Consider the following 142,920-nt stretch of genomic DNA (forward strand, 5'->3'; position numbering starts at 1 on the left):
CAGCTACATGATGAAAGGAATCAAGCAAGCAATAGTATTTTAAAAAACAAAAGTGCTACAGGATGTTATCCCGTTCGGACGGGATGGTACCTCTGAGATATTGACTAATAGTCTGATACCCAGTTCAGACGGGATGATACCTTTGAGGTATTGCTTGATACCGAGTAGGTATCGACTGATATCCAAGTATCATACGATACCTCTAAGGTATCATCCTGTTCGAATGGGATACGTCCTATAGCATTTTCCTAAAAAAACAAGCATGTGGTCGGCATGTGGCCATGATAGGCACGAGACGTCCATCTATCATCTAGTAAGTTAGGGCTTGGTTTACATCCATTCTGAACCAAATCATTTAATTGACAGTGCTAAAATTTTGTGGCAGTAGCTAGATAACATTCCATAATTTTGTAGTAGTGAGTACTGAGTAGAGCTAGGGTTTCACTGTATTCTTATCTAGGCCACAAGGGTTACCCCAGCTCGTTAAGGCTTGCGAGCTAGCTCGAGCTAGTTCGTTAGCTCTAACGACCTAAAATGCCAGCTCAGCTCGTTAGGAAAATGAGCTGAGCCAAGCGAGCTAACGATCCATGAGTTTTGTTTCGACCCCAAGTACTATGTTTTATGTACACATGTACTTATATATTCTTTTTTTAAAAGAAAAATAGTAGCATGAAACATAGCCCGGTTATGTTACTGTGCTCCGAGAAGAAAAATATCAGGCATTGCTGCGGCTTACATGTGCAATAGAATGACCACTATTTGCACAAATATTTGAAATTTCAAAATTAAATATATAGTTATCAAATTATTATTATTGATTACTTGCTTGAATATCTTTTGTATAATAATCAAGATCTAAATATTAATTGGTTGATTAATTGTCTTATCAACCACTACCATGTTTCATTTATGGAGTGATGTACTTATATATTCTAAATAGAAACCTAGAACAATCACGGTTGTTATTGTGGTCCGAAAAGAAAAAATATCAGACATTATTGCAGCTTGACATGCGCAATATAGTGACCACTGATTTGTACAAAGGTTTGAAATTTCAAAGTTAAACATGTCATTTTCAATTTTTTAGAGATAATCCGAGAAATGCCATTGACAAGCGTCTAAATCCAAGATATGCCATCGACAAGTGTGAGTTACAAGAAATGCCATCGTATAAATGATTTTGTTCCAAAAATGCCATCGTCGTTAGGGTTTTGTCCATCCTGTGTCGTTAAGTGCTATATGATGAATAGTGTATTTAACAGTGTGGGGTGGACAGAAGCCTAACGATGATGGCATTTTTGGAACAAAATCGTTTGTATGATGGCATGTTTTGGAACTCACGCTTGTCGATGACATTTCTTGGATTTAAACGCTTATCAATGGCATTTCTTGGATTACCTCAAATTTTTATTGTTGATCATTTGCTTAAATATCCTTTTATATGATAATCAATATCTAAATATTAATTGTATTTTTCATCCATATCATGTTTAATTCATGGAGTGATGTACTTATATCTTCTAAATAGCAACCTGGAACACATCACAAATGTTACTGTGGTCTGAGAAGAAAAATAACAGGCATTATTGCAGCTTGACATGTGCAATATAGTGACCCCTAGTTTGTACAAAGGTTTGAAATTTCAAAGTTGAACATGTCATTTTCAAATTTTTATTGTTGATCCTTTGCTTGAATACCCTTTTATATGATAATCAATATCTAAATATTAATAGTCTTTTCCATCAATATCATGTTTCATTTATGCAGTGTTGTACTTATATCTTCTAAATAGTAACCTGGAACACATCACAGATGTTATTGTGGTCTGAGAAGAAAAATAACACGCATTATTGCAGCTTGACATGCACAATATAGTGACCACTAATTTGTACAGAGGTTTGAAATTTCAGTTGAACATGTCATTTTCAAATTTTTATTGTTGATTCGTTGCTTGAATATCCTTTATATGATAATAAATATCTAAATATTAATAGTCTTTTCCATCAGTATCATATTTCATTTATGGAGTGATGTACTTATATCATCTAAATAGTAACCTGGAACACATCACATATGTTATTGTGCTATGAGAAGAAAAATAACATGCATTATTGTAGCTTGACATGTGCAATATAGTGACCACTAATTTGCACAAAGGTTTGAAATTTAAAAGTTGAACATGTCATTTTCAAATTTTTATTGTTGATCCATTGCTTGAATATCCTTTTATATGATAATCAATATCTAAATATTAATAGTCTTTTCCATCAGTATCATGTTTCATTTATGGAGTGATGTACTTATATCTTCTAAATAGTAACCTGGAACACACCACACATGTTATTGTGGTCTAAGAAGAAAAACAACAGGCATTATTGCAGCTTGACATGTGCAATATATTGACCACTAATTTGTACAAAGGTTTGAAATTTTGAACATGTCTTTTTCAAATTCCTATTGTTGATCCTTGAATATCCTTTTATATGATAATCAATATATAAATATTAATTGTCTTTTCGACTAGTACCATGTTTCATATATGGAGTGCGGTACTTATATATTCTAAATAGCACCCTGGAACATAGCGTGGTCGTTACTGTGGTACGAGAAGAAATATATCGGGCATTATTGTGGCTTGACTTTGGGGCAATATTGCGGCTATTAATTTGCACAAAAGTTTGAAATTTCAAAGTTGAACATGTAGTTTTCAAATTATTATTATTATTGATTCTTTGCTTGAATATCATTGTATATGATAATCAAGATTTAAATATTAATCGTCTTATCGACAAGTACCATGTTTCACGTATGGAGTGATGTACTTATATACCCATTCATACCTTTTTATACAGGGTTTAGACTTGACTAAGAAAGTCATGAATTCATGATACACATGAAACTAACATAAAATTGGAAGTTGAGTGTTTCTTTTATTCGCCATTGGAATACAGTGATTGCTATAGCACACGCAATCTACAATACCGAAGCCAATCTGCTATTCACATAGAAGTAGATAGGATAGTCTTGACAAACTCCCGGGGCCGGCAGACAGCCGCCAATGGCGTCGCCATCGGCATCGTCAACCCGCCGCCTTCGGTCATGTCGACGACATCGTCGTCACCGACCTCCCAATCAAAGCACTGCACGAGCGCCGCCACCGACACGCCGACGACGCGCACGGCGAGCCCCTCCCCGGGGCACCGCCGCCGGCCGAGCCCGAACGGCATCATGGGCGCGGTGACCGCGCCGCCGGCGTCGCTGTCCACGAACCGCTCCGGCCTGAACTCCTCCGGTGCGTCCCAGACATCGCCGTCGCGGTGGATCGCCCACGCGTTCACGAGGACCTTCGTGCCGCGCGCGACGCGGAAGCCGCCCACCGTGGTGTCCTCCATGGCCTCGTGCGCCGGGATCACCGGGCCGGCGGTGCGGAGCCGGAGCGTCTCCTTGATGACACATTGGATGTAAGGGAGGTTCGCCATGTCGGCCTCCTCCACCAGCCGCGCCGTGCCGACGTTGGCGTCTATCTCCGCCCTCGCCTTCTTCATCGTCTCCGGGTGAGTCACCAGCTGCGCCATTGCCCACTCGATTGTCAGCGCCGACGTGTCGGTGCCGGCGAAGAGGAGCGACTGCACACCATGATCGAATCCATTGTACATGTTGATCACAATGGAGTAGAAGTGTAGAAGTGGGACAGTAATGGAAAACTGTTTTAAACACTCAGGTGCACGTCTACCCATTTGTTACATGTTAATTAAATAATTATAAAAAAAATTAAAAAAATTGATAAGATAGATTAATATGTAATATATCACTTTAAAAAAATACAAGTTCAAATTTGACGTCTATAAGTTGTAACAAAAATAACAAATTTAACTGCGAGTATACGTTATATTTGTTATTTTTGTTACAACTTGTAAAAGTCAAATTTGAACTTGCATGTTTATAAAGTGATATATTATATATTAATCTATCTTCTAATTTTTTTGTTTGAATTTTCTCATAATCATTTAATTGACATGCAAGAAACAGGTGGACGTCTACCCGAGAGATTAGAATTCATATTCAGACATCAATGGCTACTCACCAAGATGATGCCTTTGACGACATTGTCGGTGTAGTGGTCGGGATCGGTTTCTTGCAGCGCGAGGAGGGCGTCGATGACGCCCTTCTTCTCCTTGTCTTGGTCGCCATCGCCGGCGCTGCCGCTACGCCATTGCCGGTGGTCGTCGATAAGGCCGGTGACCATTGCGTCGCGCCGAGCTTGCAGCTTCTTCAGGCTGCCCACCTTGCCGCGGAGACGATCGACCCACCGGAGCGCCGGGAAGAAGTCGCCGACGCTCGGCGTGCCGTTCACCGAGAACGTCTCCTCGATGATCTCCTGGAGCTTGCGCGCGTCGACGCTGGCGTGGCGGCGGCGCGTCGTCGCCGCGCGCAGCATCACGTTGAGCACCAGCTCGAACAGCCTGGGCCGGAGCGTCACCTTGGCGCCGCCGGCGGCGTCGCGGAGGATGGCGTCGACGAGGGACGCGGCCTCGGCGTGGCGGTCGGCGGCGAGCGCGGCGAGGCGCGGCGCGGAGAGGAGCTCGACGGCGAGGAAGCGGCGGAGCGCGCGCCAGTGGTCGCCGTGGGGCGTCCACAGGACGATGGTGTGGTCGTACCCGAGGATCTCGCCGGCGAGCGTCCGCGGCCTCCCCGCCAGCGCGGCGTCGCACGCCGTGAAGCACTCCTCCGCCGCGGCGTGCGTCGACACGACCAGCGCCCGCCGCGCGCCCAGCCGCAGCGACACCACCGGCGCGCCCACCCCGGCGGCGACCGCTGCCAGCGAGCGGTGCAGCGGCTTCTTCAGCAGGTGGAGGTGGCCGAGCACCGGCAGCGCCGGCGGGCTCGGCGCCGCGCCGCCCTCACCACCCGACCACCATCGAACAAGAACGACGACGACGACGACCACCACAAACAGTAGAACGGTGATGCCAACGAGCACGGCGGCGCCACCATTGCCGCCGCCGGCCACCATGGCTACCTCGAGACCACCAGTCATGCTCGATGCAGGCTACAATACAACAACAGCTACCCAATGCAAGAAGCGATCGATTCCTTTCCTCGAGGAAGAACTCAAGCTGGGCTATAAAAGAGCAAGGCCCGTGTTTATTTCATGCGCCAAATTGTTTTTTTAAGTATACGGACACACATACGAAGTATTAAATGTAGACTAATAACAAAATAAATTACAGATTCCGCCAGTAAACTACGAGACGAATTTATTAAGCAAATGTTTACTGTAGCATCACATTGTTAAATCATGGCGTAATTAGGCTCAAAAGATTCGTCTCGCAATTTACATGCAAAATGTGTATTGATTTTTTTCATCCACATTTAATACTCCATACATATGTCCATACATTTGATGTGATGAAAATTTTGAAAGTTTGAAGGGAGCTAAACACTGCTCAGATCTAGTAGTACAGCCCACTGCTTCAAAAATTTTCACATTGGCAAAATGATAAAAATCATTGTTTAATCAATGCATTGTTAGTTAAACTATTATTTTCCTCATTGTTCCGTACGCTCTCTCCTGACACAAGTGCACTGCATGGCAGTTAATTGGTTGAATTGCTCGTGTCTGCGTTGGAGCGCGAGTACAGCTAGCGCTTAAATAGTCACCTGGTGATATACTCTCTCACCTCCAACTCACTGCTAATTGCTAAAACTGATGTGACAGGCTTATCGCTAGTTATTGTAGCTGCTATAAGGGCATCTCTAATATGCATGTAATGGTGACCATAAGCAATAAAATACTTCCTCCGTTTCATATTATAAGACTTTCTAATATTAGCCACATTCATATAATTAATGAATCTAGACATATATATGTGTTTAGATTCATTAGTATATATGAATATGGGTAATTTTAAAAAGTCTTATAATATGAAACGGAGGGAGTAATATTCTTAGTACAACTTTATACATAGAAAGGTGTGTTTGGAAGAGAATATTACTATGGCTAATCTTAAGCTTAAAGCTAGCCATAAGAAATATAAAATTACTTTATATCTTATTAGCATGTATGTTGGTTTGAATCCTTCAAACTAAAAGAATTAATAGGGATTATTTTTTGAAGAAATTGGAACGATGTGACGGAAAAGTTGGAAATTTATGTGTAGAAAAGTTCGATGTGATGTTTTTGGGGTTCAAACTTTGAATCTAAACACGACCTGAGTTTGTGATGATTGGAGATTACTAGACGGGTTCGCGCGGCGTGACGCCGCACGGAAGTGTGAACAAACAACAGTGATTCTAATTTGGTGTATACTTCACAACAGTGATTTGATTTGTGTATATAGCATTGAATTAAAATCTGATGGTGTTTTTTAGAGTTCTGGTTTGGTCTATAGGAAAAACATGCTTAGAGGTGCGCGTGTATCAGCTTTTGGATGAATTTATACGAAAGAGAAGGCCAGGCCATCTCCAGTGTTAATAGATTTATCAACATCAACACCAAACGAAGTGAAAGCATAAGTCTCATAAAATGATTAGAACAGCTAGAACCATCAAAATGCATGGGTTCTCCCAAAGGATGAGGCCATTCCTTGAAAATAGGTAGCGAAACACGCCATCGGCGACAACACTTATTGTAAACAATAGGCTCTCCAGGATGGGGCTTGTTCTGGTGTGTCCTTTCATAGTACCAAAAGACAACACAACATATAGAACAACAGTAATCAGAACCTCCATAGTAAGAGCGGCCAGAATAAGAAGCTATACACAAGCAAAAGAAAGACCACAATAAGAAAGTGTAAAAAGAATCTAAGTAATAAATAGAAAATCCTAAAAAAAAGAGAGAAAAAGAAGTACCTTTAAGAAAATGAGCATGCTCTTTAGAAAAACAACAGATGAACAAGTAAATATACCTGTAGAGTTAACTGGAAAAATATGCCCTAAAAACAAAATAATTATAGTCACATCAATAGTTAAATAAACAACATATGGAAACTTAAAGGAAAAATAAAAGAACATACCTTATACCTTAGTTACGACGAAGCCGGCGGTTATTAGCCAAACGCCTTTTTAACCGGTTAGAAAATGCCTCCACGCGAGAAATACGTAGGAAACTACGTGCTAAAAAAACGGTAGGTGAACAAAGAAAACTATCGAACAGACAAATAAAATAAGATTAAGGAGGGAAAAACAACTAGCCACACGCAAGAGGAGGACGATAACATATAGATTCATCTTAAAGCTGTTGACGAGTAGGAATGGAACCAACGGAAGGACAAATGTGACCTAGCAACCGAAAATGAAGAAAAAGAAGTACATAAAAGGCAAAAAAAAATTTTACACGACCAAAAAACATGCAAATTTTAAAAAAATAAAGAAAAGTAAAAGGAATAGGAAACAAACCTAAATCGTGAGCAAGAAAACTGAAACGAGAACAGCGTCTTATTGCCCCACGGCGTGACCTAGCAACCGAAGATGAAGACATGACGAAAGTGAAAAAGAGTAACAGCAAGACCGAACAAGACACAACCACACAAGGAAGCTCAACCTGCAACGGACACAGCAACCATCAATTTGAGCCATGAAGAATTAGGAGAGAGCAAGCCACAAAGGAAATTTAGAAAGAAAAAAAACACCAACCAAAACTGATGGAAGAAAACACAAGCTTAGCACATGCGGAAGAACTTACAGGGAAAAAAATCTGGTTTAGGAGATGTAATTTGCAACTACGAAGAGGCAATCTGTCATGCTTAAATTAATATATAGCTGAAAAAATGACAAAACGTGGGAAAAAGTGAAATGGCTGGCATAAATTAAACGAACCATTGTGAACACCATGGTGCCCTTCCCTCCGTAATAATATGCTATTATATCGTATGTAGTGCCAAATTAGTTGTGTACTATGGTAATTATCAAGTGCAAACAGTACAATATATGGATGGATGGCATGGGGGCAGCATGTGCACACCACATGTTGGCACGAGCAAAGCAGTAGTTAGGCCTCTCACAGTGCAATCTATAGGGTCCATACCCCTAGTCTAAAAAGTTGGCCCAAAGACACCCACCCTACAGTGCAAGCACCCATATATGTGTGGCTTAATTGGATGGAGACACAGGTAAAGGAAACGAAGCCCACAGTGGGCGTGACCTAGCCCACCAAATCCACAACTTAATTCCCCAACTACCCCTCTCTCTCTCTGTTCGTGCCGTCTCTTTTACTTCTCCCCGGTGCGCACCGCATCCCCTCCCGCATCTCGCTTGCATCGCCACCGCTTCGACTCCCCTTCTCCCTCTACCGACGGCTGCGCCGGATCTCCTCCCTCCGCGCGCCGGCTCTGCTTCTCCTCTCCTCCCTCCGATGCCGGCAGCCGCGGTTGCCGGCTCGCGCGGCGACCGACGCGCGCGGGAGGCGCCGGATCTCCTCCCTCTGCCGCCGGTGCCGGCTTCTCTTCTCCTCCCTCCGGTGCCGGCAGCCACGATTGCCGGCTCGCGCGGCGATCGACGTGCGCGGGAAGCGTCCTCGGGAGGCTCCGGCGCCAGCGGAAGACGATGCGCCGATGGGGATGTGGTGGCCACGGCGGCGGATGTGGTAGTCAACGCCAGATCTCCTCTCTCCGCCGCTGCCGCCGTGAGGAGGAGGTAGTGTTCGTCGAGGAGGACGAGCAGAAGCAGGAGGAGCAGAAGCAGAAGCACCGGTGAGCTGGTCCTCCTCCTCGCCTCCCGTGCCTGTTCTTGGCGGGCGGCAGCGAGTCCTCCGCCGATGGCAGGAGCGATGAGTCCTCCGCCGTCAACGTCGCTCCCCACCTCGTCGTCCTCGTCCTCGTCGGCGGAATCGGAGCAGGCGGGGGTGGTGAAGCAGGAGGAGTCCGATCTGTTGAATCTCGTTGTGATGATTTTGCTTTCGTTTTCTTTTTCATCTTGTTGAATCCGATCTGTTCTTCTCTTCCAATCCCTAAGATTTTCTTACCTTTTCTCTTCCAATCCAATATGTGGCGGGAGAAATTATGCTGTGGCAGGAGGGGATTTTGGGAGGGCGAATCGGGGATTTTGGGTGCTAGGGGCACGCGAGCACGAGGCTACGCCGTCCACAGCGCGCGCGTCCCACATCTTCTCCTCGCTGCGTGCCTTGGTCCTGGTGAGGTTCTGTTAGCTGCCGAGAAACCTAGCTAAGGCGCGGTCGCTCGCTCCACGTCGACGAAAATCCGAGCTGGCGCAACTAGGATCCGCGCCAGCTCGGTGCACTGTGAGAGGTCTTAGTGCATGGACTACAGATTGTGGCTGCATGCATGGCAGTATGCACAGTACACATGCAAGCACAAAGCGTGCACAAACAGCTACTCCAGAAATCGTTTTTTTCTGGGACAAAGACTTTCCTCCAGAAATCGACTCTCTTTGTGGGACGGAGGGAGTAAAAGTCTCAGGATGAGAACTGACTAGCAAAATCAAAAGGAAAGTGAAAAAGTACTATGACGCACGTACACGTACTAATCCACGCTGAAAACATAGTATACACCGGATACAAGACATCAGCCGGGAACCAGCCCGGTCACACTAGAAAAAATAAATTACAACAAGAAAAAAGCAAGCCACGAGGCAAATAGCGGAAGTGCCAGGAAAAAAAAACTCGTGTGTTTAGTTCCCGTTAAAATTGGAAGTTTAATTGAAATTGGAACGATGTGATGGAAAAGTTGAAAATTTATGTGTGTAGAAAAGTTTTGATGTGATGAAAAAATTGAAAATTTGAAGAAAACGTTGAGGACTAAACTAGGCCTCAAAATACCAGGAAAATCGAAACCTGACCGGTGACTACTAGGTTAGTATTTTCTTCGGTTTTCATTCGTACTGCACTGCTGTTTGCTTCGTTACTACTTCTCCCTATCCAATCCAACAGTCTTATTTTCATCCCGATCAACATCGAACGGGTAATATGTGTTAGATGGATTTGGATCCGGTGCAGTACACTAGTGTGACTGCAACATAAGCAGTTACACCAGGACCTTTTGATGTAAATTCAAGGGTCTAAAATCTATGAAGTACTGTTTACATTTGAAAAAACCATAGAACTACTGTAGCAGCAACACTGTAGCATCAGATTTAGACCGTTCATTGGAAAAAATAGATGGCTGAGATGATCTCAATTCGTCTTTGATGACGTGGCCTATTCTTACGGTATTTTGGATTCACTTTTCACTTGGAAAGATTTGAAGAAAAAAAAGATAAAAGACAAACTTTTGTAGATTATAGTAGCCCAGCCCTGCTAAATCTGTCCCCGCCACTGGGTTTGAGCATTTGATTCCATTTCTAATATAACAAAATATGATAACGTTAATGGTTTGAGCTTTTTTTTCTCCCGATTATTTCATGTGAAGAGACCATCATCGAATCACCCATGCCGGCTGCTGTTCACCACGGATCAAGTCCGTTGCCATTGTAGTTGCGGTTAAATTAATTTCGCGCATTCCATGCATGTGGCAACCCCATGCCGGCTGCTGTTCACGATTATTTTTTTTATTTTAAACCTTTCAAGTTTTTAATTTTAAAAAATAAAATCACCCGTAACTTATTTTCAGTCAGACTGACATGGCGAAACAATGTTGGCCACACCGATCTCTGGCTGACGTGATAATATTGTTTTACCACGCCATCCTGGTTAGCGTGGCCAAGCAATATCGTCAGGCCCAACTCTAAGAAATGGGAATGAAATTCATTCATTTTGTATAATTAAGTTTATATGATAGGCTTTTTGACACATCAACACATCCTATGAAATGCTCTCACCTATCAGACTTTTTGACAACCCATTGCTATTATATTTGTTGGCGGATGGCATGAGGCCCTTCGACCAAATCTGCCGAAACCCATGGCGAAGACTACGGAGCAAGAATGGCAAGAGGCGAAGGGTCGTACGAGGAGTGAGTAAGCTAGAGGCGTCCCAGACGAAGGGTGCAAGATGAAGAGTATCTGCCAAAGGAAGACGACTTCGTCGTGGCGAGTTCGTCCCCGCGAGGGCCAAGAAAGCCTTCCCGACCCATCAAGCCTAGGGGCTATAGGGCCGGCGATCGCCCAACGGCCCATCAGGGGCCCATGAGCCTCCGTAACGTTGTGTACCCTTGTGAATGTCCCTTTCGTAAGGGCAATCGTGTAAATTCCCCTGTGTAACCTAAACCCTAGCAGTAAGAACTTGTAATGGGGCTATATATAGTCCCCTAGGGCCATGTAATAGGGAGACGGAGGAGGAAGAAATTCCAAAAACTAACACACTTCGTTTCTTTCCAACCACTGTTGAGCAACCACGTCTTTCGACGTATGCGGTTGTCGTTTCGACAACAGCTGGTGCCGACCGTGGGGACCTCCGAGCGAAACCACTGAGAGCAAATGCCACCGAAGAAGGTCGTGAAGGAGAAGGTTACAAGGCGAAAGGAAAGCGACGCCGTAGCGGACATGGCCGCCGAAGAGGGAGCAGAGCCTTCGGCGTTGGTGACCGAAGTTGGAGGGGCGCCATCTGCTTCTGCGCCTGTGCCATCATTGCCACCTTCGGCCCCTGCCACCTCTGAGCAGGTGCCGAACGTGGCCGACGTGGCGAAGGCGGCTGCAGCCGCAAGGGCACTTCAGACCAGGGCGGAGATCCTTTCGACAAGCCAGCTGCTGGTGCCCCAGGCCGCTCCGTCGTAGCCGGCAGCGGCCCAAACTGCGCTCTCCGCCATGCAAGTCCAAGTCAACTCTGACCCTGAGACACAAACCGAAGCCGACATGGAAGCCATGCGACAAAACATGACACGACTCCAAGACATGCTTCGTCAAATGCAAGAGCAGCAGCAAGCGTACGAGGCGGCAAGGCGGTCCAAGGTCGCTTCGGCACCAATCCTCCAGTATTCGGCAGGATATGTCCCACCTCGAGTCTATCCGCAAGTGCCACCCCAGCCCCTTCCGCCACAAGTCGCGCAGGCGTCAATGTACTTCGTCGGGCAGCCGACAGCTGCAGCAGTGCATCTGGCCCCCCACTTGCAACTGCAAGCTCAACTGGCTGCGGCCCAAGTACATCCTCAACCACTTGGCCAAGTGTCGCAAGCAATGGCAGAAGGGGCTTCGGCTCTGCAGGCACAATTCCAAGCTTTCCTTCAACAAATCAATCAACCCCACAACATTTCGAGTACAACCTCCTCGACTCGTCCAGAGGGGAATGCAAGTCAAGGTGCTCTCAGTTGGTTGCCGTCGAACCAGCCAAGTCTGGGGGCTTCGCCGTGGAGTCAAGGACCGCAGTTCAACTTCATCAATGCTGCTTAGGCGCCAACCGTTCGGCCGCAAGCACCAATACCAAGCTTTGGAACAAAGCACCAACCCAGGTCGCCATGATGTGGTCGCAGCCAGTTTTCGACCCATCCATGGCGGCTCAGCAAGCATTACCAATCGGAGCCGGGCAGCCGAACACCATGGCCCAAACTCATGCGCAAGCCGTAATTTCGCCCTTCGCCACGCCGTACCCGCAGCAAGGTGCCGTGAACAGGGCGGGAGGCAAAAAGGGGCTACCGCTGAGTGGGGGAATCAAGACCCGTCCAATCCCACCGTAGTTCAAGTTCCCACCCGTCCTAGGCTACTCAGGTGAAACTGACCCGAAGGAATTCCTATCCATCTACGAGTCTGCGATCGAAGCGACTCATGGCGACGAAAATATCAAGGCAAAGGTAATACATCTTGCCCTAGATGGCATCGCCCATTCTTGGTACTTCAATTTACCAGCCAACAGCATTTACTCATGGGAGCAATTGCGCGATGTTTTTGTCCATAACTTTCGAGGCACCTATGAGGAGCCGAAGACACAGCAACATCACTCGGCATTCGCCAGAGGCCGGGAGAGTCAATAAGGGAATATATGCGTCGCTTCTCGCAAGCCCAATGCCAAGTTCAAGACATAACCGAGGCGTCGGTCATAAACGCCGCTTCGGCTGGTTTGCTCGAGGGCGAACTCACAAGGAAAATCGCCAACAAGGAACCACAGACACTTGAGCACCTACTTCGCATCATTGACGGTTTCGCAAGGGGCGAGGAGGATTCCAAGCGACGGCAAGCTATACAAGCTGAGTACGATAAAGCCTCTGTCGCCGCTGCTCAAGCTCAAGCACAAGTTCAAGTCGCCGAACCACCTCCCCTGGCTATTCGCCAGCCTCAGCCGGTGATCCAGGGACAGCCGCCAAGGCAAGGCCAAGCCCCCATGACCTGGAGAAAGTTTAGAACCGACCGTGCGGGCAAGGCTGTGATGGTTATCGAAGAAGTGCAAGCCCTCCGCAAGGAGTTCGACGCCCAGCAAGCAAGCAACAATTAGCAACCGGTCCGCAAGAAGGTCCAAAAAGACCTCTACTGCGCCTTCCACGGACGCTCTTCGCACACCACGGAGCAATGCCGAAATATTAGCCAATGTGGCAACGCGCAAGATTCAAGGCCACAGCAGGGAGCAACTGTCGAAGCTCCTCGAGAAGCAGTTCAGGAGCAGGCACCCTTAGCCGAACAACGCCAAGATGCACAGCGAAGGGTAATCCAAGTGATTACAAGGGCTGACCTGCCAACCCAGTTGTCGAAACGGCAGAAGAAGATGCAGATCCGAACGGTCCACAGCATCACTTCGGCAGGTGAAGGGGCACCGCAGTATCTGAACCAACTAATTTCTTTTGGGCCGGAGGACGCCAAAGGAGTTATGTTGCCACATCAAGATCCCCTAGTAATCTCAACCGAGATAGCTGGCTTCGAAGTCCGGCGAATCTTGGTCGACGGAGGGAGTTCGGCCGATGTTATCTTCGCCGAAGCATATGCTAAGATGGGGTTTCCCACCCAAGCCCTTACCCCAGCGCCAGCATCGCTCTGCGGATTCGGCGGAGAGGCAGTTCAAGTTCTTGGCCAGGCACTTTCGATGATAGCTTTTGGCTCGGGAGAGAATAGACGTGAAGAGCAAGTACTGTTCGACGTTGTCGACATCCCGTACAATTACAACGGCATCTTCGGCCGTGCAACCCTGAACAAGTTCGAAGCCATTTCCCACCATAATTATCTCAAGCTCAAGATGCCCGGCCCGGCAGGAGTGATAGTGGTCAAGGGGCTTCAGCCTTCGGCTGCTTCAAAAGGCGATCTGGCCATAATCAACAGAGCAGTGCACAATGTTGAGGCCGAACCGCATGACCTGCCGAAGCACGTGCCAAAGCCCACCCCTCATGGCAAGATAATAAAGGTACAGATGGATGATGCCGACCCCACAAAGCTCGTGTCACTAGGGGGCAACATGGGCGAGGAAGAAGCTGAAAGCATCCTGGAGGTGCTCAAGAAGAATATTGGTATCTTCGCTTGGAGCCCTGTCGAAGTGGGAGGTGTTTCGACAGATCTCATTATGCATCACCTGGCAGTCAAGCCGGAGGCCAAGCCAAGAAAACAGAAGTTGCGCAAGATGTCCGCTGATCGCCAAGAGGCGGCGAAAGCCGAGGTCCAAAAACTACTCAGGGCTAGGGTCATTCAAGAAATCGATCACCCGGAGTGGCTGGCAAATCCAGTGCTGGTGCGAAAGTCAAACGGCAAATGGCGCATATGTGTCGATTTCACAGACCTGAACAAAGTATGTCCGAAAGACGATTTCCCCTTGCCGCGGATTGATCAGCTCGTGGATTCAACAGCTGGCTGCGAACTTATGAGTTTCCTCGATGCGTATTCCGGCTATCACCAGATCCACATGAACCCGCCCGACATCCCCAAGACAGCCTTCATTACTCCATTCGGCACATTTTGTCACCTCAGGATGGCTTTCGGCCTGAGGAATGCTGGAGCAACCTTCGCCAGGCTGGTGTACAAGGTCCTTTGTAAGCAGTTGGGGCGAAACGTGGAAGCTTATGTCGATGACATCGTCGTAAAAAGCCGCAAGGCTTTCGATCATGCGTCTGAACTACAGGAGACCTTTGACAACTTGCGCACAACGGGCATAAAACTGAATCCCGAGAAGTGCGTTTTCGGTGTTCGCGCAGGCAAGCTGTTGGACTTCCTTGTTTCTGAAAGAGGCATTGAGGCGAATCCTGAGAAAATCAACGCTATTCAGCAAATGAAGCACCCGTCGAGCGTACATGAGGTACAAAAGCTTGCGGGCCGAATTGCGGCACTTAGCCGATCCCTCTCAAAGGCAGCCGAAAGAGGTTTATCCTTCTTCAAGACCCTCCGGGGCGCGGGAAAGTTCAATTGGATGCCAGAATGCCAAGCAGCGTTCGACGAGCTAAAGCAATACCTCAAAGCCTACCAGCTCTGATAAGCCCAGCACCAGGGAGCGAACTGCTACTATACTTAGCAGCTTCGCCAGCGGCAGTCAGTGCTGCCCTCGTCCAAGAAACAGAGTTCGGCCAGAAGCCGGTCTATTTCGTCTCTGAAGCATTGCAAGGAGCGAAGACAAGATACATTGAAATTGAAAAGCTCGCTTACGCCCTGGTGATGGCTTCGCGCAAGCTCAAGCACTACTTCTAGGCCCACAAAGTAACAGTGCCATCACAGTACCCCTTGTGCGAAATACTCCGAGGCAAGGAAGTTACTGGCCGACTCAGCAAGTGGGCGGCAGAGCTATCCCCGTTCGACTTGCATTTTGTTGCACGCACCGCTGTCAAGTCTCAAGTGCTAGCTGACTTCGTAGCTGAATGGACATCAGTATTCGCCTCCGAGCTCGAGCCCGTCGAAAAATCCTGGGTGATGTGCTCCGACGGTTTGTGGTCGCATAAGGGGGCAGGCATTGCGGCAGTACTCATTTCGCCGAATGGTGTGCCAATTCGGTATGCTGCAAGGCTGCAGTTCAACACAACCAACAACGCAGCAGAATACAAAGCCATTCTTCTGGGTCTAAGAAAGGCGAAAGCACTGGGAGTCCGGCGCTTGCTAATCCGAACCGATTCTAAGTTGGTGGCAGGCCACGTTGACAAATCCTTCGAGGCAAAAGAAGAAGGAATGAAGAGGTATTTGGAGGCCGTTTGGTCCATGGAAAAGTACTTCACCGGCATAACAGTCGAACACTTACCTAGAGGCCAGAACGAGGAAGCAGACGCCTTGGCGAAATCTGTTGCTTATGGCGGACCACATTTGCCTGGCATCTTTTTCGAAGTCCTACTTGCACCAAGTGTGCCCGTGGACAGCTTGGAGGTCATGGCACCGGGCGAAGACCCACACGACTGGCGAACCCCGTTTGTAAAACATCTTGAAACTGGTTGGCTTCCGGAAGACGAAGCAGAAGCAAAGCGCTTGCAAATCAGGGCCACGAAGTATAAGATGGTCTCGGGCCAGCTCTATCGCTCCGGGGTACTTCAACCCTTACTTCATTGCATCTCTTCCGCCGAAGGCGAGGAAATGGCGAAGGAAATACACCAGGGGCTATGTGGCGCGCACCAAGCGGCAAGAACGGTGGCCTTCAAAGTGTTTAGACAAGGAGTTTACTGGCCCACTGTGTTGAAAGTCTGTGCTGAGCAAATCAAGAAGTGCGAAAGTTGCCAACGTCATGGCCGAAGCCAAACCGTGCCCCACTATGATTTGCAGCCCATTGCGCCAATCTGGCCCTTTACCAGATGGGGACTGGACATCATTGGGCCGTTCCCGGTGGCGCGAAACGGGTATAAGTTCGTAATTGTGGCTGTAGAATATTTCTCTCGGTGGATCGAGGCCGAACCCCTCGGAGCAATCACTTCGGCAACAGTACAGAAGTTTGTTAGGAAAAACATAATCTGCCGTTTCGGAGTGCCAAAAGAGTTCATCACTGACAATGGCAAGCAGTTCGACTCTGACAAGTTCAGAGAGATGTGCGAAGGACTTAACCTGCAAATCAGGTTCGCGTCGGTCGCACACCCGCAGTCAAATGGGGCGGCCGAATGTACAAATGGCAAGATCCTAGAAGCACTAAAGAAAAGGCTCGAGGGGGCAGCGAAGGGTAAATGGCTCGAGGAAATGTTATCTGTTCTCTGGGCCCTTCGGACAACCCCCACAAGACCAACCAAATTTAGCCCGTTCATGCTTCTTTATGGCGATGAGGCAATGACCCCAGCAGAGCTAGGGGCTAACTCACCAAGGGTGATGTTCTCCGAGGGCGAAGGGGGACGCGAAGTGTCGCTCGAACTCCTGGAAGGGGTAAGAGTCGAAGCACTCGAGCACATGCGCAAGTACGCCGTAGGCACTTCGGCAGGGACCCCTCGCACTTTTGCGCCCATATCAGTAAGGGCGAGGCGAAGCGTTTGGCACGCCGTTCGTGCGGACTTGGTAGTTTTCGCCATCTCCCGCGAGAACCGCCGCGACTCCTCTGCAGCGCTCGCTTCGGCCTTGCTGACCTCCTGGCGAAGAGCCTCCATTTTCGGCTCAGTGAGGTTATAATAATCCGTTAGCACGGTGGAGTGAGCCTTTTCTTTCTCCAGTTCGGCCTTGAGGTGATCGACCTCAGCCCTAGCCTCTCTCCCTTTCTCCAATTCGGATTGGAGCCGCTTGTTTTCGGCCTGCGCCTCTTTCAGGGTATTGGCGAGGGCCTCCATCTCCAAATTCTTGCGGCCTATTTCGTCATCCTTGGCCCGAAGACGGTTTTTGAATCCATCAAGACGAGCCCGCATGGTTCGCTCTGTCGAACAGTGAGCCGCAAGGATCTGGATGCAAAATACGAACGCCGAAGAGAGCAAATATTAGTTATGGGACAAGTAAAGAAGTAGGGGAAAACTAAGAATAGAGAAAAAAAACATACCCGAACCGCCAAGCTTTTGATAGCACAACACCCCTCATCGAACTCGTTCAGTTCGGTGAACAGACTCGGGGTATTGGCAGGTAAGACAAGATTGCTTACCCCCTCCACAAAAGGAAGGAGGTCCGCCCGGGTCTCGAAATCGCTAGGGGCGAAATGAGGCGCCACAAGCGAATACTCCGAAGCAGAAGTCTCGACGGCTGCCCCCTTCCCCTTCGCCTCGATTAGCGGCGATGCAACCGGCTGACGCAGAGGGCTGCCGAAGACCCTCACGGCAGTTGTCATGATCCGTTCCGCGGAGGCCGAAGCCCCAGCGGCAGCGCTACCGCCTTCTCCGTCAGCACCAAGTGGAAGAACGGGGGCGATCGAAAGGTCCAGGCTACGGCCAGCGGGCGAAGTCGGAGTCCCATCAGAAGACTCGTCGTCGCTGAAAATGCGAGCGACGTCGACGAGTCCTTTCTTCTTAGAGATCTTCTTGACCGGACCTCCCTTCGTCGCCTTGCCCGACGAGAATGCAACTAGGGCCTTCGCCCCGTCCAAATCTTTTTGTCGAAGGGGGGAGCTTTTCGACTCCACCCCGGTCTCGTTGTGGCCGGACTGGGAGTGGGAGTGTAGCCAGGAGTATCAACGCGGTCTTCGATCGCCTCGCTCGCGGCCTTTTCAGCCACGGCCTCCGCCTCCTCTTCTTCCTCCCCTTCTTCCTCGCCATCATGCTCTTCGGCATCGTCCTCATCATCGGCGTCGAAATCCAACGAAGCAGGAGCCCTTCGCTTCCTAGGGGCAAGCTTTACTTGTCCGCGTGTTCGCTTTCGCGAAGGTCCTACATCGTCGTCGGCTTTGTGGGGGTTCGCCCGGGGAGGCAATTCACCGTTGTCGTGTCAACAGCTGGCTATACTCGATGACCGACACATCGCCGATCATCCTGCGGGCTTCAGTTTCAGCCTGGTCGAGGGTTAACACTGTAAAAGTAAAGGATGTAGCTACATTAAAGGTCGAACAAGGCAAAATAGAACAGTCTTACTATTCATTCCCTCAAGGAGAACCAGCTTCGGCAAACTGTCAATCTCTTCGCTCTGATCAACCGTAACCTGCCATGACTGGGAGAGGGGAAAGATGCGAAGCATACAGAATTCCTCAACCAAGTCACGGCAGCTAAGGCGAGAGCAAACCTTTCGTAGAAGAACGAACCGCGCCTCCATAGCGCCGTCCACGGCAATCTTGGGTTTCCGGTTCGGCACAATCGCCCTGCGCCGGCACCAAAGAGCTTTCACCGAGTCAGAACCAGCCTCGAAGGGGATGGTGTGATAGAACCACCTCGCCATCCAATGGCGGTCCCACTTCGACATGGCGGCGTTCACCGGCCAGAGATCGGACCGCTCAGGGCGAACGTTAAAGTTCACGCTCCCGAACACTATCTTCTTTGTTCCAGCCGGGGTAATCACTGTCTTCAAGTTCACGGTGGCGAAAAATATAGCGCCGAAGAGTGCGGCGCTAGGTTCAAACCCGGAAGTCCGGCACGCCCAGTCGAAGATGGAGATCCGAACCAACGCCGACGGGCTCAACTGTGGGAGCTCCACCTGGAAAAGGCGAAGGATCTCCGGCAACAACACGTTGCACGGAAACCGTAGCCCCGCCTCAAAAAAGACGGCGAACACCACCGTCCGATTGTCGACAGGCTTCGGTACTACGGCTTTCCCCGGGGCGAAACCGCCTCAACCAACGCCCCAGAGCTGACCAATTTCGCCAGCTCGACGTCGTCCATGAGAGAAACCCCCAAAAAGGCGGTGCTATCATCATCAACCCGGCCGGGATCCGGCCCTTTCGCTGAAACAGGGTTTGGCTTGCGAGGGGCCATGGCGAAGGGTGTGTATGTGATGGCGAAGGAAGAGAATGGGCGAAACACCAGAGGGGTCAAGAAATGCTGCGGAAGGAAAGAACAAAGGAAAAGAGTGCACGCGGTAAAAATGGCAAGTGTAACAATGAAAAGGACAGAAGGGTGGGAATATATAGCCCACCCGGGCGACGGTTCGCCTACCCACCAGTGCCACGTGTCGCAGGGGTAGGCGAAACGGTAAATTCCCATCGACCGAGCAGCATAGTAAAAAAGCCCATAAAGGGAAAGCCCAATATTGTTCCCTTCGGCCCGGCAAAAGTAAAAGTATATATATTTGTATACCACTGGCCATGGGGGCAAACAGCGGCAAAATAATACCAGCCGCACAAGTAACAAACTCTATTTGCAGGAACAATGTAGGTTTCGGCAGGAGCATCGGTCGAAAGGGGGCGCCGCATACCATACCACATGGTGTGCATGGTCTCGGCCGAAGCTCCATTCTCACCCTTGCCCGTGAGGGGCTTGTTGGCGGATGGCATGAGGCCCTTCGACCAAATCTGCCGAAACCCATGGCGAAGACTACGGAGCAAGAATGGCAAGAGGCGAAGGGTCGTACGAGGAGTGAGTAAGCTAGAGGCGTCCCAGACGAAGGGTGCAAGGCGAAGAGTATCTGTCGAAGGAAGACGACTTCGCCGTGGCGAGTTCGGCCCCGCGAGGGCCGAAAAAGCCTTCCCGGCCCATCAAGCCTAGGGGCTATAGGGCCGGCGATCGCCCGACGGCCCATCAGGGGCCCATGAGCCTCCGTAACGTTGTGTACCCTTGTGAATGTCCCTTTCGTAAGGGCAATCGTGTAAATTCCCCTTTGTAACCTAAACCCTAGCAGTAAGAACTTGTAATGGGGCTATATATAGTCCCCTAGGGCCATGTAATAGGGGGACGGAGGAGGAAGAAATTCCAAAAACTAACACACTTCGTTTCTTTCCAACCACTGTTGAGCAACCACGTCTTTCGACGTATGCGGTTGTCGTTTCGACAACAATATTATTCAGTGTGAACCATTAATTATCTCTAATTACTTATCCAGATAGTATTGAGCGCCATAATACGAGTTATTATCATATAATGAAGTGAAAAGCCGATGTGACCGGTTTTGCTTTTAAGAAGAGCTCAGTGTTGGCGTAAACCATGAATCAAAGTTTAGGTTAGTCCATTGGTAAAGGTCTTTTCTTCTATGAAAGTTTCATGAGATATTGACGTGGTACCTTCTAGACTACACCAATGTCTTACATTTCCTCGTAATAATAACATCATTGTTGTTTTGGTCGAAGTGGAAACAGTCCGACTAGTTGTCACACAATCCTAATTGGTGTGGGCGTTAAACAATACTGCCACGCCCATTACGAATGGCGTGATAATGTTGTTTCACCATGCTATACAGGTAGCGTGGTCGAAAGGTTCTCATTTTAGAAGTAAGGCCCTGTTCAGTGCAGCTTACTGCTGCAACAACTGTAACTAGCCAACTACACTAACAACACCAGTGTGTAGAAATAATGTAGTTGCTGTAGTGGCTGCAGCTGCGCAGCTGCAAAAAATTTGCAGCGAACAGACCCTAAGTTGTCAAATGATTTTATTTTTGAAATTTAAAGGTTTAAAATAAAATAAAGTGTCACTGTTCATTGGACTACTCCTATATATAGTTGTCATATGGCCCATTCCATTTAGTGATGAAAGGTATGTACAATCAAGCATGAATGCACGAGAGACACAGCACCATTCATGCTTTGATGATGATGTTCATCGATCGAAAAGATGCATGTACTTGATGATACGGCCACAAGCAAGGGTCGTCTTCGCCGGGATTTGGATATTGTGACTGCAACCTAAGCAGTAGCGGTACGCATCGTTGGATACAAACTGAACGACCTAGATCGTGTTTTTACTGTTCACACTACCGCAGCAATAAGCACTGTAGCACGAAGTACTGTTCACCTGGTTGCTGTAGCTACGAATCTAGACCATTGATCGCAAAAATGGACAGCCGATGTTGCGTGCAGTTGCTAAGTTGCAGTTACTACTGCAACTGCACCTGATCCGAATTCTCTTCGGCGAGCAATCAACCAAGGGGACGCAGCTCCTCTTACAGACTGACACGTTAGAGGGAAGTGCGTTCTTAATTAATAGGTGGGGTCTATTTTTATGGGCCCACATGTAAGCAGCATACGTCCCTCTGATGTACGTCAAAGGTGCCTTACCCGTACGCAAGGACATATTTTCACCTGAGAACTGCTTTGTATAATTAACTAGATGAATATCCAGCTGCGTTGCTGTGGAAAATTAAGTTGTATAATATGTACAAATAAATTGTAATATGTTTTGTAAACAAAAATAAAATGACTTCATATATTTTATATAATTTACACATGGTTGTAAATTTAATTCATTTATGAAACAAGGAAAGTATAGCGAGAAATAATTATCAGTTGGAAGTTAACATGCACGCAATCTATGCGTGTAACCAGCCACACGACCTTTTACATTAGAATTTTCTAAAAAGTTTGTAATATTCATAGTAAATGTTATGTGTACCATATTGTTTGCACTAGAAAACTTTTAAGTTCAAAAATGACTATTTTTAGGGTGTTTAAAAATGATTATAATTCTAAGCCATGGATTAATTGTTTTGTGTAAAACCTTAACTCAAAATTTAAAATGATTTCAAAAGTTTGATTAGTAACTGAAAGCAAGATGTGAAATAGCATTTGATCGACTAAACTGATTGTTCTATCGTCATTTGGATTTTGAATATATTTAGCAGATTCATTCAAGGTATTAATTATGAATCCTATAAATCTATACAAGTGATTCTCAATTAGTATAGTTATTACTCCCTCCGTTTCAAAATGTTTGACACCGTTGACTTTTTAGCACGTGTTTGACCATTCGTCTTATTCAAAAAAATTTATGAAATATGTAAAACTATATGTGTACATGAAAGTATATTTAACAATGAATCAAATGATATGAAAAGAATAAATAATTACTTAAATTTTTTGAATAAGACGAATGGTCAAACACATGCTAAAAAGTCAACAGTGTCAAATATTTTGAAACGGAGGGAGTATTACCTATTTTCCTGAACTATGGTTGTGCCACATTATCCAATTGATCCACAATCATTGGATGAAATCTGAATGGTTTGCCACTTCACCTACCATACCAACACCAAAGTAATCGAACCGATCGGTACAACGATGAGCGATCCTGGTGGAATAGCAAGCCCACATGTAAGAGAACCCCTAATGTGCGATCGATCGATGGCATCTCCCCGCGCGCGATCAGATACGATAAAACATACTCCCTCCGTTTTACAATGTAAGACTTTCTATATTGTCCACATATATATATATATATATGCTAATGAATCTAAACACATACCTATGTCTAGATTTATTAACATATAAATGAAGAGAGAATCCACTTAGTGCCACTGAGTTTTGTCCGCTTCTACAATATACCCCTGACTTTGTCAAGTTGAACAACATGCCATCAGGTTTTCTTTAACTTTCACTGCGTGCCATCGCCATCCACGAGCCGTTAGTTGGCCTCCGTTGACCGTATTGAATTGTCTCTAAATAACTAAAATACCCTTTGACTAAAATATCATTGTACTTGTTGACCGAAAACCGTAACACACCATCCACCCCCAAATCGATCTGTTGATGTTTCTCCTCCAGTGAGCGGCGCCGACTCCCCATCGATGGAACGCCAGCTGCCTGACTCCTCGACGCGCCGCCGGCCGGCCGGCTCCCCGATGACGCGCGGTTGGCCGCCTTGCTCCCCGACGACGCGAGGCCGGCCGCCTGGCTCCCCCACGACGCGCGGCCCGGAGCTCGGCTCCCCCTCGACGCGCGGCGGCTCGCCGGCCTCCCCATCGACGCGTGGCTGGTCGCCGGGGTCCCATCGACGCGCCGCCAGCCGCCCGGCAAGCAGCGTCTCCATCTCAATGGACTACCACCGAATCCACCCGGTGGGCGTCGGCGCAGGAGCCGCGGGCGGCGGTGCTGTCGGTGCGTGTGCTGGACGCTGCTCGCCGTGCTCGTCCTCGCCGTCGCCGTCGCCGGCGAGACGCAGCTGGACAGCGCCGTGGTGGCGCAGCTGCTGCAGCAGCAATAGGCCGGGTTCGTGCCGCTCACGGTGTGGGCGCGCGTGCCGATCCGCATCAAGTTCGGCGCCATCAAGCTGTGGAAGATGACCGGGAAGGCGACCTGCAACCTCGTCGTCGACAACCTCGTCGCCGGCAGGCGGATCCGAATCCGCTCCAACAACTACAGCTTCAAGCTCAAGGTCTGATCGAGCTTTGTAGAGGCGTTGATCCATCTCCATCTCTGTGAATCCATCCGTTGAGTTGAGATTAGCAGGTGGTAGAGGCGTGTATTTACATTTTTACCGATACTAGTTTCTGCGAATCCATTCGTTTTTGGAAGCACTGCTACTCAGATTAGTTTTAATATATGAGCACCGATGTATATATGAAAATGCATACGCGATGAATTTCTTTGAAAATTGGAATAAAGATGGCTAACATATATAATAAGTTAGAGGCAAATAGGTCTTTTTACATCGCTAACAGATGCTAACTGTTCTGTGATGGCACGTAGTGAAGGTTAAAGAAAACATAATGGCATATTGTTCAACTTGACAAAGTCATGGGTATATTGTAGAAGTAGGCAAAACTCAATGGCACTGAGTGGATTCTCTTATAAATAAATATGAACAATGTTAGAAAGTGTTATATTGTGAAATGGAGGAAGTTTGTGGTAAGGCTTCTACGTGCGGGAGTCCACGATGAATTCAAAAATCCATCCAAAACTAGTTCCTTGAAAAGGCTCATTAACTACATGCCCTCCCTCTCCTTTCGACCTATGTGTGAATAGATAAAAAGCCCATATTTTTTTGCTTTGAGCTGGCAAAAAAATAATATAAAAAAATATAGTAGGTAGCAATTTTATACATAGAAACTTTATACCTAGAAAGTTTATATATAGAAACTTTCAACATATGACAAATTGGTATATAAGCTTTGTACATAAAATAATTGGTATAGAAACTTTATACATATAAATATTTAGCATATGAACTTTGTATGTAATGTAAAATATCCGGTATAAAAACTTTTACACAAAAAGTTTCGAATTAAAATAAAACAGAAAAACATAATCACAAACACTTGATTGGGCAAATGTGTTCAGCCCAACATGTGCAAGAAAAATGAAATAGGCCAAGTAAAAAAAATCCATGCGTTTAGCCCATAAAACGAAAAGAAAAATGACGGCCCAACACAAGTATCATCTGGGCCAAAAAAAGCAAACGGACGTACATTAACTTTTGGAAAAAGTATAATTTGACTCCCTCAACTATCGTCCGAGTATTCATATCCTCCAACCACAAAACCGGGTATATCGACTCCTCCAACTATCAAAACCGGTGTAAACAATATCCCTGGTTTTGGCTGATATGGCGCCTACGTGACGGTTTTGACCGAGTCTTTTCCTACGTAGCACTTACGTGGCATTAGAATAAAAACAAAAATTAAAAAATATGTGGGACCCATATGTCATACAAAAAATATATATATTGTAGGACCCACGTATCATCCTCCCTCTCCTTCCCTTCTTCCTCCCCCTCTCTCTCCTTTATCTCTCTCTCTCCCCCCGGCTTTTCTCTTCACCGGAGGAGCGGCGGCCTCCACCGGCGGGATGCGTATAGGTACGGCGGCTTCTACCACCGTGGGGAGGGATTCCATGGCAACGAGAAGCAGCTGGTGGCCGAGATGCCCGTCGAGCCGGCAACGGCGACTACCGTGGTGCTTCCCGTCGCGGAGCCAGATCCGGACTCGAGCCACGATGCCGCCGTCGCGGCCGCCGAGGAGCCGGTCCATGGCGAGGCCGATGAGGAAGACGAGGATGAGATGGCGAGTAGCCGGACTTCACCGGAGGGATGTTTGCGCAGACCGTTCACATGCCGTCCGATGTCCGTCTCCTGCAAAAGCACAAAGCAGGAACTTCAACTTCATCTCCTCTCCTTTTGTTGCAAGGGGAACAGAACAGCAGTGACGGTGAAAGAAGAATGGGGGTAAAAAGCTTTTGTTTTCACCTGGAGCGCCTTGTACGGGATGTCCATGTCTGCCAGGCTCTGCAGCAAGCTCAGCAGCTCGTCCTCCGGCTGTGAGGAAACAAAACGAAAAAACGTGCAGCTCGTGTCAAATTTCAATGGTTTCTTTGATCGAATTCGTCGGCGAGGTGGTGAAAGAAAATTAAAAAAAAAAACCTCAGTTGTTGTAGCCGCCGCCGGGCGTAGAGCCGCTCCACGATACCGTCGCGCCGCGCGCGCAGCTCGTCGGGGCGGTCGTGCGCGGCACAGGCCAGCGCGGCATCCACGAGCTCCCACACGCCGCCGCCTCCTCCTCCAAATTCCGCCAGCGCGCGGCGCAGCCACTCGTCGTCCCGATCCATCTCCCCCCTCGCGGCGGCGCCGGCGAGACCCGACCCGTCCGCGCCGGAGTATATGTCGGATCTTTCCAACTCAGCGCCACACCTCACAAACCCCATCAACCAACCAAGAATCCGACACCAATCAAGAACCCAACCTCCCCATCACCACTGCCGCCGCTCCCGACCGCCGCCGCCGCCGCTCTGGTGAAGAGAGAGGTCGGGGAGAGAGAGAGGTAAGGGAGAGAGTGGGGGAGGAAGAAGGGAAGGAGAGGGAGGATGACATGTGGGTCCCACAAACCATTTTTGTGTGTGAATGATATATGGGTCCCACATATTTTTTTAATTTTATTTTTATTCTAATGCCACGTAAGCGTTAAGTAGGACGAAGACTCGGTCAAAACCGCTACGTAGGCGCCACGTCAACTAAAACCATCTCCAAAACCATCTAGGAACATTGTTTGCATCGGTTTAGATAGTTGGAGGAGTCAAAGGTATATTTTTTTTTCCTTAACTTTTTCGCACAGCAAAGGCTCCTATAGTAGAATAGCCAATCTTGTCCACCTCCTGATCTTTTTTGTCCTCAAGGCACCCGTCCATTCCTCCTCTCTCGCGGAAGCGCATCGCCCCACGAGGGAGAAGGCACGCTCCCTGCGTCCATATTCAGAGAGCTTCTGCAGGCCAGGCATCTTCTCAGTCAATATCTCTTTGCCATAACCACCATCTCCGATCTCCTACTCTCTTTTCAATCGTTTGATGTTGCATCTGTTCGAGAGCTCCAGCTGCTTCGTCCTGGATTGCTGCTGTACAATTGCAAGTGCAACATGTACTAGCTCCATGAATCGGCTCCACAACTCCACAAGATTCTCTCGCCTCTCACAACATGTTTCTACTGTATTTATTGTTTCACATTCACAATCACTGATCTTTTGATACAATGATATTAGGCAGCTCGCTAGGATTAATTAACATTTCTTCTTTCCCTTTTTTTTTCCCAGCAGATGGGCCATATTGCTTAGATTTTATTTTCCCTGACCTCAATGCTCCAGCCAGCTTCTACTCGACGCCTCTCTTTGATGTAGTTTATTAGTATCTCCCCTGTTTTTTCTATCTTCAAATTTAATTTGTCTCTCCCCTATCAGAACTCAGGTGTCCTTTCCCTAATAAGAGGTGGTTTCTGGAATTATGGGGGTTGCAGTCCTTTTTTTAAATTTTCCTCACCATTGTCATCAGGTGATTCCAATGTACTAACCAAATAATTTAATTGCATGAACTGATTTGATCAAGCACAAACCAACAGTGCGCCTGATGTCCATCTGTAGTAGTGTTAAGGTATTTGATCCTCCTCTAGATATTAGATTTCCACTAGCAAAATGCTTTGCTATGGGTAAAATATACATACTTTGCTTTGACCATTCTTATTTGAATATATGTTATTTACATGATTGAAACAAATATTAAAGTATTGCACAATATCATAGACTAATTTGTAATATGTACAAAAGTAGTGGTGGGGTCCCCCACCACCACTATTATCTTTTATAGCGGTATAGATTATCTCAGGCTGATAAGTTTGTCAATATTTGTTCTCATAATCTCATTGGCTTCTATTTGTGTCATTGATGGGTTTTCACCTTTCTTGCTTGACCCATCCATCAAATATCACTTTTTCTTTCGTTTACAAAAAGTATAAAAATGTTTAAGCTCTACTGGGAAAAAAATTCAGCTATCATTTTAGCCAATAAATTGTGCAGTATACTGCTGCACACGACGTAAAATTGACCCTTTCAAATGTCATCTCATATATTTTTACTTTTTTTTTGTTCAGAACTGAATTATATGTACTTTTTATATTATATTTCAATACAGTATATATGTTGACTAAACTGTTACTTTCACACATTGGTTGTCACTGTTCTATTCTTTTCCTACATTTTTGGGCAATTCTGATGTGGTAAGCTTGCTGCAACATGCATACTGTTGCTCAATCAATAGTGTTTGTTACTTAGAATGACAGTTGTCAACTTTTCATTGGATATAAGGCGCTATGACTTAATCAGGTGGTCCATTCAAACATGATTTTAGTATATAAAAGAGAATGTGACTCCCATGAGCCCTTACTAAAAATGTGAATCTCTCGATTATTTCTCAACTTGGGTAATTGTCTTCTTGGCCTAACTTTCCTAAAGTAGTACTTTTTTCCCTAACGAGACTACTATAATCGCTCTTCCGGCCTCATCTTTTCGTTTATACTTATACTTATTAGCCAAAATTTAAATTTTTAATATAAAATTTGGAGTTGATTTTGTGATTTTTTTTCATCGAAGTTTATTTTTCAGCCTTTGTTTTCAGATCGCTAAGAACACGTATATAAAAATTTTATTCATAAATTATTTTTAATTTGCAAATATGTTGTTTCGTTTATTCCCCAAATAAGCGAACCGATGGGTCCGTTCATTAATAAGCTTGTACAGGTACAACTATTTACTTAGCAAACATTTATTCTATATTTCTAAAATTTGAATTTCAAGACCCCTCTAAACATTGCCATCACTAAACAATCCAAATCACATTTTGGATTTACTATTTTCTTTCAGAAAACTACACCGAAACATCATATATTCAGAAGCAATCAGACACCACAGTCTTGACAAACTCTCGAGGCCGGCAGACAGCCGCCAATGGCGTCGCCATTGGCATCGTCAACCCGCCGCCTTCGGCCATGTCGACGGCGCCGCCTTCGCCGATCTCCCAATCGAAGCACTGCACGAGCGCCGCCACCGTCAGGCCGACGAGGCGCACGGCGAGCCCCTCGCCGGGGCACCGCCGCCGGCCGAGCCCGAACGGCAGCATGGGCGCGGTGACCGCGGTCACCGCGCCGGCGCCGGCGCCGTCGTCCATGAACCGCTCCGGCCTGAACTCCTCCGGCGAGCCCCAGACATCGCCGTCGCGGTGGATCGCCCACGCGTTCACGAGGATCATCGTGCCACGCCGGACATGGTAGCCACCCACCTTGCAATCCTCCATGGCCTCGTGCGCCGGGATCACCGGGCCGACGGGGCGGAGCCGGAGGGTCTCCTTGACGACGCACTGGAGGTAGGGGAGGCTCGCCATGTCGGCCTCCTCCACCAGCCGCGCCGCGCCGACGTTGGCGTCTATCTCGGCCCTGACCTTCGTCATCGCCTCCGGGTGCGCCACCAGCTGCGCCATCGCCCACTCCGTTGTCAGCGCCGACGTGTCGGTGCCGGCGGTGAGCAGCACCAGGACGATGCCCTTGACGACATTGTCGGTGTAGTGGTCGGGGTCGGTTTCTTGCAGCGTGAGGAGGGCGTCGATGATGCCGTTCTTCTTCTGATCCTTGTCGGCGGCGGCGGCGGCGGCGCGGCGTGTTCGGCGGTGGTCGTCGACGAGGCCGGCGACGAACGCGTCGCGCCTTTTCTGAAGGCTTTGTAGGGTGGCCACGACGCCGCGGAGACGGTCGACCCACCGGAGCGCCGGGAAGAAGTCGCCGACGGTCGGCGAGCCGCTCGCCGCGAACGTCTCCTCGACGATCTCCTGGAACCTGCGCGTCTCGTCGCCGGCGTGGCGGCGCGCGGTCACCGCGCGCAGCATCACGTTGAGCACCAGCTCGAACAGCCTGGGCCGGAGCGTCACCGTGCCGCCGCCGCCGCCGCCGGCGGCGGCGTCGCGGAGGACGGCGTCGACGAGGGACGCGACCTCGGCCCGGCGGTCGGCGGCGAGCGCGGCGAGGCGCGCGTTCGAGAAGAGCTCGACGCCGAGGAGGCGGCGGAGCGCGCGCCAGTGGTCGCCGTGGGAGGCCCACACGACGGTGGTGTGGCCGTACCCGAGGACGTCCCCGGCGAGCAGCCGCGGCCTCCCCGCCACCGCGGCGTCGCACGCCGTGAAGCACTCCTCCGCCGCGGCGTGCGTCGACACGAGCAGCGCCCGCCGCGCGCCCAGCCGCAGCGACACCACCGGCGCCGCCCCCACCCGCGCGGCGACCTCCGCCAGCGAGCGGTGCAGCGGCTTCTTGATCAGGTGCAGGTGGCCGAGCACCGGCATCGCCGGCGGGCTCGGCGCCGCACCTCCATCACCCAACCTCGTCATCACAACAACGGCGACCATCAAGAACAGAACGCCGACGACGACAACCAGGCTAGCGTCGCCGCCGGTCACCGCTGTCGTGGCAACCTCGAGACCAGCCATCATCGTCGACGGATCCGGGAACGGCAAGAACACTCTCAGGAAGCGATTCCTCGAGGAAGAAGAAGACAAGAAGAGGAAGAGCCCATCACTCCAATTGATGAATGGCCCATGCCGGCTGCTGGCCGCCATGGCTGAGGTCACTGTCAGCTCAGCTAAGCGTCGCCATCGAAGCTGCTATTCCGTCAATCGAATGGAGGAGATTGACATTTGGCGCATTCTAGACAACTTCCCTTTTTTAGAATAATGGATTTAAATAAAACCTAGCCACTTCTAGACAACTTCTAATTTTGTACCGAAACTGTGGCTGGCACGTCGCTGCTCACTGACATATGGGTCCGAGGGGCTGTAGGGTCCACACGTCAGTGAGTAATGCTGCAGATGACATGCATCCTCGCTATCTATGGTGTCCTATTTTATTCAGCTTAACCGTGTAACTACTTACTAAGCAGACATGTTTTTTTCATACTGTTTAAACGGTGTATTTTTAAAATATTATATATAAAAATAATACTTAGTTAAATCAAATAAGTCAATTTCTCAAATTTATAATGATTAATACTTAATTATATTGTACGCTATTGACACGTCTTGTTTGGCTTGCAATGAAAAAACTCAAGCCAACACCATATTTAAACGCAACATAGAAGACATCCTCGGAACGTAGAGTTGAATGAAATTTGGAAAAAATTCAAGGAAAATGTACTAGTTAGCCAATTACTGCAAAAATTACTTTTTTATTCAAAGGACCATTGGTGATTATGTTAATCTCAAAATATATTGGCCCAGTTTTCTAGAGGTGTTTATAGGGATAGTGTGTGCGTGTGTGCTCATAGAAGCGGGTGTGTACGTGTTGTTAATGTCTACGTTTGTATTGTGTTTCTAAAAAACTGACAAAATATCCACCTTAAAACGACGGATCATACTTTAGAGGAGCTCTTGGTGAGGTTAAATTAATCAACGTGTGCGTCAATGGAAAAAAAATCAAGATTAGAGCTATGGATGGACATATGATCAAGCTACGGATGAACTCAAACTCAAGTTGAACATTTACAATTAATGTATATAAATGGACATATGACTAATTATACCTACTGTAGAATGGGGGACTTTTGGTGGAATTTCCGAGGAGTTGAACTAATTTCGTTTGAAAATGCTGTACAAGTTCATGTGTTTCAAAGGTGCTTTAAAGCCTTATCCGTAGTTCCTAAAAGGTTACGAAATTACACAATTAAGATGGATGTATGACCGGTTTTAATGGCGATAGATAATTTTGGACGGCACTGCAAACTTATGGATATCCCTTGCTTCAAAGTTTTCAACTACTTCCTCGCACAGTGACTTATACTAAAATGAAGCTATTTTTTCACCTTCATCTTCTCTTAGCCAAGCATAACCATTCTCTTCACCTTGTTTCTCATCTCCACTAATCATAATCTTTTTTCAATTATCTCTACCTATTTTTTAATACCCGTGCTTGTAAAAAAATAATTACATTATGGGATGGAGGAAGTACATATTAGGCGTAAGCAAGTATTTTGGGCCTTTTGGGCCAGATGAGAAAAAAAATGTATTTTGGGCCTAAAAAAAAGTGGAGTAGAGACCATATGCATGCCTATAGGCCTGAAAAGAGAGGCCTGATTGCAGTTTTGGGGCCAAAATGAGGAAATCTTGACCCCAAAATGAACTGAGATTTCAAGTGAGGCTTTGTTTTCCTCCTAGGTGAACTTTGGCTTTTTAATTATGTTTTATTTACCATAAATCGAGCATCAATTTCCCTAAAGTAGTACTTCCTCCGTTTCTGGTTATAAGACTTTCTAGCATTACCCATATTCATATAGATGTTAATGAATCTAGACATATCCGTTTCAGGTTATAAGACTTCCGTCATTAACATCTATATAAATATGGACAATGCTAGAAAGTCTTATAACCTGAAACGGACGAAGTATTACCATAGGTTCAAAGGTTTCTGGATTGCTTTGTTTATAATTATCCCAGTGATTTTGATCTCCTGTCCTTTAATTTGAAGTGCATGTATTGTAATTAAAATGGTATAAATTAACCTATGAACACGAGAGCTAATGACCGAATATTTGACTATTTGGTTGAAATCAATTACACAAAACAATTATTTGGCGTGACAGATCCTATAACGTATCAAAGAAAAAAAAATTTCTAGAGACTTTTGAGCACAGACTCCATCTCCACACGTGGTAGGCACATGGCCATGAGAGGCACGGCCATAGGCATGGTGAGCCCAGAACCTTCACTCATATCAACCTTCTTCTTTCCGACGCGCTCCCACTGAAAGCATTGTATCATAACCCCTAGCGCCATCCCTACCGTCCTAAGAGCAAGGCCTTCACCGGGGCACTTCCGCCTCCCCATACCGAAGGGCATCATCCACCCACTTCCATCGACTTTGAAACCCTTGAACCTCTCGGGTATGAACTTGTCCGGGTCCTCCCAAACACGGGGATCCCGCTGCATGGAGTACACGTCGACCAACACCATCGTCCCGCGTGCGATGACGTGTCCAGCGACCATGCAGTCACGTGACGCCTCGTGCGGGACAAGGTGCGGGGCTAGAGGGTACAGCCGGAGCGTCTCCGTGATGATGCACCGGAGGTAGGGGAGGTTAGCGAGGTCGGGTTCCTGGAGGAGGCGGGACATGCCAACAACAGAGTTAATCTCATCCGTTGCTTTCCTGAGCACATCTGGATTGTTAAGGAGGAGAGCCATCGCCCACTCGATCGTGCTTGCTGATGTGTCAGTTCCGGCTTGTAGTAAACTCTGTATAGTTACACACATGTTGAAAAAGATTAAATTTGAATATAGAAGCAACAAATTTCAATGGCAACATGGCTTAAGCCTTTGGTAGAAGTGACATATATGTCAAAGATCATTACCAAAACCATTAACTTAATCAATGCTGAATCATTGTGACTAGTAAATAAACTAAACACTCAGTGTGTACTACACATCAGACTGTTGACATTAACAAAATGGCTAGTGTGATGCATCATCACTGACGACTAATGCCATACATGATAGCTTTCTTTATATTTTTTTCTTGTTAAATTATCATTCATTCAAGTACTATAAACAGTGAAACCAACTCAATTCATTTTCAAACTTATAAAGATACTACTAGTATCAACCGTACTTAAAAAAAATCACTGAATTATTGCCACAAATTAATTAATTAGCTATAGTTCGCAGTGCAGTACACATCGGCCTCATTTCGCGGTGATGAGATGGACGAATTTTTTGACCGTCCGATTGAAAATCGACGGCTAGGAGTACTCTACCACGTGGCGCGTGACGTCACTCTGACACGATGCATGCGAGGTGGATTATACTATTGGAGTACGTACCAAGCAGACGGTACGGATGACCTCGTCGGCGTACGACTCCGGCGAGCTCTCCTGCTGCCGGAGCAGGTCGCCGATGACCGTACGCCGCGGCGGCGAGGAGGAGAAGTCATCGGCGGCGACGGCGAGGCGACGGCGGTGGCGGCGCCTGTACTCGTCGACGATGCGCTGGCCGAAGTCGTGCCGCTCCTTGGCGATGCCGGCGAGCCGCCGGCGGGCTCTCCCGAAGTCCAGCAGCCGGAGGAACGGGAGGAAGTCTTGCCGGTTCGCCGCCCCCGCCGCCGCGAGCCCGGCCTCGGTGATGGCCTTGAACCGGAGCACGTCCTCCTCCGCCATGCGCTCGCCGGCGACCATGGACATGATCACGCTCGCCACGAACCCGTACGCCGCCGGCTTCACGCCGACGACGACGGCCGACGCCGCCGACGACGACGAGGAGGACGAGTAGAGCCTCGCCGCCATGGCGCGGGCCTCGGCGTCGCGCGCGGGGGAGGTGGCGGCGAGGCGGCGGGCGCAGAGGGCGTGGACGGTGGCGAGGCGGCGGAGGTGGCGCCACCGCGCGCTGTGCCCCGCCGTGGCGATGGTGGGGCAGCCGTCGGTGAGCAGCCGCCGCGACGCGAGCCCCGGGCGGCCCGCGAGCGCGGCGTCGTGCGCCGTGAAGCACTCGTCGGCGGCGGCCTGGGAGGAGACGAGCACCACCGGCCTCGCGCCGAACCGGAGCAGGAGGAGCCCCGCGCCGCCGCCGTAGCGCGCCGCCAGCGCGGCGAGGGAGCGGTGCAGCGGCTTCTTGAGGAGGTGGAGGTGGCCGACGACGGGGAGGGCCGGCGGGCTCGGGATGCGCCGGCCACCGTCGCCATTGGGTGGTGGAGCTTGGTAGGATAGGAGATGGAAGAGAAGCCATGTGAGGAGGAGGAGGAGGAGAAGAGAGGCGAAGACGAAGGCTTGTGAGATCTCCATGGACAAGGTGAATGAAACTCTGCATGCCATGGAGCTCAGAAATCACAATGGTTCTGGTGTTTATGTAGCACTCCCTCCGTCTCACTCCCAAAGACACGGTCGAATTTGTCATAGTCTTCAGGACAAATATTTGACTTTAAATTTATCATATATTATAATATTTGTAGCAACAAAATCATAACCATATGAAAGTAAATTTAAATGATAATCCAATGATATTATTTTCATCAAATAAAATTTAATTTATAATAAGCTATTTATTAGTCGAATATTTAAAAGAGTTGAATTTTAAAATACATGTGTGTCTTAGTGAGTGGGACGGAGAGAGTAGGGTATTGCTGGTCTTTAATTTAATGTGGTGCCAAGAGTATGTAAAAGATTGAAACAATTTATGATTTGAGCTATATATTTATTATTTGAACTTATGTTAATTTAGAGTGGGTCATCAGGGTTTGCTTTCTTCACTATGATTGGCTAACTCTGATCATGGCTTTATTTATACTCCATTCATCTTAAAATATAAATATAAGACGTGTTTTATTTCGATAGGATAAGACTTCGGCCAACGATTACTCTATTAGGGTATAATTTTTATGACAAAAATAAATTAAATTTGTTAGATTTATATCTAAAAAGTCTTACTTACGATCATAGATAACCAGGCCAGAAGTACTTCCATTATCTTAAAAAGGCCATGAGGAGCTTAGAATAGACAACTCACATGCCTATCCATCCTAAAAGGATATTAAAAAAACCCCAAAATTATGCCAATAGTGATACGAATACTTGTATATCACAAATACATACAGTTTTTCAGAACAACAACTTACTTATTCTCCATGAGCATGTTTCCCAACCTGCTGAACCGTGTGTTTCATGAAAAATTTTCTATATAGAATTTTCAGTTTATAAAAAACTTTGAAGTTTTTTAAATCAAATAAATCCAATATTTAGTGTATAATAATTAACTTGATTAATCATGCACTGATGACTTATCTCCCTCTCAATAAAAAATCTCAGTTTACACGCTGAAACGAGCTCATGCTTAGCTTTAATTTGAGAAGGGAATTTTCCTTTAAGAAAATAATCTGACAAAACAAATTATCCTAAGCAAGAAATGGATACATATGATCTCTGCAATATCCAGGAATGTTTCCAATCGTGCACGTGGGAAATGCTGGCATTAGGATAGCATAAATCACACGTTTTTTCATCAGTGAAAATCACACGTTTTTGGAGAGATATCGAGAGCCATGCATATCCATCAATCCATCATGGACCATATACGCGTTAGGGTTCAGGGGCCCGTTGTGATGCGTTCTTGCACCAGCTGGGTATGATTCGGATCTATCTGAATTCTGATGATGATCTGTCGGCGAGATGACGTGTACCTATGCCGAAGTTGAACATTGACATGCGTACTGTTGTTGAGTGCCGACTCCACTTAATTACCACTGCCTTTCACATTGTATATTTGGTGTTGAGTGACGCTTGTCTTATTATAGTATTCAGAATATTCCAATATCCTAAAATATAATATAATATAAGTATTTCTAATTATAAATTTAGATAACTGTTCGTTTAAATTCATACTTAAAAAAATTATATTTTGGGCGGATGTAGTACAAAATATGAAAAATAACTATGCATCCTCGTTACTTTTACTCCTCAAATTTTGCAAATTGTCTAGGTAGTAAAGTTTTACGTGGTTACTATGTGTAATCACTTTCTACGCCCACATCAACGATTGAGAATAGGTATACTGACAATATATCATATAGAAGCAGGCTCAACTTGGTAATAAACCCTGAGATGCGCGCTTATGTGGTTTTATTGTGAGCTTGGTCCATCATGGTAAAAATTTGTCCAACCCCATGGGCTTTCAATTATAGCCTATAGATTGTAGACATATTGTTGTCCTAGCTGGCAAAACCACTTGTCAAAGCTTTCACATACGTGACATCACTGGATATAACCACTTTAGCAGTTATATAGACATGATTGCAAAGTTTGATGTAATTATTTTTCATTTCAAATAATATATATTTCATTGATTAGCAACATGGAAAATGAATTATTGTTACGAACAGATCTTCCAAGAGCTAGACGAATATTCCCATATCCACAAATATAAGAGAGACTTAAGGTTTCATTCCGACTATATTTAGGAGGAAAAAAATATACCCCTTAATAAGTAAGGGGAAGTTAGAGAGTGTGAGAGTTGGTGAGAGCAACGTTACGAAAAAAAATTGAGAAATAGGTGATTGGATTGGTGAGACAAATAGTACTCTTAAAATACTTTTTATTTTTGGACAGAGGAATAAAGGAAAAAAAACCCTTTGTATGTAGACAGGGGAGTGGTAACTATTTTGGCCACTATGACGGGAATCTTGAAACAGCTATACCATGTTGGTACAGTGCCCACTGCCAAGAGGACTTTTTGTCTCAAACTTGACTCGATCCGACCGTCCGATTGGATAATAATAGAGAAAAGCGTGCCTGAAAGCTGGCTGCCACAGACTGTAATCAATCTCTGCTCCTCAAAGATGAACATTGCCCGGTGTGTTTTTCACGCCAAAATTGAAAGTTTGGTTGAAATTGAAACGATGTGACGGAAAAGTTGAAAGTTTATGTGTGTAGAAAAGTTTTAATGTGATGGAAAAGTTGAAAGTTTGAAGAAAAAGTTTGGAACTAAACAAACGCCCAATTGAAGGAGCAGAACATGCATGTCAGGCTGTCAGCACAATATTGCATATATACACCTTAATTATAGTGCAGTATTTAGCACAGTGTACATTTGCATTTGTTTCATTAATTTTGGCCTTTTCTTGTTTATCTCTGCTTCTCCTGAAGAGAAGCACTTTGTAAATATATTGTTTTTTTTTGTCTTGATGTTCAATGGAATACTAGAAGCTCTCTTGCTATCAGTTTCGATAAAAGAAATATTTTCGTTTTATGGAACAACTAGTATTTTTCCAAAAAAAACATGTATATCGGTTTCTTTCTCAATTTTATTTCAAAAGATATATGAGGCATGCAATCAAATTCATAAGTTTCCTCTTATTATTCATCCACTATTGCATTATGGTGCCAAGCTTATACTATCTATTCTCACATATTTTACTTTTTACTGAGAGGACTTTCAAGTTACTTAAGTATTCCTATGCAATTACAGGGGCTGACCTGGACTAAGTAATCTAAGCCAAAAAGGCACGTGGTACATTTTGGTGTTGTTTGGATAATGAGAAATGGATTAATTTCCCACCTATCTGTAACTTTTTAATCCTAATCATTCATTCTTTCCACCTCATTTCATCCAAACCTTTATTCATTTCCTAAGCCCATTCCACATCTCATATCCTGTTATTCGAACGGGCCCTTCTGAGTTTTCACCATACTAGTGGCCCAAGCTATAATAAACATGGCCCACCATGGCCCACGGACTAGTTTTTGATCTTCATTGGATGAACAGTGATGTCATTTCGAAAAGTTCACTTCAGATCCCTCTCTTGATTGGATCTCATCCCTCAACCGTAAAATCGGGTACATCGCATCTCTCATTTTTTTTTTCAAAATCATTGCAAATATAGTCTCAAGGAGGTTTTGGATGGTGGTTTGCCGGTTTCAAGTGACGTGGTACCTACGTGGCGTGTTGGCTTGGTATTTATCTAACATGACACCTAAAAATAAATAAAACATAATGCCACCCATGTGTCAATCACAAGAAAACCATCTATATTCAATGAAATCGGCAGCTCGCCGATTCGTTCAAAAAAAATCATAAGAAAAAAAGAGAAACCACAAGCTCACATATCAGTTGGCATTTTCTAGCCATACTTCAGCTAGTTTCGCAGCCTCGGCTTCTCTTCCTCCTCCTCCGACATGGCTAGCTAGCTCCAACCTCGTCCTCCCAGATGGCATGCAAGAGTGGCATTTGGGGTTGTTCATTTTCGAAGGATGGCATATAGTAAATTCTCCTCGAAACCCCTTCTCTTCTTAATTTCTCGTTTCATTGACATATAATCCCCACTCAACCATGTAGTACAAAACAACCGTCGAACCCACTTGAGAAAACAAAATGGACCAGTATTGATAATTGAGGAACATTGTATACCCGGTTTCACGGTTAAGAGACACCGATTGAAACTGATCCTCAAATCGAGGGATGCAATATAGAATTTTTTCCATATCATTTTTGCATTTCCTTGGATCCTGGGTTCTACTTCTACGGGTCAAAAACAATTGTCCTGAAAACGCAGCAAGTTTCTTGTACTCCGTGCAACAAAAAACCACACGCATATGTCTCACGTTGCTGATCCACCTAAAGTCTCTTGCCACTTTTAAACATCACACACTTGGAGTTGAGCAGTTGACTCTCTGACAGGTGCGCCCCCCGACGCAATCCAAGTCCAAAAATAATACTACCTCCGTTTTTTAATAGATGACGCCATTGACTTTTTCTCACATATTTGTCCATTCGTCTTATTAAAAAAATTACGTAATTATAATTTATTTTGTTATGAGTTGTTTTATCACTTATAGTACTTTAAGTGTGATTTATATCTTATATATTTACATAAAATTTTTGAATAAGGCGAATAGTCAAATATGTGAGAAAAAGTCAACGGCGTTATCTATTAAAAAACGGAGGGAGTACTAACAATAACCCAATGGTGGAATATTGAATACGTACTTTCCTTTTCCACCCACGGAAATATTCTACGCACGAAAGCCGCACACGTGTTTCCCGCGACCGCGCCACGTCACCGCAAAAACAAAACCGGGGGGAGCCACGTGTGCCCACTTCCGGATAGATTCACGCCGACCCCCCTACGTCACCCCCGCGGGCCCCACCACAGCCACTGACACGTGGGCCCCACGAGTAACCACCTGTTCCGCTACTAGAAGTATAGTAGGCTTCGCGGCGGTGGTGGGTAAAAGCATAGTGAGCTCTCCCGTGCCACCGACAGGTGGGCCCCACCCGCGCGGCGGAAGGTTCTAGGCTCTCCGGCGAAGGTTCTGGAAGGTTCGGGAGGAGGGGGGAGATGATTCTGTCGGCGCTCGCGACTTCGGTGGGGATCAACCTGGGGCTGACGGTGCTCCTCGCGGCGGCGTACACGCTGCTCCGGCGGCGCCCGCCGTACGTCGCCGTGTACTCGCCGCGGCGGCCGTACGCGCCGCCGGAGCCGTGGCTGCCCGCGGCGTGGCGCCGCACCGAGGCCGACGTCCACGCCGCCGCCGGGCTCGACGGCGTCGTCTTCCTCCGCATCTTCGTCTTCAGGTCCCGCTTCCCCGCTCTCCTCTCCTCCAATCTCGGCATACACGCTGCTCGCTTTACTATGGGGGATGGAGATTGACGAGGTGATGGGGGATTTTGGTGTTGTGCAGCATTAGGGTGTTCGCGGCGGCGGCGGTGGTGGGGGTGGGAGTGCTGATGCCGGTGAACTTCATGGGGGACCAGCTGCGGCAGATTGACTTCTCCGATCTGCCCAACAAGTCCGTCGATCTCTTCAGCGTCTCCAACGTGCAGGATGGCTCCAACAAGTGAGCTATTTCGAGCTTCCTGATGCCTAATTTTTGTTCGCGGATTTAGGGGGTTTTAGTGGGTTTTGTGTGATTGTTAGTGCTTCAAGGTGGATACAATTGTTTAATAATAATAAATTACGTGCCAGTTATAGATTAAATTCTCGTTTTCGTATTAGGAGGATGAATCTCTTGGATTGTTTTAATGAGGTTGAGTATTTTGTTTATGCTAGTGGCTATTGAGATGTTCAGAGTATGCTTCACTGCACAGTTTTAGCTTAGGATTGCTCAGTTTGGTGAGCACTTTGATGGTTTTCTTTTCCTGGCCACTAGTCTATTTATAAAGCATGATTTGTTTTTCTCATTGGTTCCTTATTTTTCTGAAATTCTAATTTGTATTTTCTTTGTTTTGAAGGGGCAAAGTGCTAACTGCATGAAAAAAAACACAGAGATTCACTAATTCACCTATTTGATGCTGTCTCGAGAAAATGCGTTGAATCTCTCTCATAAAAGAAAAATATTTCTTTTAGTAGTATTTAGAATTTGATGTCGGTCATTTAAAATCCAACGGTTTCAAACATGGGCCTGCATGCTTAGGCCTTCTCCATGGCTCCAGGCTGATGCGACCATTTTGCTAGAGTGTTAAGTTGATTTCTGTCTGGAATTTATCTTCATTATTGGGCTAGCAATGCATAGCATACTCATTACCGGTGGTAATGTGGTGAACAGATTGTGGCTCCACTTTTCGGCTGTGTACATCATAACTGGAATTACATGCTACCTCCTTTATTATGTAAGTAATTGAGTATTTTGCTTCTTTTTGGCTACCTACTCACTGTTTTCAAACTAATTCAACATTTTACTTCCCTCTCTTATATTTGTGCTAGACCTAATAATTTGATCTATTTTCTTGATTGGATACTTCTTCAGTCAAACTCATTTGATATTTCAGTTACCATACCATGCATGCTTGTCAGATCTGGCATTCATTTATCAAATTCTTCTCGTTGAAGTTCTGCTTTGCTGCTTTCCTGTTTTCACATCTTTATGTACACAATGGTTTATGTTAGCTCTTTGCAGGAATACAAATATATTTCTGGCAAGAGGCTCGAATATTTTATGACATCAAAACCACTACCTCAGCATTTCACAGTTCTAGTTCGAGCTATACCTGTAACCAATGGTGTGTCTGTGAGTGATGCTGTTGATAAGTTCTTCAAAGAGTACCATTCATCTACCTACTTGTCACACACTGTTGTTCATCAAACTGGCAAACTCCGCCGCCTTCTTGTAAGATTCGATTGTTTTGCTACTTTCTATTGCTTCAGTATGGTTAACATCCTATATTTTATCCATGGTTCCAACAACACTTACTATATGGGGTGTCTATAGATTGACTTATTGCATTGGGTACATGTTGTTGTATTGAAAGTAGATAGTGATAGGTTTGCAAGGCTTGCATTTTGTTTCAGTTATAATCAATATGTTTTGACAACTTATTAGTCCTTTACTTAATTTCTTGTGACTAAAACAACTCACCATACTGGAAGTTGCTATTTTACTTTCAACATGTCACTTCTAACTCTATGTTATTAGTCTGATATATACATCTAGTGATTATGTCGAAAAGTAGATTTTAGATTAAACGTGGAGTCACAGAATTGCTCCTTTCCATTGTTTCATAAATAAAATACAGAAAGTATCTAATATGTTTCTGCCTAGACATGTCAAAAAATTCAAGGGGAGAATATATACATCAGTTGTGATCCTCATTTGAAAGTTGTCCGTATCTTATTTCACCTTTCAACACGCAGATTTATTCCCTTTTTTTTTGTCATGCGAACAATTTTGTTTATCCTAAATGTATCTTAAGAAATGGTACACCAGTAGATTTTCTTCATCAGCTGGAAAACTAAACAGTTCCATCTCTACATTTAGATCAACTTTATAATGTCTTTGTTCTATATTGCTTAATGTAATCTCCAGTTCCATTTTGATAGTTAACTCCATCTCTGTCCAGAATGACGCTGAGAATATTTGCACAAAGCTTGCCAACTTGAAGTCTGTACGGCGTACTTCTGGAGATCCTCCAGGAAAATTTCTTGGAATATTTGGCAGAAATGATCTTGTTGGGAAATATCAGAAAAGGCTGGAGGACCTAGAAGAAAATGTTAGAATGGAACAATCAGACACTACTAGGAGCAGACAGGTGCATATTTCTACCAATTTTGGTCTTGCTCAAACCATGATGTTTCAATATCTCCCTATCTGTTTGTTATACTGCATTGGAATTAGTATTTGGCTCTGGTGCTCATCTTTCAGAAAATTTATTTATAAACATTTCAATATTTTGTCATCTGTTCTGATTTTCTTTACATCTCTTTAGGAAGTTCCCGCTGCTTTTGTGTCATTCAGATCTCGATATGGTGCTGCAAATGCTATTTACATAAGACAATCAGACAAGCCTACTGAGTGGCAGACTGAGCATGCTCCTGATCCCCATGACGTTTATTGGCCTTTCTTTTCAACATCATTCATGGACAGATGGATATCCAAGTTTGTAGTCTCTGTAGCTTCTATTCTCCTGATACTCGTCTTTCTCCTAGTTTCGGCATTTGTTCAAGGACTCACCTATATGGAACAGCTAGAGACATGGTTGCCTTTCCTGAGAAATATACTGGAAATGTTAGTGTTTATCCATCTATTTATTTTTCACTACTTTCTGTATTTTGTTATTTCAGAAAGGAATCACCATTTCTTATAAAGTTCCAGTTTGCAGCAGTCATGCATTTTTTTGGATGCTTAATTTGGGATACTAATATTTACAAATTTTACCATGTTGGTTTTAATTTTTCTAATGCATTGCACAATATGATGGGATTCACTAACCAAGCTAAAATTTATTTGATTGTTGCAGAGCTGTTGTCAGTCAGTTGGTTACAGGATATCTTCCCAGTGTCATTCTTCACTTTCTTTCCTCTTATGTGCCCTCTATAATGAAGCTGTTTTCAACAATGCAAGGATTCATCTCTGTTAGTGGGATTGAGAGAAGTGCTTGCAACAAAATGCTTCGGTTTACAATATGGAGTGTGTTCTTTGCAAATGTTCTTACTGGCTCAGTACTTGGTCAACTCGAGATATTCCTTGATCCGAAGGAAATCCCTAAAAGGCTTGCAGTTGTTGTACCAGCACAGGTACAGCTTGCATTTATTGTTGCCTTTAAAACTGCTTAGTGAGTGAAAAAGCTCTTTGTTTTGTAGATATTACTGTGGGCATTTCAATGTAAAATCTGCTTTCTTAAACAACTGTCTCTTGTGTAGTATTGTATTGATCTCTTCCTCAACCGTGCATTGCTAAACTGTCCTTTGTTTATGCTTTGCTCTACAGGCCTCTTTCTTTATTACATATGTTGTGACATCTTGGACAAGTATAGCATCAGAACTTACTCAAACTGCTGCCCTTTTATTCCATTTGTGGGGTAGCTGTGCAAAATGCTGCAAGAGGGATGAGTCCAAACCTCCATCAATGCATTACCATAGTGAAATTCCTCGGGTTCTCCTGTTTGGACTTCTTGGGCTCACATACTTCATTGTATCCCCACTTATCCTCCCATTTGTACTGGTTTACTTCTGCCTTGGCTACTTCATATATCGTAATCAGGTGAGAGTGTTGCAGTTCATTTATCAGTACTTTATAATTTTCTGTTCTTCTACTCATGGAGTCTTTATGCTGTAATATACCTGGTTGGAATTTGGAAGGACATATTAGTACCTAAACCTGTTCGAAATTTGGATAGGGACTGACCAATTTGTTTGACACTTGCATAGTAATTTACTGAACTTGGTTTTGCAGACTGCCAGACTTGGTACTTAAAATTCACTTACACCACAAGGTGTAGATGGAATCAGGATAACGTGGGTCCAACTATAAATAACTTTTTCTTAGAATGTTTAGCACATAATCGTAGTGTTGTTTCCTGAAAGATGATCTAGATAATCTAGTGATGTAATTTGTAACACTCAGTCTGAAAGGCATCCAACAGTTCAAGTGTTATAATGAGGACTTTCTTGTGTGCAATGATTGCCTGGTAGAACAGTAGAAATTGCTTTCCCGCAAGTATTTGTCTTCTTTCACATCTTGCAAATAAGATTAAGTTTGGTTTTTTAATCTCAGTGAGATATAAGAGAACAAAGAACGCCCTTTATATGTTCTTAAGAATTTCGAGAACTTCCACAGTTGATTTCATGCGTTTGCAACGGTCACATCATCTATAATAGGTGTTGTAAATACTTCAGGCGTCCTATTTATCCATGCATTTGGAAGCTGGTATCAGTATACCATGTATTCTGGTTACACTGGTCCTGCAAAGATTAAACGATGTATTATTTGTTATATGAAAAATTGCCAAATCAACACCATGCATTCTAAAAGTGGATTGTTTAGCTGGATAAATGTGCCATACCAGAGAACCATGACACAGTTAAAGTGATATTTTTCCATCCATATAGTAGTTAATAAGGCACCAATAATTCTACATTGCATCATAGTAATACTTTAGGCCCCTTTAGTCCGACCAATCTGGAATTTGCACGTGTTTAACTCTGTAAAGCATTAGTTTATCCGTGTACACTTCTTAACTTTGCATAGTACAAATGCAGCTTTTTAATGTATATTCACCCAAGTATGACACTGGTGGAAGATTCTGGCCCATTGTGCACGGGGGAACAATATTTTCTCTGGTGCTGATGCATGTTATTGCAATTGGAGTATTTGGATTGAAGAAACTTCCCCTTGCATCAAGTTTGCTGGTACCTCTTCCAGTGCTGACCCTTCTGTTCAATGAATACTGCCGGAACAGATTTTTACCGATCTTCGAAGCATATTCTACTGAGGTAATGTGTTTTTCATTTTGTCCAAGGGTGCAATGTAATTCTCTTTGTGCAACTATGTATCAAAACGAACAACGCATCATTCTGGTCCTTTTAGCTTATCACTTCGATAGTTCGATTAGATATAATGTGTATTCACGTTCTACCTTTCGTGCTGCAGTCATTGATAAAGAAAGACAGAGAAGAAGAGAGCAAACCAGAAATGGCAGAATTCTTCAGCAATCTTGTAAATGCGTACTGTGACCCGGCGATGAAACCTATCCAACACTCCTCGAATTCAGATGAACGCACTACACCTCTATTGTCTTAGATCCAGATAAGTAATAGCTTGCAGCCTTACTGTCATGGCGTGAATTTTGGTTTGACACCGATAATCAGGCATACAACAATACACCTGTGCTTCTTCTTGTGATGTTACTGTTGTAAAGCATTACTACATACTTGACTGTGGAGTTGTTGTGCATATTTGATTTGTACATCTTAATTTGTGCTTACTGCGTAGAGATGAATAATGCATTGCTCCTTAATGAAGTGCTGTCAATGCAAACCTGTGTGGGTTGTACTTCTAGATATGTCAAATCACCTTTATTTGTTCCCTTCAAATTTTGTGTATATGGATGTTCTTTTGCTTCAACCTATTCAGTAATGAGATTATTTGGCAGTTGGAATGATGTGATATTAGTACTGATACATTATTATCAGTTTATTTGAGTTATACTTGTCCTTTTTTTGTGCCCCTCTGAGACTATTATCATATACAATTTGATGCCAAAATTCAGTTTTCTAAATACAAAAGGTTTCAAACCGTGTTGAACAGAACATAATTTGTTAGCCTGTTTCCTATAGTTTGCTATCACCCAATTAATTATATGCTGAGATTATTTGACAAGTTCATACTCTACAGTCACTGTGGTTTTGAAAATGTCATGCTATCCTTGGATTTGGAGCATACTGTTCTAATATATAAATAGACATCCATTTTCTTTTGTCCCTTTTTGTGTATGATTCTCAACATGCTACTCCAACAAAGATTTGCTTGCATCAGATTGAGCATATATATACATGATCACAAACAATGTGAATATGGGCCCCAAAAAAAATCAGTCAATTAAAGATCAGCAATATTGACGTATTCCTAATCGATTGTTCTATTATTTGGCTTCCATGGAAAGGAAATGTTCATGTGATTGCCTGCCACTTGGAGAGAGAACAGAGGTGTAGTGTTGTGGTAATCTATCTTAAGCAAGCCTGTAATTAGACTCGTACTGAGGCTTAAGTCACCATTAACAAAGATTATGTGATTAATGTTCCATTTGGCTCCCATGTTGTCTGTTGTAGTAGATTGTTGAATGCTGATGAATCCTAATGTGGCAAGTAGAAGGCCATGTCAATGTAAGCCATAGGCCTTAAAAAAAAGGGTAGGAGTAAAAGCCATAGCATATTGTGCCATTTGTCTTGATTGTTCAAAGGAAATCTTATGTAGAAACATGCTATGATGCTGATAATATTTTCCTATTGGCAAGTTGCATGGACAAAATGATATCACATTCATACCAAGTTGGTATCCCTGTTAGTAGTTTAATCCTTTTACTTTGTCCTAAAGTCTCTGTCATTTGTGCCTCACAACTTGTAGACATCTGCTGGATTCTTGGTCACAAAGCATGAAAAGGCATTGTGATGTGAACATGATGACATATCTAATTGGAATGTAGGGTATATTGTTAGAGGTCCTTTTCTAATTTGTATGTCCTCAGCCAAGACCCATGGAACTCTAATTTGCAACTGATTGCAGCCTTGACCTTTTCATATACCCTATGTAAGACCATTAGCTAGACTTGACCAAGAGACTGTGAAGGAGATGATGATGAGAGGCTAGGTCAAGCAGTCAATAACAGCAATATAAGCACGTCATGTTTGATCTCACAACCATTAAAAGGAAGAGTTAGTGACTAAATCATGTACATATACAAAACCGATTACATGTTTGATAAAAAAAAATCATGCCAAAATAAAAAATAAAAATATGTTGTTATAGTAGAACTCGAACCATGCATGCTACTCAACTCTCATCGAGGTTTTACCAAAATGAAAATTACAAGCTAAAATTTACCAAATAACCACTACTATGAAACACGTTTTGCAGATGGCCAAAACACGTTTTTACATGTGGCCGGGCCTACGACCAAAGGCAAGTGAAATATCGCGTAGGATTTTGTGGGGGAAATAGTTGTTTTGTGAGCAATATTGTTTCATGATAAGAACATATGTGTTCCATACTTGTAGCATTTCTGATCATTTTTATATGCCGATAATTTTTGTTTTGAATTCACCAATGGGAATGAACTATCCTTTAAAAGCTGGCAGCAGATGGATACATGACATATATGAAAAGAATATGAATGGTATATTCTATACCACGAACTACTTTAGTTTGTAAGATTTTTTTACCCATTAGAAACCAGTGATAGAGTTACAATCATTGGTTGAAGAAAGGGCGTGTAAAGGGACATTGGATAGACCGTCATCGTCATCCATGACAAACACAAAAGGATAACAAGAAAAAAATTATATCGAAGCTGTTTAGATTACTCAGTTCAACTGGGGATGAAGTAAGAAAGCATAGAATTAACCACACTCGTTGCAGTTACTTCCAACAAGCAAATATCATACACAATTTACAGTACACCTTTGCCTTGAGAATCGTGATATATAATTTGGCAATATGTGCGTATTTTTTATACTCCCTCTATCCCATAATATAAGGCGTGGTTAAAGTTGGCAAGGTCTCCAAAACTAATCTTTTACTTATAATTTCTCATATAGTATAAGATTTGTAGCAACAAAATTATAACCATATGAAAGTAAATTTAAATGTCAATCTAATGATATAATTTTTAATAAATAAAATTCATTTCATATTATATTAAGTATTGGACAAATGTTTTAAATCTTGAAATGTGTGCACGCCTTATATTATGGGATGGAGGGAGTATATGAGTATTTCATGTATGACTTTGTCTTGTATGCCGTACAGCTTAGAGGACAAAACTAACATTTACAAAGTATAAAGTATGAATCTGATGAATTGTTCCATGATTTTTAATGAGTGAAGGGGACATAGTTATTGTGGTGTATTTGGTGAAACTCTGAACCCTTAGCTTGGCAAAAAAATGGACTAATTAACCACAGTTAATCTCGATTTACTATGTTGATCAAATGCTTCATGCTAATTAAATTTTATTCACAATTATAATCTCACCTGCTAGCTAAGTAGATCTTTGATACTTGCTCTCATGCTATGCTTTGTTTGAGACCTTAATTTCAATGAACTTTGCATTAACAAAACTAAGCTGGATCACTAATTAACTTCCCTAGCTTTTTGGTTGTCCTTGGACGACGTTATAATCCAAGTTATGTGCATTGCCAGTAATAAAATTAATGGTGCAAGTTGCATAGAATGTACAATGAAAACATACTACTAGCTATGTAGCTATAGTTGATCAATTCAATCCCATAATTCACCAAATATAATATAAGCCAAGCTTGCATCACTCTAAAAAGGTTCTTGATTTAGCACGCAAGACATGGGCTAATCGCCAAAAGGTGATATCTGGATGTCCCGGACCTAGTCAACAAGGCAATGCAAGTATGAACTGGGCAAGGTCCTTTTCATGGTTTTTTTTACCCTTTGTTCATTGTCTTACTTCTATGAGAATGACGACTACAAAATTAATGTGAGAAAATGATTTACATCATAGACAGTACATAATTTGTTTGATGTGTGACTTGGACTATATATTTATAATTCATTGTAGTTTATGTGGGTCCATGTGTCGAGTATGTGCGTACTTATGTGAGAAACCAATAGCTTAAATGTACACGCGATTGTAAAAATCGCTTACCATGTTGCATATATTAATTTCTTGGCCTTTAGGATCACATATAATTTGGTGTGGTGGTTCCAATTTGCATGTTATAAATTTGATATGCGGATGATCAAAAGCCCTTGCAAGAAAAAACCGCAAACATTAACCAATCGCGGAGTGTCTGTAAATGCATGGGAACTATATTATAATAAGGCAACAACTCTTCTGGTGCGGTTTACGAAATAACAAAGAGGTAGAATGACTTAGAGTTGTAATAGAAAAGTATTCAACAATATGGCACAGTCCATCTCTATGGGCACTCCACTCCACTCCTACTGTTATAATCCAACATATATTAATTGTTATAGATTGAAAATCATGTTTCTCTAGTATGATATGTGTCTTCCCAACAATTTTCTTGAGAAAAAAAAACATAACTTTGAATGCTGATTACAGATGGGGAGTATAGAGCGTGAGCTGCAAATTGATCGTTCTCTTTTGCCTAACTATATATACAATGTATGGAAACCACAAAAGTCTTAGCATATAAAAAGTGAGGTAACAATGTCTGCACTACTGCAATCTCAATGTCATGTCCACCTGTCAATGACTAGGCCTACACAACCTTACACTCATATCATTAGCTAAGCAATAACATCAACTGAATTAACTAAGTATCCAATCTCTCTCACTAGATTACCTTGTCCCCCTCCACAATCTATATGTTCATCACAAACTTAAACCACATCTCAATCCATCATCATCAACAACAACATAAGCACAATAGATTATATATACATGCATGCAATGATTTTCCAAAACAATACTAATAATTTGGTCTAATAATAATGATACTACCCATATTCTTTACTTGACATCCTAAAATCTCCGCCGTCAAACTTTCTAGAGTTTAACTACAACTATAATACATTACTAGTTAGCAAATTAAGGGTCTGTTCAGATTGTAGCCAAAATAAACCTTACCAAATTTTGGCAAGATAGCAATATTGTCAAAATTTTAGCAGGATTTCTTATGTATTTACCAAATTTGGCAACAAACTAAACGTAGACATTTTTTTGGCAACTTTACCAAAAAAATGGTATGGTTGAAAATGGCATCAAAGTGAACATGCCCTAAATACTTCCGCTTGGCCGTTACACAACTCTTGACGTTTTGGACAATGTTAAGATCAAACTTTTATATCTTTGCCTCTAAACAATTCTAAAACTGTTTAAAGGTACTGGAACAAAATATATGTAAATTTTTCTTACAAAATATTATAATAAAAGTAAAAGTTTGTTTTTATTTATTTATTGTATATAATATAGTGAAAAAACATAGTCACAGATATAATCATTTCATTTTTAATATAAAATTACAAAATGTAAGTCTAATTGTCATCTCAATGACTGCAAAATACTAAAGAAAAAATAATTAATCAAAACTTATGCACAAGCGGTTGCACTTTCAATAGGTTTTTATTACTAAAGCTAGGGATTTATCACTGGACTCCATCTCTTCGAGCATGTGTCATGAACGTATTTGCAGGTGTGAGTGTAATGTGCATACATGATGGTGTAGACGTATGCGTATTCTGACAGGGAAAAAAACTACAAAGGTAGTATACACAACCTCTCTCCTAAAATGTACGATGTCGTTAACTTTTCGCATACTATTTAACCATTCGTCTTATTAAAAAAACTACATCAATATTATTTATTTATTTGTTGTGACCATCAAATAAATTATAATCTTAACCTATATTTTTATATATCTATACTAATTTTTTTAATAACACGAATGGTCGAACGTTATGTGAAAAGTCAACGTCGTCGTACATTCTGAAATGGAGATAGTACTCGTTAGCTAACTTAGCAGTTAGCACAACATAATTATCAGCTTGTGAAAGCTTCTCCACCATCTCCATGTCCCCCCTTATATATACTCCTCGATGATCGCCATGGCCTTCCACCTCCAACCTCACTCACTCACTCAAGCCAAGCTAGCAATCGATCGATCGAGCTCAATGCCTCCATCCATGGCGACGGCGAGGGTGGCGTCACCGTCCACGGACAGGAAGCGCAAGGCCAGCAGCGAGGACGACATAGACGCCGCCGCCGCCGCCGCCGCTCTCACCTCGCCGCTGGCGCCGGCGAGGGGGAGGAAGCGGTTCGTCGGCGTGCGGCAGCGGCCGTCGGGGAGGTGGGTGGCGGAGATCAAGGACACCATCCAGAAGATCCGCGTGTGGCTCGGCACCTTCGACACCGCCGAGGAGGCCGCCCGCGCCTACGACGAGGCCGCCTGCCTCCTCCGCGGCGCCAACACCCGCACCAACTTTTGGCCCCGCCCCTCGCCGCCGCCCGCCGCCGTCGCGCCACCGGAGACGACGACGACGCCGGCGCTGCCGTCCAAGGTCACCAACTTGCTACTGCTCCGCCTCAAGGCTCGCAACCAGCAGGTCGTCGACGCCGGCGCCGCGGCGCCGCAAGAAGCCGCTCTGTTGCAGCTGCAGCAGCAGACGCCGGCGTCGTGCCAGGAGGTGTTCGTCCGTAGCCACGGCGAGGAGTACGGCTTCCACGTCGACGACTTCCTCAGCGACGCGTGCAGCAACGAGCAGTACTCCGGCGACAGCTCGCTGGGATTGGACGACGACGACGGCGAGGTGGAAGACGAGGAGGAGGAGGAGCTCGACTTCCAGTTCATGGACGTCGCGCCCGGGGCGTCGTCGGCGGCGGCGGAGGCGGGGCTAGGCGGCGAGGGCGCGCTGTGCTCGCCGTTCGAGATGGTCGCCGCGGAGCTCGGCGGCGCGGTGGACGTGGCCGCGCACGACGCGATGAGGCAGATGGACTACGAGAGGAAGATCTCCGCGTCGCTCTACGCGCTCACCGGCGTCTCCGAGTGCCTCCGGATCCGCGCCGCCGCCGGCGCCACCGCCGCTGCGCGGGACCACCTCACCGGCCTGAGAGAGGCTTGCCGGAAGAAGCAGAAATTCGCCGCCGCCGCGGCGGCGCCGCCACAGCAGCAAGAACCATCTCCTCCTCCACAGCAGCCTGAGACGCCGGCGAGCTCAGGCGGCGGCATGTCGGAGACGGCGAGCGGCGGCGGCGGCGACGGCGACGTGCTGATGTGGAGCTCACTGGACTTGGCTCCGATTTGCCACATGGCATAGTTATTATTAGTAGTAAACACCATACTTAATTAGGGCTGTGGAATTTCTTGGTGATGACATGCATGCATGGCTGATGGCTCAGACGAGAGCTCTGGAAATTATTAGCTTTGCTTAGCTTTGCCCCAATTGTTTTGTTCAACAGCAAAAAATAAAGTTTAGTTATCCTCTCTGATCATCTCATATAAACCACAAATTATAGATAATGAAGTGTTTGATGTGTTTGTTCATGATTTTCAGATGAGCACTGTCCCTGTATACATTGCAGTTTCTCCTCTTTCCCTTGATGTTATTTTTTTTTTCTTTTGTGATTTGTATTCAGTTGAATTGGTCATCAGGTGTCAAATATAATACTACTCCCTTCGTTTTTTTAATATACGACGCTATTGACATTTGGCACGACGTTTGACTATTTATCTTATTATTTTATAAAAAAATATAAATATCATTTGTTTTGTTGTGACTTATTTTATTATCAAAGAAACTAGCCTTAGCTTATATTTTATATATTTACACTAAATTTTTAAATAAGACATACATAAACGTTATGCGAAAAATCAACGGCGTCATATAAAAAACGAGGTAGTACTAGACATGAACTGTGATATTCTTTGTATTCATGACAGTGGATGATCCACTGATAAAATGGAGCCAAGGAACTCCTTAATTAGTCCACTTGACTACATGAGAAGAGCTGACCAATATCTGCTGATATTTTTTATCAGTTTAAATTCCAAGTATAGCACAGGCCTTCATTTGAAAAGAAAAAAAAGAAGGCATATAAAAAACATGAGGCATAACAAACTGAAACATTGACAGGACAACTAAGCAAATCCAAACGGTAGATAAAGCCAAACAAAGTCATCAATCTATCATTTTTGTGGTTTGTAGTCTGTACTGTACATGATGCACCTCTATGTAAGTAATACAGAGAAAAGGAAACTCAAGCAAAACTCGCACTTTAAACGGATGCCGCATGCAAGACCCAGTAATTGGCCAGTTAGCTTCATAGTCACCATATCATGTGAAACTTGTTAGTGTTTCAGACAGTTAAGAGGAGACTCCTTAGCTTGTCAAGCTCATGTTGCTGACAAAATTGGGCGAACTGCATCGGTGAAATCTTCATGGAACCTATGCTCAGAAAATCTTTGAGCGCGTTTTCGTGCTGCTGTTGCCATCTCATGCCTCTCTGCCTCCGGCATCCGCAAGACCTTGACAATTGCCTCGGCATATTCTTCCTTCTCGGAGGCTAGAAATCCTGTCTGTTGGCCATCCTCATCTAGCACAATGTCCATCATTGGTCCTGCCGATTTATGGGCTGCAGAAAGCATGGAACATTATGGCTTTGTTTACAAATCAATGGAATGACTTATGACCCAGGCATTTTGGTTGGTGGCATCAGAAAATTCAACTTCTACTTATGTATTTCAGTGGCGTTTGCTTCATGCCTTAAGAAATTCATCCTGCCCTTGGTATTGAACCCCTCTGACCCCCCCCCCCCCAACGCGCGCACACACACCCAAAGCACAAAAAAGCTAATAATAACAACAATAATATGAAATACGGAATGCAGTCATATTTGGACTTATTCAAACCATTGTTATGTGCGTACCAGACGAACTAGAGGCACTTATCCTGTATACCATTAGCAGTCTTGGAAAATGGTATTAATCCAAATTTTACCAAGTCAATAGGCCCAGATAGGCCATTCTTGACGAAAATAAAGTGCTATGAACTGAAAAGATGGATAGGGCAATCTGGAAGTTACTTACCAATTGGAATAGCACCAGCAGCCATGTATTCAACAACACTTATCCCAAAATGCTCATCTGTCATTGAATGGAGCCCAGCAACAGCACCACCTAGAAGCTGTACCAAGTCCCTGATATATCCATATGAATATCCTGTAAGTTTACTGAAAGAACCTGCATGGTGAGAATTTCTTAGTGCTAGGTTGACCACACTACCTGTAAGAGATATCCTTGTGGAACTCCACAAGCTCATCTATGTGTAGTTCAGTGGATCTGTCTTTAAGCTTTTGCAATCTTTCCAGATCCTCTTTATTCCGACAGCTTCCAACAAATTGAAGCTTTGGCTTAGGAAATTCTGGACTTAGCTTTTTAAGAGCAATTGCAAATGCCTCAAGCTGAAGTCCATGGGCCTGGGAGAAATAAATGGGTACACATAATTTTTCTGGAATGAGTGAACAGTAAGCTCTTGCGCTAAGAATTTGATCCAGTTATAGTAAGTTGGCATACCTTTTCTGGCCGAAACTGTGCAACTGATATAAGAATAGGAGGTGTAGTTGATCTTTCCAGTGGAAGCATCTGTTTTATGCAACAAGTGTTTCTGATGAGTACCAATTTAATCATCTTCATTTGATTAAAAAAATAATGCAGTAGTAATTTATATCAATGCCTTGCTTGGTTAGTGTGTCCACATGGCTATGAGATAGAGCTAATTAGGATTGACAACCAACAGTTTAGAAATATAGATGTCTAGAATTTGGATATACCTGCAGGGCAGAAGTATCACATGGAGGGTATACCCTCCTAGTACGCTCTGGTATCCTCCAAATATTTTCAATATGGGATCTTGTCCACGATGAATTTACCATCACAAGATGTGCGCATGAACCGACCAGACCATATAACCAACTGAATATGCTATAGTAGAGGATTTTGCATCGGGACAACCATATGCTGCATCCAAAAGAATACTCTGTTATTCTTTGCAGCTGAGACCATTGTATACAATATTAATAGATCATATGTAAGGCACAGAGAAAAGAGAACATATGGCATATGAAAAGCACTTTTAGGTTGCCATGATCAAGTTGGGTTGACCAATGATTAGGTACAAAGAAAGAAGTTTACATAAATATATAATCTGTTAATGCATGATCATGTTCATCTTGATATATCTAATAAGAGAGGACTGAACAAGTCATATGTTAAAAACATAAATGATAGATGAAGAATGAGAAAAAGGGATGACTATGACCTATATGATTCTGATCCCTAAGAAACAAGAATGCACCCATGAATTAAACATATCGATTCTCCAATAAGAAGAATTAGAGTTACTCTGTGAAGTGCCCACCTTCCAGCAATACGAGAGTCGTTATTGTACATAGAACTGCGTTGCTTAACACGTTCAACCATGTCAGAACTGATTGTCGGATAATGAGTGTAGCAGATGACCTTACAGCCAAATAGCCGAGCCAGTGGATATGTAAAAGCATAGCCGCTCGTATCAAAATAGAACTGCGGGGTGAATTTGTTAAGAGCTTCCCATGCAAGATAAACTGAGCCAAGACTTTGCCCAATCATCGTGAAGTGGGGATACGTGCTTGCTTCAATCCACTTTCTCCTATTCAAGTGAACAACCTGAAAATGAAGCCCAGACATTTTTTATGCTAGTGCGCCATAATGTATCTGATTATGCTAAGAGAAAACACCAGATAATGCTTTATTTTATCTATAAAAGATAGTACTCAACTTTGATCTCCAAATATAGATCAGACAACTCCTTTAAAATTAAAATTCGTCATCATTTTTGCTCCCTTTTACTGTGTTTTTAGCCTATAAACCACCAAGGATTCTGACTAGGAAGACAATCGTATTCTCCTATTACCAGTGTTAGCCTTCAGCTACCCGTCCGAATTGTATAAAATCAACGAAATCTTGTAATAATGGCATTATTTCTTTCATATATGGGAACAGAGCATCTCTGAGACTACGTTTCTGAGATCATCAAGCAATTCCACCAACCAGTGACTAGTGAGATCCCACCGAATTTCACCCTAACTTAAATGAACTATATCAGACCAAATATTTACAAGAACAACTTAATAAACTTCTCAGAATATCCATCATTTGAGTTAAAAAAAACTAATTTGCAGAAAGACGAGCAGCTAGGACTGAGATCCAGTTTTCAGGAAGGAAGGGGCACATCTTTCTGAAGGCCCGATCGATCGGGGGACACAGGAAGGAAGGAATTGAAACCGAACCTGCGGCGGGCGGAGGAGGCGGACCCCGAAGCGGTCGAGCGCGCGGGCGGCGAGGCCGTCGGGGGAGGCGTCGGCGTCGCCGGTGAAGACGGCGCAGGGGAGGCCCGGGCGGAGCTCCTGCGCGGCGCGCACCGCGCACCAGAGCACCCGCTCCCCGCCGCCGCCGTCGTTGGTGTACGGGTGGAAGAACCCCGCGGCGGGCGCGGGGTGGGGGTGGCGGCGGATGCGGCGGAAGGCGGCGGCGAGGAGCGCGGCGAGGAGGGCGGCGAGGCCGGCGAGGAAAGCCATGGATGGATTTTGCGACGCAGATGGTGGGGTTTGGGTTTTTTGGGTTTTTGGGTAAGTGGGTTGATGGGTTCGGCCCATTGGGCCGAGTTATGGGCCTAGGCGACTGTAGCATGGGGTGCCTTCTGTTGGGAAAAAGTACACCAAATGTCCCTCAACTTGTTATCGGGATACGAAAACGTCCTCGAACCGCAAACCACGGGTCCCTTAACTATACAAAACCGGTCACAATAGGTCCCTCGGCGGTTTTGATCCCGGTTTTGTCCTACATGGCTGCTGAGTCAGCGTGGGATCCACGTGTGCCCTACATGTCATCGTGCCATGTCAGCCTACCCTCTCTTTCCCCCTCTTCTCATCTCTCTCATCTCTCTCTTCTCTCAGGGCAGCGAGGAAAGGAGCGGAGGCCATGCCGGTGTCGCACGGCCTCTCGCGGCCATCCTCTCACACCGCCAGCGCCGCCGGGGAAGGAGCTGAGCGCGGCCGTCGGGGACGGAGCAGGGCGCGGCTGACGGGAGTGGAGCAGTGCACGGCCGGCGGGGTGGAGCTTGGCGCGTGCGGCAGCCGCCGGGGAAGGAGGTGGGCGGCGGCAGCGGCGGCGGGGAAGGGTAGGCGCGGGAGGCCGTCGCCGCGGTTCTCGCCCTCTCCCCTCCCCCACGTCTCGGGGTCGAAGAGGCCCGAGAGGTGGGAGAAAGAGGAGGACGTCGGCATCGGCGGGGGCAACGTCGTTGGAGAAGGGGAGGGCGTCGCCGCGCGGGCGAGCTCGAGGGCGTCGATGGCGATGTCGTGGCCGTGGTTGAGCTTGACGGCGTGGAGCAAGGCACGGTCGTCGGGGGCGGAGCAATGCGCGCCCGGTGGGGTGGAGCTTGGCGCGGGTTGGGAGCCGCCGTGGGAGGAGCTGGGCGGCGGCGGCGGGGGGGAGGAGCTTGGCGTGGGCAGTAGCCGTCGGGGGAGGAGCGGGGCGGCGGCGGCAGTGGCGGGGGAGGGTGGGTGCGGAAGGCCGTCCTGCTGGTCCTACTAGGTCTCCGGCACACCAGCCGCTTCGCATCGTTGGCGCTGGTCCTGCCTCTCCCCACCGGCCTCCTCACATACACCCACCTCCCCGCTACTGTCGCGGCGCCAGAGGACGGGTCCGCGCCAGCCGTGGTGAACTGGGCAGAGACGGCGAGGCCGGCGACGACAACGATGCCGTCGCGGCCCGCCTCGCGGAGCACGAGGCGGGCGGCGGCGCAGGACCGCGCGCCCACCGGCCTTGCCCAACGGCCTCCTCCCCTCCTGTCGGCTAGCCTACGCCGCCCTCGCCGGTGGCCTCCGCTCCTTCCCCCGCTGCCCTGAGATTAGAGAGAGTGAGAGAAATGAGAAGAGGGGAAAAGAGAGGGTAGGCTGACATGGCACGATGACATGTGGAGCCCAGGTGGGTCCCACGCTGACTTAGCGGCCACGTAGGACAAAACTGGGATCAAAATCGTCGAGGGACCTATCGTGACCGGTTTTTGTATAGTTAAGGGACCCGCGGTATCTGGTTTTACGGTTCGAGGACGTTTTTGTATCTCGATGATAAGTTGAGGGACCTTCGGTGTACTTTTTCCCTTCTGTTGGAATGAGTTCGCTTTAAGTTCCTCGTCTTGAACTCCGGGTTTGAATCGTGTCCTTGAACCGTAGCACCATATATAATGCGTTCTTGAACTTGCCATACCGAGGTATCCAAGGTCCTAGAACAGTATTGTCGCGATTTCGACTAACGTAGTAGTGAGTGGCCCTATGTGGTGTCCCAGGACAGTATTGTCGTGATTTCGACTAACGTGGCACTGAGTCAACATGGACCCTATGTGGTCCCCGCAGGTTAGTGGTCAGTCTTCCTCCTCTAGATCTCCTCTTGTTTCTCTTCCTCCTAGGCCCCAAGTGGTCATCGACAGGGCAGAAGTGCAATGTCTGATAGGATAGCAGCTGGACGGTGGCACCACGCTACCGAGCTGGACTAGTCGTCAGACTGCAGTTTTTCAATATTTGTTGGTTTTCCTCGCTTTTTTTTAGCGATTTTTTTATGGGGGAGGAGGCAAGAGGAGGAAAAAGGACGACCATGCTTTTTAAGTAATTAATATATGAAAAATCGCTATGCCGCTTACTCATTGCGCAGAGGAAGATCACGGATGTTGCATAATTACTTCCATAGCAACCAAATGGCAAGAACTTTGTAGCTACTGGATACTGTGTGTGAGCTACTGGATTAAGAAAAAAACGGATGGATCCAGTACTTGCTTGATCCACTTCGTCGACCCATTCTCGGTCATATGGTCCACGAAAATTTTTAATCTCCATTGAAATGCACAGGCAATCTAAAGTTTGCAACGGGACAAACAATTGACTAAGGATAGACTTTCAAATTTGCCACCAAGCTAACTTTCAAAAAAAAAATGTTACCATCAAGATATATGTTGCCGGCTTCGACACATATATAGACATAACATTATGTTTTCAAAAAATAAGAAAAAAAAACATAACATTATCACAAATCAATGAATATGGACGTCAAAATTCACCATATATAAGCATCGATCCTGGCTTTTTTTTTATGGTGGAAATCTAGCTACTTGGCAAGTCAATATTCTGGCTCGATCGTCCTCGATCTTACTGGCTACGTACGGTAATTTCCACTGGTCACAAAAATATGTTATACTATTCTGGATATGATTCAAATCAAACTTGTTGTTTTTTACGTGGTTTATATGCCGCAGCTTGAGTATATCTCACCCAATGACCCAAACACTTGATAATGTTACGAATTTATTGTCTACTTTTACAAAAGAAAAGGAAAGAAATTTAGTGCTGAAAGTTACAATTTTGGCACTAAAATATCCAAAAATGGTATGTTTTTCTGTGGTAAGAGAAAATGACCCCCTTTTTTTTAAGAACGGTATAAGGGCATGTACAAAGGTAGAGTCGGATATGAGCTCTACGTTATCTAGAGACTAGCATCCTACAACAGTTAGAGACAATATGGTCTCTAATCATTAATGTATCAAAATATTTTTTCTTACTTTTCTTTCCTTTGTTTCACCATCATGCAAAAAAATTTGCTCTAATAAATGCTAAGAGTCGACTCTGAGCCGTTGTCATGTATAACAACCATACTCCTTTCTCTTTCTTCTATGTCACCAAATTTACTTGCATGGCAATAGAGAGAGACCACTAATAAACACCGTTGTATATGCCCTAACACATGAAGATGCTTCTATATATGCATGTTTTCGTTGATGCCGGTGCGAATCTAGCTGAGAATATCATCTGGATCAGCACCATTACATACACGATGAACCTTGAACTGAAAAAAATAATGTTTTACCACAAAACATTTGGAAATTTCAATTCATGCGGTAGGCTGACCCCAGAATCTAGTTAGTTTCATCCTGAGCAGAGCTAGCATTCACTAGCGGATCTAGAAACATTTTAAGTCCCATGCAAAACCCACTAGCATAGATAATCTGCATTGTACAATACTCTACTAAACAAAAGATTTTTCTGGACAAGCATCTTAATAGGTTGCAGTCGAGCGATAAGTGTCTGAATCTGACCAGTTGACTGGCCGCAAGCGATATACATTATCGTGTGTGGTCGCTTAAGAGATCCGCACATAATAATGCAGCCGCATCACATGTGGTCCTCTTAAACGATCGCTTAAAAGACCTGCATGCGATCATGGACCATATATCCATCCCCTAGACCGAGCTACTACCGGTTGAACCTGACGTTTCTCTCTCTAAAACGAAGCACAAAAAGATGATGTTTTCAACTCGAAATCTTTGCTTGCCTGCGAAGATATATCTTCGCGTGAGAGGTTGGGCCGTCCACAAGCGAAAAATGGTGATCTTCACATACACCTGGGAGCAGACGGACCGGCCAACTGCACATGAAAATGTTTTTCGGCCATCTAGAGAAAACCCTTTCTATAATAGTGATACCAGCAACATGCCATTTTCATTTCTTGCCTTGTGTAAGCCAGTTAGGGCCACTATCTAGGATAGTCACATTGGCTCTATCAGGGTCTAGCATGGCAAGTGGCGACATCTTTGATAGTAGCTCTTCGAGTCAACTTGCCGTCAACTGTTCGTCTGTTGCCACCCATTTCTTACCCACATGATTTTCTTGGATATGTGAGTTCATCTGAACCGTTAAATCTCAATCGGACGGAGGAAAAAAAATAAAAATCAACAGTGAATATTTTGAAGTTTTCTCACATAAGAAGATTTATATGCTTTATATATGGGGGAAGATGAGGTATAGCTTTACGTGCATAAAACATAAACGTTTAATTATTCAAGTTCGCTCAACAAGGCGCGAAAAAATGGCGCGAAAGCTGTTCGTTCTCGTGCTCATCATGTGTTCGACCACCGCCCTAATTACTTGCACCAATGGCGGCGCCGGCGACGGAGGCGAAGGGCTCCACATGAAGCTCACCCACGTCGACGCCAAGGGTAACTACACCGCGGAGGAGCTCGTGCGGCGCGCCGTCGCCGCCGGCAAGCAGCGGCTGGCCTTCCTGGACGCCGCGATGGCCGGCGGCGGCGACGGCGGCGGCGTGGGCGCGCCCGTCCGCTGGGCGACGCTGCAGTACGTCGCCGAGTACCTCATCGGCGACCCGCCGCAGCGCGCGGAGGCGCTCATCGACACCGGCAGCGACCTCGTCTGGACGCAGTGCTCCACCTGCCTCCGCAAGGTGTGTGCCAGGCAGGCGCTGCCGTACTACAACTCGTCGGCGTCGAGCACCTTCGCGCCGGTGCCGTGCGCGGCGAGGATCTGCGCCGCCAACGACGACATCATCCACTTCTGCGATCTCGCCGCCGGCTGCTCGGTCATCGCCGGCTACGGCGCCGGCGTCGTCGCCGGCACGCTCGGCACCGAGGCGTTCGCGTTCCAGTCGGGAACGGCGGAGCTCGCCTTCGGGTGCGTGACCTTCACGCGGATCGTCCAGGGCGCGCTCCATGGCGCCTCCGGCCTCATCGGCCTCGGCCGCGGCCGCCTCTCGCTGGTGTCGCAGACCGGCGCCACCAAGTTCTCCTACTGCCTCACCCCTTACTTCCACAACAACGGAGCCACCGGCCACCTGTTCGTCGGCGCGTCGGCGAGCTTGGGCGGCCATGGCGACGTGATGACCACGCAGTTCGTGAAGGGCCCCAAGGGCTCCCCGTTCTACTACCTCCCCCTCATCGGCCTCACCGTCGGGGAGACGAGGCTGCCGATCCCGGCCACGGTGTTCGACCTCCGGGAGGTCGCCCCGGGGCTCTTCTCCGGCGGCGTCATCATCGACTCCGGCTCGCCGTTCACGTCGCTCGTCCACGACGCGTACGACGCGCTGGCGTCCGAGCTGGCGGCGCGGCTGAACGGCAGCCTCGTGGCGCCGCCGCCGGACGCCGACGATGGCGCGCTGTGCGTGGCGCGGCGCGACGTGGGCAGGGTGGTGCCGGCGGTGGTGTTCCACTTCCGCGGCGGCGCGGACATGGCGGTGCCGGCGGAGAGCTACTGGGCGCCGGTGGACAAGGCGGCGGCGTGCATGGCGATCGCCAGCGCGGGGCCGTACCGGAGGCAGAGCGTGATCGGCAACTACCAGCAGCAGAACATGCGCGTGCTCTACGACCTCGCCAATGGCGACTTCTCCTTCCAGCCTGCCGACTGCAGCGCGCTCTGATCATCCAAGCCGCCCCGTGTCATAATTTCGTAAATAAAACCATACAAACTTTTTATTAATCAATCATGATATAATCATTCACAAGTAATTAATTTGTGGTTAAAAATAAGGCAGTTAATACTGTCCGTTATTCGAGAATGGAGGTGGTAATTTGCCTAGATGTTTCTTCAGTTACGTACCCTAAGACAAATCTTGATCGATCGAGATGTAATACATAATTGAAGAAACATCCACTGTCTCGATGGTGATCTAGCGGGGTAGGGGGAACTCAAGTCCTCCCAACACCCCACGCTGGATCCGTCCCTGAGTAGGGCAGAGAGGGAGCGACAGTAGTCCAAGCTACCGTGGCAATGGCGGAGGGGTGTGATGTCGCCAGATCTGCCTCTCCCCAACCCTATCGCATGCAGATATATCCTTTGTCACAATCCTCCATGATTGCATCCTCATTGAGCTCTATCGGTTGCCACCGCTGCCTCATTAAGCTTGTAGCCCTAGACTACCCCTTGAGCTCTATCACCGCCTCCTCGTCGAGCATGATGACAATGATGAGCGGTCACCGCCAGCTCAGCCTCCCCCTCTGGCCCTCTTTCTCATTCTCTCAAATCTCTAGCCTTTTCTCTCATTCTCTCAAATCTCTAGCCTTCTCTCTCATTCTCTCATTCTATCTCGGCTCATTGAGAGGAAGTGGATAGCTAGACTCTTGGAGTTGGAGCTTAGTCAAACAATTTCAGTTCCACTCAAAATAATAGTGAAGCTAACTGGAGTGCTATAACAAATGAACTAAAGAGATGGAGTTGGGTTTAGGCTGCTCCTCAACTTTACTCCAGACCTAGCTGTTGGAATTATATTAGGAGTTGGAGTCCTACTAAATAGGCCCAAAGAAAAGCGGATTTACTATTTCACTTACGACAATTTTTTTGTGGCTCTTATATTTCACTTTTTCATTCATAGGATGTTACATCAAGATCTGTGTTCTTGTATCTAACTTGCAGTTACATTTAGTTCCAGTGCACTTACACTCAGTTACAGTGCGCCAAAAATAGATTTACAGTAGTTTTTTCTTTAGATTTATGATTCTTGACATGTTTGTCTTTTTTGTTATTGGTTGAAAATAGATATATTAGCCGAAACTGTCACGTGGACGACATATTAGCCGAAACCACCCTCAAAACAACTATGAGAGTCGTTTTGCACCGATTTAAATACTTGACGGGGAGGGGATGATATACCCTTTTTACGGTTAAGAGATACGAATCAGATTAGATTAGGTAGAATGGACTTTCTGCACGTCTTTGTAATAAAAAAAACAAGTAGGCATGTGGGCCATGTTCTATGGGCCGTTTCTTACGGGAGATAGCTTCGATGGGCTCTATCTTTTGGGCCTCCTGTGACCTACATGGGCCGCACTTCTTTCTATGATGGGCCGGGGGCCCACATGGCGGCATCCTCTCTCTCTCTCTCTGTGCACCTTATCCCCTCCAACTCCGATGGTGGGCAGTGGAATCTGCTCCCCTCAAAATCACCTCCCCACCCCCCACCTCCTCGCCGCCGCCGCCGGCCACCGCCGCCGCCGCCGCCGGAGGGGGGAGGGGGACGACGACGGAGGCGCACATGCTGGGCACGACGGCCGCGCAGCCGACGAGCAGGCGGGGCGGGCTCTCCACACCTCGTACGTTCCCCCCCTCTCGTTCGTATGCTTGTTCATAAAAGCTTTTTGCGCTCGCGTTTCTCATCCGCGCGGTGGGCTGTCGTCGAAAGGCACGAGGCATGGATTTGGGTGCGGCGTCGACAAGATGAATCGTCTGCGGTTGGCGATTCCCTCCGCTTCAAAGAATGTGAGCCGCTGTGGGAAGCTTGCTATCTGCAGAGCACAAAGGTCTTTAACTTCTAATCTATGATGTTTGTATTCTTCAGGCAAAGTATTTTTTGAGTCTGGATGTAGAGCTAAGCTACTCCTAGTTTTATAGTCTCTAGATAGATATAGCATTTCATGGTAGAGACTAGAGAATGAATGACAGGAGTGCCCTCTTAACATAATAATAATAGTATTATTACCTAAGTGGATTTGCAGTATAGTTGAATTGGAGTCATAAACTCAAGTGATTCTATATCCCCATGTCCTATTTCTAATCACAGTTGAGTCGAACACCGCCACAATGGAACAGAATTACTGTGATCTTTATCGAAGATGGATATGGCCATTGGTTTGATGCATCATATTCTTCAGTAGAAAATGATTGCTGCAACTCTACCATTGCAAGTAGGCTGATTGGTTACTTTGTAACTTTTAGATAGTGGAGTCTGGGGAGCTGCTTCATTAAATGGCATATTCTCCTTCATGCACTTCTTTGGATAGGTCTTGTTACATTTGGACAATCTTGTAATCAAATATTCTTCTATAATATGTTTTCAGCTGCATGATTATAGTATTTGTCAGAATGTCCTGTGACAGTTGATGTGATTTGCTTGTACAGTGAAGATTCTAAAGGTGGGGGAGGATTCTTGACTGGATTTCTTATAGGGGGCGCAATCTTCGGAACATTGGGATATGTCTTTGCTCCTCAGGTTTTGTCAAACCTTTTTAAAAAAATTATGCGTGGCATCGGCACATGTGAAGTAGATAAAGAAACCCCTCATATCAAATGTTGATTCATCATGTTTATTTTACAATACACTGCCTTACTCTCTAGTGCTGTAGCGAATAGCCAATGTCTTGTTGAGCAATTTAGAAGATTATGAATTTCTGATTTTAACAACCTAACATATCCATGCTCGAGTTGACTAGGTGGAGTGCTAAGTGCTAACTAAAAGTTATGCATCTGATATACTATTCACCGATAATAATGTTGTTCATAAGCAATGCTTTGTGTTAGTCTTCTATGGTCATGCTCGGCGCTATTGTTATCTGGTTTGCAAAGATTGTTAATTTGGAATTGGTTGTTAACAACATAGCGTTCTTGAGCAGATCAGCAAGACGCTAGATTCTTTATTAGATGAAAATGGACAAGACAGTGAATCTGATGAACATGGCCTTGTAAAGCCACGGTATGGTCGATATTATGATGAAGGTTTAGAGGTAAGAAATCAAAAATATCGCTGGACTATTCTACTTGTAACATGCTTTTTCTGGCAACTAAAACTATGAATTGGATCCAGAAAACCCGTCAAACACTGGGCGACAAGATAAGCCAACTAAACTTGGCAATTGACAAAGCTGCCTCCCGGTTGAAGCGCGTTGCTGGCAATGTGGAAAAGGAAGCTATTAATGATGAATCAGAAGTAGAGACTTCTTAGAACTTGTACCTTTTCAGGAGTTCTGTTTGCTGAGTAACAAATCTTTTTGTAAATTATTCGTTTCCTTTACACTGTATGTATATGTTAATACACAAACCCTTCATATGCATAATTTCACAGACTTGCATAGTATATTCTAGATTATTGCCACAAAAATTTGCTCCCAAGATTCAACTATACAAATTTGTTGTGACTGCTATTTTCTTTAAGCCTCCGTATGTGAAATTAATGACTACTAATTTTTCTTGAGTCTCCATATGTTAACTATATTACCATCAATTTTTCTAAAGCTTCCCTATGTGAACTGATTGAGTATTCACTGAATTTGCAGATCGAAATATCTTCATTCAACGATAATGAGCTTGTGGCGGAAAACTTGAACGAGCAAGGATTTGTGCAAGGTGAAACAGCAACGTAGTGTATGTTTAAAACAGGCAGCAGAGCAGCCGAGTAAAGCCATCAGCGCCTTTGGAACAGTAAGTAGACTGCAGAATCCCAAATTGAAAAAATGTTGTAGCCAATCCATTTATATTGTGGCTAATTTTGGGGACATTTTTTCTGCAAACATGTAGCTGAACTGGATGGCCTGTCCAACCGATTGGCAGCATGAAATGAATGAAACATTTTCGTATTTGTGCCCTTTTCCCTGATACTCCTTCAGTGTTTTTGTGATCCAAGCAGATATTGTGATTTGCGAGGTAGATCTATCTCTGTTAATCGTAAGGTACGGAGAATTAACTCGAAATCCTAGGCCTAACCCCTAGATAGCTGCTGATTAAGGGCTTGGTTGACAGCTACAGATCCTATCTCCAAATCCTTCATGATCCCAAAGACTAAACAAAAACGTTTGGCTGGATACCAAGCTCCAAAACTCCATGCATGCTTAAACAAGTATGAAAACACTTCATTTATGAACATGAAAACACTTCTGGTGATGCTCGTTACCCAATTTTGCTGTTCAAATTTAAATTTTATTTGAGATTTGCTCCCCCCTTTCCGATAGGATGACTTTGAAATCGTATAGGTAGGAGAACGCTATTTGAGAAAACCGTATTTTTACAAGCGTTGAGAAAATAATAATTTTATGAAATACAAGAAATTTCATCTACACAACTACACAAGAAACTCCAGGATGTTTTTTTTTCTTTTCGCTGTTGAATAATTGATTGTATAGGAAACACATATAACAATGATATAAATAACAGCTGTACAATGGAAATGCAAGTGTGTGTGTACACAACTTGGCGGATGAAACCTACTTCAATTCTTCCCCATTTTGAAACATACATTAATTCTCCTTTATATTGCCACCAAAAATTTTACAAAACCTATCCCTAATAATAACCAAGCCATCACACTAAGTAGATCAACTGTTAGGGCTCAAGATTAACCAGAAGATGATGATGATTTTGCCAGTAATTACCACTCCCTCCGTCCCATAAAAAACCAACACTCGATGCGACACATCCTAGTACTACGAATCTAGACATATTTCTATCCAGATTCGTTGTACTATAATGTGTCACATACAGAGCTAGATTCACTTTTTGGACGGAGGGAGTAGACCATATCCATGGCGTCGTCGCGTACAGCGTGTACTTCTCCCAAGAGCGAGAGGAGGAAGAAGAAGGAGAGATGGTCAGCTAGGACACCGAATGCCTCGTGTTCCGCGACGGCGTCGACCTCGTCTCCTCGCCGGGGCTCTCCGACGTGTCGGAGCTGCTGTTCTCGCCGCTGCTCGCCTTGCCAGACCACAGCTTGCTCAGTATCTTCTTCGGCATCAGCCCGCCGCCGCCGCTCCCCTTCGCTGACGCCGACGACGGCGGCGGCTTCTTGCAGGCGGCCTGATCGCCGCCGCCGCCGGAGACGCCGCCGTTCTTGTTGTTGGCGAGGCTCATCGACCGGAAGGAGGTGACGTCGACGGACGTCGTCGTCGGCGGCGGCGCCCACTGGTCGTCCTCGGTCGCCGTCGACCTCGAGCTGCCGTACGAGTTGCCGTCCTGCTCCCTGGGGAGGAGGGAGCGCGCTGCCGGCGGCATGTCGGCGGCCGCCGCCGCCGACGCCGACGACGCCGCCCGGACCTGCTCGAAGAAGAGGACCTGCACGACGACGCGGAGCGGGAGGCGCTCGTTCTGCACGGCGTGCATGCTCGCCTCCGGCGACAGCTTCTTGCAGTCCATCAGCCCGCACAGCCTCTTCTTCTCCCCCTTCGTTAAACCCGGATGCTCCTGCAAAAATGTCACAAGCTGACAATTAGCTCAAAAGTTTTAAGACTGTTTGACCAAATCTCGTCCTAAATGTTACTCCCCCCGTCCCAAAATATGAGGGTTTTTAGGTGAATGTGACACATTCTAGTACAACAAATTTGGATATAAAGCATATCCAAATTCGTTATACTAGGATGTGTCACATCCACCCAAAATCCCTTATATTTTGGGACGGAGGGAGTAGATATCTATAACCGGGGGTGTAGTTCAAAGGTTTCGAGCTTCTTGGATCATGTGCCATGTTACTCTATCTGATCATAAATATTTCACAAATATTTGACGTTTATGACAGATTTTGTCAAATTTGGAAGTTTCTTAAAAGTTTGATCAAATCTTGGTCTAAACGTCAAATATCTATAACCGGAGGGGAGTAGTTCAAAAATTTTGATCTTTTCGAAGCATGTGTCATGTCGTCAATGGGGGGGATGTGGTGAAACATACCTTGAGATACATGTCGATGGCGCGGTATAGCCCGTCGTGCACGGGCCGAGTTGCGAGGGGAACCATCTCAGTGAGGGCGATGAACTTCGAGAGTGGGAGGTTGGGGTCCTTCGCAATCTCAGCCAGATACCCATCAACCAGCTTCGCGATCGCGAGCTTCGAGCTGCGGGAGACACCATTCAGGTTGTCATCATCACCATCCATGGCTTCCTGATCATCATCCTCTTGTAGCTTGGCGCCATCATCGTCCTCGCGGTGCTGCGCCATGAACTCCTCCAGCATCGCCGAGATCATGTCCACATTGTACATGGCGGCCTCGTCGGAGTTAGCGGGGATAAGGAGGTCCGAGACCGAAGCCTCATCCAGCTTCGCGCCGATCCTCTTCGTAAGATTGTCGCGGCACGCCTCATCTGATCCCAACAAGCATGAGGCTCTGAGAAGCTTAAGGAGGAAAGAGCATGGGACTGAACCTTCCTCAGATGGAAGCAGGGAGATGATGGTCTCAAGAGCTGCAGAGTGCCTTGTGCAGTCAAGCCCATTGCTGACAGCACTTTCCAGTGAGCTGAACAGCCTCCTGTGAGCATAAGCCCTCAGTGCCTCACCAATCACCTCACTGCTGATTCTCCCCTTGGCCTTGATGGCCATGATGACCTTCTTGTACAGGCACATCTCAAGGTCACAGAGATCCTCTACCCACCAGTCTCTGGGCACCATCTGCTGCTTCCTTACGCCGTTCCAGTGCGAGTCGAGGCCGTTCTCCGACGGTAGCTTCCTCCTGTTGTAGGTGTATGACCACTCAACCTCTGACGGATCGATGGAGGCCTTCGTCGCGATCGAATCGACGCAGTGGTTGATCACCTTGAGGTTCTCCGACCATGGCAGCAGTGACTTGGTTGTCTGAAGAACGATGATGGAGTCCTTCCAGGTTCTGAATATGCTTGAGGACAGGAACACATCGATCTTGTAGATGAGGTTCCCCTTGTCGATCGTCTCGAACATCTCAAGATACTCGGCTGCGCAGCGGGCTGCGAGGACGTTGTACGCGTTGAGGGTGACGATCATGCCATAGCAGAACTTGGCACAGATCTCGAATGCTGCAGGTCCCCCCGGGATGTCGGAGATGTCTATTTCGTCGTTGCTCTCTTCGTTTGTCGATGCCACCAATGTTTGCAATCGCGAACTCTTCGACAAAAGAGGGAACTGCATTTGATTTCAGCAAGAGTATGAGTAATCATTATATTAGTCACAAGAAAACTGCTGATAAGCTAAATTAAATATATTTAATCATGGGAAGAACTGCACTGAATATGGATCAGCTATCACTAACTCCATTAACCATATGCCAATAGAGGACTGAAACAAAATATTTTATTTTAAATAGAATGTTATGGCATCAAGAGGAGTACATGATAAAAGAAAATAGTATCAGAGATACAGAAGTTTTGAATCAGTTCCAAAATTCAAGTGGAATTGTATTTGTGTTCAAGAGGTTAAAATAGTGGAGGGGAGAGCTCAAAGAAGTAACAAAAACGTTCAGTCAAAGGGACTTGAGTTCAGATAAATGAAAAATCATGTATGCTCAACAGTTCAAGGCTGTACTTGGCCATTTGCTAAAACACAGAGTGTTAAGACTTAAAGACAGTAAACTTGTAAGATAGTAGAGTTGGTGTGTACCTTGTGAAGATAAAACTTCACTTCCCCTACAATGATTACGATGTCCGTTGCCAACTCAGTTGCGACAAACCTGAAAAATACATTTTCATCAAGGACACATTCAACATTAGCATCACAGAGATGCATTACAAGCAGAGTTAGGACAAAATAAATAGGTGTAAAGCACCAAAGATAAGCAAATAAGTATCATTTTTTTTTCTTTTTGAAAAAAAGAAGTGATCAGTAGTTAAAGCACCGATTTTCTGAAGATTGTTTTGTTATGTTTTTTAGGGGCATGTTTGCGGTCTCACAGCTGCTTAATTGCTATATATGAATATCTTGAAGATCATTTTTGAGAGAGAAATGGCTGTTGATTATTTTGTGGAGTAATTGAGAGACTAATAATCATGTTGCACAATGAGGACTCCCACAAAACTACATTAGAAATGGCAATGGAGGAAATAATAGTGAATAGCTGATAAATTGTGTGCTTTTATTTATATGACTGACTACAATGATTGCAGGGGCAAATGGTCACACAACAGTGGATGGTGAAAAGGTTGTCTTGGAAAAAAAAGAACATTGAAACAAAAGGTCCCTGGAATCTAAACAATCTAATAATGCATCTTCATGATAAAGATGAAATGACATATGAAATCAAATCTCCAGCCCCACTGAAACCGCTAAGTGTAACAAAAGGAGAGACAGAGTGTTAGCCTAGAAAAAGTGCCATGGGCAAAATGATAAAGCAAAGAAAGCAGCAAATTCATAGAAATTAACTCTATGCATGACAGATATAACTAATCAAACTGCTCAGTGGTCCAAGGAAAATGATGACAACAAATTCATTGTACAAAAGGTTAGGGAATTGTAGAAGTTTCATTTTCAAAATGGACCACAGCTCCACCTACCAAACCCTATGTCTGCTAGATGAACATTAAACAGGCTAGTGGAAAAGATGCAATGAAAATGGCACATGCTCCGAAGCACACAAATCGCTCAAGAAGAGATGCCATTGGCAAAGAATCAACGATGATGCATCCTATAAAGATGATCAATTGTATAGATAGCCTTTTGCAAGCTATCATGAGAACCACTGCTTAACACCACAAGTGCTCACTTTCACAAAGGTCTTTTGGGTGCCAATCATTGTCAAATGAAAAAATAATGTGAACTTCACTACAATTTTCCTTTTTAGATTCAGCCTAGTTACTAGATATACCATCACCAGAAACTACAAAAGAGGGTGTTATAGTCTAGCTTTTAATTAAGGTCACATTCATTCAAATTTCTCTGATATAAATAGTGTGAAAACCCTCCCAAACAAAAACCAGAACCATAGTTTCTTGGGAGACAAATACAACAGTCTATCTTTCAGTGGATCATTTAAAAAAGCTCACAAGCATTTCCCTACTCAAGATTACAGGGAAACAACATGAATTCAGTACCTTCACTTATTTAACTACACTAACATAACTGCACAGTTAGGCATCACTTTGCGCCCACATAGCTAAAGGCCATGCTTCCATGTGACCAGCTAACGATACGGTTGGCCCCTCCTACTGACTACATTAATTTAGTTTTAGCTCATGATGCAATGATAAGTAGATCCTTTGGCCAGATAGAGAACTGAGATTCACATAAAAAGGCATGCATCCACTCCTACATTCCACAAAATGGATCAGGTCATCCCTTCTTAAGATCATTGCGTAGTTAGATGCAGCGGCGTGAATTTTTATTCCATTATCTGAAACTTAAGATCACTTCAATTCATGGACTACTGATCCACAAAATAAAAGCTAGAGCTCAAGTGTATCAATTCAAAAGTCAAAAGTTACTAATTGTGAAGTGAAAAAAAAATCATCTTTATAACCTGAAAAAATTATGGACAGAACTAGTTAAGGACTATCTCACCTGATATTGTTTCCCTCTGTCTGAAACACATCTGGCTTTGATCCAAGCTTCATATACTTCATCTTGACACACTAAGAACAACCTCAATCTGTCACCTTTTTTTCTTCTTATTTCCCTTCTTTTTTTCACCCTTTACTTTACTCCTCCAAGTCTCCAACAATCACCAGAAAATCAGAACCACAAGACCAAGATGAAGCAAGAGACCACTGGCACACAACTATTTACTCCTCAGTCCAGAGGGCAAGAGCAACTATTAACTACAAAGATCTATGCCCTGGTGTCCCCCTTGCCAAGAAACCAAGTATTCTCTCTCTCTCTCTAGATTGGCAAACTATTGACCCAATCTTGTCAAGCTCTGGGTCCAAGAAAGCACAATGCCAGGAAACCAAGAACTCCTCCAAGTTGGAAATTGGATCACACAAACACAGAGGAGGAGGCAGCACCTGCAAAGCACAAGAGCAGCATCTTGGGGTGAGGAGACAGTGAGAATAATTGGGTGAGACAATGGGGGATGGGTTGTAGGGAGACCATGGGTACAAGCACTAGTGAGGCTGGAATCTTATCAGGTTGCAGTGGGGAGGAAAAACCACATGAAGGGGTGCAAATAAAAATCCAATCTTGAGCTCTTTTTTTAAGGAATTTGCACATGTAAGGCAGTCAAACAGTGAGTAAACAAAGAACTGCATGCTGCAGACCACAGGTTTGAGCAAACAGTTGCTTTCCTTGGACCAAGATGAGATTGGAGTGTACTGAAAAAAAAGGAGGTGGTTCTGATTAACTGATTTCCAACCAGATTTTTTAGTGGAGAAAAAAAGGGAGATTTTTTTTACCCTCAAGACTAACCTAATTCAAGAAAAGGAACAGAACTAGGAAATTAATGTTCATAGAGATGAACTTGGAATAAAGTGTGTATACAAAAACTGGAAATGGCTGCACTGCAGAACCATCAATCCAAGAAAAAAAATCCAGTAGACTGGTAAGATTTTTTTTCCTCTCAAGATAAGTAGTGAACCAACCAAACAAAAATGTACAGACTGATGAATCCCTAAACACCAATCCCACACACTGCTCCAAAGCTAGATAACACCATCTCTCTGAATTGAGTCACATTTCCAATGGAAGAACAACTTCATGAGATGAGGTCTGAACAACTTCAACACAACCTAACAGAGAAAACATAAAGGAAAGATGAACTTACAAGAAACTGAAGCTCAGGCAAGATCCTTTTCTCTCCCTTTGAAGATCAAAAGATCCTTAGCCACAGGCAAGAACTGATGCTGATGCAGGAGAGCTAGGGAGAAAAATACAAGAAGATTGCAGAGAGGAGAGGGAGAAGGAAGAGAAGCAGTGAAGTGAAGCAGGAGGCAATCAAGCAGACATCTTGCACCTCAGCTCCTGTGTGTTTTTCCCGGGAGGGACAGCTTGTTCAGCTTGCTTTGCTGCTACTCCAATGCAAGAAGGGAGGGAGGTGGTAATGGAGTTAGTTTGGCTTAAAAGATAGTGCCCGTAGGGTGGGGGGCAAGTGGATGGACTTCTCTGTCCTCACAAATAAAATCTCTCATTTTTTCCCCTCTTTACCTTAATTTTTTTAAAAGAAAATGGCAATAATATTTTCCGTTGGATGGAAGACGCATACATCGTACGTACATATTTCCTCCGTCTCATAAAAGACAAACCTAGTAAATAATACGTCTGTTCAGATTCATAATATTATGATGTATCAAATCTCGTATTAGTTCTGTTTTTCATGGGACAGAAGAAGCAAACAACTATGCATGCATTTCCTATACATACACAACCATGGATACACCCCTAACATATGCTAAAGAGACCCACACCTTAAGCATACTCGCAATTTCGTAAATGCAGAGTCTCCTAACATATGTTCAAGTTGTCGAAATCTCTAGCCTTTTTAAATTTATGTTGAAAACCCATAAATATCGCACACATATAGATAGGATATAATTATGTACCCACGACGTAATACGACACCATATTACTGGTGCTTTCTAGATGATAAATTATTATCCTCTTAAGAAAGGAAGAAAAAGAAGAATAAATGTCCTATAATGTCTCAGACAATGGAATGGAGAGGGGAAAAAAATGTAGCAAAATATACACGCACATATCGCATCAGTTCCTTTCAGACAAAATCAAGGCCCATGCTGTGACCTCTGAGGTTCCATGTCGGGGATGAGCAGCATCTCTCACCTTCAATTGACAGTGAAGGTTAGGAGCCGTGACACTGCATCCATAATTGCGTATTTTGCATGAGAGATGTGAGATTATATTCCACAGTGTCATATAATGAAAGCCGTCCATTCTCTGTCAGGAGTTAATGCCCAAGAGTGACAGCATTGTATACATGGTCCCTCTAATTATCAATTTTGGGACCCCAAATTAGGCCAATTTGGTACACGCGTTGCTGATCAATCATCAACTTGTGCAATTATGGAGATAAGCAGAGAGCAAATGGAGAGCTTTCATTGATGACGATCTTGATATGAAATCCAAACACCTCGCCTCTTAAAATATGGCTATTTCCAGTGTTTAAATTTTATGCTGAAATATAACTACTTTGAAGTACTAAGTACTAATTAAGGGGTCTTCATAGGGATGAAATGTCCAAAATACCCACCATCCCACACCTATCTGGCTACCTCCATCAACTGACATTTAGTGAAGGGCAATCTAATCTTTTTACCTCCCTTTTTATTTTGGGAAAATTTATAATGGCATGGTTCCAATTTACCTTTTTATTTTTCATGAGAAACTTCAAAAGTAGCTACTATATTTTTATATGGATGGAGTATTTGATTTCAGAGAGAGGGAAGCTGTGAAGGGAGGATTAACAGTGGAAATGAAGTATAGAATATCAGTCAAAGTACCTGATGTAATGTTCAAGAATTTTCTTTCAAAAGATCATGTTGGGTCAGTTCTGTTCTCTCTTTTGACCAAACTTCATTTGTTTACATCTTCAGTACGTTGCTTTGGTCTTCTCCATGGCCATCTGAAGCACCGGCCTTTCCTTCTTTTGACCCAAATTTGTGTCAGTGTGCAGGTTTGACTACAAACTTCACTAACTTAAACTTCTGAAGTAAAAGTATTAAGCAAAATCTAATGTAAACAGAGTGCATACAAATATATAGATAACTTGAATGTATATACTTATATTAACATCCTAGCATCATGGATGATCCTTAATTGTGATGTCAGGTAGGATCACACTACTTGACCTCAGAAAAATAGATGAAAAATAACCCCCAACTGTGCTTAAGAAGGTCTCATCATATCCATCGTCTCCTTAAACGTTTCCCAATGATGGCGCTCCCCTTTTCAAAGTATATTAACAACACTTGTGGTCTACTCTTGCCTGAAGGCAAGCTAATCTCACTTCATCTTTCTTGGCCCCCTCCCCAAAATCTAATATACTTTTCTCTCTTGCTTTCTTTGCATGATTAATTTTCAAGTCATATGCATTGTTGCACCTGAAGTTTTACAATATCATGGTAGCATACAAATGAGAGGTGACATACATGATACATTGGAAATCAGCACTTACAATCTTATTTTAGTCCATGTTTATAATGTAGGATTTTTTTTCTTTAACAATATTAGGAGCTTCTCCTACATTAGAAAATTGTTTACTACCTCTTTAGTTTTTTTTTACTTGATGATTTGGGCATTGAAACGGTTTAGAAATTTTGGTTGTGTACGTCCGATTTGGATGCAGAGGCCGAGTTTTAATCCACTTTCTAACAATTGTTTTTAAGGAAATTCTACTGCATTGGAAAACTGTTTATATTTGGATATTTCCGACAAATTATACTCCACATCACCTTGAAAATGTACTAGCAAATATGCACACTGAGGCCTGCAGCTACATGGTGCAGTGCCAAATAGAAATAGTGAAAACGTGAGGTGGCTATGGTGAAATGGAACAAAACACAAAGTACAAGCTTTGCTCTTTCTCTTTATACTATTTATGTTAGGCTTCAAACTTTTTATCTGTCACACTGGTGAGCCTTGACACATGGTGCTGACTCCCCACATTGTGATCAGGAATCTGCTCATTGTTATGAGGGCATGCCTGTACTACCCTTCTTTTCTCCTACACATCTGCCCCTATCTCTCTCTCTCTCTCTCCTTTCATTAAATTTTTTGTTGCAAGATTTGGGGGATCAATTGTGCAGGTATTAATAGTTAAGTACTTAAGTCCATTGCATTGGTGTAATAGTGCTGTGATCTAGGATCCTGGCATGGGATTTGGATTGGCTCACAAGTCCCAATGGCCAATATTTTGTCTGCCCTACATATCAGCTCATAGATCTGAAGATCCATCAGCATATTTTTTGCAGGTTAGCTGGCCTGCATTGCATCCCCTACCGACCAAAGCAAGGGATTCACATCCCCTGTCATTACTCCAAACATTTGCTCCCTTTTAGACACTGTTACTATTAATCATTCCAGTACAACATCTCAATTACATAACTGTTTGCTCGTGCACATAATTTGTATGATGAGGGAAAAAAATTAATAATGAAAACGGTTTACATCTTCAGCTTTTGACATAAGACACTTAACCACAAGTTTTGTTCAAGAGAGCAAAACGAAACATGAGAAAAAAAAGTTTACTACCTTTTTTGTTTTGTCCTTGAAAGATATCATGAGTTACAACAGCAAAATTGTTCCATGACAAATGTGGCTTGATAACTTATGTGGCAACAAAATTTAGTGATAAGAGAAATTGTTTAGCTTGGCAAAGCTAGCTTCAAAATAAACAAGTAAACAAACCATATGACCAAGAGTGACATCTTCAGAGAGTATATGTATACATTTCAGTCAGCTTCAAGAATCTCCATCCTCTGCCTCATCAGTTGTAATCTTCTTCTAGAGGACATGAATCTCCAGCAAAAGAGGGTGTCCTATGATCCTATGAGGGAGAAAGCATAAGCTATGGCCTACACTATCACTGACTACTGATGTGAGCTGATTTACCACCCTAATTCATCATAGTGCTGCACAGAGGATGTGTCCATGTTCAGCATGGCAACCATTCCCTACCCACTTTCTTGTGTCCATCCAACCATGGCTCCATCAGATTAATTTGTCCTCCAAAAGAAAGACTGATATCATCTAAGCAAAAGCTGGTTAACACAAAAACCATCCTTTTGTCAATTAATGACTCCATCAGAGAGAGATTGAGATGATGGCAAGAAAGAGACTGGAGAACTGATGATCATAGTAGTAGTAGTACAGTACATACAGTGTGTGGTTAGGTGACAGGACATTGGCATGCATGGATTGGCAGCTTTTTAAGTCAAAGTGAGATTTGGATCCCTCTGTGTGTCATTGTGTTTCATTGGGACCCTGTGTTAGGCAACTAATAAAGCTGTGATTGTGCTTTGTGCATGCTCTTGTTTGGCCAAGAACATGATGACTTGGCAAAAGACCCTACTAGTAGCATCATCACTGATTAACTCTTTTGTGGTTGTTTGCAGTCAGATGCAAAATTGAACTGTGCAAACTCTTTCTGAAATCCTCTAAAGAAAACTTTTCTGAAATCATTTTTTTTTGGTTGAATAGGAGTACTACTATCTAGTTGTCACAGGTTCACATGCCCATATGCCTGATGCTTGGAAGTTAGAACTCAGAGAGAACAATCAACTGAACTGATCACCATGCCCATGACTTGCCAAGTTGGCATGTGTTATATATTCTTTCTCTCATCCATGCTTGCTAGGTTCATGCATGGGCATGGATGTAATCATTTTCATCAGTAATTCATCATCCACAACCATATAAGCATGCATTGAACTCTCTTGAGAAGTGAGAAAAAAATATTATGATCTGATTCTCTCTCATATTTTCTTGTCAACCCATTCAAAGATGCATGGCACTAATTAAGTTCATGGCTACCTAATTACTCAGAGCATGAACCTAATACCACCAATAACTACTGCTACAGCAGAGCTTATGCAATAACTTTGATCTATGTAGTAATGAACACCACATGGCATATCTAGCTAGGGACATTAGGAAAGATTCACATCAAATCTTCCATCATGAATTCATGATATATATATCCTCTTGCAATTGCAAGGTGTCTGGTGTTTCATTTGCCTTCAGCCTGGCCCCTACTCTGCTGAGTCTGAACAGGCACACTACTGTGCAAGCATGTTAATAGTATGGAAAAAGTCCAGTGAGAACAGTGCCCAGATTGGATTTTGCTGGGGCTCTCCTTGAAGCAATTAATTAATCAAGATTTGATTAGTATTCCAAGAGTAAAACATAAATAAATAAACTTTGATCTTAGCTAGAATCTAGATACATGCATGCATGTGTGGCTGAATTGGTCCTTGGCCCTACATAGAGAGAGGTGAACATCGATCATGTCACACATCCAACACTTATTCCCCTCCTCTTTTATCTTTTTCAGCTAACCAATCCACATGCATTTCAGATTCTAACAAGACATTAGGCCCATTTCTTCATGTGCATCTCAAACTAGGATTATTGGATGATTCCACAACCTTTTTTACTTTATTGCCCATGAACCATCAGCTACTTTGTTTCTCTTTCCCTTTCCTTCTCTTTAATTTCGGTTGTCACACTACTTAATTATCCAGATATGTTGAAGAGTCCATTTCAAGGATTTTAATTGGAGAGAATAAAGAAAATGGATTTTTGAATGGATAGATATGGAGAGATTATCAATGTGGTGACCCTCTTTTGATGCAACTATTGCTTTCACTGATCCAGTCCAAATAGTAGTCAATGTACTCTATATGTGGTCCATATATATATCATATATATTTGAAGCTTTCTAAACTAATCTGACATGTTAACCGACAGGTTAAGCATCAGGCCAAAAGAAAGTGTTATACCCTGTTAGATACTTTAATTTGCAAATATTTGACATAATGTGATCCTTTCATTGGTTGAGTTTTTCAAATCTTAACATTTGTATAAGTAACTACTGTCCATTATATATGTTTCAACATCAACCAAAGACTATAGTGTCTACCAAGTTTGACATGTGGTGTGATTTGTCTAGCTATATTCCCCTGCAAATTACGTGTCTATGTACACTATTATAAGATTCTTTATTAAATATTTCCTTAACCACACATTTTTTTTTGGTTTTTGAAATTAAATATGGTCAAAAGGAAATGTTTTTAGTTCCTCGGAAAAGCAATGATTTGCTGAAAAAGAAACCATAGGCAAGCTGGCATGTTTTTTTTTTTTTGCAAAAGAAAATTGTTTAGCAGCCCTCCTTCTATATGTTAAAAGAGAGAGAATAATTTGTTTTGTTAATTAACTTGCTGACCATACAGTTAACACAGTACCTGTTACTCATAACTACCTTTCAATTAGCAAAAGAAGGAGCATCCAAAGAGCACCCAAGATCACCCCTTTGAAATGGTTCCACATAGGATGCCAATGCCAGTGCCACTAGGCAATTAATTACAAAATTAATCACATTTAAGACCAACAAAAGCCATCTCTCTGTACTTGGGATTCCATAATTATAATTGATAGTTAACATGACCATCAGGGGAGATGGGTTTAGTTTAGGCTAGTTGACATCATGTGATAGAAGGCAATGTGGTGTACTATTCAAGTGTACAATATGTAGTTGATTAATTAAACTAATGAGGGTTTGCTCCCTGTTAAGTAGTGGCCTGCAACAAGGCCGTTGGTAAAGGTGACCCATGGAACGTGCATGCCGGTGTACTGCCTCTCATGCAGGCCACCATTAAGTGGTTTCCAAGGGTTTTATGTCTCTAGAAGTTGGACTAAGTCAAGTTATAGGTTAGCATCATCTTAATCCGTCTTCAACGTCTCGTGAAGAATCTCGTCATCGAACCATAACAGGTAAAATATAGGAGGTGAGAAATTGAAGATGCCATATATGTACCACGAGAAAATATAAACACCGAAATATTATGATAAATAGAATATGATATTTGTACTAGAAGAAAATATAAACAAGAAAACCTACATAAGAGAGATGGGGGCTGGGTGCATGGGTTTGAGGGATGAAAACATAGAGGGTCCTTAGTGCAACCCTTATGTGTTACAAGCTTCATCGATTAGATGATGCCATAGACATCATAAGGAAGAGGAGTTATATTCACATTAAGTTTGACTTGCATATATAATTAACCTTTTAAAAACTCTACGTAATGAGTTCATGTTATCCTTTACTATGGTCGTCACCGCTCTAGGTGTTTGTGTGTTGGTATAGTGAAGATGGCCACTTCAAGGAGGCATTCCTACTAATCACCATCATCATCATCATCATTATTGTTGTAATTATTTTCCATTTACATCTCAATATATTTGACCGGCATTTTGTCGAAAAATAAAAAATCTATCTAACTAAATTGAGCATAGGTATACCTAACGGACGGATTGAGATCCTCTGACTTACTTCCCTATGACGTGGGTCACTGACATATGGACCCTCTACTCAATGGGCCCATATATCAGTGACTCAAAGTTAGAGGATTCTCTTCCCAAACGGACAAAAACATTTTTGTTAGCAATTTTGGATTAGTGTGGTGTGCGTCCATCGTAGCAACAAAATCACTCAGAAGTGAGAGAATTTTTTTCATTTTTAATTTTTTTTCTTTTAATATTTACAGAAATAATCTATCGGCGCAAAAAATTATAAAAATAGACCCTGCCACCCTAGTGGAGGGCGGCAAGCTGACGTGGCAGACGGCGGCTCGACGGCGCCGTCTGCCGTCGTCTACGAAAATTGCATTTAGCCCCTTTGCCGCCTAAATGCAATTTTCGCGGCCCTAAAGAGCATTTGGCTGGTACTTTTTACATCGGCGGCAAGGGACCCAGATGCAAAAAGTACCAGCCAAAAAGTACTAGGCCTGGGCTGGCTTTTTTGCATGAAGGCCCCTTGCCGCGGCAAGGGTTTTCGTGCAAAAAAAAACCCTCCCTCTCCCGTCTGCCGTCACCGCCCGTCCCTCCCCCGTTTGCCACGTCAGCTTGCCGCCCTAGTAGAGGGCGGCAGGGTCTATTTTTGTAATTTTTTGCGCCGATGGATTATTTCTGTAAATATTAAAAGAAAAAAATTGAAAAATGAAAAAAATTCGAAGTGAGAAGCCAGCACAAATGCAGGCCCATTGAAATTAGGCCTGCAGAACAAGCCCCTGTCCGACTAGTGGCCCAGTCCACCCAGAGAGGATCCGCGAATTCGGCCCGGCCCATAAACCCAACAGTGTTACTGGATCGGATATCTTACCTCTGTTGGGCCAAGCGGGCCCACAGCGTTAACGCCATTGTTTTTGCCGGGTTAGGATTATGAGCAGAAACGAAAAGAAAAAAAATATTTTTTTACTCCGTTTAATATTACAATAGAGTAGTCCGTACTAATTACAGCGATGAAAAGTCGCCTCGGACGTCCGATCGGAGCGCTAACATCGGACGCGTAATTAGCCGTAAGATATCCATCCAATAACTGATAGCAAATCAACAAATTCAGGGGGAAATGGGAAAACAATTCTCCATGTGTTGAGAATGTACAGTACATGTTCGGGTTGGAGATGTAGCAGACTGATCGAACTATTTGATGCAAGTGCAAGGCTAGACTGATTAATTAGCTAGACTGATTGCAAGGCTAGTATATTAATTAGTTAGTTAGTTAATTAATTATGCTGGCCAAGAAACGCAGGCCATGCATTTCTGCAGGCTGTTCTAATTAATTAGCCAGTGCAACAGCCCAATCATTCCAAATGACGACCAATAGTTAATCAAATCCAATCCCAACTTAATCAACGAATTGATTTCATACAAGTGCCTACCCGTCCATCCACATCCACACCATGTTATGTAGTATTGAAGTATTCTAGTATTTTAGATAAGCCTATCTATGAGCATATTAAAGTCACATAAGTTCTTTTTTTAATAATATATCGAAATGGTTTATATATGTGACCTATGCCGTTAAGCGGACAACCAATAAATTCTAACAGAAAAGAAAGCATAAGGTGTTAGGATATCCATCTTCCTCTAAATTATAACCCAGTTAAAATAACAATAAAAAGACTACATAGATTTATTTAAGCCACACTTGATTTTATCTCGTTTTTCGTTAACACGTTTTTAAATTGCTAAACGGTGTATTTCGTGTAAAAAAATTATATAGAAGTTGCTTTAAACTACTATATAACTCTATTTAATTTCATACCCTAATTAAAACTCAATTAAAATTAATTAGTTATATGTTAATGGTTTTTGTTTTCCGTACTTTGATTCTATCTTTATATTGGTAGAAACTAGCACGCGTTGATTAAGGGTGTGTTTGGATGGAGGATATGCATGGGTGGATAGAACATGGCGGCCCATTTTCTGTGGGTGTTTGGTTGCTGGGCAGGGGTGGGATAGGGCGGCCCAGAGAGGAATATTCCCCCCAGATGCTGGAGCGGCTGGGCGAGCTGGGTGAGCGAGTCGTGTCACCCCGGGCGAGCGAGCGAGGGAGGCGGTCGCCTGGGCCCGACGACGACGACGACGACGGTGCGGGCGGCGTCGGCGGGAGGAGGCGGCGGCGCCTACAGCCGGCGGGAGGCGGCGGCTGGCAGGAGGAGGCGGTGGCCGGCGGGAGGAGGCGGCCGCCGGCGACGCCTGCCGGTGACAACGACGATGCGGACTCGACGATGACGCGGACTCGACGACGACGACGGTGCGGGCGGCGTCGGCGGGAGGAGGCGGCGGTGCCTACAGCCGGCGGGAGGCGGCGGCTGGCAGGAGGAGGCGGCGGCCGGCAGGAGGAGGCGGCTGGCGGGAGGAGGCGGCCGCCGGCGACGCCTGCCGGTGCCAACGACGATGCGGACTCGACGATGACGCGGACTCGATGACGACGACGGTGCGGGCGGCGTCGGCGGGAGGAGGCGGCGGCGGCAGTGAGCCCTAGATCTATTGCTTTTTTTCTTTTTTTATATGTGTATTTATAATATGGAGAGGAAGTGGTGTAAAATTGCTACAGAATTTATAAAATGCATGCATTATGCATTAATTTGATGGGGGTATATTCACTATCTCAAGTGAGAGGTGTCCACACCTACAAATCCAACCTACTCCCTCCAACCAAACAAAAAATTGGATCACCAAATCCACCTTCATCCCTACAACCAAACAAAAAACTGGATCGCCATATTCATTCTACCAAACAAAAAACTGGATCGCCATATCCAACAAAATATAGACCGCCATATCCCATCCAACATTGACCGTGAACCAAACACACCCTAATTGATTCACCAATCGATCTAGATAACTATAGTAGCTGGAATAATAAGTTTCAGTTAATCGATCTAGATAACTGATTCACCAATCGATCATCAGTACGGCATGTGTGTGTACGTGTACCTGCATATATCTTCTAGATGGATCAACGTTCAGTTCGAAAGAAAGAAGAAACTTCCTGAAAAAGATACGTGTTCCATGACCAAACCAAAGCTAGCTAGAAGCCTAGAAGCAACTGATCATCGAGCAAGATCAGATATCTGATATGATGAGAAGTAAGAACACGTAAAACTTAATTTTACCCAAAAAAAAACTACGTAGATTGGTTTTCAATTACTTAAAATCTAAAAAATAGATTCATATGATATATTAAAGCAATTTCTGTATGAAAAGTATTCATGTACTAGCAAACATAAAAGAACAGTATAATTCATACACGTACGTTAATTATTACTCGGAGGTGTGAACAGGAGTGAAGACACGCGTGCACACCAGGGACTTCCATGCATGCATGGAGAATTATATTTGAGTGGATTTTGACCTTAATTTTAGACCTGATTAACTAGTGCTAATTCATGACTTCGTTCATCCACATTGCCGGATCCAGAAAATTAATTTGTCGGTGTCATAACGTGTTTATTGATATCATATTATGATTAATATTATGATTAGATCATAGTGTTACTCCCTCCTTCCCTAAATTTGACGCCATTGACTTTTTTAAATATGTTTGACCATTCTTCTTATTCAAAAACTTTTTTAAAATGTGTAAAACTATATGTATACATAAAAGTATATTTAACAATAAATCAAATGATAAAAAAATTAATAATTATTTAAATTTTTTTAATAAGACGAACGGTCAAATATTTTTAAAAAAGTCAACGGCGTCAAACATTTTAGGATGGAGAAAGTATAATATATGGATAAATAGTTTTGCTATAGGTTTTGTCAAAAATTACCGGTGTCAGGTGACACCGGTCGTAGATCCGCCCCTGTTCATCTAGCATTCCAGCTCATGAGCAATATGAGTAGTAGCTAGCTAGCTAGCTAGCCTTTTAAATTTCATGAGAAGTTTAGCAGAGTACTAGCAAGCTTCGTAGATTGTTCCTTGTTTAAATTTGTTCATATTATCACGAGACTTCCATGCACGTACGCACGGAGAATCCCTTAGCTATCCAGTGCTCAACTGCTCATGTTTGAGTGGATTTTGACTTAATTTTAGACAGATTACTGCTGACTTAATTACGTGTTTTGACTCGCCACCGATCCACAGATTGAGCAAGCTAAGCCCAGCTAATTAACTAGTGGCTTTTTACTACTGCTAATTTCTTTACGAGAGCAGGTACAATAAGTAGACTATTGGCCAGCTGTAAACATATTTTAGCGAGATAAAAGATGAGAGAGAAAAGCAGCAGACTACAGATCTATATAGCCAGCTACAGCGCGGGCTCCAAGACACAATGTGTGTATGACAGGTGGGACCATATATAATAGTATAGTAAGCAACTATTGTATGAATTAACTATTAGATTGTCTATAAATGAATTGGAGCTGGTAGTGGGCTATACTATTAAACTTGCTCTGAGAGCCATGCTAGCAAGCTTCCCAGAGTGTTCCTAGAGTCTTTAATTTTTCTTCAGTTAATTCAGGTGTTGACCACGTTACCTAGGAGAAGTAATTTAATTAGTGCCATAACTTACTAACCAAGCATATGCTTATAGATAATGTCTTTTTCAACTCGTGACAGTTGTTAGTTACCTAGAGTTTTCCTGCAACCTAGCCAACAGGTTGGTCAAACAACAACCACGTTTTGATCAACTAAATTCTCCTCCACGTCACACCCAAATTCTACATGATAAAAAGTGTATAGTAAAGCACATGTACACATAACATGCATTATCCCGCTAATTATAAAGTATAACTTTATTCTATAGGTGATAAAAACGTGCACACTAACTGTACAGCAATTAATTAGTATTGTGACAACAGTATTAATTCAGTACTTGATCATCGATCGACTTAATTAGAACAAATATCATAATTCTGTTGCTGTACTGACACGTACACGGCCTCTGAATTTAATCATCTCAAGCAAGCAACCTAGCCAGCCAGCTATTAATCGTTTCCTTCCAAGTTACAGTATCTCAAGAGGTTGTAGGTAATTAAGCTACGAAACCAGTTAACCTATAATGACTAGTATTATCAAGACACTTTGTATATCGATCATAAAACATACACGTGCTAAAAATGATTTGGTCAGTCTTAGAGTAGATAAGATGTGCACACAAGCTAGCTAAGTGATCACTGATTGGTAGTAGCATCACACGGCAAGCAACAGCTATCTCTGATCGATCTCTTAACTCCAACTACTACCTATCACAGAATTAACTATAGCTATTTAATTATTTAGCTATAGCTGAGCAACCAAGAATTAATTAACAAAAAAATTAAATACATATGCGTATTTTTCTTATACATGTATTTTACATATTGTATATATATACATAAATTAAACCAATTCAACCAATGAAAGAATTGATCTGTAACTCCTATATCCAATTAAACCAAATCTAGCTAACAGGGGATTAATTACAAGATACAAATGATAGATGAACAAACAATGGCTATATACACAAACTAATCATCATTCCTAAGACTAATCACCAAATTAAGAAAGTAATTAACAGAAAAAACTATGGGTTTAATTTAATGGAATTTTATGGCTAAAATTAAACAAATCTTGTGGGCTTGGCTAGCTATGCCGGGATCATGAGCCTGGGCTTCTTGAAGGCGAGAGGGCTGAGCACCTCGTCGTCCTCCGCCGCGCACCGCTGGTCGGCGGCGGCGGCGACGTCCGGCAGCGCCGGCAGGTTGAGGTCGAAGCCCCGGCTCGCCGCCACCGCCACGGTCGTCTTCGCCGCCGGCTTGGACGCGCCGGCGCCGGCGGCGCTGCCGATCGTGCCGTCGTAGTGGCATCGCTTGTGGCCGCCCAGCGCCTGCCCCGTCGGGAACGCCTTGCCGCACACGTTGCACTCGTGCGCCCTCCCGCCGCCGCCGCCGGAGACGCCCGACGCCGACGAGGACGGCGTCGCGATAGCCGCCGGTTTCGTCTCCACCACCACCTCGTCGTCGTCGACCATGGCGGGCGGCGGCGGCTTCCGGTGGCTGGCCTTGTGGCCGCCGAGAGCCTGGTAGGACGCGAACGCCTTGCCGCAGACGGAGCACCGGTGCTCCACCGCCGCCGCCGCCGCCGACGCCGACGCCGCCACGTCGTCGCCGTCGCGTCGCCCGCGCGCCAGCATGAGGAGGCAGAGCGCGAGGTACTCCTCCTCGGAGGGCGGCAGCTGCGGTCGCCGCCGCCGCGACCGCTTCCGCTTCCCCCACCCCTCCACCTGTCCTCCTCCTCCTCCGCCGCCGCCGCCGCCGCCGTGCGTGACGATCACCTCCGCCTCCTCCTCACTACTACTTCTCGACGCCTCAAGAACCGCCTCCACCGCCATGGCCACTAGTAGCTTAATTAGCTAAGCTTGGAGATGATCACAACTATCTTAATTAATTGGGTTTCTTGAGCTTGCAAGGGAAAGAGAAGTGCACAAGAAAAATGGAAGGAGAAGAGAGAAATGGAGAAGAGGAGTGGTGAGTAGAATTGAAGAGTAGGGGAAGAGTGTGGGGTTTATATGAGGAGGACAAGTACTCCTACTAGAAACATATACTCCTACATGGAGAGAGATGGAGTGGAGTCTTGGGGTCAAACACCGAGAAAAATATATGGATCAACATGGATGAATTAGAGATTTATAATCAAGTCTGTGGATGATTGATTATGTGTTGCTAAATACCCTACTAAGCTAGCTTGCTTAGTACTACATGCATGGTTGGGATTCATTAGTTATTGATTATTCTACTAGCAAGATTATTCTAGAAGAGAAGAGAGTGTAGTACTGTAGTGTGTGCATGGTGCAAAATACTCCCCCGTCTTTAATATAGTAATCTAGTACCGGATGGAACACTTCATAGTACAATGAATCTGGATAGGAAGCATGTCTAAATTCGTTGTACTATGAAATGTCTCGTCCTGTATTAGATTGCTATATTATAGGACCGGATGGAGTATTTATTACTTGTTGTATTAATTAATTAATTAATTGTGTTGGTGTAGAGGAGCTAATTGAGCTAGTCCACAGGATGGAAAATTAAGCGTGGAATGATCCAATGGAATGGTCTGGGCAGCAGAGGCGGCGACCGGTGCCAACTGCCAAACTGTATTGTACTTGTGCTACTGTACTAGTGTGATCCATGTAGTAGTAGTAGCTTCCAAATGGATATGGCTGTCAGGCTGGAGTGACGTGTACACTACGTGCATGCTGATCCATCAGAAATTCTATTTTCACAAGGCAATTTTCCTACCTTAGTTTTGGTTCTTGTTTTCCATGCTTACGTCACACTTCAAAACTGCTAAACGATACGTTTTCTTAAAAAAAAATTATAGGAAAAGTTGTTTTAAAAATCGTAATATTTTATTTTCTATATAAAATTAGCTAATACTTAATTAATATCCTAATAAATCACTTTGTTTTACGTGCGAGAGATTAGTTTCAACTCATCGGACCAAACACAGCCTTAATTTTGCGTACCACCGGTGTGCATGTGTTAAATAAAGGTGATTAACTAGTTATGCTATGAGATTGAATAAAAATTATTATACTAACTAATCTACTTTCTCCGTCATAAAATATTCTATCTAGACGATGGCCAAAACATCTTACGACGAAGGTAGATACTACCTCCGTCCCGATATAAGTGCAGTTGTAGGTTTCTATATCCAACGTTTGATCGTTCGTCTTATTTTAAATAATATAATTTTTTTAAAAAAGTCACACATAAAGTACTATTCAGTTTTATCATCTAATAACAATAAAAATATTAACCACACATACTCCCTCTGTCAAAAAAAAATTAAATATAGGATTTGATGTGGCATATTATAGTACAATGAATTTAGACAGATGTATGTTCAGATTCATTATACTAGAATGTGTCACATCCAGTATTAGTTGGTTTTTTATGGACGGAGGGAGTAAAGTAGTGCATATCACTGCAGTACACATTGACCATAGTGTCCACGTGGAGGGTAACGATCGATAAGCCAGGCGCCACGGCAGCATGCAACGTCAGCAAAGTGGCCAGCTCACACCTAACAGCTGACGTCAGCAAGAATGCCCGGCCGGCGCCTTCTCCGGTCTCCACCTGCGGCCTCCGCTAGCCGCCACCTGGAGTCAACCTGTGCCAGCCACCTCAGCATTTCATGGCTGGGTAATATACAGGACTCCCTCTGTCCCAAAAAAACGAATCTAGTGCTAGATGTAATATATTCCATTATAATAAATCTGAACAAAGGTATATCTAAATTTGTTGTATTAGGATGTGTCATATCTAGTACTAAAATAATTTTTTATAGGACGGAGGGAGTAGGGCATAGCTACACGCCTAAGTAAAAATAGAATTATAACTACTCCCTTCTCTTCAAATTAGTCATAGTTCTAGATTTATCCTAAGTCAAATTATGATTATCTTTAAACAAAATATGAATTATATATTATAGAAGTATTTTTTCCTATAAATCCTACGAGGTAGTTAAGCTATATGAATTTATGAAAATTGATAATCAAAGATTACCTAAAACGATAGCTAATTTGAAACGGAGGGAGTAACATGTATGATATACTAGTTTCTCTATTTTTTCTCCTCCTCTCTCTCTAAACTATGTAGTATATTTAGTGTACTTATCTTAGAGTACTATGTGTAGATCTAGCTATTGTATATTTTTCCTCTCTCTCTAAACTAGCTAGTACTCTATCCGTTTCTAAATATTTGATACCGTTGACTTTTTAGCACATGTTTGACCATTCCTCTTATTCGAAAACTTTTGTGAAATATCTAAAACTATATGTATACATATAAGTATATTTAACAATGAATCAAATGATAGGAAAAGAATTAATAATTACTTAAATTTTTTGAATAATACGAACGGTCAAACAAAATTAAAAAAAGTCAATAGTGTCAAATATTTAGAAACGGATGGAGTATGTATTTAGTATATTTAGCTTGGGGGATGTGTAAATCTAGCTATTGTACGAAAACCAACAATTCTTTTACTTGGTCTCTTCTCCAAATATGCTTGCAGCCCTGGAATATGTGCATCGTTTAAATGCTATATACACACAACAAACTATATAAAAAGTATAGAAAATGAAAAAATTGGTGTAGCAACTGATGAGTACATGTCCACACGTATACGCGTACATGTACTTATTATTCTTCGCGGCCAAGCAACTGAGCTCACTTGAGTATACGTACACATGACGAAGCTCGCTAGAATTGTCTACATCTCAGTACGTAAAAGTCATGAAAAATATTTCTCGAATACGAGTCTAATGGATAAGCAACTCTCTTAATTCAATTGTCAATGAAAAGTTGCAAAGTTTAATCTTAAACCCCATCATTGGTGTGGTCGTTGTAGATTTGTAATCTTAAACCCGAAAGAAAGGTCTAAATTAATCATGATCTCCCATAAATATGCTTTGTTTGCGTTTTTAATTAGTGACACATGCTTTGTAGCTAATAAATAAACATAATGCGCGAGTTGAACCTAGCTTAGCTTACATCCACTTCAAGTTTTGAACCTAAAACGAGTTTTCACATTACGATTAATTGTTTTTTAATGGTAGGCAACGATGTATCAACGAGATGTACATCTATCACAGATATATGTCTATGATGATTTTATTAAGTTTAAGATATGTCGGTTTAGTTTTCGGAAGATATTCATAAGTTAGCGTTGGATGAGTGCGCTTATACAAGTACCGTGTTTCGAAGAAAAAGATGCGCTTAATCAGCGTCAGTTCTTGCCTCGGTGCAAAATGTAGGTAGCGGATAACCGTGGCCCATTTCTAAAGAAAAAAGAGAGAAAACTGTGGCCCAGGAACAGATTGTAAAGGAACTTAACAAGCCCAAACCGTTAGAGAAAACCCAATGGGCCGGATCAGATACCAATCAGGCCTCCACTAGATCACGGCCCATCAGTCCAGCCCAAATTTCCGGGCTTTATAAATTGGGATAAGTTCATTCTAGGCCCCTCAATTTGTCACCCAGTCTGATTTTCATCCTTAGTCCGAAAAACCGGATGCAACGCATCCCTCAGCTTATAAAGCCATGCAAACAGTATTGACCCGGTTTTGGCCGACTTGATTAGGTCTTCGTCCCATGTGGCATTAACGTGGTGCTTACGTTGTTAGAGTGCGCAGCCCGACCCACCAACCGTGGGCCACCTAGGTCACATTGGGCCTGCTCCACCACAGGCCCAACCGGAGCCACAACTTTAGGTCCTGGGCCTACACAACCAAAAAGACTAGTCTGATGGGTGAGAACCGCCTCCACCTTTTAAGTCGTGCTCCCCCATCACCAATTACCGATGTGGGACTAAACCCAACATATGTGGCAATTCTATCCGGAAAAATAATAACCCGTGGGGCCCATATGTCAGTTACACACACAAAATAATAAAAAAATGGTGGGGCCCATTTAGCCCCACATGCCATCCCTCTTCTCTCTATCCTATCTCTCTCACTTGGGCAGAGCATGGTGGAGCGGGGCGGCCAAAGCACACGACGGGCAAGCCGGAGCGGCCGACTGGCGGAGCAAAGCGGCAGCACCCGGAGCAAGCCGGCATAGGCGAGGGTCAAGGCGGCGGAGGATGACGACAACAACGCAAGCGCCGCAGACAACGTCGACCCAGACAGAGTGGAGAAGGTGACCCTATCGCCGTCACTGCCAGAGTCAAGGGCGTGCCAGGTAAGGTCGTCGTCCGTTGTACACCTCTTGTGTCGTCGTCGCCGCCTAGGGAGGAGTCCTTGGCCATGTGGTCCTCCTCGCCACACTTGTAGCACGCACAGCAGCCTCCTTGCCGTCGTACCAGCCTCCGCCTCCATAGCCGCAGTCACCCCAACCGTAGCTGTGGTCCCCGCCGTTGCTGGGACGGAATCCGCCGATGACGTCGAACCACATCACCATCCCTTTCACCCTCTCCGACGCCATCTCACGCTCTCCACCTGTTGGCCATGGAGCGCGCGAGCTCAGCGGTGAAGATGAGCGTTGCGTGTGGGAGAGGAGCAGCGCGAGGCGTGGCCACGGGAGAGAAATGAGAGGAGTGGTGCACGATGTAGCGGCGGAAGAGAGAGGAGCATGCGCGCGGCGGTGGCGGGGGAGAGAGCGTCGTGCGGCAGCAAGCGGGAGAGAGGAGAGGAGCGTGGGTGGCGCGGCGGCGGGGGAGAGAGCGCCGTGAGGGTTGCCAGCCTCCCCACTTCTCCCTCTCTGCCATCCGGTGGAGAGAAGGAGATAAGGTAGATGTGGGGTCCACTATTTTATTTTATTTTATTTGACTGACATGTGGGTCCCCTATATTTTGTTTAACTTTTTAGTTTTTCAATTTTGCTTTTTTATTTTTTTCCCGGATCACATTGCCACGTAAGCGCCATGTCAATGCCACATGGGACGAAGACCAAGTCAAAAGGAGACACGTAGGCGCCACTTCATCCAAAACCGGTGACAATACCGTCGAGGGATTTTGTTTGCACCAGTTTTGTAAGTTACAGGATGAGTTGTATCTGGTTTTTGGTTAAAGGATGAAAATCAGACTGGGCGACAACTTTAAGGGACCTACACTGAACTTATTCCTTTTTAATTTCACTAGCTGCTTAAATCAGGCCCAAAATCAACATATTAGTCATCAAATAAATCCACTCCACTAGAGTCAGGCTTTAATTGGAGTATTTCCCAAACAGGAGAGAAAAAAGGAAGTAGGAAAGGCAGATTAGGCCTTACTATTAGTTTCCAAGGTACGAAAATGACATTTTGCGATTTGCCAACATCAACAGATTCAACACTAGAAAGAAAATTTAAAAAGGTGATGCTGATTGGATCCCTGAAACTAAAGTTTCGTCCCTGACCATCACTACCCTGTCACAAGGTGATTAGTGACGACTCCCCAATTGTCTCAATCGATGCTTCTTCACTCTCCTTTTGCTTAGACCTTATCCCTGAGCTATCACACATTTTCACACACACAGACACCTACCTTGTCCAAAGACAAGAGTCGTCATCATCATCCACATCATAATCACTTTCTTAATCCTTCTCTGATGAGTCACCAATGATTTGCACAGTAGCTGTAGTGCTGTTTGGTGACGATTAATACTCCCTCCATACTAATAAAGAAAGTCGTTTAGGATAATGTTTAAGTCAAACCTTGGGAATATAAATCATGAATAACTCTTAAGTTATTGAGTTTGAAAATGTAAAAATTATATATATAGATTTGTCTTGAAAAATACTTTTATAAAAGTATACATATATCACTTTTGAATAAATATTTTTATAGAAATAAGAAAATCAAAGTTGTGTTTTGGAGACCGTGTCGCTGTCCTAAATGACTTTCTTTATGAGTATGGAGGGAGTAAATATATACAGGTGCTTAATTAATTTCATGTATTTATTTTCTTAATCTTTTTTCCTGTGAAGTCGCCATCAGATGGTCCATTACGGTAACCGTGTGTATATATGGGTATAATTGCATCAAAAGAGTCATGTCATGCTTTGAGCGAGCTTGATGTGAATGTGATGTGTTGCTGTACATTTGTGCCATTAATTAATAAATTAAAGCCAGTCCAATAATCTGGTCAAGAGTGTAATAAACTATTGGATTAGTACTAATTGCTGTTCTCCGATGCAATAAACAACACTAATTACTTGCCCGGAATCCGATATGCACAGTTTCATATCACTCCCCAGTAGTACCAGGTCGGTGCCGACTTTGCCATCCTGCAAATTGTATCAGTATTTTATCATTAAAATTTAGCACTACTAATTTGTTAGTAGTATATGCTTTTCTGCATATTAATAATTGTTCAGTTGCCACAGAAAAAGAACATTTTCTGAGGCAGAAAATGCACTATTTCAGAATTGAATCATGCTTAGAAGGAACATGCCATGGTCTGTCTGCTGTGCTAGCAGCTGTACCTTTTGCCTCTTCATCTGCTTCATTCCATAGCACATAGGCCAAATTTTCACAACTCATGTGATCTGTCCACCACAAGGTTAGGTCTCCCTAATCATTAACCAAAGTGTGACATTAATTATTAAAGAAGGCAGTTCATAATCAAAGTGATTTGTGAGCAAATGTAGTGCCAGGATCATGGGATCCTGACAAACACAGTTTTTTTTTTCATCAGTCTATAACGGTGTCATTATTTTTTTGTGTGTCAATCAAGCAAAAACCTTTTCTCTGAACAGTAAAGTATGCAGCAAGTCGTCAACGGAGTATAGTACTAGTAGTAGTGACAGTAGTACTACCTGAAAGCTCATGCTTAAGTTGCCAGGGAAGAATAGTAAACAGCAATCTCCCCATGTGATGATCCTTCTACAACAAAAAAATTCTTTTTTTCTGCATGATGCTATGATGATCTTTGAAAAGATTGGAGTAGTAGTGTCATGCACTACACAGGGATTACATTACAAGTTGAGGGGGTGTTTGGGAGAGAGGGGCTCAAAACCATAAGTCCCCTTAAATCTTTTCAAAGATTATGGTTTTGAGAGAGGGGTTAAAGGGACTTTTGGTTTTGAGAGAGGGGGCTAAAGTTTCGCCCCTCCCTCCCAAACACCCCCTCACATAAAAAGAGCTGATTTATTTTCACCTTTCAAGCAACAAAATCTCTCACACATAAAGTAGTTTACCTTTAGCTACATCACTGTGTTGATACTGGTACCTTTTGTGATCTAGGAGTAAGTAATATAATCATATAGGCTTTGACTGTTCGAGCTACGGTTGATAAGCCGTAGAAAATGAAAAAAACAATAAAAAATAATTTATAAATAAAATTTTTAAATTTGTGTCACTAGCAGTTTAAAATATAATGTTACAAAATATTAAATTTTTTTAAAATTTAAACTCTTGTGTATGATATGTTAATAAACAGACTTTTTAAAGCCTAGGCTTAAGTGATGTTCAATCCAGGTAAACAGAAGGGTTATAAATTTGGTTATTTTTGTAAAAATGCTTTGACAGTTGACACCACTAATCCATTCCAAATTTCCAATACAATGAACACTGATGACTGAGGAGGAACCAGCCAGGAAAGGAGATGGTGCAGAAGAACCCACACCACCATGCTCACAGATGCACAGACACAGGGCTCCTCCCCAGTTTTAATGCTAGGACACTCTCCCCATCCTTGGAATCTGTTGCATTCAATACAGCTCTCAAAAAACTAAAAGAAAAAAGAAAACAAGATTTAATGTTGTCCTAGCTAGATCCATCCAAGGCTCCAAAAACACTGTTTGGCTCCTCCCAGTAGCTGAAGTGAACTGAACTCCTCTCATTTTCAAGAGTGCATTAGTACTCACTCCCCCCCCTCACATGTGTTGTGTTTTGCTTGCTTGTGTGATTAGTGGAGTAATCAAGAAGAAATAGTGGGGAAAGATAAGTGTGTGTGGGTGTGGCAATAAAGGTGAAGTCTTCAAGTTTGCAATCTTCTCCCTTTGCTCCCCACAAGATTACAAATCTTGTGTTTGTCTTGTTGCCACTGCCGCTGGTGATAGACTCTACCATACTAGAGAAAGCCATAGAAAGGAGATAAGAAGAAACCAAGAAAAGGGAGAAACAAAAGTTGAAGAAGACTTTCTGCTGATATTTTTGCACATATATATAATTTTTTCTCCTCCATCTGCACTCTCTGGAAAGAAGAAGAAGAAGAAGCAGAAGAAGCTTGGAGCTTGAGCTTTCTGAATTTGTAAGTTTATTTTGCTCTAATTTTGGGCTACCAATTGGGTTTATATTTCTCTAGTGGTGGTGACTGGTGAGTAATTTTCCCCTTATTTTATTGTGTTGATGTGAGGCCTTGGGGTTTTCTATCTCTTTGCATCGTTTTCGCTTTCATTTGTTTAGAGATTTGTTCTTTGAACAAAGCATGCAGAAATCTCTGAGGACTGAAGTGTTTCTCTCTGCTTGTCACTTTCTCCCCAATTGTGGAATAACTAAGAGGAATCGACATGGGGTCTAGTCTTCCATTCCACAAGATTTGCATCTTCCCCATGAATCTTCCAAGAAAATCTGTATCTCTTACTTCCTTTCTTTTTCTCTAGGTCTTGTCTTGCAAACTAGGATAAAGATACAAGTTAGTAGTACAAGAAACAGTAAAGGTGAAAGTCTTGTGTTCTTTTCCCTGCGATTTCTTCTGAAAAAGGTCGCCATTAAGAAAAAGCTTTGCAATCTTTGGAGTGTTCTTCTCACCCAGTGGTTTCTCTGCTTGTTCTCTTCTGATTAATAACAGTAGTAGCTGCTCATTAAATTGCATCTTTTTTTAATTTATTTAATTTCTGTTGATGTGAAACGCATCCAATCTCTTGCAATCAATGTGAGGCTTTCATTGGCGTATGAGCATAAAAAGGGGGGAAAGAAAGGTGGGAGTCTTTAGGTTTCTACTCCTAAAAATTGTTTCTTTCTTATGTGCAGCAGTCGGTGTAACTAATGGGGGAGATGAACCAGCCGCCGCCGCCGCCGGTGGCCGTGCCGCCGCCGATGGTGATGCAGCCAATCATGCATCCGCCCGTCGGCACCGGCGCCGTCTTCCCGCCGCACGAGCAGTTCCACCATCTCGCCTACTGCGTCCACTCCAACCCTTCCTGGGGTAAGGAAACCCCAACCCCTTCATTCCTCCTCTTTTTTATCTTTCCTTGTGTGTTTTTGTGTTGGTTGGTGAATGGATTGGATATGATGAATATTCCCTTTCATCCCTAAAAATTTGGGAGATTTGATTTTTAGGAGTATCTGCTGGTTGGGGTTTTTTTGACTCAAGATATTTTTTGCCTTTGGAGTGGGGGAGCTTCTGTGTTGTGTTGTTTTTGTATGATTCTTGAATTGGGGGGTGTCCAGAGATATTTGATGTGTGTTTTGATTTGAAGATTTTTTTTTAGCATAACTCCTGTTTCACTCCCCTGCTAATATTTGAAGAGATTATGGTGTCTACTGGTGCACACTATTGATGTTTTCCAGAGAGTTGTAGCTACTATTATTTTTTATAGACTAGTAAAAGGAATTGGTGGTGGTGATGATTTGCTTTACACCCCACTACTTCATCAGATCTTTAGTGAATGGATCTATGTAGACATAGCTATTGTTTGTACTACTACATGCTTATGTATGTAGATGTTGAATTCTTTGTAGTACATACGTATATGCAGTTGCTGGTTGACCTAGTGTGAATATTTTAATTGTGAAGGTAAGTATAACTGTATTTGTGTAACCATGGAACTTTTGACATGTTCATTTGAGATCCCCTGCAATATAGAGGCAAACACACTAGTTCTGTCAAAAGAATCTTAGAAGAGTAGTAGGATGTTCAGGCAAAAACGCTATGAAGTGCTATCTTGATTTTTTTAAATTATCAAATGTACTTCTGGAAATTAAATTACTCATGTCGATTGCAGAAATGATTAAGACATATAAAGCTTGTGCTCACTAAATTACTATTGTTGATATTACCTTCAGTTCAGGTGGCCGCACTTGCATTCCTCCACTATCTTGTGATGCTGGGTTCTACTGTCATGCTTGCATCAACTATTGTTCCTGCAATGGGTGGTACCCCAGTAAGTACATTGTTTATTTTGTTATAAAGAGTTTATTACGTACCATTATAGTTCTCTTCTAAAGAATTGGTACTGACCTTTTCCCGCTTGTTGCTAATAGGGGGATAAGGCTCGTGTTATTCAATCCTTCCTATTTATGAGTGGCATCAATACTCTCCTCCAAACACTTGTTGGAACGCGGCTCCCTACAGTTATGAATGCTTCCTTTGCATTTGTCGTCCCAGTACTGTCAATAGCCAAAGACTTTGAACAAAATAACTATGCGAGCAGTCACCAGGTAGAGTACCGTTCATATTTGTTCAATCATAGAAAATTGTCTGGATCATGATCAATTTATTTGCATTGATTGATCAAATTATTATTGATTACTTATAACCTATTAGGGATTTTGCAGAGATTTACTCACACAATGAGAGCAACTCAAGGGGCTCTGATTGTTGCTTCTATCCTCAACATGATTCTTGGGTTCAGCACAATTTGGGGGGCATTCGCCAGGTACATATCTTATAATATTTGTTCTTAGACTACAATAGTCATTTTGTGCTAGATTTTTTCAAGGTATTGACATTTGAATTGATTTCTTTCCAGGAAATTTAGTCCTGTAATAATGACCCCTGTTGTTTGCGTTGTTGGTCTTGGGCTATTTGCACTTGGCTTTCCCCAGGTACGATCTCTATATTATTTTTACAGGAAAATCTAGCAGTTCGCAAATAAAGGAAGCATGTTCTCTTTGGTTTCCCATGGTAGGTTGGAAAGTGTGTGGAGATCGGGCTACCAATGCTAATCCTTGCAGTTGTTGTGCAACAGGTAATGAATTAATCTCCTTATAGGGCGGTTTCTTTTAATAACACTCTAACCGGTGATATACTACGAAACTTACTATTTACTATGCTGTGTATGCAGTATGTGCCATATTACTTCCATCATTACCATGAGCGAATCACCTTCTTGTTTGAGAGGTATTCGTTGCTTCTTTGTATTGGGATTGTGTGGGCCTTTGCAGCTATCCTTACTGCTGCTGGTGCATACAACCATGTTTCACTCAAGACCCAGCAGCACTGCCGCACTGACAAGTCCTATCTCATATCATCGGCACCATGGTATCGTTCTCAAGTATATTGATTATGAACTGATTTTAAAAGGCTGTAGGTTCTTCAGATAGCCATTTCTAATCGACCCTTTACATACATGCTCTACTAGGATCAAAATCCCATACCCCTTCCAATGGGGTACACCAATCTTCACTGCAGGTCATTCATTTGGAATGATGGGTGCTGTACTTGTTTCTGCTTTTGAGGTAAGACCAAGGCCCAAAAATGTAATCAGATCTCTTTTGTTATGTTTTATCTTTTGTTGTTTCTAATGTGTGTTATCTCATGTAGTCCACTGGTGCACACTTTGCAACTGCACGTCTAGCTGGTGCGACACCACCTCCAGCTAGTGTCCTTAGTAGGAGTGTTGGTTTGCAGGTGAGTTTTGTTCAATATAAGATTTTATATTCTTACACCACATCTCAGTCTACATTACCGACACCAATAAAATGTCTTGTCTGTATCTAACTTGCATTTGAAAACAAGTCCCCAGCTCATTAATCTCTAACAAGTAATAGCGAGACATCAAATATGGTTGTTTGTACATACTATGCATGACTTTCCTTTGCTACTAAAAATATTGATTTAATCGGATGGATCTGTGGGAGAGCTGTTAGTTCAAGTCCTTGATTTACTAATGCTATTACCTATTATTTATTTTGCCATCCTTGCTTTTACTTGTGAAATTTTCTTGTGCCATCCTTGACGACTTTACAATTTTACTCGTGTGAAATGCAGGGCATTGGAATGTTCCTAGAAGGTATCTTTGGCGCTCCAGCTGGTTCATCTGTATCAGTGTAAGGGGATCTCAACTTTTATGCCCTTTCTATGAGTTTGTTATTCGAGAAGACTAGAACAGTTCCATGCAAATAGATGTTAAATATATATGCTTCAAACAATAAATGCTCAAAATAAGATGTAGTGTTGGTGTTAACAGAGTATCTAGTCCTACATTCTAGCTATAGTTGTACATCGTTCTGGTTAGGTAAAGCTTTTTGTGGTATTCAGTTTATTACTCTGGGGTAGGAGCTGATTAGGAACCATAGTACACATGATGAAATGTAAAGTTCACATATTTTTATGGGTAGGCCATGGTATGAAATTATTCTGTTATTATGTACAGAACATGTAATTATTCTGTACAACTAACCATAGGCAACTTGACGGTCCCTGCTTACACACTTAAAAAAGATACGGAGTACTTGCTTTGCAAACCCTTTTGTGGTTAGGAATAGTGGAATACTATACTGGTGGGCTTTGATCACATTGCATGAGAGTAAGATTTAGTTTCTTTATATTTGTGTTCATTTGTGAACTGAAAGGACCCCTTGCCTTTAATATAATGCAGTGAAAACATTGGGCTTCTTGGACTAACAAAAGTTGGAAGCAGGAGAGTGATCCAGATATCAACTGGATTTATGATTTTCTTCTCCATATTTGGTAATCTTTTGGTCTCATCTTCAGTTGCCAAAGGGGAAAGATAGTTTTGTCTGAAATTTGTATACTTCTATTCATGCAGGGAAGTTTGGTGCTTTCTTTGCATCTATTCCATTGCCAATCTTCGCAGCAATTTTCTGTATCTTATTTGGTATTGTTGGTGAGTCCGAATTTTCTTTCTTAAGAGTCCTTGCATCGATGAATATATATGGCCGCAACATGATTGTGTTCATTTTATGTTCTAATCTGTTTTTTTTGGCATATCAGCTGCGGTGGGAGTCTCGTACATGCAATTTGTAAACAAAAATTCGATGAGGAACATATACATCATTGGACTTTCGCTGTTCCTAGGCATCTCGGTTCCTCAATACTTCCATGAGTATACTGCTTCTGCTAGCACTGGACCTGCCCGAACAAATGCTGGATGGGTATATTCCTTGCCCCCCTCGCATGCTATTTACACAGCATTATGTTCTGACCATCTGTGATCTGACTGTGGTGATACATTCTGGAATTATATTTTTGGTCTTTGCTCCTGCACTCTTTAAAAAAGTTTATACCTCGGTGTATATTATTTTAATTAGACACCTTTGGGCTTTAATTGTCTTAGGTCTGTGTCTTGAACTCTTGGTACATGAGTTCTGGTTTCTAAACAAATCTTTTTTGTTTCGTATTGCAGTTCAATGACATCATAAACACAGTCTTCGCCTCTGGCCCGACAGTGTCACTGATTGTCGCATCGATCCTGGACAACACACTGGAGTTTAGAGGCTACGAAAACGACCGGGGGCTTCCATGGTTCATGCCGTTCCTGCACCGTCGGAAAGGTTACTCAGATCCTAGAAACGACGAGTTCTACAGCTTCCCGATCAGGGTGCATGACGTCATCCCAAGCCGATTCCTCTGACGGGCGAGGGTAGCGCCCGTTACCTGCGCTTCCGCGCATGTAAATCTCTTTGTTCTTGTTAGCCCTTCCTTACTCCTGTGACATGTAGCAATTGGCACCGCCAAGATTAAAAAGTCTCAACTTAGTGGGGATATGGTACAAATGGTTAGGACTTTTGGTTTTCTTTTCTTTTTCCTCCCCTTTGGGCCAACCATTTGGTTAATTACATGATGGTGTAGAGTTGGTTAAATGATTTTGGGATGGATCTTTAAAGAATATCAGCCACCTCAATTTGTTGATTGCTCAGCCAGTGATGTAGATGTGCTTCCAGGACATGCATTGATTTCGTCATAACTCTGTAATCACACCATCTTTTCACTGCATTTGATTGAGAAAACTTCAGAATCAGACCTGATGCACATTGAACTCAAAGAGTCTGGTCTTTGGATGACCGCATATAATCAATCAGGCAGTAAATTCCAGCATGATGCCACTGCCATCTCCTTCACCCTATAAAAAGAGCAGGTGAAGTATCAGCAGCTTGTTTTTGTTTTCCTTGCCTGAAGTTCAGAGAGATGATCAATAAGAGTTCATTCAGCTCAGTTGTAGCCTTGTAGGCCTTGGAGGCGTCAGGAACTGAGAGATAACTCGGAGTTAAGCTGTTGCCTGATGACGCTTCTTATTACGTGCTGATATGATGCTAGAAACCAGTTTCTAATCTGTAATCTCTGATGACACTGTCGCACATTGGCCTGAATCCTGATCGATACCTTGTATCTGCTAAACTGGAGTTGAATGCGATAAATTGGTGCCTAATCTCTAATCAGTTTTCTGTTTGCTTCGTACGGCCCATCTAATAGTGTACTAAATCAGCTGTACTGAAACTCTGAAAGCAAACACTCAATTTTCAGATATGATAATGTCCTTGAGGAAAGTAGAAAGACACTCAATTTTTCAATTTATAGTATTAGATCAAATTAGAGTGAACAAAATGAACACAAAAATAAAATATTTAGAGCAGAGTTAAACTACTGTACTTATAAGTACAAATTTCTAATGGATTGCCTCATTGTAACAGATTTTCTTTCCTCTGCTCCTGCTTTGCTCCAATCTTGCATTTCGTTTATAGAACTTATTTATTACCTGCTCACCCCGTAGCTTCTACTCTAAAAGATTCGATTGGTTCGTCACAACGATGAAATGGTGGTGTAGACTGTAGAGTTGGTGAATTAGGCTCTGTTTGTTGCTGCCTGTTTGCAACTCTCCCATCTCGATTTCCGTGCGCACGCTTTTCAAACTACTATTTCGGTATGTTTTTTTTTCAAAAAAGTTTCCATTTTGAAAAAAAAATTAGCTAATACTTAATTAATCACGCGCTAATAGATCGCTTCGTTTTCCGTGCTGGAGGCCACAGTTCCGAACATGCAGTCTCGAACACAGCCTTGTTATTATTTGGATAATTTCTCTATTAATGATATGGATTTTTTATAACAAAAATGATTTAAATCTCCAGCTTCTACTTCAACAAATAAAAAAGAAACTTCGGGTGATGGGACAAACCTCTAACTCTCTCTTATTATTAATTAGCATTAAATCACATAGATTAATGCATCAATTCTAATGGACCACGCAACCCATAATGAAATAAGAAACCATTTGCTATCGATTCGAAGGGTACAATACTATTGTGCATAGTATTCTGCTTCTTCTGTGGTAGCATCACAAATTAAAAGTGGAGCCAATATAAAGACATGAAAATAAATTGCAGCATGTTAGACAATTGTTTACCATTAAAATCTGTCATTGCGGTAATGGGTCTGTTCGGTTCAGTTGGACTGTGGCTGTATAGCCACAGCGCTGCAAGCCTCCCGGCATAAATTGTTTGCTGAGTCCTGTAGATACAGCGGTGCTGCTATCACAACCAGCTATTCCGAATGCACCCAATGCTAAATTAACCAACATAAAGAACAAGCTTCAATTACTATGTTCTTTTTCATGGACCTAAGTACTTCTCTAAGCCAATTATCAAAAATATTTTTGGTATAGGTGGAGGGATATTAAAAGCAAAAAACACATATATCCAAACAACTCGAGTAATATGACTCTAAAAGAAAAGACGCTAGATTGTCTCTTTTGCATAATAGAAATTAACAACAATATTTATCTCCCCTAAAGCTAGGTTATCCTTTGTTAGGACTACTTTGTTATGAAGAAACGAAGTTTCTAATAGAACCTTTAAATCCCATAGTATCCTCTCGCAGATTCCAATATTGGAGTTCATATAGTCTCAATATATATAGATCTAACCGAAAATTAGCCATTCCAGTACATCCATTGATCCATCGTAACTCTATGACTGCAGTACTGCACCCTTCTTTTACCCTTCATTTGATGAGAAATCATCAGATCAAAGCAATTGCACATTGAAGCAAGCTGCAAGTGAAATGAAGTAGCAGCAACTTGTTTTTGTAGCTTGATATTTTGAGAGATGAACAAGAGGATAAGCTCATGGAGTTGGTAGGCCTGAGAGGCGTCAGGAACTCTCATATTAGCTGATAGGAATCAAGTTGTTCCCCGTCCACTGTGCTTCAGACTCTCTGGCTTCTCCACACATGTTTGGCATACATATTGCAACTCTTGGTTTGGTGCTAGCAACCTGTTTCCTTTTTGAGGAAAAGCTAGCCAACCAGTTTCTGCATCTTGCAGGCTCAGGGTTTCAGAGTTCAGACCAGCGAAATGGCGAGTGGATATGAATATGATCCCTCAATGTCGAGAATGCGAAATGCAGCTTCTTTCTTCACAGTTGTCGACTCATGAAGCTCGCAAAATCATGGTGAACTCCCCAAAGATCAGTTCGTAATGGCTTTGTGTTATCATCTTGTACAATCTTTGTCTGGATCAGTATGGTTCTGAATCAAGACAGGAAACACAAGTAGCCCTCCAGTCCCTTCTCCGATCTTGTCTACTATTTGTTAAATGATGTGAGAAAGCTATATATCATGTTAATTGTTAGTTTGACGTCATCTTCCCAACCGTCTCCGGCGAGTTTCATGAATGTGTTGTGATCACTCATCATGCATGAGTTCGGTCTCAATCTTCAGTCACCCAAAACACAATACTGAAATACGTACAAGATAATCAAGATTGAGTAATTTGGTCTCGGTCAAGACCGAAATACAATAATTTTAGAGTTGGAAAGAAATCACATAAATTATTAAAAAAAATATAATAAAAAAATCCACAATAATAATAAAAAAAAATCATGTGTCACTGGTAGTGGGTGCCCTCCAGTCGACCTCCTCCGCCTGTCGCCGCGCCCTCCTCTAGGACACCACCACCACTAGATCTTCTGAGGAGGACGGGTTGCTGACCCCTAGGCACCAGTGATTCAGAGTGGCGGGACAATGACATGGCGGAATGGTGTGATGACCAAAATGACTGAATAAAATACGGTTAGTTGAACCCTAAGACCGAAGTGATCTGATGATCGAATTTGTCGGTCTTCATTTTCCGATCTCAGTCACGGTCTTTTCGATTCAGTCTATTTTTGCTATCCCTAGCTGTACTGAACAAAACACTCGATTCTCATATATATATGATCATGTCCTGTTTGCTCTACATTTATAAAAGATAAGACCAATGAGCACAGGTTGAGAAGATGAAGAAGACTCGATGGATGATCGACCTCTTGTTCTTGCCATGATAGCTAGGCTTGGGAGGAACCGGGAGCTGTCTTTTTACACATAACCATCTTCCTACCATATTCTCCGCGGTTCATTTGTCAAGTTAGTAGATCTCATTAACCACTCTTATTCTCAACGGATCATATTACATTTTATATGTAACTGGTCACCATGCATCTACTTTCCTTGGTAAGGCTATAGATTAGATCAAAGCAAAAAAAGAACAAATAAACAAAAAACGCTTCGAGCAAATTCAAAGTGCTCTATTGCTTACCAACTGGTTTAGTCTATGTCACTTTAAATGATCTCCCATAAATTCTTCTTGCTCCGGGTTCGGTCTAAAGATTCGATTGCTTTTTTACACGATGTTCTAGAGTTGTATGATTGGGTGAAATGATTTTGGGATGGACGTTAAAGAATATCAGCTACTATATTTCTGATTACTCTGTCAGTAATGTGTGAATTTACTTCCAGTTCCAGCACAAGCATTCATTCATCCCATCAAACATCATAATCAAACCCAGCTGCACATTGAACTCGGATACAGGTCCTGAATGACTGAATTTTTATTTAGACAGTAAATTAAATTCCTGTGTAAAATACCATATGATCTCCTATGCTCCATAAAAGAGCAGACGAAATGAAGAAGCATCAACTTGTTTTTCTTTCCTGACATTCATAGAGATGAAGAAGAGGAGCTCATGTAGTTAGGCCTGGGAGGCGTCAGGATATATCAGATAAGCTAATTGTAAGATGCTGAAACCATTCTTCCTCTCAAGCATCAAACAAGTTTCAGACTCCAATGGACTTGTTTGGCATGCAACCCCTTGATCATTTGATGCTAGCTAGCAGCCAGTTTTCGCATCTTGCAGAGTTCTTCAGTGTTGCAGGAGATGATTTCTCAGTCCGGATTATCTCAGTGTTGAGGGTTTGTGATAACAAAGAAACAATTCAGCATTTGTTCTTCGAGTGCCCCATGACAAGATTCACTTGGAATGTGATGGCTTGTGTCTTTAACATAAAACCTGTCAATGACTTACATTTCACTTTAGGATCCTGGATTAATTCAAGCATGTGACAAAACAACAAAACAGCTGCTGCTAGTTGGAATAGCTGCAGTGATTTGGGCTGTGTGGAAAGTTAGGAATAAATCCTGTTTTGATCAAATTCTCCCACATGATCCTACTGATATTTTATATTATGCTGCTTGCTCCCTAATGACTGATTGGGCCCTTTTTGCAGAGTTCGGAGGAAAAGCAAACAAGATTGATGTGGGGGGGGGGGGGGTGCAATTGCTAATAATAAGGCAAATAACAAATGAAGTGTTCAAGTCGCAATATGGATGGAGGACAAATTAGAGAAGACTACGAAACGATAAAAAGTTGGAAGAACTGAGGAAGAATGAAGATGTGAATGGAATGTTATGCAGACACATGTGAATGGCATCTTAAAAGTTGCTGCTGAGTTTTTAGCACTAAGTTGTATGGTCGAAGACCTTAGACTGTTGGGCTGTTGTCGGTCGGCAAACAGTTGTTTTCTGTTTTCTTTTCTCCTCTGTTGGTTGTGAGCACCTGGGGGAGTTCTCCTCCCTGCAGGTAGTAAGACTTTTTTTTTTTGTAGTAGTAGTGCCACATTTCTTTAATAGAAATGGAGGGTAGATGCAACTCTTGATTTGATGCTATAGCAACCAGTTTCTGCATTTTGCATGGCTTCTTCAGGGTAGCCACTAGCCAGAGATTGCAGTTGTGAGTAGATATGATGATCCGCTGGACGCGGGATGGCGGTGATCGAACTTCAAGTGCCAATTCCATTGACGTGAAAATGTGATGCAATAGCTTTCATCATATTTGATAAACTTGTTCAGACCCCCAAGGTCCTAATAAATAACAAAATTAACGAAGTTAAGCTACATTTGAGATTAATTACATCTAGATCATCTTCTCGTTATAGGCTTACAGCATACAAAGAGATGAGATAGTGCATGTGCATAAACAGCACAAACATATGCTGCTGAGAAAAAGAGGATGATCTAATATTAACCATATGGTAGTTAGGCATGGGAGGCATTGGGAGATCTCTCCTGTCAATGGGTCACTTGCTGCTGTGTTTCTTTTGCAGAGCGTATTCAGAATTTTCACCACATACAATGAACCAAATGTTTCAGATGCACCAGGGAGTACTCAGATTACATTCTGCATGTAACTAGTCTCAATGTATGTGATCTATCTTTCTCTCATTGTCACCTCGTGCAAGTTCTTAACCTAACCATTTTGTACTTCTGGATTTTCATCTAGTTTTCTCCTAGAAACATTGATACAAATTTGTTGATGCATCAGTCTGGCCTGCTATGTCCATCGACTAGAAGCCCATCGAGGAACAAAACACGCGAATGTCTAAACATCATGAATATTGGACTGTAGTTGGAATATGCACTTAGCTGAACTTCTGAAAAGACATAATTATTCAATCCATCTGTTCGTTTATTTTTTCGAAATGTCCTTACAAGTTCAGAGTAGACTGTAGGAGCATGCTTCTGTTCATCCAAATAATTGTCAATTTCACGTAAAAAGAAAATTACTAATTTCATGCATTGTTTGCCTTTCTCCATGACAGCCAAACCAAACATCTTTAATTTTTTTTGAGAAGATCCAAATGTCTTGGTTTAGAGCTTTTATTTCTTAATTGAGAAACTTTATAGTCTTTAAGAGTTACCGAGAGGGAAAGATTTTTGGTGCAAAAATTTTGTACTCATAAATCCTAGTACGTGAGATACAAAAAGGTATTAAATTTTAAAGTAAAAAGTGTGGTACCTCCCGGTAGCCTTCTTAAGAACCATAAAATTAATTTTCTTAGTTTGGTGAAGTGGCATTGGTGAACATTCATTATACTATTGAAAGCAGGAGATGAAGGAGAACAATTCAATGATTCATTGGTCTGTCATAATCTCATCGATCACTACCACTTTATATATATGGAGATATTGATCTATCACAATGTTAGATAGTCCACTCTCAAGAAAGAATTAGCATTAATTACACGTCTCTAGTTTTTCCAGAGCTAAGTTCTGCATTTAAATGATGGCATTAGATCATATGATATATAGATCAATGGACACAAATGCTAGAGAGAGAGAGAGAGAGAGAGAGAGAGAGAGAGAGAGAGAGAGAGAGAGAGAGAGAGAGGAACATTGTTCATGGAACTAGAAACTAAATTTTCATGTTCGTTGGCCTAGGAGGTATCAGGAGTTCACATGTCACCTTGATACACTGCCGAACAACTGAATGTAGCAAACCCATATAGGTGGTGGCTGAGATTTTTACTCCTCTTCTGAATCCTTGCCCTACTATTTTCTCCATCTCATTTAAAAATAGTACAAGGAAGGGAATAATTATCCAAAGAATCAAGGATATGAGAGGGTAAAGTTGCAAATTACACTATTTGAAGGTGGCTTGTTGGTGGTGAGGATGGGCAGCTTGGGGCGGCAGCTGGCCGGCTACGTTAGTCATTGGGGGTAATGTCGTCGCTGGCAATGTGTGGTGCACATCTCTCTTTGTTGTTTGCTAATCCACTACACGGTAAATATTGTACAGCCAGACAGAATTCGACTATCTCTAGATGAGAAATATGTTGTAAATATACTTTATAAAATACTTAGTCACACCCAAGAAGAATTTCCTGGAGATGCCACTGATTTAATTCGGTGGTGTACATGTGATACAGTTCTTTTGGATGCAGGTCGTCTGCAGTACTGCACTGCAGGGGATCTCAGTTGAGTTCTTTTTGCTCATGGTTTGTTCGAAATTCAGCTGATAATCGTGCTTATCTGTATGGATCGGTGTGCCATCTTACACAATCTTGTCCATATTAGAGAAAAAAAACAGACACAGAGACTTCCCATCAATCCATCATCCTTTGATCTCTTGTTAAATGCAGAGGGCAAACATTGTTATAATCTGATCTCGTCTTCTGAAATTTCGGACCCCCCTGCACTAATCGATTTCGCCCGAAAACTTCAGTTTTTTTTTTAACTTTTTTAGATTTGGTTGGCGACGATTTGAATCACCAGGGAGCAATAGTGAAAATTTGAATTTAGAACTTTTTAAAGTTGATTTTGCCCTTTTTTTTCAGCTTGGGTTTTGAACTGCTAAGAATAGTCTTAGCAGTATAAAAGTCTTACTAGAAAATTATTTATTTTCATTTTTTGGCTTTATTTTTCTTGGTTTATAAGCCAGTAGCTCAAATGCTCAATCAATGAGACAGCTTGGATCGATGATAGCGTTCCAATTCTCAGGTGAGTTAAAGGATATTTCGACTTTTTTAAAAGACATATTTCGACTTCAAAGAGGGGTTTCCTACGCAAAACACCACTTCCTGACATTATTGGTGTTTATCTGATAAATTAGTAGTCACAAAATAAATTTGGCACCAATTAGAACTGTCACCTCGTTAATTTGGTCTCAGTTTTTTTTTCTGTTTGCATCAGTACTGCCTAGCTAATACAGAGTAATAATACTAGTGGTTTATTATGCATTGAGCTCAGCTGTACTGAACAAAACAATCAATTTTCAGATACGGCCATGTCCTGACTCCTGTTTGCTCTACATATAAAGGAGTACATGTAGATGGAGATTGTTCATTCCAATGGCTAGTTGGTTATCGATATGGGAGCTAGCTAGTAGGCTTGGGAGACACCAGGAGCTGCTCTATTACAGCGAATTTGCTGAATTCTGCATTTGATGGTAGGAGCTCTTGATCATTTGATGCTAGCAAACCTGCTGCTGCATCTTGCTGGCTTCTTCAGGCCGCACAGCTGGAAGAAGACGACGTCAACTGGACAGATGAATCCGGTGCACTGATACCATGTTAACTCTAGTGAATAATAGAAATAGGGAATAGATTTGTTGTGTATATATTGAGTTAGCGCCAATGACATATATTGAGTACAATAGAGATGAGAAATACCTCTAATACCCCCGACACATCTCTACTCCCTCCATCCTATATTGATCATCTCGTAAGATTTTTGAGGTCTTCCCAAATTCATGATCATCTAACTGTGCCTATTCGTTTATTTGTGCAAAATTAAATAGCATTGTAGCATGTCTGGTTGTTTATATGAGCAGGAGTCAATGTCATCGCTGCATGTCAATTCATTTATCTGTACAGGAGTAAATAGCATCGTTACATGCTCACCTTAATCGATAAGATTTAATTTAAGGAAGGATGTTTTCTTGCCTTGGTCTTGATGCCCATTTATAAATGAGATTTGCTCCAGTCCAGCAAAAAGTACCTCGAGATACCGGTATCTCACGGTATCAAATCGTTTCCGATCGTTGGATCAAGCTGGACATTGTTAGATCTAACGATCGAAAATGATTTGGTACCGTGAGGTATTGATACCTTGAGATACTTTTTGTTAGACTGGAGTAAATCTCTTTATAAAGACGATGATCAAATTGGGATGGTGGGAATATTTTTTTAACTGGTAGTATGACGTTGTTAATCTTGATATCATCTTCTCGTCGCCCTCCAGCGAGTTACATCGGTGCTTTGTGATCAGTAGCACGAGTGCTGTTGAAGCTTGCAGCTTGGCTGCTGTGCTCGTGCAGCCTTCGATCGATCAAACCAGTGCTATGTATAGATGTGATGTGTGGTAATGAGATTATCTGATAAATTGATGCCAAATTTCTTGGCAGAAAATAAACCTTGGATTTAACCATGGTAATTCGGCATGGGAGGCACCGGGAGATGTCCTGTGAATAGGTCGCTTACCTGCAGTGCTTTTTGGCTGAGCGTTCAGTATACCCAATGAACCAAATGAGAGAGATGCCCCAGGAATCAATTTATATCTTTCTCTCACAGCATTTTACATCCAGATTTTCTTTCATTGTCCCTATAAAATTTGATACAATTATTAGGTTGATGCATCATTCAGGCCTGCTAGGCCCATCATTAACTGGAAGCTCATCTGAGGAACAACACGCGCGCGAACGTCTAAATGCCATGAATTGGACTGTAGTTGGAATATGCACTTAGCTGAACTTCAGAAAAGACATAATTCAATCCATCTGTTCGTTTATATTTTTCCAAAATGTCCTTACAAGGTCAGAGTAAACTTTAGGAGCATATGCTTCTGTTCATCCAAATAATTATCAATTTCACGAACAAAAAACAATTACCAATTTCATGCATTGTTCACCTTTCTCCATGACAGCCAAACCAAACATCTTTAATTTTTTTGAGAACATCCAAACGTCTTTATTCAGTGCTTCATTTCTTAATTGAGAAATTTTATAGTCCTTAAGAGGTACTGAGAGGGACCAAGATTTTTAATTAGAAAAATTGGTACATCCTAATGCGTGAGATACTAATAGGTATCAAATTTTATATGAAAAAGTGTTGTACCTCCTAGTACCCTCCTTAAGAACCATAAAATTATTTTTCTTAGTTTGGTGAAGTAGCATTGGTGAAAATTCATTATACTATTGAAAGCAGGAGATGAAGAGTACAATTCAATGATTCATTATTGGTCTGCCATAATCTCATTGATCACTACCAATATATATGTATTGGGATATTGATCTATCACAATGTTAGATAATCCAGTCTCAGTTACGTGGACATACATTTATGTGCTACATTGAAGTACTAAAAAATGAGGGTGTTGAGCAGCTACATCAGACCAAATATTACTTAGTATTGACACAAAATTGGTAAATTTTACAGAGGTCTCTACTGCTAGTAGAAGTGATCCATGCCCATCATCATCTTAAATCCAAGGGGCTAGACTTACTTATACTGCCAACCATGGTTTGCAAGTTCGTTTCAAAATTTCCGAGACCCACTGGCACGAAAATATTTGGCCCAAAATTTCAATTTGTTTCAATCTTTTTTTTTTGTTGTACTCTTTGTTCTTGTTAGTCCTTCTTACTTCTGTAACATGTACTCCAAGATTAAAGTCTCAACTTAGTGGGGATATAGTACAAATGGTCAGGACTTTTGGTTTTATTTTCCTTATTTTTCCCTTCCCTTTGGATTTGTTCAGAAAACTATCAGAATCAAAGCAGGGGCATAGCTGCACATTGATCTCGGCTGCATGTCTTGAGTGATTGCATGGAATCAGACAATTAATTCCTGTATGATAGCATTCTATCTCCTCTGCTCCATAAAACAGCAGACGAAATGAAGTAGCAGCAGCTTGTTTTTCTTGATTGATTATTTGGTTTTTATCAGAGATCGATGATCAAGAAGAGTTCATGGGGTTCAGGCAGCCCAGGTAGGCCTGGAAGACATCAGGAGCCGTCAAATGCGCCGATGGTAAGCAATCTTCTGCTGCTTGTCTGACCATTTTGCTTCTCACTCAAGTAGTCAAGTTTCTGATTTTAGTAGTTCACTGCAATTCTTTCATTTGATATTAGCAACAACCCAACTGACCAGTTTCTGCATCTCGTAGGCTTATTCCAAGTCGCAAGACCAAGAGGTCATGATCACCTCAACATCAAGGACACAGCACGAGTCTTCTCCTCCGTCCGGTTTCCCGAGTAACCGTTGAGATGCTTCCAATGATGTACATGTGATGCAGTTTATTTAGCTGGTGATTTATAACTTGCTGAACTCCTCAAATTGTTCGTGCTAGCTTCCTGCTTTCACCTTTCACGTTGTTGTTTTGTGAAAAAGAGACATCCTCTGCTTGCGAATGATTAATCTGGTCCGCTTGATCGTGATTGGAATGGATTAGAGATGTTGTAGAGTTGTATGATCGGGTAATGATTTTCTGATGGATTGCTAAAGAATAAATAATACCAACCATCTCATTTGTTGATTGCTGTGTCAATGATCAAAATCATCACCTTGTTAATTTGGTCTCAGCTTTCTGTTTGTTTCAGTACTGCCTAGCTAATATAGTGTACCTATTTCTAGTTTATATATTGAGCATTGTAGTCAGCTGTACTTGTTATAAAAGTTAGTCGATATAGCGGAACGACAACTAACCTTCTCGATCGTTTCAATCATTGACCACCCAAGACATGCCAGATGATGACACATGAACACACGATATTTTTTAACGAGGTTCAGCCGAAGCCTACATCCCCGGGGCTCTGATTATGGGCGCTCCTCCCCAACCAACATAGCACCTAGCCGCTATGAGTCCATGGCCACGCCGCCATCATCTCCCTGCGTGTACTACGTTGTAGTCGCATGGTTACATTGTGGTGCCCCTTCTCTATTTAAGAGAAATGCCGGGTTACAGAGTCCGACTCTAACTCTACCCCCTAACACCTATTACAACTCCAAGTCTAACTGTAATCAAATAGGACTAGTATATTCGACACTTATTCTAATAGTACTGAACCCCCCCCCCCTCAATTTTCATATATGATCATGTCCTATTTGCTCTACATATAAAAGACAAGACAAGGAGCACGGGTTGAGGAAGATATGAGAGAAAAGTAGTATGGAGATCGATCACTCCGAGTGGCTTGTTTTTTTGCGGTGGTAGGCTTAGGAGGAATCAAGAGCTGTCCTGTTACGATGGTGATCTGTGAAAGAAGCCACACATTTCTTTGGTTTAGGATCACCTGTAGGTCCATGAAATAAGCCATGCAACTTCTAAACTTCATGAGTTATTTCTGGAGAACAAGTAGGGCCGCTTGTGCTGTATTGATAGAAGAAATGTGCAATATAAAGATGAGATTAGAGTGAAACAAAATAAACTGCTAAGTAATACTAACTATTAATGGATTAACTCATGGTAACGGATTTCCTATTCCCCTCTGCTCATGCTTTGCTCCAATATTGCATTTCATTATAGAATTTGTTTATCACCTGCTCCCCTCGTAGCTTCTACACCTTTAAAGATTTGATTGTTTCATCACATGATGACATGACGATGTAGAGTTGTATCACTGAGTGAATTATTTAATTTGTTGATTGCTCAGTCAGTTATGTGGATGAGATCCATTTCAATACATTGATTGATTCATCACAATGCTGTGTAACTACACCCTTTCCCCCCTGCTTTTGATGAGCAAACATCAGAATCAAACCAACTGCGCATTGAAGAAAGCTGCAGGTCCTGGAACGACTAATTCCTGTATGATGCTATGTTATCTCCATTGCTCAATTAAAGCGCAAATGAAATGAAGTAGCAGCAACATGAATGTTTTTGTAGCTTGATATTTAGAGACTATGAACAAGGGGAGCTCATGGAGTTGAGCCTGTCCAGTGGTAGGCCTGGGAGGCATTGGTGGTTTTTTTATTCACTTTAGGTCCTTCAATTTAACGTCGAGTATGAAATTCATCTTTGAACCGAAATACCAGACACAGTTCATTCCCCAACTCCCAATATCGTGTCAACTTTGGTCTCAATGCAGTACGACTTCCGGTTTCGTCCAACGTGGCACATCAATCAAGCATATGATTTGAAGGATATATGATTAAGAAGATGATCAGCTCATGTATTTGTTTTGTGTTCTCCACAACTTAAAGTAGGCAGGCAGCAGGGCCGTCTTCAGGATTTTGGGGCCCGGAACAAAATGTAAATTGGGGCCCTAAATTTTCTAAAGCTAATTAATATGTCACTTTCAGTCAACTATACAACTTTAATTTGTGTTATTTCATACAATATTTACAAATACATTTTCAAATATTAATTCTAAAAGAGTAAAGGTAGTATTGAATAAAACCAAGAGCCATACTGTCTTAAGATCAAAGTTGATACTCAATGTCAATTTTGAGGAACCTAAAGTGAACTTATTCCTTTTTATTATATATATGGGCTGCTCCTTCACCGCGTGGGCCAGTTAAATCGGCCCATCACTTTAAGTGGGCCCACAAAACTGACGGCAAAGTATGGGCCAAAACATATCGCCCGGTGAAATATGGGCTTCTTGTTGGGCGGACTCAATCATCACTTATTATGTAAAAAAAAAAAACAAGTACAGAAAAAATGCTTTGTTTTGCTCTTCTGTTCTGCCCTCATGTTTTCATCTTGCTCTGCTCTTTGCTCAATTGCTCTTGAGTAGAAAAAAACAAGATGGATGAAAGTGAGATCACCATGTCACACACAGATGCAGGATTCCTTGCGCAATAATGGTCGATGTGCGGGTTATATTGAATTTAGCACCAGCAATTAGTGGCATGTGGACTGAAAAACAAAGGGAACCCTCTCCCATTTTTTTGTGCGAGTACAAAAGGAAGGAAAATTGTGACAAACAGGGCCAGATAGGACTTAAGATAGCGTTGTGATGATCTCAACAGTAAAACACGGCAATGGTAGAGTATTATACAACAACCCTGAATACTGATATATGGCATCCCGACTGTTGCAACCGTCGTGGAGCACTCTCCTATTCCTGACACTTATAATCCATGGATTTTGGAAGATGGGTCTTTACCAAGCAGATTTTGTTGAGCACTGGGTTTATGACTTAATCAGGCCCTGATCGTTGTGTTCCTCGGGTGAATTGTCCATGATTCTTCTTTTGAGAGGACATTGTCTGCTTCTCTGATAAACCAATGTGCTCAAATATTTCAGTCATCGCCGCGCTATGCAGATACTGCATGTTAGCACATAGTAGCCATTAGTTCGATAATCTTCATAGCATGTTCGATCTCTAAATTTAGTTTAAGCACGCAGAGCAAAATTTTGACTGGAACTGAAGCCAAATGGTGATAATTAAGGCAATTTTGTAACTTACTCTCCCCAAAGCATGTAGCATGGTAAGTCCTGATGCCTCCTGTGCCGAACAATATGCAAGAAATGCGATCTCTCTCATCTTGAGAGTTTTTCTTCTCGTTCGTGTGTTCGTGTGTCCTCGTAATAGGACAGCATACAACTCACGCCTCCTGGTGCCGAACAAAAGTTTATGCATGTCTCAGATGGTGATGCGATAATTGAACACTGTAATTCCACTTCAATATCTACAGCACCTACTACTGTACAGAGAACTGATGGTGCTCAGCTCAGTTGAAGAATTGGAAGGTGATGTCCCTTACTCGTATAGTAGTAGTTCTCTGCTTGGGAGTAGTTCTCCTACTGCTCTCATGTCGTTCTACGAAAATGTCTTCTGGGATTCTATTGACGCTTTTTCATGGCCAATATGAGATCACCTAACGATTTATGGTGTAATCAACAGAGCCGCCAAAATCGATAGATCAAAACCGGCTAGCGGAACCGATTTCAAGATTAATTTACTTTCGTGGAATCAAACGACTAATTTACGAGCAGATTAGTAAAGAAGATAAATATCGTACTTACATGACGACGAACGACTAGTTTCTGAGTAAACTAGCAAATGATAACCTTCTCGCTTTTGTAGAGAAGCACAACCGTTTTTTAGCGCAAAACGATAAAGATTAACTAAATTCTAGGGTCGCTATAACTCAGCCATAAAAATAAAATAGAAAAGAACGTTAGATTGATATATATATATATATATATATATATATATATATATATATATATATATATATATATATATATATATATATATATATATATATATATATATATATATATATATATATATATATATATATATATATATATATATATATATATATATATATCTCCATGTGAACAGCTAATAACAACCAATAAACTCCCATCAGGCCATGCACTATGTGACCCCCATCACTGCTTCTCCATCTTGGCTACATGCCCATCAATCACCTGCACCTAATCTCTATAGACCATAGTGTATATACCTGCTTCGTCTAGATATTTAATTGGTTCCCAAATCTATAACTCAACAAATACGATAGCTATTCTAAATAATTTGGCATGGCCAAATAAACTAACTACAAGCCAAATTATGATTCAAACAGATTCACCAATAATGTTAAGTATATATGTGTGAGTTAGTATGCTAAGGGCAGTTTAGTATTTAATTTCCTCCTCCTATTGTACACAATTTATATGTGCTCTTTGAGCTTATCCAAGGTAACAATTCAATCCCCCATTTTTTTTCTTCTCTGAAATTAACAACCAAAACTGTCCGTCAGATACAAAATGGATGATGGATGAGTGGACAGGGCAAAATGATTAGCAAATAAGACAGCAATATGAGTTCATGGACATAGATCATTCCAGTGACTTGTTATTGCGATGATATCTCTACGCTTGGGAGGCACCAGGAGGCGTGAGTTGTATGCTGTCCTATACGAGGCATCCAGTGCATGCATCGTCTCATAGAAGGTCGGACCTATTGTACCCATATCGACAAAAGGGAACGGTTGTCGGCGGCATTGACAGAGGGTCGTTGTAACTTTGAAACGTTGTAATATGCTGGATCAGAAATGAGTATCCGTAATCAGTGTCATAGGCATGTAGACTTTTGCTAAACCTCATTAACAAATATTGTGTCTCGGTGTCGTCATCTTGATTGGTTCTCCTATGATGTTACTTTTGCGTTTGGTTTCTAATGGTGATTTTGGACTGATTTTATAACAGTTAAATCAATAGTGCTGTAATATACTACTTAAATATGTAGTTTTGTGATAGTATGATCAAAATATTTATAGTTTTACAAAATTTACTCAAATATTTAATCATGCTTTTCCCTATTTTCTTGATGGTTTAGCCTGGCCCATCGCGAGAAAGATCCATTTTCTTAGCTAGGTAGTTGTGATATCACAGGGATTTGGCTATGGATGTTGCAGCATAAAGGTAGGTGCGACAGTAGCACCAGCTACGGGAGGTGTTCATAAGTATACGCCAAAGTTAATGTAAATATATAAAATAATTTTTTGTGATATTGTAAGGTAGACACGCAAGAGTGCACAAGTCAATATAGGCAGAAGTACCTATAAGCTAGTGTGTCCCTTTAACACAAGCACAAATTAAAGCACACAAAGAGAGACATTAGCTGTTAATCCCTAACCTCACTAGCTAATTTCTAAAAAAAAAAACACCCGGCCCGTATTGTGAGCACTAAAGATTTAAATTTATTGATATATATATATATATTGAAAATTATATGCTACTACCGGGAGTAGCTACTCCCTCTCTATGTGCCCTCAATTCGATCGCTACTAATGCCAATGACTGTTACCGGGTCTAATGAATCGAATACTCCCACCCGTTATTGGATTATGGGTTATTCCACTAACCCGATCCAGTAAGCGGAGAGAGTAACTACTCCCGGTAGTAGCAAATAGGTGTTATATATATATATATATATATATATATATATATATATATATATATATATATATATATATATATATATATATATATATATATATAGGACACTCATATGGGGCACCATGGTGCCCGGGCACCATGGTATCTAATGCACGAAATTACTCAAATTTTTTAAAATTTTCAAATTATGAGTATATACCTAGTTATAATAATTTGATTCATACCTATACTTATCAATAAAACAACTCAAATTTAACTTTATTTCACAATCCATGATTACATACCTAACTAATTATATGTATGGATGCTATATACCTAGAATCAAAATCTAACAAAAACAAGTTCAAATTCAGTTCAAACTTGCTTTAAACTAGTTAGTAAAGTAGTTAATGTTAATACCTAAGTAATTGAAAAAGTTTCATACTCATTTGAATTGGGTATATACTCAATTTCAACAATGGTGCCCGGGCACCATGGAGCACCAAACAAATTTACAATATTTGTTTACGCTGACCACTTTAATTTGCCTATCGATCTGCTGCAGCCTGCAGGCAGGGAGAGACATGTGCATGATCGCGTCTAGGTACGGAAGAGGAACCTCTAATTTATTTCTATCTGACTTTGAGCATAAGTGCAGATGAAAATAAGTTAGAGGATTTCAATCCGTTTAGGTACATGTTTACATATGCTAGCTAGCTCCAGCAAAGCCATGCTCAGCATGCCTGCAGAGCTTCATTATTCACACAAATAATATAATATAGTATACTCCCTTCACACTCATACTAGCTAGGTTGGAGTATACACACGCATGTATGTATAGTATATGCAGGTACGTACGTACGTAGATATATATATACACATGTAGATACTAAAATGAAAGACTACGCACATACATGCATGTATGTGCGTAGTCTTTCATTTTAGTATCTACGAGGACATCCTGCATGCGCTTACCGGAGCGTGTCGTATTGCTGTTGTAGGTTATCGAATTCCCTCTTCTTTTCTTCAATGTACCTCTCCAGGATTCTTATCCTTTCGTTAAGGGCATCGATTTGCTGCCGGAACGATTGGTTTTCGTCCATGTTTCGCCACACTGTAGCTGGTCCGGGCTGGGGCTGTCGACGTCCATCCTGCATATATATGCCAAATTAATTAATAATAATACACACATATATAAAAGTTTTACATGCTAAATATACTTGTTACTGCACAAAAGTGAAAGTGTTACTACATGATAGACACACGTTACCATATATTTATGCAGTAACACTATATAAAAAATACAGTAACACTACCCAAGAATTACAGTAAGATGCATTGTTACTATAAAATTTATAATCTGTATTGCACTTTTACAGTAACGTCGTGATGCGATTGTAATAACGTAAAACAGAAAATAGTAACAAGAATGCTATAGTATTACTACCTGTGGAGAGTCAAATTCCAAAAAATCAATGTTTAAAGAACAATATCTCTCACGTGATGTATATTTTTTTAAAACCGTTTGCACCATGATGCTAAAAAAAGTACTTATCAAGAGTAGATCCGTCATGACTATATTTCAACTATATTCGAACTTCGTTACTACACGTAAGACATAGTGATCGTCGTGTTACTGCACCGTTCTGCGAGACGAGAGCTGAGAAGAGGTGGTTGGTGGGAGGAGTTAGTAGGCGGCTTGACCGGGATTTGATCAATGTGAGAATGCTTTGACCGACTTTTAACTGAGGTGGGAGGTGGGTTTTGAACCCTTGAAAGAGAGGGGAGGTGGGTTGAGCCGCCCTTAGGAGAGAGGGGGGGTATATAATAGCTATACGCCGGATGTAGAATAGTTTTCACACACACACACACACACACATATATATATATATATATATATATATATATATATATATATATATATATATATATATATAAACACCTCAACAGTAATTATAGCTAGTAAACGAGTAGATATATGATCGAGTAGCAGGAAGAAGACGAGTATAGTAATTAAGATATACCATAACTGATAACAACTGTGATCGAGCTAGATCAGTTCAGTTGCACTGCACACTAGCTATAGCTAGCTTGTGTCTTCCTTAAGCTCTCCTAAACCTTTCCCGCTTGGTACCGGCCGGCCTCTTTCCATGGATGCGAGACTCCAGCTGAGACGAAGCTTAAATAGACACAACATTACCTGGCTTCCCTCTTGGCCCCACAATTAATTGGCCCCTTTTTTTCAGTTCTTATATATAGCCCCGGCTGGATACCAAATTATTTGTGCCACACTTTTTTAAAGTACGATTAATTTCTATATAAACTTTCTTCATCAGTATTGTATTTCTTAGATGACCCTTTCCTAACTATTTACTAATAACTTTATAGTAAAGAAAAGGAGAAGAGATCAGAGAAAGTAGTGTCACGGCCACATTGAATCATCAGAATCGATTTTGCTATATCTCACTCGAAAGATTTTTTTCTTATCTCTCACTCTATTTTTTCACTTAAATTTATAGTGTATTTACAGTGTAATTTATGAAACTTACATTGTAACTTTTGTAAATTACAGTGTAATTTTTGAATCTTCGCATGTAAGTTTTGAAATATATATTGGATTTGGTCTTTTTCTTGAAGATATGGTAATTAGTGTCTATTATGGTGTTTCTTAGTTGCTTTTTGTCTTTTATTGTATCTATTGGATTTTAATACAAAGATTAAAAATCTGTGTGATATGATTATAAAATTCTTTCGAAAGATGCATAGGTACTCCCCATCACATATATGCATGCCTGCTTAGGGTTCATTCGGACTGAAGGATCCTTGAAGGAAAAACGGAAGATTCCAATTCCTATGGGAAATGGTTACCATATTCATCCATTCGGAACATAGGAAAAATGGAGAAATCTTTTCTATGGTGCTAATTTCGCAGGAAAATAGTGGGAAAAAACATCCAGTATGACCTTGTTTTTGTTCCCATCGTGTAGGATCAAGGCAAATCGCGCTCTGATGCCACTAATGCAAGGCTTAAGCATCATATCATCATCGGACCTTCCCTTTGTTTATACTGTTCTTTAGGGATAAGAGCATGGCTAACTCTCTAATTAACTTTGCACGTACTGTCGTTTCCTGTGTTTTTTCATGGTTCATCACAACATCCATTCCTACGAAATTTCTATATTTTCTCAAATCCTTTGTTTTATACATGCTATTATACGATATTCTTGTTTTTTTTTTCTATTCATATGCTTTTACAACTTCGCGTTTCAAAACAAGCCATTAGGAATTCAGATAAGATGACAGCCCATAGGACGATGACATACAAACGGCAATACATTCATGCTCGAGAGGGAAGTAGTACGTGGTGGGATTTTTAGCAACACCCAAAACGAAATGAACCATTAGCGCATGATTAATTAAGTAATAATTATTACAATGTTAAAAAATAGGTTTATTTGTTTTTTTAAGAAACTTCTATATGAAAAGTTTTGACCTCAGATTCCCCGGTCTTCGGCCCTAGCTGCATGAGGCAGAAACTCGTCAACTCTCACCAGAGAGGCTTGGCTTTTTTTTTTGTTTAACACACTGTTTAACCGTGTGTGAAACGTGTTAACAAAAAATGAAAGGGAAAAGGCTATATGTACTAACTTTTCTTTTACTACATTTTTACTATCATTGATGTGTCATGCTATGAGTGTATCTACAATTTTTATAATTTCTGTTGGGCCACCACGACGCACCTCCTCATCATCGCAGCCTCCCACAGGCGTCGAAACCCGGAACCCAATCTAGCAACACCATAAGACTGAAGCGCTACACTAGATTCCAGCGCCGCAACATTTTTATAGGGGAGGGATGGAGGGGGACGACATCACCATCCTCCTCGCCCAACCAACCAACACATGCAGAGATGGGTGTGCCCGCCAACGACCAGCAGTCGCCGCCAATCTCGACCGGAGACAGGAACGACCAAAGACGTACTGGATCCTGCCAAGGAAACAGAGAGAGAGAGGCGCATCATGGATCTCAGCCGCCGGCCTGGAGGAGCGCCGTGGACGAGGTAGCAGTCGGGAACTCACCGGCGATTTTGAGGTGTAGAGGTCGCCGTCCGATGTGGATTCGTTTCCAGCGGTGATGCTCGTGCCAGATCTGACGTATCAATCCTCCACTTCTGCCTCCGGCCACTCTGGATAGGGGAAAGATCCCACCGTCGCCGGGGCCGTCGTCCACCGTCGCATGGTGGATGGATCCAGCCATCGCTGGGGTCGCCGTTCCGTTGGCTGTCAGAGGAGCCCGTCTCCCATCTCCCCTCGCTGTTAGATGCGCAGCACGTCGCCATCTCCCGCATGCTCGGGTTGGTCGTTACCTGGCTACGATAGAACCGGTCGCTGCCATGGTCCCGCCGCCGCCTGCCAACTCCACGCCGGATCATGCCGCCTCTCCCGATCGGTGCCGATGCGCCCTCCGCGGCCTCTCCAGATCCGAGAAAAACGGTAACATTGGATAAAATTTTGGGAATCTATCCTACCGTATAAAATGGCTACATATATAGGTTGGAGGATTTGAGTAAAAAAAATTACTACGTTAAAGGGTATGGGATTGTGTTTAAGGGGTGCTGCTAGCGTGAGATGAGAGTAAAATAATTACTAATAGGGAAGAATGGTGGGTGCAGATAGTATGGGGTTGTTGTGAGGAGTGCCACGAAGCTACGTAGCACCCTTAAGGTGTCATATAGTAGTTACGGTGACGCTACCTAGCATGTTACACGCGCTACCGAATCAGTAGCGCGACTCACAACAGCAGCGAGGTCCGCTTTTTTTTTTTTGGGCGCCCCACCGCTTCCTGATTTTCGTTCGATTGCTCCTCCCCGTGCGTCCCAACGTCCGTGAAAAAATTACTCACCCTGAATTTCTCCCTTTTTACTGTTTCGGTTGGATATGTATGCCACACCTCATCCGATATCCACGAGGAGGAGCGAGTAAAAAAATTACTTTGATTCCCATGTCCCAGACGCATGTATATATCCAACAGCCACGAGTTAAAAAATCACTGTCCACATGTTTCCGTAAAAAAATTACTCGTGGGGTCTCCCACCATCTAAAGTCCACACTCCAGTTAAAAAATTACTATTGGACTCATATTTTCTTCTTATAAGCCCACCCTCCAGTTAAAAAATTACTATCGGACTCATGAGGCAAATATTGCACTTGTAGACTGGCATAAATGTATCGGTAAATTATTGTGCCGTCAGTCGGTTTTGTTGAGGTTGGTTTATATTAGTAATTTGTTTACTTCCACTAAGGTTAACATCCATGTTAAGTTGGTGTGAGTAATTTAATTACTCCGTTCTATTGGGACAAAAGATTGTTTGAGTAATTTATTTACTCTATTTTATTGGGGTGAAAAGATTGAGGTCAAACTTTCACCGCAATAATACATCGATAGATAAAGTTTTTACTGACGATTATCACATTGAATTACAAGCTAAACTACACAAACACTGCGAACAATAAAATTTTTACACACTAAGCATATGACCACTTCGTCGGGTTGGCTGGGCAGAGCCATGACTAAGGGACGCCGGCACATTGTTTCCATGCCACTGTAGTACTGCACCAAAATTACAATATGCTCGAGTACTCTGCATGCAGAACACACGGTCTCAAGCTCCATGAGCTAGCATCGCAGCTGAGGTTTGAGGATTTGATGTGTTTGAGTGAGCAGTCAGCGGTTGCTGCTATAATAATAGTGCCATGTTTGATTTCAGCAGGGTGTCAGTGGATATCAAATTTCAGAAACTTCATCTTATTCCTTTGGCACAGCAAAAAACCTAAAATTTCATACATGTATTTGTCAGCAATTCAGAATGTCAGATACAAGACTAGTACAAAAAAAAATAACCTAAAGAACATATACTAATAGACTCATAAAACTTATACATATATTTGATGTGTTTGTGCAATCAGTGGTTGTTTCAATGTCACCAACTCCCAAATCAGCAACACCCAAACCATCAGTTCCATCAATCATAGTGGAGTGTGAATACCAACCACAGCTGCAGATTATTTCTTCTGTGGTCATGTTACTCAGGATTAACACGAATACATATACCAATCAAGATGCGTCTAGAGAAAAATTAACCTTGCGGCCGGGGCTCAGCTTCAGGAAGTCCTCGGCTGTCTTTGGGTGCCGGCAATCTACAACAAAATCAATGAGCAAATGCAAAAAAAAATAAAATAAAAAAATACTGTTGCAAATTAAGACCGCACAATCGAAGAGGAAAAATCTATTTGTTTTACTGGCAAGAAGAAGGTTGCTGGTACCCACCCCTTCAATTGAAAGAGAGGAGATAAAGGAGAGCAGAGCTAGGGACCAACATGAGAAGTGTCGCAGGTGTTGGTGAGGACCCAGCTTGTAGATAGGGAAGAAATTGACGAGCAGCAGGTGTGGCCCTGCGCAGGCAATGTCAGCCATCAGCGCCAAATCTGCCTGGAATCCACGCATAGCACAGGGACGGCCAGCCTCCAGCCGCCAGGTCTCACCGATACAGCGCTGGTCCGTGATGAGCAAGGAGGAGGAAGCCATGCCTGATGCCCCGGACCTGTCGCGGCTCTCCTGGTGCCACCGGCGCTGGTCCCAGCGGATCGGGTTACATCCCGTTTCCTTCATGAACATCGCCGATGGCGGGAGGGGTGGACGGCGCTGCGGCAGGCGTTGGAGGAGCTTGGCAGTCACCTCGTGTCCTTGGCTGCCTAGGCCTCCGCGGTGGAGAGCCATGGCGACGGTGGCTCCAGATCTGATCGGATGACGGCGGCTCCCCCTCAACGGCAGGTCCTCTAACGCCACTCCGATGTGGAGTTTGGCGACCCCTAGCTGTGCTGACTGCACTAGCCGCTCCTTCTTCACCGCATCCCAGCTGGTCTGGCCATCTTGACGGCAGGGTGAGGCGTTCGCCGGCTGAGTGGATGATCCAAAAATTTCGGGGATAAGGGGTTGGATGGTTACTGCCGGATAGAAACACATATAAATAGACGGTGCTAATCATAGTAAAAAAATTACTTTGGTGGGTGCAGGCGGGGGTGGGCTGGGCCTAGTAGGGACACGCAAGGAGACTCTGTGAGAGGTGTTACGTAACTAGGTAGCACACCATATATATATATATATATGTGTATTTATATATATATATATATACATATATGTATTTATATATGGTAGATAGTTACTTTAAAAATTTATATTAATCTATTTTCTATTTTTAGACTTATACTTAATTAATCGCACTAATGAACTGTTCCGTTTTCCATGCCATAGGAAACCGTTCCCAACTCACTGCCACATAAAACCACATTAGTGCCGGTTGGGAACCCCACATAGGTGCCGGTTTTCCCAAGCGACACCACGGAGGCGGCACTGATGTGAATATTTAAAGGTGCCCGGCACCTTTGAGGTCACAAGAATAAAAAAAAACTGGCTTGGCTCGATTGTCGGCCCAGCTCGATTTCTGCGGGTATCTTTTTTTTTAAAACCGTATATTATAGGTGTCGATTTTTAATTAACTGACACCTATAATATATTAATATATTAAAGGTGTCTTTTTTTTAAAAAAAAACCGATACCTATAGAATATGTGTCGGTTAACCGACACCTATAATTGTTTAAAGGTTTTTTTTTTTTTGAGATTTCAACCCGTAAAAATGGAAAAATGACTATAGGTTTTGGTTTTAGCACTTTCGGCACCTATATAGTGCCTACACCTATATGATATTTTGAAGCAATGACCGCGATAAACGAACACAGCAACCAACCGATCCAGTTGCTAGTAGGTTGTACTGCAATTTCGCAAGTCACAGGACCCTGTAGCGATCATGGATCTGGGTACCCACACGACAGGCATAATTAATGGCTATGAAGGGAGAGTGGGCCTGATCTAGGAGATAGAAGGTAGACTCAAACTAGCCTAGGGTGTGTTTAGGTCACGTCAAAATTAAAAGTTTGATTGAAATTGGAACGATGTGACTGAAAAGTTGAAAGTTTGTGTGTGTAGGAAAGTTTTGATGTGATAGAAAAGTTGAAGGTTTGAAGAAAAAGTTAGGAACTAAATCAGGCCATAGTATGATTTCTTGTACTACAAAATATAGGGTATGGAATCCTATTCAAATAAATAAAAAATAGAGACCAGAAAACTAAAGCCATATATGGCTAAGTTTTCTACCTTCTAATCCTACCCCGCATCATCTCTATATATGAGTGACTGGGGCCTCTTGAAGGCACAATATTCAGCACCCACGATACAATCAACGGAATACAATAATCTTTAATTTTTTTTTGAGAAGATCCAAACATGTTTATTTAGTGCTTTAATTTCTTATTTGAAATTTTATAGTTCTTAAGAGGTATCGAGAGGAACCAAGATTTTTAGTACAAAATTTGGTATCTCACTACTAGAAAATGGTTTATTCAGGCGGACACAAATGATTTTTTTCAGGCGGGGAACGATCCGCCTGTATGTCAATGCCTTTCGCAAATGGCCCAGTCACCCGCTTGTGAAAATCATCTCGACGAACAAGAAAAATTCTCCGCCACCACACCCGCGCCCCTACCCACCTCCGGCCGATCTAGGGTTAGGGGAACTGCGCAGGGGCACTGCCGCCGCCACCGCCCTCCCCGGGGCACCCTCCAGCCAGATTTGGGAGGGAGGGGAACTGTCGCCGCCGCCCTCCCCCAGCCTCCCTCCGGCTGGATCTAGGAGGGAGGAGAACTGTCGCCACTGCCGCTGCCTTTCCCCGGCCTCCCTCCGGCCGGATCTGGGAGGGAGGGGAACCGCCGCCGCCGCCACCTCTCCTCCCCCCTCCCCCCTTCGACCGAATCTAGGAGGGAGGGGAGGGGAGCCGCGCCGACCCCGCCGTCTCGCCGTTACCGCCGTTGACCCCACGCCTCGCTGTTGCCGCCGCCGACCCCGCGCCTTGCTGTCGGCAACCCCGCGCCTTGCCGTCGCCAACCCCGCCGACCCCGCCGCCTCCGCGCCTCGCCGTCGCCGGTTTCTGCCGCCCCCATCATCGGTCATTGAGGGAGATGAGGGAGAGGAGAGGTGAGGGAGAACAGAGCTGAGAGGTGACACTTAGAAAAAATTGCTGTGCCATGTGGTGTCTATTTAATACTTCTTAGTATCTCCCGATATGTGAGATACTAAGAAGTATTAAATTTTATATATTAGAAAGTGTGGTACCTTCCGATACCCTCTTAAGGATCATAAAATTAATTTTCTATGTTTTGTGAAGTGACATTGTTGAACATTCGCTATTCAAAGCAGGAGAGGAAGAACAATTCAATGATTCATTGGTTTGTCATAATATCATTGATCACTACCAATATATATGTATGGGGACATTGATCTATCACAGTGTTATATAATCCACTCCCATGAAATTAAAGCAATAACATTAATTACATGTCGTCAGTTTTTCCCGAGCTAAGTTCTGCTTTGAAATGATGGCATCAGATCAGACGATTAAATAATCAGGCTCCCATTGGATTTGGCTTATTAGAGAATAAAAATTAATTTATAAGTAAAACTTTTATGTATGTGTTCTTAGCGATTTAAAAGCCAACGCTTAAAAAGAATCACGTTGAAAATATTTTAAATCAACTTCAAAATTAAGTTTGAAAATTTAAAATTTAACTTTTGCTTTAGCTTATTAGGGCAACCAATGGGGCTCTCAATTGAGACACCAACAAGTAAGAAATGAGAGAGAGAGAGAAGTAGTATGGGAGACCAATCACTCCACCCGCCTCTGCCATAAGGCACACAACCAATAATAAGATGAGACAAAATCCCTAACTACTCTTAAATTACTGAATGTTTATCAGACAATAAATTCGTGTATGATACTATGCTGTCTTCTTTTTTGATCCATAGAAGGGCAGATGAAATGAAGTAGCAGCAAACTTGTTTTTCTTCACTGATGTTCAGAGAGATGAACAAGTGGAGCTCATGGAGTTCAGCAACCAAGAAACTGGCTTGCTGCAGTTACTAATATCATAGGCCTGGGAGGCGTCAGGAGCTGTGAGATAAACCGGTGGTGAGCTGTTGCCATACCATTCTGCCTCTCTACTGCTGATGCTTTTCTAGCAATTAGAAACCAGTTGATGCAAGTTTAGCATACATACAAGTTTCTGCATTTTGAGCAAATCTGATCAATTCAATGTCGCAATATGCACGTATTTGACGCGGCCCATATCCATATCATCTTTCACAGCGTTGTCCTTTGATCCCTATCATTTCTAATAGAAAGCAGAGGCAGTATTTCCACCATCCTCTAATCCTTTCTTATGGTCCTATTGATCGTGATCGAATGGCTGGAGATGAGGCTCCAATGTAATAATCTCTTAGTGGGTGCCTAGGTAAGAGAGTAATACTAGTAGGTTATTAAGCATTAAACTCTCTGAACTGAAAAAAAAACACTCAATTTTCAGATATGACCATGTCCTGCTTGCTCTATGAATATAAAGACAAGATCAAGGAGCAGAGGCTGAAGAAGAAATGATGGAGATTGATCACTCCAACTGCTTGCTTTTGCCATGGTAGGCTTGGGAGGTATCGAGAGCTGTCCTATTATGGATAACCCACTTTTTACCAAATTCTTTACTATCATTTCTCAAGTTAGTAGACTTCAATAACCACATCTTGCTCAAGGATCAAATTACATTTCATATGTAATTGGTAATCACACATACATTGATCTTGCTCAAGGATAATAGGAAGGTATTTTATGAAAAATACCCCTCCTTTTCTTCCGGGTGGGGTCGCTACTGATGAATCATCTCATGATCAACCTCATCAGTTGCAGGTCTTGAATAACTACTAATAGAAGCTAGCAAGAGATGCACAGTGCATCTTTTAAACAGCACATAAAGCTGCCGAGAGAGAGAGAGAGACGACGAAGATGGAGATCAATATATGGGTGGATCATTCTAGTACGAGATTTGCTCCGGTCCAACAAAAATACCTCGAGGTACCGGTACCTCATTGTACCAAGTCGTTTCCGATCGTTGGATCTAGTTGGGCAGGATGGACATTGTTAGATCCAACTATCGTAAACGATTTGGTACCGTGAGGTACCGGTACCTCGAGGTACTTTTCGTTGGACCGGAGCAAATCTCTTCTAGGACACTTAGGTATGGGAGACACCGGGAAATGTCCTGTCAATGGGTCAATTCCCAGTGTGTTCTTTGCTAACTGTCTTGGGAATTTTCAAGATACCAACCACACAGGAATGGTGCATCAAGAAATCATATTACATTCTACATGTGACTAGTCACCTTGCCTATATAGATCTTTCTCTCATTATAGGCTCATTTAAGTTCTTAACCTCACCATTTTTCCTCTAGCATCTTTTTTCCCCCCTTTATAGAAACATTGATAGTTACAAATGGGTTGATGCATCGCTCAGTCCTTCTAGTGCTATGTCCATCATCAATCATCTGGAAGCCCATTGACGAAGTCAGCATTGTCATGAATTGCACTGTTGTTTGAAAGCGCTTCGCTGAACTTCTGAAAAACAAAATTCACAGTCCCTCTGTTCATTTTGTTTTTGCAAATGTCCTCACAAGTTCAGAGTAAATTGCATGAACTTCTGTTCGTTCACATAATTACCAGTTTCACGCATTTTCACCTTACTCTCTATAACCACCAAACCATTCGTATTTATTTTGCATAGCTATGAAAAATTGACCATGTATAGACACATACTAAAATACAAAATTTATTTACCTTTCTTTCACCTGAAAAATTAAAATGTGGAAATGCATTTCCTCAGCTGGTTGCTTCCCGGCCTATGGAAATATAGCATTTTCACAGACATTTTCTCAAAGGCGGTTGTCCCCGCTTGTGCAAACCCATTTTAGCCACCAGTACAAAAGAAGTTATGTGCTGCATTGAACTGGAATATAGCTGTATTTAAATGATCACTTCAATCAGATGCTATATAGACTCGATAACATGTAACAGGTCACCATGCATCTGTCGATGCATCTCCTGCTGTCGCATTAGCGTGCTTCTGTTTGTCCAAATAACTAACCAATCAAATGCATTTTTCACCTTCTGGCCGTCTTTATTCAGTGACATCATTTCTTAGTTTGGGAAGTGATGGGCATCAGTAAACATTGATCATATATTGACAGCGGTAGTGAAAAAACAACAACAAGTCATCAGTGAACAAAAGAAGTAGTTCTTGGAGCTCATCGCCCAGTTGCTACTGTATAGTAGGTCTGGGAGGCATCAGGAGCTGTCAGATACGCCGGTGGTAAACTGTTGCATAACCGTTGTTTCACTTCTGCTCTCAAGCAAGTTTCAGAGTTTCAGAACTCTGGTGCAGTGGCACAGTGGACATGTTTTGGCATGCGACACATGTTTCTGCATCTCGTAGGCTTCTTCAAGGTTGCAGAACAGTTTATTGTCCAGTCAATCTGGTCTATATCCTCAACTAGGGAGCAAACTGCAGCTTCTTCCTTTTCTGTTGTCTCGTGGATCTTCTTAGACGCTGGTAATTAACTTCAACAGTTCAACTGCTGATTCCGCTGATGCACGGGTGATCTGGTTGAACAGTTGTAGTTGACTCTGCTAGAGTTAGCGATGTAATTCTCGAACTGTTAGATGTTTGTCAAAAAGTCAAATGTGTCATATATTAAAAAATGGAGGTAGTATTTCGACTGAAAAGAGGACCTCATACACGAAAGAAAAGCATTCCAACTCTTTAGTTTGGATCACTCTTGATTATTGCTGGATCATCTCATGCTGCTAATGTATTCCATTGTATTAATCCATGACGCACCCATCCAAATCCTCGCCTCGTTAATTTTGTCTGCAGCTCTTCCTTGCGTGAATGTTGCCTTGCTGCATTGAAATCGACTGTATGAAACATGACACTCAATCTTTCAAACATAGTGTAATAATAATATCGCAATCGTTGCATCTGACGATCGATTCACAAAGTCATGATCGGTTATTACTCCCTTCGATCATCCTATTTTAAGTGCAACCATAAGTTTTCGTGCCCAACTTTAATCGTCTGTCTTATTTAAAATTTTTTTATAATTAGTATTTTTATTGTTATGAGATGATAAAACACAAATAGTACTTTATGCATGGCTTAAGTTTTTAAATTTTTTTAAAAAATTTTCAAATAAAACGGACGATCAAAGTTGGGCATGAAAAATTATAACTACACCTAAAATGAAATGGAGGGAGTACAGATTATCCTTTTTTCCGACATTATAAAAGACAGGATCCAAGACCCCAGGTTGAGAAAGAGATGAAGAGTTGATGGGCCACTACAGTGGCTTGTTGTTGAAAGTTAGGCCTAGGAGGTACCGGGAGCTTTCCCACTACAAAATAGCCCATTCCTTCAACTTCTTTACCACAACATTTATCGGATAACTAGACATGATTAGCTACAGGGTCCTCAATCATCAAGGAAACATATTGCATTTTATATGTAACTGGTCACCATTTTATATGTGATCTTTGTACCATGATCAGCTCACACGCATAAGTTCTCGTCATCACCATTTTACCTTGAAAGTTTTCTTAGAAACTTCTATAAAAATGAGTTACTGCATCTCTCAGGCCTCTTATGTTGGTCGTCGCCTAGAAGCCCATCGACGAAGTTGCCTGCCTGTACACTTCATGACTGTGGTTGGAATGGTATATGCTGAATTTCTGAAAAACATAATTCACCCACTCTGTTTTTTTTTTTTTGGAAGTGGCGAAATGTGTATTCTGTATTTCATCAAGAAAAAACAAAGTACAAAGCCGCCAATTTGATGACTAGAAATATGGACAAAAGGAGGTTTCTTCTTGAAAAAAATAACAATCCATGGCTTCCACAAAGCTATCTGATATCTGTCCTATCAAATGGTTGGATATGACCTGGTTTATCGAATGGGCTAACTTTTTCGACGTAAATGTAGGTTTCCTCAAAAAAACACCACTTAAATTAATTTGCCACCAAACCAAATCGTGTCTGTTCTGCAACCTTCTATTGCATCAGTGTGTGGTAGCTAATAGTAACTGATGAGCATTTAAATCATACTTGATCATATTTTTTATTTTTTTAAGATAATAGAATAATTACATCCTGGCATCCAAAGATGCACAAAGCTATAACACTTTCTACATGACCGTATCATTTTGTTCCACATATAACAAGAGAAAGGACACCAGACTGAAAAACAAATATTGAAGAGTTGATGGGAGATAGACCACTCCAGTGGCTTGTTGCTCCATATATAATAGTTAGGCCTAAGAGGCATCGGGAGCTTTCCTGTTACAAACTAGCCTCCTGCTACTAAGTTTTTTGCTCAGCATTTCTCAAGATAGTTGACATGACTAACTAGATAGTTGACATGCTGAATTCCATAAAAGAGTAGATAAAATGAAGTAGCAGCAACATGTTTTTTTAGCTTGATGTTAAGAGAGATGAAACAAGAATATTTCATGGAGTTCAGCCAGCCCAATGGTTGGCTTGCTATTGTATGGTAGGCTTGGAAGACGTCAGGAGCTCTCATACATCTTATTGGTAAGCTGTTGCCTGACCCAATTCTTCCTCTCAAACAAGCTTTAGACTTTCATAATTCAGTGGACATGTTTAATTTGGCATATATGCAGCTCTTGATTTTAATGCTAGCAACAACCAACCAGTTTATTATGTATCTTGCGGCAGGCACCTTCAAGGTCGCAGGATGAAGCCCCTCTAGAGTGGATTTGGTCACCTGAATTTCATGGTCGCGATAGGGCTTCATCTTTTGAGATTTGTTCCGGTTATCTCGAGGTACCGGTACCTCACGGTACTAAATTATTTCCGATCATTGAATCTAGCTGGATAGAATGGGCATTTTTAGATCCAACGATCAGAAACGACTTGGTACCGTGAGGTACTGGTACCTCGATGTACTTTTTGTTGGACCGGAGCAAATCTCTCCTCCTTTCGCTATTATCTCGCGTAAAGCTGGCTGCTTTTATGGTGAAATTTCACTTGCTCCAGTGATGTACATGTGGTGCAATCCCTTTTTAGCCGTTGGTTTGTGTAAAATTGTCACGCCAATCCCTTGTACATCTGCCTGGATTCGTGTGCCGTCTTTCATAAATATTGTCCAGATTCATTCACACGATCGAGATAGAAAACAAAGAGAGACTTCCCACCTTCCTTGCATCTCTTGTTAAATGCTCATAACTAAGCAATATATCACGATTTGACCTCATCTTCCCTTCTATCTCTGGCGAGTTACATGGGTACTTTAGTTTGTGATAATTAACAGAAACAGCGCTCTAGTCTTTAGCTAGTGCCGCTTCGTTTTGGGACCTATTGGGAGGATAGGGGGTTCCTTTTCCTTTTTTCTTCCTCTGTCTAGGAGCAGCAATTTTGTTAGTTTGTATCCCTTCTCTTTGTTCAACCCCTGCTATCCCTCCCTTGTTACTTGGCAAGGGCCGGTCAGGCTTATTGTGTTGTATAACTAAAACTCTTTTCTTCTAATGCTGACACACACTGCGTGTTCGTGAAAAAAAAAAGAAACACCGCGCAGCAACTTGCTCCGCTTGCAGCGGCGGAGCTTGAACAATAAATTGGAGAGAGACAGTGTGATAGCTTCTTTGAACGGTTATTGTGCTATTTTGTGAAGTATTAGAGTATCAAAGACTTGGGGACTCCAATAATGCAATATTTCTAAAGCTGGAGGGGCCATGACCAAGGTTGGCCTCCATGGAACTCTGCCTCTGTAAGTTTGTAAGTGCAGCCATCGATGGCGCGATGTTGAGGTCGACGCACCAGATGGACCATTTTGGTGGAAGGGAGAGAACAGTAGATCGATGCCAGTGTGTTTGTCCACAACACAGGAAGCAAGTTCGATATCGTAGTTCGTCGCTGATGAGTGGGGAGACATAGCACTTGGTGATTGGAAATACGGATTAAAGGAAGGTGTCATACCAAAAAAAAGAAAACAAGCTGGCTTCGACTATCATGTCTGCCCGATCGCGATCGAATGGTTGGAGATGACCGACCTGGTTTATCTAGGTGGGTAAGTGCAATTTTTTGAGTTAATAGAGGGCGTCCTCAAAAAACACCACTTGAATGAATTTTGCACTAATGCAACATGTAACTCGTTAATTAGCTAGATCTTCAGCTTTCTGTTGCATCAATATATATTGCGTAGCGAACAGTTGACTATGCATTGAAATCAGCTCCACCTTTCATTTCTTGAATAACTGTAAGAAGCATTAAGAAATGCATTTTCAAAAAAATGTGATCACATTTGTGTTAAATAGTCCATGAAGAGAAATATACTGCGATTATTGGTTGATTTGTTTTGGAGCCTCGTGAATTGTATATATAGGAGTACAACGATAGAGACAAGAAAGCTGATTTCAATGCATAGTCAACTGTTCGCTAATAATGAAGGACTCTAAACATATCTTATCCTTAATATTTATATAACTGCCATATATAATTTAACGATTTCGTTATAAGACAATGGAAACATCCCATTCTCCACATCTGACGGTGCACTAAAGCTCACTTATTACATCACCATATCCCTTTTCCTGACCTATAAAAGGCAATATGAATAAGGATCTCAGGCTGAGAAAGAGAAGGAGAATTGATGGAGATAAGATTTTTCAAGTGGCTTATCGCCATAATAGTTTGGCCTAGGAAGCACCGGGAATTTTTCAATTACAAAATAGTCTCAATCTGCTAAGTTCTTTGCTCACCATTTCTCAAGCTAGTAGACATGATTAACCAAGTTATTCAGATCTCTCCAGGAATCATATTACATTATACTCCCTCCTTCCAAAAATTTGAGACCTATTTATTTTTGCATCAATACCAAGAAGCAATTAACTCACTCACCATATGGCAAACCAATGAACATGCAACCAATAAGTATTAGAATGACTTCTTGGTTTCCGATTAACAATTTTATTTAGCACAAAGTGACTACAAATAGGACTTAGATTTTTGGAAAAACCAAAGAATGATATATGAGATTTTTGGGAGAGAGTACATGTAACTGGTCACCGTTCAACATTGGATCTTTGTACGATGGTCACCTCGTGTAGGTTCTTCCCTCACCATTTTACGTTGATTTTTTTAATTACGAAACATCTATAAAATTGAGTTATTTCATCTCCTAGGCTTCTTAGGTTCGTCATCACCCAGAAGGCCATCAACTAAGTTCCCTATTGGGATTGCCACATTTCGTCAGGGACCATGAAGAAGAAGATCCTCGGGAACCATCAAGTTAGTGGAACGTTCGGCTTGAGCGCAATCGAAGAATTTTTCAGCAAAGCTCGCGGAATGAAAATCAGGTGGCCTTTTTAGTAAAGGAAAAATATAGACCAAATAGATCTATCTAAAAGGCCTATCTGATGGCCCAAAGAGTTTTAAGAGTCAATGTTCGACCTTCTGAATTCATAGCATGACTCTTTTAACGTGCTAGTTGCTTTCTTTGTTTCCCTGTCTGTACTGTGACTTTTATTCCTTCTAATATATTCGGTAAGTCTTTTGCCGCTTTTCGTTTAAAAAAAAACTAAGTTCCCTATTCGTACACTTCATGAATTGGACTGTAGTTGAAATATGCTATGCGGAATTGTAAAACATGATTGACCCACTTTGTTTGCCATTTTGTCTGTGGAAATATGTTCACAAGTTCAGAATAAACTGCATCTCAGCATAACTCTCATCGTCCAAACAATTATAGCAGATTCAGACATTTTTCACCTTCCGCTAAGACCATGAAGTTTTGCGAACTATTGCATCATGATGTCTTTGGTGGCATTGTAATCATTCTTGTGAGGGCCATGTGGTGGGTCCTGCAAGTGTGACAAGGCAATGGAATTGTGTCAGTTTCTCGTTGACGCCACAAATGCAATTGATGAAGAATTAAGTTCATGACTCCATCCGGTTACTTGATTGTGTAGAGTTGTATGACTGGGTGAATGATTTTGAGATGGATCGTTAAAGATCATAAACCACCATTTTTGTTGATTGCTCAGTCAATAATGTAGATGCACTTCCATTAAAATCGTGTATTTTTTTCGCGAAAGCTATTAAAATCATGCATGATACTATATGATGCCATGCTATCTTTTTTTGCTCCATATATAAAAGAAGCATGAAAGGTAGCCAATCTTGTTTTTCTAGCTTGATGTTAATTGAGATAAACAAGAAGAACCATGGAGATTTTAGACAGTCCATAGCTTTGCTACGATATGGTAGGCCTGGGAGGCACCAAGAGCTGAAACATATGCAACTGGTAAGCTGGTTGCTGACCATACTTCCTCCAATGCAAGTTTCAGACATCCGGACTTCACTGGACACTGTTTTTAGATACAGTAATTTATATTCATTCTGCCTGGTGCATCAGCAGATATCCTTGCAATGCAACTCTTGGTTTGATTCTTGGAACCAATTTCTGAATCTCATGGGCGGTTTGAACGTTTGATATCAAACTCTTCATTGAGTGGATGTGATCACCTGAATGCCATGTACAGCAGAGATGACAGTTTCTTAACTTTCAAGGAATGCTGCTGATAACAAATCCGTAAACTTCCATTACTGTTTATGGTGATGTACATGTTAAGCCTGTGGTTTATGCCAAATTGATCAACCTGACCTGAAACGATGATCTGAATGGCATTACAGTAGTGTACTGTCAGGTGCACATTGTGCTGAAAATTTTGCCTCTTCCACTGAAAATTTTTATGCTGTGACACCTTGAGAGCTAACGACGATTTAATTTGCTGCCTAAACAATCTCTTATTTTGAACGCTAAGAGCGATCACGTTGTTAATTTGATCTCTTCTTCCCGTCCTCCTCCGGACGGCAAGTTACATGGATGAGAACTCAATCTGAACCGCTTGAATGTATGTGAGACAATTAATGAAATTATTGTGTCGTCTCACCCTCATTGATGTCTTCTAGACTCGTTAATTACTTTTACACTTGTCTCTCCTGGTAATAGAATATCACAAGTACCAACACCATCGATCTATATGAGGTATACTACTAGCTAATAAAAAAAGATTGCACTGGTATAAATATATAGATATGGTACATTAAATGTGAAAACATAGTTAGCATATAGTGAATTTTCATATATAGGGTAATATCCTCTATTTGCTCCACACATAGAAAATAAAGAAATTTTACAGTTCTTGAGAGATACCAAGTGGTAACAAAGTTTTTAGTGCAAACTGTTACCTCCTAGTACCTGGAGTACCGAAAGGTACTAAACTTTGAGTGATTTTACAGTTTTTGAGTCGGTACTGGAGGCTACTATATTTTCTAGTGTAAAATTTAGTATCTCTTGGTACCTTTGGTACTAGGAGGTACCAAATTTAGTACCTCTCGGTATCTCTCAAGAATTGTGAAATTTTTCCTAAATTTTACATTAGAAAATATAGTACCTTCTCAAGGACTATAAAATCACTCTAGAAAATAAGACCAAGGAGCACAACAAGCTTCTAAGAAAGAGATTGATCACTCCAGTGCAAGCTTGTTACAATTTTGTGGGTAGGCCTGAGAGACATGAGGAAATTTCATGTCACTGGACACTCTCCTCGCAGTAGAGCCTGTTTGGATCGATGTCTGCATGAGCCTGGCTCAGATGCTATGTTGTGTGCAGGAATGGGTGTGTTTGGTTGCCGCATTCTTTCCATCTAGACCCATCTCATGCAAAATTCATCTCCCTGTTAGGTCCATTTCAAACACAGCTCCTGATCAGCTAGCCAAACTATGTGCATGCAGATGCAGATGCAAAGCATTTAGATCCTGTGATGAGGAGGCTTCAGTGTCTGCTCATTTTCCTCTTCTCTTTTATGTCTGCTCGTGCTTGAAGCTGGCGGATCGAGCTTCCTCTTTATTTCCTCAATCTCTCTGATCTTGTCTGTGACTGAAAATTGGTAGCTGACATGTCCCGACAAAAAAAATTGATACCTGAAATGTGTAAAATTAGTGAGAGATAAAAAATTGAGCATGTTTTTGTGGCTTGTACGAAGGTAAAAAGTTTCTTGTTTCTTGATGTTTGTGTTATTTGATAGGAAAGTACTTTATTCGAACTCTGTTTATATTTTCCTTTCGATGAAACTGTATTTTTGTTCGGTAAGACATTATTTAGATCTTGGAAATGGGTAGAACATTCAACTTCCATATGACTTTATTCTTAAATTTGGGATAGAAACTTCTTTAATGCACTGTCTATTGGTTGCTGCTAACAACCAATCGACAATGCATTGGCCAGTTCAGAGAGTAACAAAATTCAGTCACAAATTTAGAGTAAGCGGCATGAGCGTTCTTCTGTTCGTCCAAATGATTAACAAATTCAACCATTTTTCGCCATATGATAAAACCACAAAACTGGCCATTCTAGTTGTTGTGTTTCTTTTTTTTTTCTAAGTTTGTGAAGTTGTACAGGTGAACAAGCATTCCTGACAGCAAATGTGGAATAGAGAACAATTCAATAATCGTTATGCTGCTTAAATCGTGCATAGAAATCACTTCCACACCTTAGTACACATTGAGGGAGTCCACTATCATGGAAGGATGAACGTGATCACATATATATGGCTGTTATTTCAGAGGTAGCAAGTGCTGCATTGAACTATATGTAAAAAACAAATGTCATCGATTGAACTGGAAGTTACTTGTATTAAATGATCACATGACATCAAACACTATATATTCAACCCAATAGTATATACTAAGGATCAAGTAAGGAATGCTACACACTGAGACCCATTTCCTAGAGGCAGAGGAAACTCCAGGTTAATTTCTACTCGGCATTTTGCAAATTTCTAGCTGTTGGCCTCGGAGGCATCAGGACCTCTTATTTCACTCTTCCACAAAACTGAGCTGGTGTCATCAAGACCTTCGCCACTGCTTGCTCGTGTCGCCAAGGCCATCGCCACTTCTTCCCTCTAATTGGTTTTGTCGTGCAGAGTTGTTTGGCTTGGTTCCACTTCAACTTTGCCAAGAAGCAACAATTTTTGGGCTCTCCATCGGCAATCATTAGCAACTACAGCCATCGGAAAAGTGTAATCCGAGTCTGATGACTGAGGATGGTGGGATTTTAGCAAGACAGCGGACGAATAATGGCGAATGATGAGGGTGGGATTTTGCTGGACATCGTCTGATGAAGTGATATTCTGACGAGGAGGCAACTTGGCAGTGATAGTCAGGGAGCGGTAGGGCATAGCAAGCATGACAAGATGAATGTGCTCAGCAACACAGGCATTGTAAGATAATCATGTTTCAATTCTCGGGGGACCAACCACCATCTATGAGTAACTGAAATTTCCTTACTTTAGCCCTTTTAAAAAACTTATTTTAGAAATAAACCGTAACAAAAAATTTGACCCTGACCTTAGCGCCATAGCCAAAGATGCTGACTGCTGAGGTCCAAAATCTCAACGCCATTTTATTTGGTGCTATGTATTTCGCCATGGTGGCTACAACTCCACGACAGCAGTAGGTAACCACCATGCTGAACTCAAATTGGGTGGGCTATACCATGCAACAAGTTGAGAGGTAGCCCAATGATTTAATGGCGCCTTCACCTCAGCAGCGGTCTAGGGTTTAACAGCCAGTCCTTTGGTCTTTCTCTTCTTTTAATTTTAGTTGGTCTGAGACTCCGAATTACTACCCTTTGGCCACAAAAGGACAAATAATAGAAACGTTAGCAAATAGTAATGATGAGTGCCTTGCTTTAAGCATAATTTTACCATCTTTGAGAAGGCGGCACCGGGAGGCATAACATTTTTTAGTGTAAAATTTAGTATCTCTAGGTAGTAGGTATCAAAATTTTATAAAATCTTGGTACCTCCAAAGTACTTTATTAAGGGCTGGAACACTTCTCTTGCTTTAATGTTTTTCTCTCCTAATGGACATGGGCAGAGGCCACAAGATCCAACAATGGTCCGGTTCGGTTGATATGGCTGTTGGCATAGGATGCATCAGGAGTTCTCATGCCACAATAAGATACGGAAATGCTGGCATCACCAAGAGCAATGCGATGGAGACTGGAAGCATGCATCGGCGCCATAGCCGCTGCACACTGTCTGGCCATGGCCGCTCGAGCAGAGAAATCACTGATCGATTTTGTTCTTATCTCTGTCATAGAAATTTCAAATGCATCCTTGAGGCGACTAGGTTAGGATTGTCGGAGAATATGGTTGCATGTGCATGATTGTTGGGTAATGCAGCTTGCTCTGAAGTCAATAGGTGTGAAATAATCACATCAAATCACATAGTGATTATTGCGTGTTTACTCTATCGTGATGCCTTCGATTACCATTGAAGCAATATTCGACCACATTGGGATTTCCACTAGTACGTGTTGGATCCATCACAATTGTGTTTGATCGGTTTCAACCCTAGTGAAAACAAACAAGGAATTGGGACAAGTTTAGAGGATCATGGATAAATCTATTAATTAGATGATATTAATTATGACGATGTGCATACATTGAACCGGTGCAGAGACAAGGGTGACTGAGATGTGCGAATTGATGAACAATCGAAGCGGTGTGTATGGTGGTATTTTAGAGGCAGGTCTGGATTTGTACTTTGTAAAGATTGCAACCCACAAAAAGCAGGGCGATGAGCCCTCGATCCAAAAAGAATCTAAGTGACAAACTGAATAATCATGCCTATACGGCTCCGATGCACCAGTGCTCCAGATGCATGTGCCGAACTAATCAATAAAATCAATTATGCAAACTCTCCTGGTTTGGCTCATAAAAAATATGAGCCAAAGGGTATTAAATTAATCATCGTGTCAAACCAAATGTGATGTCATATATATGTAGGTCAAATAGAACATAAAGGAGTTGGAAATGTTACATGCACACAATGAGATAGAGAAACAGACTGTATGTGTGTCATGGTCTCATGGAGACAGAGGAAACTCCAAATCTCTCCAGCTAGCGTGTTTGCTACTTATATGTTATAGGCATGCATAATTGTTGGCTCTTGGGTGGCATCAGGATTCAGAGTTCTCTTTGGCATTTTCCCTTGAAACTGAGCCAGTGTCGCTAAGATTAATTGTAGTTCGTCTTGGAGCCATCGCAATTTTGCACAAATCTATCTTCTATCTATCATATACTAAAAGTCCATTAAACATTCTATAAACACTCTTAAACCGCCACATGGCATTTCTACAAACACTTCTGAACTGCCACGTGGCACAACCATCATTTTTCATTAAACATGGTGGACCCATTAAATTTATTTTTGTTATTAAAAAATTGAAAGGCCCACATACGTGGGCCACGTCCCACCCCTTCCATCCTATACGTACGTACGTACATGTATATACCGATCCCTCCACTCCTTCTGTCCCTTTTCTCTCCTGTTTTTATGATGTAGTATTAGATAGAAAACATATTATATGATAACAAATTTTAACAACTATCTGATCTGAATCTTAAAGCTATTTTTTATCCACATATATTAGATTTTGTCGTTTAATTTAAGGCCTAAATTAACTATATTTAACAAGTAAAAAAATATAACTTTTAACTAGCTATTGGTCACTCGAGACACATTTTTATGGGAATATCATAGAGATTTTTAAACACTTGATTAAGCTTATATTAGAATAATATGAAACACACAAAATTAATTAATAAGATTAAAATAATAAGTAGTAAAAAATACAATACTTTGTTCACTAAGATTATATTTGTGTTTAAATATAGTTAACTCGTACTGGTGAACCCATTAATGGGATCTATCTCAAGAAAAAAAAAACTCTCATCCTCTCCCCTTGCTGTAGGTGCATGCACTTACATGCACGTATCTTCTCTTCTGTCCAATTTACTCCTCTCTAATTTTTCAATTTTTAAAATACAACATAATATCAAAACAATCAATAATTTGATATATGTTTTTAAAATTTTTTAACTGTTGTTTTATTTATAATTAAATAAATAATTTAAGATCCATATTAACCATAATTTTATTTAAAAAAATTAAAATACATCACTTGAACATAGTTACATGTCAACCAAAATAATAATATTTAGACAAAACAAACATGTCCTAGAGCAGTCTTAAGTTACCACGTCTAAAAAAAATAAAAAAAAACACCTTACAAACTCAATGAAAAAAAAGTAAAACATTTGACCAATTATTTTCAACCATTAGATTTTTCTAACACAAATTATAATTAATTCATTTATACTTTGGAACCCAAATAATTTTTTGCGCAAATACAAGTGAGGAGAGAAATCGAAGCAGAAAAACAGCACGTAGACCAGTCTCAAGGAGAATAATGCATATACAAAGGGTGTGAGAAAGCACAACAAGCTTAGCTTTGCCTTACCTTTTTAGCCATAGGGCATAATAAATAGGAGCAACAAATGGACCATATAGCCACCAAACCATATCTATACTACAATGCGAAAAAAATTGAAAGAATTTATTTGGACTTTGGAATGCAAAGACTTTCTAGGGTCTCTTTTCAATATTTTGTGGCAATTGGATCGGATATGCATTGTGGGATTCACATAAAGGATTATGTAATTTAAATCTAATTAATTCATGCCAAGTGAAGGCTAGCTAAACTAATACATAATGATTGGTTTCGATCACGCAATTCCTAACATTTAATAGGAAATTTTATAGAAAAATATGTAAATGATGGGAGCATTCATAATACATTACATTCCGAAAATAATGTTGCATGTACAGTTATATCTTATTAGCCATATCAAATCGTATCCACAATGGTTGTGTAGAGCCTCACACACTACATATGAAATGTTCCCAAATGAATTATCTATCACATAATGCAAACATATTGGTGTATACAAGCCCATGAATTTATCGTAGCCTCATGTCCCATACAATCCATTCATTAATAAACAATGAGAATCTGTACCAATCTTACTTGCTTATAGATAAAATTTTTGACAAATAGGGTGTAATGTTGTCACTATTTATCATATCGTAAATTTGAACTAAAAATAATATTTGTATAAAATAAAAAATAGAAAAAATATGAACAGGCTGTAAATTGAACCAATTGTAGAAAATCTTATAATTTCTTAGAACCATTGTGGTTCTTAATTTTCCCTTTGAATTGAGACAACTATACATAACCACCGCATCATTTTTAAGTGACTACAGATTAATAGACTTCCCCCTATTCTATGCCATAGCATTATGAGTTTATGTACATATTATTGCTTATATATAAGCTACACTAAGTTAGCAGTAGATAGTTTTAAATATTATATTTCTTACTATTAAATTTATGTTTTAACACTCAGGTTGACTACATATATTTAAAAAAAGATATAGATCACATATATTATAGGGAAGCGAGGTCTAGAATATGTATATCTACTCTATTTTTATTGATTCATATGTAAGTACATATAACAAATTGTGTCAAATGTGAACCAATTAAAAGAAGAAATAAAACACATTTATTAGCAATAACCTTTTTTGAGTTTTGTTAAAAATAAGACCTAAAACAATCAATTAAGAAAGAAAAACAACACCTTACTTTTAATTTAGACTTTAAAGACCTATGTCTTCTTAAATGATGAAGAAGATTAAGATTATAGATAAGTGCTTATGTAGATGAATTAAATATTACATATTATAAAACTAACAAATATCTTAGAAAAAATATTTAAGCAATGATTCCTGAATGCCTGCGCATTCGCGCGGGCTACCTTTCTAGTTGAGAGAGAGAGAGAGAGAGATGTCATTCATGGAGTCGGTTTGCTATGCCTGTTTGCATGGGAGTGAAAGACATCAGGAGTTGTTATGCCACAGCAAGAAAAAGTCAATCCACCGTCACCGAGAGCCCCGTTGTGGCGACCAGAAGCATGTGATGGCGCCATTGCTGCCATCCACCTTTCAGCCACATTTTCTCTAGTGGGATATTAGAAGATAGTTCTTTTGTTCTTTATGGCAGTTAAGAAATGTCAGTTGTATCATTGAGGGCACCGGATTAAGATTGATGGAGCATCTGATCACGCGTGCATGAAGGGAAACTGCAGCTCCTAAGGCAACAAGAAAGTGTGAAATGTTCACATCGAATAAACGAGTGATTGTTGCATCTTTACTTCATCGTGGTTGAGGCATTTCGACTATGATGGA

General features: G+C 42.5%; 11 protein-coding genes and 1 long non-coding RNA gene across 23 annotated transcripts; 5 read left to right on the forward strand and 7 right to left on the reverse strand.

The window, feature by feature from the left end:
- Positions 1-2,856: 2,856 nt before the first annotated feature.
- Positions 2,857-5,100, reverse strand: LOC4352644 (cytochrome P450 81Q32). Its single transcript, XM_015763814.3, has 2 exons — positions 4,085-5,100; positions 2,857-3,626 (listed from the first exon to the last, which is right to left on the reverse strand). Exons 1-2 carry the CDS (start codon positions 5,036-5,038, stop codon positions 3,000-3,002), a joined length of 1,581 nt encoding a protein of 526 aa, XP_015619300.1. The 5' UTR covers positions 5,039-5,100; the 3' UTR covers positions 2,857-2,999.
- A 19,730-nt stretch (positions 5,101-24,830) lies between these two features.
- On the reverse strand, positions 24,831-26,273 carry LOC136354671 (uncharacterized). The gene is made up of 3 exons (XR_010738239.1): positions 25,875-26,273; positions 25,701-25,769; positions 24,831-25,586 (listed from the first exon to the last, which is right to left on the reverse strand). It is a non-coding gene; the product is annotated as an uncharacterized lncRNA (long non-coding RNA).
- Positions 26,274-28,468: 2,195 nt separating this feature from the next.
- Positions 28,469-34,635, reverse strand: LOC9269725 (uncharacterized). Its single transcript, XM_026021814.2, has 3 exons — positions 33,619-34,635; positions 32,420-33,034; positions 28,469-30,412 (listed from the first exon to the last, which is right to left on the reverse strand). Exons 1-3 carry the CDS (start codon positions 34,600-34,602, stop codon positions 28,658-28,660), a joined length of 3,354 nt encoding a protein of 1,117 aa, XP_025877599.1. The 5' UTR covers positions 34,603-34,635; the 3' UTR covers positions 28,469-28,657.
- Positions 34,636-39,504: 4,869 nt separating this feature from the next.
- On the forward strand, positions 39,505-45,655 carry LOC4352647 (CSC1-like protein HYP1). The gene is made up of 10 exons (XM_015765153.3): positions 39,505-39,853; positions 39,961-40,116; positions 40,825-40,888; positions 41,176-41,385; positions 42,116-42,304; positions 42,482-42,780; positions 43,013-43,289; positions 43,483-43,755; positions 44,754-44,987; positions 45,145-45,655. The coding sequence occupies exons 1-10, from the start codon at positions 39,618-39,620 to the stop codon at positions 45,292-45,294; spliced, it is 2,088 nt and encodes a 695-aa protein (XP_015620639.1). The 5' UTR covers positions 39,505-39,617; the 3' UTR covers positions 45,295-45,655.
- A 5,073-nt stretch (positions 45,656-50,728) lies between these two features.
- Positions 50,729-52,253, forward strand: LOC4352648 (ethylene-responsive transcription factor ERN1). The gene has a single exon (XM_015764026.3). It carries the CDS (start codon positions 50,803-50,805, stop codon positions 52,018-52,020), a length of 1,218 nt encoding a protein of 405 aa, XP_015619512.2. The 5' UTR covers positions 50,729-50,802; the 3' UTR covers positions 52,021-52,253.
- Positions 52,254-52,863: 610 nt separating this feature from the next.
- On the reverse strand, positions 52,864-56,335 carry LOC4352649 (GDP-Man:Man(3)GlcNAc(2)-PP-Dol alpha-1,2-mannosyltransferase). Its single transcript, XM_015763189.3, has 7 exons — positions 56,030-56,335; positions 55,120-55,406; positions 54,533-54,719; positions 54,276-54,344; positions 53,985-54,178; positions 53,790-53,899; positions 52,864-53,335 (listed from the first exon to the last, which is right to left on the reverse strand). The coding sequence occupies exons 1-7, from the start codon at positions 56,315-56,317 to the stop codon at positions 53,097-53,099; spliced, it is 1,374 nt and encodes a 457-aa protein (XP_015618675.1). The 5' UTR covers positions 56,318-56,335; the 3' UTR covers positions 52,864-53,096.
- A 4,261-nt stretch (positions 56,336-60,596) lies between these two features.
- LOC136351126 (aspartic proteinase nepenthesin-1-like) lies at positions 60,597-62,132 on the forward strand. The gene has a single exon (XM_066306166.1). It carries the CDS (start codon positions 60,654-60,656, stop codon positions 61,992-61,994), a length of 1,341 nt encoding a protein of 446 aa, XP_066162263.1. The 5' UTR covers positions 60,597-60,653; the 3' UTR covers positions 61,995-62,132.
- Positions 62,133-63,493: 1,361 nt separating this feature from the next.
- On the forward strand, positions 63,494-65,919 carry LOC4352651 (uncharacterized). Of its 2 annotated transcripts, XR_010738218.1 has the most exons (7): positions 63,494-63,663; positions 63,753-63,870; positions 64,469-64,559; positions 64,960-65,070; positions 65,151-65,273; positions 65,620-65,764; positions 65,861-65,919. XR_010738218.1 is itself a non-coding variant. In XM_015764611.3 (6 exons), the coding sequence occupies exons 1-6, from the start codon at positions 63,606-63,608 to the stop codon at positions 65,704-65,706; spliced, it is 588 nt and encodes a 195-aa protein (XP_015620097.2). In that variant the 5' UTR covers positions 63,494-63,605; the 3' UTR covers positions 65,707-65,919. The 2 variants fall into 2 exon arrangements, 1 of the variants encoding a protein (XP_015620097.2); XM_015764611.3 differs by having other exon boundaries at positions 65,620-65,919.
- A 643-nt stretch (positions 65,920-66,562) lies between these two features.
- Positions 66,563-73,017, reverse strand: LOC4352652 (BTB/POZ domain-containing protein NPY4). Its single transcript, XM_015764610.3, has 5 exons — positions 72,762-73,017; positions 71,564-72,006; positions 69,671-69,740; positions 67,997-69,196; positions 66,563-67,516 (listed from the first exon to the last, which is right to left on the reverse strand). The coding sequence occupies exons 2-5, from the start codon at positions 71,623-71,625 to the stop codon at positions 66,932-66,934; spliced, it is 1,917 nt and encodes a 638-aa protein (XP_015620096.1). The 5' UTR covers positions 71,626-72,006; positions 72,762-73,017; the 3' UTR covers positions 66,563-66,931.
- A 12,249-nt stretch (positions 73,018-85,266) lies between these two features.
- Positions 85,267-86,612, reverse strand: LOC4352653 (zinc finger protein 1). The gene has a single exon (XM_015764706.3). The coding sequence runs from the start codon at positions 86,329-86,331 to the stop codon at positions 85,588-85,590; it is 744 nt and encodes a 247-aa protein (XP_015620192.1). The 5' UTR covers positions 86,332-86,612; the 3' UTR covers positions 85,267-85,587.
- A 7,860-nt stretch (positions 86,613-94,472) lies between these two features.
- Positions 94,473-100,252, forward strand: LOC4352654 (nucleobase-ascorbate transporter 3). 6 transcript variants are annotated; one of them, XM_015764698.3, is made up of 15 exons: positions 94,473-94,677; positions 95,400-95,574; positions 96,435-96,532; positions 96,633-96,809; positions 96,927-97,027; positions 97,121-97,196; positions 97,280-97,339; positions 97,436-97,632; positions 97,733-97,829; positions 97,915-98,001; positions 98,362-98,420; positions 98,972-99,063; positions 99,143-99,220; positions 99,328-99,488; positions 99,740-100,252. In XM_015764698.3, exons 2-15 carry the CDS (start codon positions 95,415-95,417, stop codon positions 99,965-99,967), a joined length of 1,671 nt encoding a protein of 556 aa, XP_015620184.1. In that variant the 5' UTR covers positions 94,473-94,677; positions 95,400-95,414; the 3' UTR covers positions 99,968-100,252. The 6 variants fall into 6 exon arrangements, with proteins under 6 accessions (XP_015620184.1, XP_015620191.1, XP_015620188.1 ...); XM_015764705.3 differs by having other exon boundaries at positions 96,440-96,532; XM_015764702.2 differs by having other exon boundaries at positions 95,403-95,574.
- A 21,867-nt stretch (positions 100,253-122,119) lies between these two features.
- LOC9270774 (uncharacterized) lies at positions 122,120-123,754 on the reverse strand. 6 transcript variants are annotated; one of them, XR_010738563.1, is made up of 5 exons: positions 123,298-123,754; positions 123,133-123,207; positions 122,897-122,952; positions 122,695-122,810; positions 122,120-122,585 (listed from the first exon to the last, which is right to left on the reverse strand). XR_010738563.1 is itself a non-coding variant. In XM_026022243.2 (4 exons), exons 1-4 carry the CDS (start codon positions 123,530-123,532, stop codon positions 122,556-122,558), a joined length of 396 nt encoding a protein of 131 aa, XP_025878028.2. In that variant the 5' UTR covers positions 123,533-123,754; the 3' UTR covers positions 122,120-122,555. The 6 variants fall into 6 exon arrangements, 4 of the variants coding, with proteins under 4 accessions (XP_025878028.2, XP_015618508.3, XP_066162602.1 ...); XR_003240113.2 differs by having other exon boundaries at positions 123,133-123,754; XM_026022243.2 differs by lacking the exon at positions 122,695-122,810.
- Between the last annotated feature and the right edge of the window lie 19,166 nt (positions 123,755-142,920).

Source organism: Oryza sativa, chromosome 12 (assembly GCF_034140825.1).
Source record: "Oryza sativa Japonica Group chromosome 12, ASM3414082v1".
NCBI lineage: Eukaryota > Viridiplantae > Streptophyta > Magnoliopsida > Poales > Poaceae > Oryza > Oryza sativa.

Coding starts and splice junctions, on each gene's coding strand:
- LOC4352644 (XM_015763814.3), bottom strand. CDS start 5,038: ATGACTGGTGGTCTCGAGGTAGCCATGGTGGCCGGCGGCGGCAATGGT. Junction 3,627..4,084: donor TCGTCAAAGGCATCATCTTG/GTGAGTAGCCAT, acceptor CATGGTGTGCAG/TCGCTCCTCTTCGCCGGCAC.
- LOC9269725 (XM_026021814.2), bottom strand. CDS start 34,602: ATGGCATGCAGAGTTTCATTCACCTTGTCCATGGAGATCTCACAAGCC. Junction 33,035..33,618: donor TCATCCGTACCGTCTGCTTG/GTACGTACTCCA, acceptor GTAACTATACAG/AGTTTACTACAAGCCGGAAC. Junction 30,413..32,419: donor AGTCTGTGCTCAAAAGTCTC/TAGAAATTTTTT, acceptor ACGGAATAGCAG/CTTCGATGGCGACGCTTAGC.
- LOC4352647 (XM_015765153.3), top strand. CDS start 39,618: ATGATTCTGTCGGCGCTCGCGACTTCGGTGGGGATCAACCTGGGGCTG. Junction 42,305..42,481: donor ACACTACTAGGAGCAGACAG/GTGCATATTTCT, acceptor ACATCTCTTTAG/GAAGTTCCCGCTGCTTTTGT. Junction 43,756..44,753: donor ACTTCATATATCGTAATCAG/GTGAGAGTGTTG, acceptor GTACAAATGCAG/CTTTTTAATGTATATTCACC.
- LOC4352648 (XM_015764026.3), top strand. CDS start 50,803: ATGATCGCCATGGCCTTCCACCTCCAACCTCACTCACTCACTCAAGCC.
- LOC4352649 (XM_015763189.3), bottom strand. CDS start 56,317: ATGGCTTTCCTCGCCGGCCTCGCCGCCCTCCTCGCCGCGCTCCTCGCC. Junction 55,407..56,029: donor GCCTCCTCCGCCCGCCGCAG/GTTCGGTTTCAA, acceptor CTTCATTTTCAG/GTTGTTCACTTGAATAGGAG. Junction 54,179..54,275: donor CACAGTTTCGGCCAGAAAAG/GTATGCCAACTT, acceptor TATTTCTCCCAG/GCCCATGGACTTCAGCTTGA.
- LOC136351126 (XM_066306166.1), top strand. CDS start 60,654: ATGGCGCGAAAGCTGTTCGTTCTCGTGCTCATCATGTGTTCGACCACC.
- LOC4352651 (XM_015764611.3), top strand. CDS start 63,606: ATGCTGGGCACGACGGCCGCGCAGCCGACGAGCAGGCGGGGCGGGCTC. Junction 63,664..63,752: donor GGGCGGGCTCTCCACACCTC/GTACGTTCCCCC, acceptor TGTCGTCGAAAG/GCACGAGGCATGGATTTGGG. Junction 64,560..64,959: donor GATATGTCTTTGCTCCTCAG/GTTTTGTCAAAC, acceptor GTTCTTGAGCAG/ATCAGCAAGACGCTAGATTC.
- LOC4352652 (XM_015764610.3), bottom strand. CDS start 71,625: ATGAAGTATATGAAGCTTGGATCAAAGCCAGATGTGTTTCAGACAGAG. Junction 69,741..71,563: donor ACAGAGGGAAACAATATCAG/GTGAGATAGTCC, acceptor TGTATTTTTCAG/GTTTGTCGCAACTGAGTTGG. Junction 69,197..69,670: donor TGAAGTTTTATCTTCACAAG/GTACACACCAAC, acceptor AATCAAATGCAG/TTCCCTCTTTTGTCGAAGAG.
- LOC4352653 (XM_015764706.3), bottom strand. CDS start 86,331: ATGGCGGTGGAGGCGGTTCTTGAGGCGTCGAGAAGTAGTAGTGAGGAG.
- LOC4352654 (XM_015764698.3), top strand. CDS start 95,415: ATGGGGGAGATGAACCAGCCGCCGCCGCCGCCGGTGGCCGTGCCGCCG. Junction 95,575..96,434: donor CCACTCCAACCCTTCCTGGG/GTAAGGAAACCC, acceptor TATTACCTTCAG/TTCAGGTGGCCGCACTTGCA. Junction 97,633..97,732: donor CTCATATCATCGGCACCATG/GTATCGTTCTCA, acceptor ATGCTCTACTAG/GATCAAAATCCCATACCCCT.
- LOC9270774 (XM_015763022.3), bottom strand. CDS start 123,532: ATGGCTCTCCACCGCGGAGGCCTAGGCAGCCAAGGACACGAGGTGACT. Junction 122,953..123,132: donor ACACCTGCGACACTTCTCAT/GTTGGTCCCTAG, acceptor ATTTTGTTGTAG/ATTGCCGGCACCCAAAGACA. Junction 122,586..122,896: donor AGCTGAGCCCCGGCCGCAAG/GTTAATTTTTCT, acceptor ATGAAATTTTAG/GTTTTTTGCTGTGCCAAAGG.